Source organism: Pelmatolapia mariae, linkage group LG3_W (genome assembly GCF_036321145.2).
Source record: "Pelmatolapia mariae isolate MD_Pm_ZW linkage group LG3_W, Pm_UMD_F_2, whole genome shotgun sequence".
Classification (NCBI taxonomy): Eukaryota; Metazoa; Chordata; class Actinopteri; order Cichliformes; family Cichlidae; genus Pelmatolapia; species Pelmatolapia mariae.
In genome coordinates, this window is record NC_086229.1 from 26,231,731 (window position 1) to 26,339,235 (window position 107,505).

Sequence of the window (107,505 nt, forward strand, 5' to 3'; positions counted from 1 at the left end):
CTGCTTCAGACCTGGGGATTTGGGTTTTGTGTACAGGTCTCCATATCCTGGATATGTAAAATAAGATCATTTTTAAAGTAATAAGACCACTTCTGAGCTGTGTCTTTTTTGGCCGTAAAGAATGCAAAGAACTAGAATTTAATAAACTCCAGTGTTTGTAATAATGCTGGTTGAAGTTCTGTTGCCGATCCTGGCAGACTTGGGCCTGCCAGTCGAAAAGTCCTGTAGCCAGTCACAGGGGGTGGGATGCAGGCCGAGTGTTGCCAGCTTGTGAGTTTGTGAAGGATGACTGTATTAAAGGCGGAGCTGTAATCAACAAAAAGTAAAATGAAATGAAATGAATTTCATTTTTTGAGTTATTACAAGATATTAAAAAATCTGCCAAAGGAACAAATAAAAACCTCCAGTTTTTTTTCTAGTTTTAAGATTCACTCTCTTGAAACAAGTTCCTTTAGATTACTTAAATGTTGCCCTTTAGCTGATTGTGGCTTATTTTAAGTGTAATGAGATAATTTGACTAGAAATAAGACAAATATACTTGGTAAGATTTTGCAGTGTACCGCTGTGCCATTGAGAGCATCCTCACTGAATGCATCACCACCTGGTATGGCACAGCACCACTTACAACCGCAAAGCTCTCCATAGACAGTGTTGGGAAGGTTACTTTTAAAATGTATTCCACTATAGAGTACAGATTACATGCCATACTGTCATTGATTAACGTAACGGAATACTTTGGATTGTTGCCCGGCCCTGGATAAAGCGGAAGAAGATGGATGGATGGTTTGACAGAGGTGGGATATCCACATGGTTTTGGAGAATGCATGTTCGCTTACCAAGAAGCTGGAGAGCATTTGAAACACTTTTTGCCTTTCCTGGGTGTAATCACCAATTGCCTTGTTATAACACCTTGAAATGTTTCTACCTCTGAGGAAAACATTTATTATTTCATGATTTTATTGTGTCAAGAAAGGAGATTTCTCAGTGGCCACTATAATGCTGTGATTGTAGCTAATCAACAAGCTAAATGTAGGACATCCTAGTGTCGTGAAATCAATCAATCAATCAATCAATCAATGTAGAGCAGTGAAACAAACCACGGAAGCCCCAGAAGAGTGCAATCAAACAATGAGTTTATTAACACACAGGAGAAGAAATGTCAGCATATGTCTTCTGACAAAAATACATGTTGAGAAAACTTTTAAAGCATTGGGTATCCGCCCCCCATGGCGTCAGAACAGGTCAAAGACGTTGATTACAGTAAATGGTATATCTTGAATGGCTAAAAACAGACACAGAACTTTCTATTTCTATAACACCTTCCATACATGGCAATAACTTTAAGCCCTAAGGGTCTCTGAGGGCTGGTCGTTGACTCCGGTCATCTGTTACCAAGTAGACTAAACTGCAGTTAGAAGCTAAATGAGTTAAGTTAAGTTAGGTTACATTACTAGATGATTAAACATGAAACTATTTTGCTGATAATAATTGAAACGATTAAAAAAATCAATAAATTCATAAAGTCATGTAAGATAATTCATAATTTTATAAACAGGAATGATAAAATTATATTGGCTGGATCTGATTATTGGGGGGTCATGACCAATGTTCCCTCTAAGCTGCGCACGTGCGCAATTGAGCACTGCTGGCACGGTCTCTGCGCACAGAAAATCTGCGTTGCGCACAAAAACAAACAAACTCCAAAATACGTACAAAAGACAACAGAAGTGCTCCAGGATGCTCGGTGCAGTGTTGAGCTTTTGTTACCTAGTGGCTACACAAGCCAGCAAGTACCAATGACTGGATTTCGTGTGTGGTAGTAGCAAGTAAATTAACTTTTTATTTTTTAAATTATATGAATATATATGAGTGCTTGTGTATAAATACACAAACAATACACATATGCTTTCAATTGTGAAAAATCAACAATACCAATATCGCAATGCGGATATCACCACGGCGCCAGCTGCAGGCCCAAGGCTGGAGTCGAACAAAAACAACTCCCTGATAACGACTGTGATGACTATTCTTCCCATCCCTTGCAAGGCCACCTGAGTTGGCTGGTAGACTGTTTACTTAGCCTGGCAGGGCGAAGGACACTGTCTCAGCTGAACTATGGACACGCACACACATACGCTTACATTGATAAGCACTCACTGTCCCCCCTCCCCTTCCAACGCCTTCGATGCTTGACTCCTCTTGGGGAACACGAGGCGGGTCTGGGCCCGCGCTGGAGAGTCGGCACAGTGGCAGGATGGCTGCTGTGTTGCCCAGGATTACTCCTCACCCCCTACCCAACCCTGTTGCTGGTCACGTGCTCCATATTGTTGTACTGTGGACATTTATGTGCTTTTCTGTGCAGAGGAGTTTTTTTTGTTTCCTGTTCTCATGCTGTCCTCTTATAGCCCAGCATGAGTAGAGGTCTCTTTTTTTCCTCTTGTACTTTCCCATTGTAGTGTATGTTTCAGTGGTTTTCTGTAATGCAACCGTTCTCTGACTTGTATCCCCATGTGATGTCTGTCTTGTGTGTGTATGGTCGGGGGGCGGGTTCATTCCACTGCAGGGCCTGCCATTGCATGTGGCGAATAAAATTTGAACTTGAACTTGAACTTGAACTTGGATAACCACCGAGATAATCCATCCACAATATGAGGTTAGTCATTAATACACTGCTGCATGGGCTTGGCTGTAGTTACATCGTAAGGGTTTAAAAACTGAGCTTTAAAATGATCAGCGGTAATAAAAACCATGAGAAGCCGACAATGATCACTGACAATGTTCCCTCTAAGCTGCGCACATGCGCAATTGCGCACTGCTGGCACTGTCTCACAGAAAATCTGCGTTGTGCACAAAAAAAAAATCTAACCTGAATTGAAATTAAAATTAATACTTTAACAATTCTGTTTTGCAGTGTTAGTCAGTAAGTGACTGGCTGCTCCCGTATGGGATTAGAACGATGCCACCTTATCCCATAGTCCAGCCAATGATGCGATTCACATTCGTATATACGCAGCCAATCAACGTCGTTGACAGGCTATGACAGCGTCCTTATGTGCCGACACCGGTGTTTTAGCTAGCAAAGCGGTGTGGCTGATGTTGAGTGAAGCCACTTTAAAGACAACGTGTACAACCATTGGAGATGTGAGCAGGACAGACGGAACAACTGACGGAAAAAGTGTGGACTTTATACCAGTTTTTAAATTGTGTTGATAGGCCACGTAAAACCAGAGTTATGATAAAAATATATGCAATGTTTGGTTTTCTTACTCTATACTATCGTTGTTTATATTTACTGCGGGAAGAAACAGTAAAAACGGCATTTTATAAGGAAAACGCTCGAAAGCCTGTGAGCAAAAACAAACGCTACCCCCCTCTGCCTTTCCTATTCGTCCAAAAAAGTAGCATGTCGACCAATCAAAAAATGATATGGCAACCAGTGTTGCCAACTTAGCGACTTTGTCGCTATATTTAGCGAGTTTTCAGACCCCCTAGCGACTTTTTTTCTAAGAAAAGTGGCTAAAAAAAAGACGTGAAAGCGCGTATCGCTTTTACTCTCAACAAGCAGCTGGTGCTGTAACGCAGTCAGTTCTTCTTTTTCTCTTTTACTCTTATGCTGTTTTGTGGATCACAAGGTTTAAAACTACTTATAAACACACACACAAAGTAACTCCACCAGAGTGCCTATTTCGGGTCACTTTTGCCGGTCCAAGCCCGGATAAAGGAGCAGGGTTGGAATTGTGACATTAAAAAAAACAATAATTGCTAAAAGAAATTTAATTTGTAGTTCTAAATAAACTCTAAATGCATTTAGGATGTTTTTTACTCACTTTGTCTCTTCCACGATGTTATTTCTGTCTCCAACAACGTAGGTTACAATTATATTAGTATGACCAATTATGCAAATTAGGTGATGACGTCATTTAGCGACTTCTAGCGACTTTTAGGACAACCAATAGCGATTTTCCTTACTGAGGAGTTGGCAACACTGATGGCAACGTGGCATCTAGTTGTTAAGAAACGGGGGGAAGTTTTAGGAGTGACGGCGGTGCTTTGAGATGTGAGAAATTTGAGAAGTTTAGTGCAGATCTTGTGTAGTTAGTGTGTAGTTAGTGTGTAGTGTAGTCAATAGTTTTGTTGTGTGTGTCAGAACAATGAGGCGACTGCTGAATGTTACATGTGTTACAGGAGTGATACATCTCCTGTTGTCAGACCTGCAGGTATCAGGCTGTTGTTCTCCTTTATCTCATAGTGGACAGAAATTATTTTTGGAGTGGCACAAATAATTTGTGTGGCATCAAATTTGATGCAGAACAGCTGATTGTTCTGTAAATAGTTTGAAATGTTTATTTAAAAAAACGCCTTGGCTGCATTAAAAAAAAAAAACTTTGTTGTTTGCCAAACTGAGTTACTTTTTCAGACACGTGAAAAATTAGAGGGAACATTGGTCATGACCCCCGTAACCCCCCTGGAAATTACGTGCCTGGTCCTGAGGTCAAATCCACCATCTTTGTTTCAGTGCTGAGCTTCATGTTCTCCCTCCCGTGTTTGTGTGCGTCCTCTCCGTTACTCCGGCTTCCTCCCACAGTCCAAACACATGCAGTTAGTGGGGTCAGGTTAACTGTGAGTGGTTGTGTGTCTCTGGTCGTGTCCAAATTCATGGGCTGCATCCTCCTGAGGCCGCATTTGTAGACCGATTACGTCACAGCGAGGCACCGAAGGCTGTCCAAATTCGTAGACTGCTCCGAATGCAGCCAACAAATGCGTCCTCCTTTTCCCCGAATTTGAGGATGGGTCGGGTGTATCCTTCTTGGCCCACCATATCCTAGAGTTCATAGCGCGGCCCAGCCAAACTCTAGTTTCTGGCAATGGCGGCCGGTACTACGTTTTAAAATTACTCTTATTAATTTTTCTGGGTCACAAAATAAACTTTTAACATATTTTCAGGCGAGAAAGTAGCTGTGTAAACATCAAATATCTGCTCGGCTTATCAAGATATCGCATATTTGGAAAAGTGCTTCGACGTTTTCGGAGACGCCTGCTACCCACCAGCTCGATAGCGAGCCGGGAGCTCGAGGTTCACTGAAGCCGCTGAGAACGGCACAACTCCCGGCACATCATTTTCAGATCACCGCGGACTTTCGCTACTCGGGTTAAACGTAGTATATAAGTACCTGAGACAACCTAAAAATTTTATTTTTGGGCTTTTTCAGTGTTTTGTTTGTTCGTGAGTAAATCGGTTTGGCTGAGATTAAAGTTATTATATTAGATTAGATAAAATAAAACTTTATTAATCCCCCGAGTGGGTTCCTCCTTGGTTTTCACACAGCTGAATAAACGGCAAACAGAAAACTGATTAAACAGAAGTTTACGCCAGTGTCCTGTTATATTTTACATAGCAAGGAGCAGACGGCCGAGTTTATTAAACTCCACGGAGACAGCGGTGACGTTAATCAGAAGGCTAGACCGTCCAATTTCACTGCCGTTTACTTTCGGCCTACCCGACCGTCTGAGGACCCGGCCCACGTAGACCGCGAAGGCCGGGTCCTCAGGAGGATGCAGCCCATGAATTTGGACACAACCTCTGTGTTATTCCAGCCCCTGAGCTGTGTTACAGACAAACATGGAAAACTGACAGGTCTGTGTCATTCACAGTCTGTAACACTTCTAAACAACAGAGGCTGAAACCAAGTGCCTCAGAGCCAGGCATGCTCACATCACAGCTCTCTAAATAAGCCAGTTTCAAAATAAGAGCTGAAAGCTGTGTTTGGTTGTGTTACCTTGTTATTGTGGAGACTAACATTCAGTGATCATGTGTTCAGACTAGACAGATGATTACTCTCATAAATCCTGATCTTTGTATTTACTGTGTGTTGGATCAATAACTGAGATTCATCGTATCACACAGCTGTGCTGCTGCTGCTGCTGGGAAATGTGATGTCAGCACATCTGGAACAATACGAGGTATCTGCTACCAGACTGAGCAGGACGTGAGACCTGTGGACTGTTTAAAGCTGTCCCTCCACAGGTCACTCAGACCTGATCCACACCTCAGTGATATTCTCTGACTTCCTCAGTAGAGACAGAAACCAGTCAGATCTGGGACGATCAGCTGACTGATGATATCACACAGACTGTGTTTTTCAGGAACAGTGATTCTGATGTGAGCCTGCTAGCTGACAGCAGACCTGATGAAACCACATGTTCACATCTGTGAGGACAGACTGGACTCTTTGACTGCACCTTGGTTCTCCTCAGAGGTCTGTACAGGAGCATGTCCACCCCCACTGAAGATCTCAGTCACTGTGAAACATAGAAAGCTGCTTGTGTGGCCTCTGCCTCACATGTAGATGCAGCTACAGGTTTCTCTGTCAGTCAGACTGAAACAGTGTCCTGATGCTGCATCATTCAGCTCTGTGCCCCAGTCAGCATCACTGTGTCTACCAGTGTCAGTGTTTCTTTTCCTGTAACACTCAGCACAGGCTCAGCTGGTATCCAGTGTTGGACTTTCAGCTGCTGTGATAGATCCTCTAACATAGATCAGCTCTGCTACATGTTGTTAGATAAGTGCAGCTGCCTGTCATGTCCTGATGTTTCTCTGGGTCAGCAGCTTCTCCATCAGAGGTTCACATGGAGCTGATCCAGTATCTCCAGTAACTGTGTTCTGTGCCTCACTGGTTCATCCTTCTGTCTGTGTGACGTCAGTCAGATGTTGAAGTTAAACTCTGTAATCTTCACTGTGTCACAGAGTTCAGTGAGTCCCGTTATTCACAGTATCAATCAGATCATCAGAGAACAGCTGATCAGCAATCAGTGGTGCCAACAGCACCTCCTGTGGTGAGAGGATGCAATAATGCAATGTAGCATTTTTACACTGAACACTTCCAGTCATGGAAACTGTCTGTTGGATCTGTGTGACGTTGCTTTCTTGTGTTGCTTTCTTGGTTAGAGTTCCTCACAAATTTCCAGATTATTCTTCTAATGAGGCGTCAACCATGTTTTCAGTTCTTTGGAAGAAAACATCGCCCTTTGCTATCGTTACTTTTCTTTGACTTCTTCAAATGCAGCTGAACTCCAGCTGGTATTTTATTGGACTCTGCAGCTGTTTCTGGTCATCAGTTCATTCCTGCAAACCTCTGAACCTGAACAACAATGATGCTGCATTGCTGGCTGATCCCAAAAGGTTGATTCTGTTCATCTGGACGTTTTCAGAAACAATTGCTCACTGATCAGGTGACTTCTTCAGTCTCACCTGACTGCAGCTTTACAACCTTACAAACAGCACATTTGCACAATGACTGAAACCAGCAGCAGCAGCACCTGATATATATGATACTAATATAATACATATACATATATAATCCATACTAATGATGAAGGAACTGAGCTCACAGTCCATTGTTCATTCAGTGAACTACTCAGTTTATTTTGGGCTCAGAAATGCTCACTCTGTTTGTACATCATTGTCAGCAATAGACTCATTCTGCTGTGTGGACAGGAACACATGTGACATCACTTCCTGTTTGTTTGTGACTGAAGAGGAAGAAGTTTACAAGGAATCATTTAGAAGAGTTTCAAACATCAACTGATTGAATCCATGAATCTGAAAACGTGTTTGTGAGTGAAAGAGACAGACGTACAGACTGAACTATCTGTTCAACAGTCAGAGTGTTTCTCTAACAGGAGACACTCTTTACACTCCACTCAACACAGAGACACTGAGGAACCAGCAAACCTGAACCCAAATGATGAGAGTCTAAACCCAGGATAAAGAGTTTCAGTGAATGTGGTGTTGAAGGTGTGGAGGTGGATCAGAGTGTCAGAGGAGACTCTGTAGAAGGACAGAGTGCCAGCAGGGCAGTCCACATACACTGCTGCTCTGTTAGAGTCAGAGGAGGAGGAGGAGGAGATGGATGTTTTTATTTTATTGTGCCTGACATGATGAGGACCATAATCAGTGCAGTACAGACTCCAGGACTGATCATTGTCTCCAAACACACAGTCATTACTGTCTCCTTTCCTTCTGATGCTTCTGTAACTCACTGATATATAAACGTATCCTCTCCACTCAACCTCCCAGTAAAAGCGACCAGTCAGACCATTTCTACACAGCAGCTGATAAACATCAAATCTGTCTGGATGATCAGGATATGACTGAACCTCCCCCACATGTGTCACCTTCCTGTTGTTGTCAGACAGTTGGAGGTATTTGTTCACTGTGTTTGTGTCAATTGTGAGTTGACAGGAATCTGATGGAGAGAACAAACACAATCCAGCTGCAGTTATTGATCCATCATCTGTTCATTGATTGACACTTTGATGATGACTCCTGACTTGATGAAGATGGTTGAATGTGTGCTGCTTTGTTTTCATGAATCCCATTAAAAACACACTTACACTTCCTCAGACCTGGTCTCAACCATCGGACTCCAGCAGGCTCCAACCTGAAAGGAGGAGGGGGGTCAGACCAGCATTGCTCTCATACAAACACTGTTACACACTGAGGATGGCTCAAAGCTCGGCTCCACTGTTTTATTTATTTTCAAAATTCTGCCTAAATATGTATTTTACCTGGTTAATGTGTGTTGCGGGAATCACGCCTCGCCGCCTTTACGTCTGTGCTCTCTCTACTGTTGTGTTGTTGTTGGTGTGTGTCGGGTTTACAATGGGACTTCTGCTCCTGAAGCTCTGCGCACAGCGTCTGCAAATCGGCGCTGTACGAAGTCACTTTCATCTTTACGCAGGACTGTAAGCTGTCATCTGTGAGGCGTGAGCAAGGTTTGTTTTCACATAGTTCACAGTGGAGCTGCTGACATAATGTGGATCCGAAGATCCATAATTGGCCTACCTGGGGCTGAAAGTCTCGATAAATGGGCGTTTAGGCAGGTATATCAGCTTCCGCGAGTGTGACGCTTATTTTGAGCGATCAAAAACTAATAGAATATAATTTTATATTTATATTTCAATATCACAATAATCTTCCAATTTCAAAATACAAGTTAAAAAAGAACTAACATAAATAAAACACACTTCAGCTAATTACTTAAAAAACTAATTTATTTTCCCAAACCACGCGAAGCCGCAGGTTGCCGACCCCTGTCCTATACCATAAATGAGTAAGACAAGGTACGACCTCTCTCATTACCCCAAGTTGAAGAGTGAACTGCTAATGCTAACACTCTTTTCCCTAGCAAAACCTAATGCTCATATCGTTTTCCTTTGCTTTACAGAAATGTGAGCAGCTACAGCTAAATAGACTGCTGCCATTAGTGGGTAATTCTAATTAGGGGTGAATAATTATTACCTGCTACTGCTAATATCGTTTTCCCTTCCCTTTTAACAATGTGAGCAGCTAGTGCTAGGTAGGCTGATGCTAGCAGCTAATGCTAATTTGGTGTGAATTAGCATTATATTAGTTAGGATTTCATGCTAAGTAGACTGCCATTAGTGGCTAACCATATTTTCTTGCTTTATATCAATATCAATAGCTAATGCTAGGTACATAGCCACTAATTCTAATTTAGGTGAATTAGCATTATCCACTAATGCTAACAATGTTTTTGCCAACTCTTTTCCCTTGCATTATAACAATATGAGCAGTTAATGCTAAGAAGGCTCCCATTATTAGGTAATGCTAATTTGATGTGTGTTAGCATTATCCGCTACTGATAGCAATGTTTTACCTTACTTTTTTATTACTTTTTAATAATATAAGCAGCTAATGCCAACACCACTTTCATTTAAGTTAAGCCTATTTAGCATGAATTAATTTCATTTAGCATTAAGAAGTTTATGCTAAATTGGCTACCATTAGTGGCCTAATTTTAAGTAAATAAGCATTGGCAACTAATGCTAATGCCATATTCTCTTGATGTCTAACAATGGGAGCATCTAATGCTAAGTAGGGTGCCGTTATTAGCTCATGGCAATTTATCCGCTAATGCTAACAATGTTTTTTCTTAAATTTTAACAATATAAGTAGCTAATGTTTATACTATTTTTCCTTCCATTTTAACAATGTGATGTATGTTACTGTTAATAACTATTACGCCCTTAGTGGCTAATTCTAATTTTAGATAAAAAAGCATTAACAGCTAATGCTCATACTGTTTGCTTTGTAAGAATGACAGCAGCTAATGATAAGAAGCCTACCGTTATTAACTAATGCTAATTTTATTTGCATTAGCATTATCCGATAATGGTAACTCTTTTTCCCTGCATTATAACGATGTCAGGAGTTAATGCTAAGCAGGCTGCCATTAGGGGCTAACTCTATTTAAGGGTGAATAATTCTTAGCAGCTAATGCTAATACCGTTTTCTCTTTCCTTATAACAATATGAGCAGCTAATGCTAATTTGATGTAAATTAGCATTATATTAGTAAGGGGTTAATGCTAAGTAGGCTGCCATTAGCAGCTAAATGTAATTTGGGGTAAATAAGCACTAGTAGCTAATGCTAATACCCTTTTCTCTTGCGTAATAATGATTTGACGTTAATGCTAAACAGCATTAGTTTAGCAGCATTAGCTTATCAGAGTTTCCATCATGGTCACACAAATCCTTAGCAGAGCAAAGTGGCCTACTTAGCAATAGCTTCACAAGTTGTAGAAAGCAAGGGAAAACAGTATTAGCATTAGCTGCTAAATGTGCACTTGAGAACAAATTTATTGTGAATTCAGCTGTGAATGTAGAGTTTTCAGTATTTGTGCTCCTGTCTGTCTCTTTGTCACACACACAGACTGAAATGATTCACAGCCTTGTTCCATCCTTCTGTCAGTGTCACTGACTGCCACTGTGACTGTGGACATACAGCATGGGAAACATACACATGGCTGACACATTAATAGGTACACAGTGACCACTATCTCAGGTACACCTGTGACCTAATAAAGTGTATCTAAAGTTACAAAAGGTTGTCTCTTTCCAAATATTTATGGACCTAACTTTAGGTCCACTTTTAATGAAACTCTCAACATGACTTATAAGTTATCATTAATGCTCGTGCAAACAGACTCCTTGGAGACCCCGTACATAAATATCTATGTACTATCCAGTTAGGCTAGTGTGTCTATCCCTGAAAATATTCCTGCATGTAGTGCTGGGCAATATGGAAAAAAATATTTATCACGATATGAATTATTTTATATCACAATAACGATATATATCACGATATACCACCTGACCCGTGGTCATCTAGAAAGTACGCAGTCTGTAAACAGCGAGTGCCGAGGGTGCAGTCTTTGTTTTGAGTTACCATAAAGTATGTCGCAAATCCGGGTGCACGGACAGCAGCACCAGCTCGCAAACCACGAGACGGAATTTCTTCACGAAAAATATAATTTTTTTAATACTTTATTTTTCTTGCATAAAGTTAAGAGCATGTATAGTTAGAAGACAACACTAATATATTTGCCACAGGCTATTTAACCCTTTAAGACCTGCCATAGAACCAAGACCGCCAGAGCTTATCTTTATGTTTTTACATGCTGTAGTGCCATTTGTGGGAGTATTTCAAGTTTCCATATATATTTACAATCGTTATAGCCCAAATTTTAATAATATGTAGGCATTAAGTAAATAGTAACTACATAAATTACAAAAACTTGTTGTTTAGTTTTTTACATATATTTCTAGTTAAAGAAATTTAAGAGGTGTATCCCTCAAAACTGTAAATACAAAAGTTTCCAACCACGAGAAATTTATTTTGAGCGTCTTCATAGTTTTATTTTTGAGATACACTAATTTTTATATACTACAGGAAAAATGAAAATAAATGTTATAATGCATCAAAATGAACTATTTCCAACAGCGTAATTTGAGTTCTAAGCATCCTAGAAATGATACAAGAAAGCATAAAGTAAAACATGACTTTTAAAAACACCAACATAGGCTTTTCGTGAAAATGAAGTCACTTCTGGTTTTGGGTAGGTAATGGCGGACAGTTAGTTCGCGCTGACATATATGTCAACGTAGGAAGTCTTATGAACGTCGTCAAAGCGTGTTTCTGGAATATTATCTGGCATAAGATGTAAGTACAAGTCCTCCGGTTTCACATGCAAATAAAATTATTGCGCTACCTTACGTGGCTCCATTTCTAAAAGGATTTAAAAATAGTTAGGTAAAACGGAGCGTGCCTGCTCCGACCAGTTGTAAAGGGTTAATTATATATTTTATGTAATAATTTATCAAATTTGGGTTAGTACGATATAAACGACAGAAGACAAATGGCACGATAGACACTTTTCTATCGTCCACACGATATATATCGTCATATCGCCCAGCACTACCTGCATGTGTGATTGGTCATGTCTCATCTGCAGGAAACAAACAGGAGGTGAGTGAAGGACACAGGAATGGTAAATGGGCTGGTTCTTATATAACGCTTTTCTACTCATCTGAGCACTCAAAGCGCTTTACACAACTTGTGCATTCACCCATGTACACCTATTCACACTAGCTGTAAGTGCTTATAGCTAACATTCACACACATTCATACTCCAATGGATGCATCGGAGAGCAATTTGGTTAGTATCTTGCCCAAGGATATTTGGCATGTAGACTGGGGGAAGCCAGGAATCGAACCACCAACCTTCCGTTCAGTGGATGACCTGCTCTACCACCTGAGCTACAGCCACCCTCCATGTTTCCAGCTCTTCCTCCTCTATCAGACATTCTCTTCATACCCGAGAGTGTCCAGTCTCCAGCCTGGTTCCTTCAATCCAGCCGACAGCAGCTTCATTCCTGAGTCTCCTGGATGATTGTAGCTCAGGTCCAGCTCTCTCAGATGGGAGGGGTTGGAGCTCAGAGCTGAGGCCAGAGAAATACAGCCTTCCTCTGTGATCAGACAGCCTGACAGACTGTAGACACACAAAGCAACAATCCATCTGTCAACAATCATTTTCTCTTTGTCACAATAACATCTATCCATTTACATCCACTCAATGTAACTTTATTTATAAGTGACAATTCCCAACAGACACCAACAGTCATCTCAAGCTCAAACAGTGTAAGGTAACAGCTTCCAATATTAGAGAGAAAGCCCCAACCATCAGACAATCCACTGTGAGCAGCACTTGGTGATGGTGGGAAGGAAGAACTCCCTTTGACACAAAGATCCTCCCAGGGAAAACAGCCTCCAGGAGGAGCTACCATGACTGAGGGGGAAGAAAAGAGATGAGCTCAGAGAGACAAGAACAAAACACAAACTAATGTGAGAGAAGACAAAAGTTAAAAACATGCATATGTGACACACTGTAAGGTGTGGTCACATTATGTGATTTAATTTTTGTATATTGTATAAGCTTTTAGGTGTAGTTTTGTTAAGGAAGGGCCTTATTCTTTTGATTTTTGTTGGAGATCCAACATGTGGTGTGATCCCTAGTTACGCCACAAGGGGGCACTTCCGCCCTAGTGAGATGGTTTAGTGTGACGCTACTGCTCGTCTTCAGATCTGGCAGAAGCGAGAGAGGAAACACACTACCTGTCGTCCATCTCATGATTTATCTGTTTTTTTCAGGTTAGTAAGTAATAAGGCCACACATGTGGTCCACATTATTTACATGCCAAATAAGGGTAAAACCCGACCAGCAGTTTGTTATGCTGAGATCTGTATTTGTTTGTTTTGCTCACTGAAATGTGTTAAGATCGAGAGTAGGAGCTAGCTTAGCTCGCCGCAGGCTGGAGTATACGTCGGCTTTGTTGTTTTCTAAACTTAAGGCACCCTCTTGTAACAAAAGTAAACCACGGCTCCTGTATATTTGAGTTAATGTGTTCACAGAGACAGTTTGATGTGTTGTCACTGTTATTGTCTAAAGTTAGTGTAATAACCTGTAAAAATTCTGATCGCTCTGCAATGTTGATGTGGAGATTTCCACTATACGGATACACCATTAGTATATGGGACAGTACTGGAATGTTTGCTTTATCAAACTATGTGTGAAAAAAGTGTAATTTATAGCTCTTAGTAACAAACAACAGAGATGACTGTTTAGATTTTTGTTTATACTATTTTAGTTTATTCTGATTTTGGGCTTTGGGAATGTGAGACAGAGATGTTAAGAAGTTTTTGCAACCTGTTGTGAACACATGAATGTGTATAAATAAAGATCTGGCAGAAGCGAGAGAGGAAACACACTACCTGTCGTCCATCTCATGATTTATCTGTTTTTTTCAGAACCAGACATAATCTGTCAGCCGCCCTCTTGCTTGGGGTGTGTTACAGATTCTTGGGGGCTCGTACGGGATTGGCTCTCCACATCGCCATGAGCTAATCCCACAACCTACAACACCTCGTGCTGGTAAAGCTGACAGCGTTATGCCGGCTGCCCCGAAGTGAGCTGTCAGTGTGAGACAAGCTGAGACCAAGTGAGGAAGAGGGCTGGACCCAAAAGCAACCTACTACGAGAGACTGGGGAAGACGTCATCATGGCAGTCCAGGAAAAGCCTGGTATGGGACATCAGGAAAGGCCTACTGTCGCTGTCATCCAACGAACTTTTCCAGATTGCTTCTACAGTCGGCCCTGTTCCAGGCAAAGATGCTGCAGAGCTTTCCAGCGGAGACGCCGAGGGATGTTTCGAGTACATCCACGCCTTTATGTACAGTAAGAACTTGCTAGATGCTGAGGATAGGGGCATGGGAGAACTACTAGCCCTAAAAGATGTTGTCGATGAGGTTGTTCAGTCTCAAAGTAGTGTAATCCCACGTACTGCATCAGCCCAACCAGCTAACACTGATGTACTATTTTCTGATGTAACAAATGTAACCACTCCTGTAACAGCAAACGCCAAGCTAATCACTGAGACAACTAATGAACTCAGCTGTGACATATCACCAGAGAATGTCCAAAAGATGCTGTTAGACTATGAGGATTTGAGCCGAAAGCTTGGTAGGCTGATGCACATTCCCACACCGCAAGCCACAGCACAACCTACACTCTCAGTCCCACATCACTCTGAGCCACAGATGGACGTTTCCAGACACAGAGGACCCGAAAAAGTAGTGTCATTGAAGGATCTGTCCTACATTCATCGCCGTGAATTCAAAGTTCAAGGAGGCCAAATTGGAGATCACTCATCTGATATCAGCTTTAACAGTGTTTGCAGACAGATAGAGGAGGGGATAAAGGACAATTTCACTGAGTCTGAGATCGTGAGAGGTGTGCTAAGGATAATAAAGCCAGGGGATTTCAAGGACATGCTGGTCAATAAAGAAGACATGACTGTGGCTGAGCTCAAGGGATTCCTCCAGTCGCACTTAGGTGAGAGGAATAGCACAGAACTATTCCAAGAACTAATGTGTGCCAAACAAAATGAGCATGAAACCCCTCAGCAGTTCCTCTACCGTGTTATTGGACTGAAGCAAAGAATATTGTTTGGGTCAAAACAGCCAGGGACTGATATCAGGTATAGCCCAGACACAGTACAAGATGTCTTCCTACACACAGTGTATCAGGGAATAGGACACAAGTACAATGACATTCGCAGGGAGCTGAAACCTTTACTTTCAGACAACACAGTTACAGATGAGACAATCCTAAAGCATGTCATGAGGGTAACAAGTGATGAGAGTGAACGACAAAGGCGTTTGGGGTCAACACAACACTCAAGACAAGCTGCTGCACATAGTCTACAGGTTGAGGGAGAACAGGTTAAGCAGGCAAATACAAAGAAAGAGATGACAGAGCATAGAGCTAAATCAGATGAAGTACAGAAGCTCGCAGAGAAAATAGATGTGCTCACGAAATTAGTAGACACGCTAGCAGAGAAAGTAGAGAGGAGCCAGTCATACAGCTGTCTACCCCCCAAGCCTCAAGCAGCCAGAAGAGGAAGCCGTTATGGTTGTCCAAAGTGTGTGCAAGAGGGGTTACAAGATTGTAAACACTGCTTCTCTTGTGGCGAACAGGGACACAGAGCTGTGGGTTGCCTAAAAAACCCTAAGCAGCAGGGAAACGTGAACCGGTTGCTGTGGGGGGACAAACAGTAACCGAAGTTCTTCCCAAGTCCCAACTCACAGGCAGAGGAGCTGAAACAGACACCACCCACAATGTGACAGGGAACAGTAGGTTCAAAACAACTATTGAAACAGCTGCTGTCAACAAAAAGCATAGCCGTGAGAGAACTGCTGCTGACCCCCTAAAAGACACGATGCCTACTGTTGTCCTATCATGTATGTATGTGCTCTTAATCTGAAAGGTATAAATACGGAAGTGTGTGTTCAATAAATGAAGGCGCAAAGGAAGGCGTGTGCCTCTGATGTAAAACTCTAACAACGTGTATGTGGTTTATTCCTCCATGAGACGTACGAGTTACCACGGTATTTCTGCCCTACACAATGGAACATACAACAGGTTATGGGCCCAGAAGGGATGTGGGAAGCCGGTGGAACCGTCTGTGCTTCGACGGAGACGAGAGAAACTACGAATTGTGGGAAACAAAGTTCTTGGGATACCTGCGGCTACTTGGGCTAAGGGCCGCCATTTTGGACGAGCCCGGCGAGTCGGAGGAAGAAGACAAGGACTTGGATGAAAAAAATGAAGTAGCTTATGCAGAGCTAATCCAAGTATTGGATGATAGAAGTCTTTCACTCGTGATGAGAGATGCCAGGGATGACGGACGGAAAGCGTTGAAAATTCTGAGAGAGCACTACGCCGGTAAGGGGACACCACGTGTGATTAGCCTGTACACGGAGCTAACGTCGCTACAGAAAACGCCCAGTGAGAGCGTCACAGACTATATGATAAGGGCTGAGACTGCCATTACAGCTTTGAGGAATGCAGAAGAGACATTAAGTGATGGACTGCTTATTGCAATGGTGTTAAAAGGGTTGCCTGAATCTTTCAAGCCGTTTTCCATACACGTAACCCACAGTGACAGAGCAATGACATTTAGTGAATTTAAAGCTAAATTAAGAAGCTACGAGAGCACCGAAAAGGCCACATGTTCTGAAGACAATGTGATGAAGGCAAACAACTGGAAGAAAGAGGGAGACAATGGCGAACACTTTTTGAAATGGCACGGTGTATGTTGATTGAAAGTAACCTGCCAAAGAGATTATGGACTTATGCTGTTATGACTGCCGTAGTAATTCGTAATAGGTGTTACAACAGACGCACAAAGCAAACCCCTTATTACATGCTGACAGGAAAGAAGCCAGACATGTCGAGGATGGGGATTTTTGGATCAGTTTGCTACGGTTACGGACACAACAAAAAGAAGTTAGATGCGAGATGTGACGAAGGAGTTTTTGTGGGTTACGATAAAAACAGTCCGTCGTATCTAATCTACTACCCTAAAACAGGACGAGTACTTAGACATAGGTTGGTCAAGTTCCTCACTAAAAGTGTAGTTGAGCACCAAACCCAGACTATTCAGGATGATGACGATGGAGATAATGATTTGACTCCAGGGGACATCTTGCAGTACCCCGCTAGAATGGACAAAACAGGGAATGACCAGAGATCAAATGAAAGTATGATCCTTGAACCTGAAAGTGGTATTCAGGACAATGGTATAAATGACACACAAAACTCAGACAAACAGAGTGGCAGAACAGAGTCTGAACGATATCCTAAACGAAACAGGAGAAAGCCAGATTACCTGAAAGACTATGTCCAAACTGCAGAAGATGACCAAACATCGCTGACTGTAGATTATTGTTACAGGGTGATGTATAACATACCAAAGACATTTGAAGAAGCTATGCAGTCATCGAACTCTAAGTGTTGGTCAGATGCTATGGAAGATGAAATGAGATCTTTGAAAGACAATAATACGTTCACTCTAACCACGCTGCCAGAAGGTAAAAATGCAGTGGGAGGGAGATGGGTCTATGTGATAAAAGAGAACCCGAATCGGACTAAAGCGTTTAAAGCAAGATATGTTGCTAAAGGCTATAGCCAAGTTCAAGGCATCGATTACAAAGAAACCTTTTCGCCGACTGCAGATATGACATCGGTGCGTACTCTGATGCAATTAGCAGTACAGTACAACTTTAAACTCCATCAAATGGACGTGAAGACTGCTTATTTGCACGCCCCAATCGATTGTGAGGTGTATATGCAGCAACCAGAAGGTTTTGAAGTAAAATCAGACACAGGTGAAAAACTGGTCTGCAAACTAAACAAATCACTATATGGTTTGAAACAATCTGGCAGGAACTGGAATAAGATGTTACATGACCATTTATGTGAAAAAGGTTACAAACAAAATCCTGTAGACCATTGTGTATATTCCAGACAGACAGCGAGTGAGACAGTGATTCTTATCATCTGGGTTGATGATGTAATCATAGCTGCCAACAGTGAAGACGCTATTGAAAACGTGAAACAAATGTTGAATGAGAAATTTAAAATGAAGGATCTTGGTGAGCTCAAACACTTCTTGGGTATTGACTGTATACAAGAGAACCATGAGATAAGACTAAACCAGACACGGTATGTCACAAAAGTCCTGGAAAAGTTCAAAATGTCTGACTGTAAGCCACGTTCTACTCCTTGTGAACTCAAAAATGACTTTGATGCACATGGTGAATCAGTTGATTCAGGAAAATATAGAGAATTGGTGGGCAGTTTGATTTACTTAATGACATGTACAAGACCAGATTTGAGTTGGATAGTGAGTAAACTGTCACAATCTCTGTCTGAGCCAAAAGAGCATCATTGGACAGCAGCAAAACATGTGTTACGTTACCTTAAGGGGACACTAAACAAAGAGCTGTGCTATAAAAGGACAGAAGGAAACCTAAATCTTATAGCATACAGCGATGCAGATTGGGCCACAGATTTGAGTGACAGGAGAAGTACAACGGGTTATTGTTTTGTACTATCCAAAAATGGGCCAGTCATTTGCTGGAAAACCAGGAAGCAAGCTACAGTAGCTTTGTCAACGTGCGAGGCAGAGTACATGGCGATGGCCGCCACAGTACAAGAAAGCTTATACCTCTCACAGCTACTTAATGGCATGGACATGAAAAGGCACTATTCACCAGTTACCATTCTTGCAGACAATCAAGGTGCAATTGCATTGTCCAGAAATCCTATAAACCGTCAAAGATGTAAACACATTGATGTCAAGTATCATTTTATTAGGTCTGCTATAACTGAGAAGGAAGTACAAGTTAAATATTGTGCAACAGAAGACATGGTAGCAGACATCATGACTAAGTCTGTAAGTAAAGTGAAAATAGATAAGTTTACGCATATTTTGTTTGGAACATAAATGTTTATCTGTGAATGTTATGTAAATATGTATATCATGTAAATGTGTAATGTACAGTGTTAAGAGCAAGTGGGGGTGTTGTCCTATCATGTATGTATGTGCTCTTAATCTGAAAGGTATAAATACGGAAGTGTGTGTTCAATAAATGAAGGCGCAAAGGAAGGCGTGTGCCTCTGATGTAAAACTCTAACAACGTGTATGTGGTTTATTCCTCCATGAGACGTACGAGTTACCACGGTATTTCTGCCCTAGACAATGGAACATACAACACCTACCAATGAACCTGTTGCCAAATTAATAGGTAGGAAAGCTTTGACTAAGTGTATTCTCAATGGCCTCGCAGTCAATGCTCTCTTGGACACTGGGGCCCAAGTCAGCATAATAGACCGCCATTGGAAAGACAAGTACTTACCTGATCTTGACATTCGTCCTCTGACTGAGCTAATTGAGCTCATGGAGGATAAAAAGACACTGGAAGTGTATGCAGTCAATGGAGGGCTAATCCCCTTTGATGGCTGGGTGGTCATAACCCTGAACTTACCAGGAAATGAGGACCCAGATTTATCAGTCAGTGTACCCTTTCTGGTGAGCTCGTTGCCCCTAGAAATGCCACTTTTGGGATTCAATGTGGTTGAAGTAGTGATTCAGGGAAAATCAGATAGACTAGCTTCCACTTTAAGTCGCCTCCTAGGTGGGGCAATGTCCATCCCTGATGACAAAGCAAAAACCATTGTTCATTTTGTGCAGACAAAAAAACCTGTTTCTGCTCAAGGGCGCCTGAGAACAGGTCCAAAAGACAGAGTCATCCCAGCTGGTAGTGTAACCTGGGTAAAATGTAGAGTACCACCACAGTTTGACCCTGGTGACCCTCTTGTGCTGTTCGAACCTGAGGAAAATTGCCCACAGTTACAACAGCTAGATGTGGGTGAGGGCCTCTTAGAAGTTCAGATGGGCAGAACTCCACATGTGAATTTGCCTTTAGGGAACCAGACAAAACATGACATTATTCTACCTCGAAAAGCTTTGATTGGCAGTATCCAGCCTATCAAAAAAATTGTTGAGACTGACTCACTCCCAAACAGAGACCTAGAGATTCAGAGTCCTACCATTGCACCACCTACTCCAAGTTGTTCCACTCTATTGTGGCATCCACCGGTTGATGTCCATCACCTCACAGAGGAGCAGCAGAGAGTTGTAAGGAAAATGCTGTTTGAGGAGTCAGCTGCTTTTGCAAAGGATGCTAATGATATAGGCTGTATTACAAGTCTAGAGCTGTCACTAAATCTTAAAGATGACATCCCTGTGCAAAAAGCCTACAGCTCAGTTCCAAAGCCATTATTCAATGAAGTAAAGGAGTACATCCAGGACCTTTTAGCAAAGGGCTGGATAATCAAATCAAAATCTCCTTATGCTGCCCCTGTTGTGTGTGTCCGCAAAAAGTATGGCACATTACGCCTGTGCATCGACTACCGATTACTGAACCAGAAAACCATACCCGATAGGCACCCACTGCCCCGTATCCAAGACCTGATCGATACGCTGGGGGGCCATTGCTGGTTCAGTATTCTTGACCAAGGAAAGGCGTACCACCAGGGATTTATGGCAGAGGGCTCAAGGCATCTCACAGCCTTTGTAACTCCCTGGGGGTTGTATGAGTGGGTCAGAATACCCTTCGGCCTCTCCAATGTTCAATCAAGATGGCGCTGGAGTGACGGCAGCCTTTCCAAGTAGCTCTGTAACACCGCACTTTTTTCTTAACTTTAACTTTTTTTAGACTAGGCTTTCAACCTTTTTCCCTTTCCTCAAGTTACTCTACTTATACCTCTTAGATATAGCGATACAAGATGGATAATGCACTTTTTAAGACTTCTGGAACCAGCTCCTTCATCTATTCGAGAGCGGAGCTTCTGGCACTAAGAACAAAGGAACAGACCGGCATGCGACACAACATCCCGGCTGAGATAAAGAGGAGCTACAGAGGCTGCAAGGCTGGAGCGAGGAAAGAGGATCACCAGAGGCGATTCAAACCATCAATCCCGACAGTGATAATGGGCAACGTGAACTTGCTACAGAATAAAATGGACGAACTGTGTGCTCTGAACAACCACACACTATACCGTGAGTGCAGTCTGTTTATCTTCACGGAGACGTGGCTAACCGAGCTAACGCCACAGGCTAACGTAGACCTATGCGGTTTCACATCCGTGAGAGCCGATAGGGACATGCAGGCCAGCGGGAAAAGCAGAGGTGGGGGACTCATTGTCTACGTTAACAACAGATACTGCAACCCTGGACACGTCTCCGTTAAAGTTTCGGTATGCCGGCCGGACCTGGAGCTGCTAGCTGTTAGCTTGCGGCCATATTATCTACCTCGGGAGTTCAGTCATGTGATCTGTGTGTGTGTTTACATCCCTCCGAGGGCCGACGCAGCAGCTGCCTGTGAGAAAATACACACAGTCACAGCAAGACTTCAGACACAAAACCCAGAGGCTTTCATTATTATATCTGGAGACTTTAATCATACCACACTGGACTCTACTCTGGCTGCTTTTCACCAGTTTGTGAATTGTCCCACAAGGAGCAACAGGACAATTGACCTACTGTATGCTAATGTGAGAGATGCATACAGCGCCAACCCCCTCCCCCCACTAGGGAAGTCAGACCACAACCTGGTTTATCTACAGCCACAATACACACCCCTCGTCCGAAGGCAGCCTGTCACAACACGCTCCATCAGGAAATGGACCCCAGAAAAGGAGGATGCTCTGAGAGACTGCTATGACACCACAGACTGGGATGTGCTCCTGAGCCCACATGGTGAGGACATAGAGGGGGCGACACACTGTCTGACAGACTACCTCAACTTTTGTGTGGACACAGTCGCCCCTGCTAAGACGGTACGGTGTTACCCTAATAACAAACCGTGGGTAACACAGGAAGTCAAAGCTGTCCTCAACATGAAGAAGAAGGCTTTCAGGAGCAAAGTGAAGGAGGAGATGAAAGCAGCACAGCAGGAGGTGAAACGCTGCCTGAGGGAAGCAAAGGACACCTACAGGAGGAAGGTGGAGCTGAAGTTGGAGAGGAACAATATGAGGGAGGTCTGGCATGGTGTGAAAACCATCACAGGCCACAACACCAAGAACAGCACAGTGGGGGGGACTGTGGAGAAGGCAAACGAACTCAACAACTTCTTCAACAGGTTTGACCAGCCCACAACCCCCCCACCCTCGCCCTCACCTTTACTACAGAGCCCTCTCCCCACTCTCCTACCTCCCTTGCTTCCCCCCCTTCCCGACACTATGACACCCCCCTTTTCCAATTCCTCTCTTGGCAGCAAGACATCTTCTTCCCCCCCTCCTCCCAATCATCTCCCTGTGTAACAGTGGATCAGGTCAGGAGACAACTGAGGAAGCTTCACCCCAGGAAAGCAGCAGGCCCAGACAAGGTGTGTCCCAGGATGCTAAAGGTGTGTGCTGCTGAACTTGGGGAGCCGCTACAACGAGTCTTCAACCTCAGTCTGCGACTGGGGAGAGTGCCCGCCCTCTGGAAGACATCCTGCATCGTCCCGGTCCCCAAAAAGAATCGGCCCAATGAGCTGAATGACTTCCGACCGGTGGCACTGACGTCACATCTCATGAAGACTCTAGAGCGGCTCTTCCTCAACCTCCTCCGACCACAGGTACAACATGCCCAGGACCCACTACAGTTCGCATACAAGGCGGGTGTCGGAGTGGAGGATGCCATCCTGTATCTCCTACATAGAGCTCACTCACACCTGGATGGGGGAAAAGGCACGGTCAGGATCCTGTTTCTTGACTTTTCCAGTGCCTTTAATACCATCCGGCCCTGTCTGCTTCAGGAAAAACTGAACAGGATGGAGGTGGACCCCTGCCTGGTCGCTTGGATCTCCGACTACCTCACTGACAGACCACAGTACGTCAGGCTGAAGAACATCACGTCTGACACTGTGGTCAGCAGCACAGGAGCACCACAGGGAACTGTGCTGTCCCCTCTTCTCTTCACCCTGTACACCTCTGACTTCTGCTACAACTCTGAATTATGCCACATTCAGAAGTTTGCAGATGACACAGCCATCATGGGGTGTATCTTGGATGATCAGGAAGAGGAGTACAGAAGTCTGGTGAGGAACTTTGTCACTTGGAGTAACACAAACCACCTGCAACTCAACACCTCAAAGACTAAGGAACTGGTTGTGGACTTCGGGAGGTCCAGAGAAGGTCCAGTGCCGGTTCAGATAGAGGGGGAGGAGGTGGAGGTGGTCAACAAGTACAAGTACCTCGGGCTGTGGGTGGACAATAAACTGGACTGGTCATGCAACACAGAGCACCTGTATAAAAAAGCCCAAAGCCGACTGTACTTCCTCAGGAGGCTGAGGTCTTTTAACATCTGCAGGAAGCTCCTGAGGATGTTTTACCAGTCAGTGGTTGCTGGAGTACTGTTCTATGCTGTAGTGTGCTGGGGGAGCAGCACAGCAAAGAAGGACTCATCCAGGCTGGAGAAACTGATCAGGAAGGCTAGCTCTGTGGTCGGCATGAAACTGGACACTCTGGTGTCAGTGGCAGAGAAGAGGACACTAAAAAAGCTGCTGGACATTATGGACAATGCTGGGCATCCTCTGCACACGGCCATAAACAAACAGAAGAGTCTGTTCAGTGACAGGTTGCTTCTCCCCAAGATAAGAACAAACAGACTTAAAAACTCCTTTGTCCCACATGCCATCAGACTGTTTAACTCCTCTCTGGAGGGGAGAGGGAGGGGAAACAGGAGGACAAAGGAGGGGGGAACAACGAAGCTGTAGTGCCTCTTCACTTCACTGTGCAATAACTTCTGTGCAATACTTTTTGTGCAATACTTTGTTAAATAGTCAACAGTGCAATACACTCTAATACTTGAAATGTGCAATTCACTTGTATTTTAATTTTTTATTCTTATTTATTCTATTTATCCCCTTCGTATTCTTTATTCTTTATCTATATATGTCTCTGTATTTATATGTGTATATATATGTATATATAATATTCTCCTCACGCTCTGTAACTTCTGTCGGTGTTGTGCTTTTTTTGGAAACCGAATTTCCCAGAGGAACCCACCCGAGGGATTAATAAAGTTCTATCTTATCTTATCAATGCGCCTGCAGCCTTTCAGGGGAGTGTGGAGGAGATGCTGGATCCATTTAGGGATGAATGTTGCATTCCCTACCTAGATGACATCCACTGCTATGCCAAAACCTTTGAGGAGCATGTTGAGGGCGTCCGCAAAGTTTTGAAAGCACTTCAGCATCATGGTGTGAAGCTAAGGCCTGAAAAGTGCGAACTCTTTCGCAGACAAGTAAGATATTTGGGTCGCCTTGTATCAGCAGAGGGTGTGCAAATTGACCCAAAGGATCTAGAGGCTGTGCAGTCACTCAGGGCCAAAACACCGCAGACTGTTGGTGATGTGAGGCGGCTCCTGGGCTTCCTCAGCTATTACCGTAGCTATATTCAGGACTTGTCACGTATCGCAAAGCCTGTGTATGAGCTTCTCCAAGCCAAGTCTGACATGTCACGAGCACCATCTCACCAGAGGAAACCCAAAGGCAGTAAGCTGTCTTCCAATACTCCTGTGGTGTGGACAGGTGAACACCAGGGGACACTGGAGCGACTCATTGACATGCTCACCCACCCTCCAGTCCTGGCCTACCCAGACTTCCACTTACCTTTCTTGCTACACACAGATGCCTCAGAGCAAGGCCTTGGTGCTGTACTCTATCAGCAGCAAGATGGTAAGCTAAGGGTTATTGGGTATGGCTCCAGAACGCTGTCTCCAGCCGAGAAAAACTATTGCCTGCACAGTGGGAAATTAGAATTTCTGGTGCTTAAATGGGCGGTGTGTGAAAAGTTTAGAGACTACCTCTATTATGCCCCACACTTCACCATCTATACTGACAACAACCCTCTGACTTACATAATGAGCACGGCTAAACTTAATGCTGTTGGGCATCGCTGGGTTGGGGAGTTGTCAGATTTCCGGTTTGAGATAAAATACAGACCAGTAAAGGTAAATATCCATGCTGACACGTTGTCCCGCATGCCCCTTGACATTGAGAAGTACGTGACAGCATGTACTGAGGGGCTCTCTCATGAAGTTGTGCAATCCACATGGGGTGGGGCCAAAGCAGCCCAGGAACAAGATGTAGCTTGGGTCGCCATCCTGGCTCTTACTGCTAACATGAATCAAGACCCCCCAACTTCACTTCCAACAATAAGCAGTGAGGAGTGGGTGAAGGCTCAAAGGGAAGACCCAGCTGTGGGAGAAATCATTCGGCTAAAAGAGACAAATGCTGTAATGACAAACGAGATACGACAAACAGTAGGTAAAGCTGCAAGGAGATTGCTTCATGAATGGAGCAAACTGTGCCTTGACAATGGACTTTTGTATCGACGTACTACTGAAAGGCAGCAACTTGTCCTCCTAGCAGTTTACAAGGCCAAGGTACTAAAATACCTCCATGACGACATGGGACACATTGGTACTGACCGAGTACTGGCCCTAGCTAGAGAGAGGTTCTACTGGCCATTTATGAAACAGGAAGTTGAAAACTATGTCACAAAGAAATGTCCCCGCATAAAACAAAAAAAAAACGGTTGGACATGTCCGTGCCCCAATGGGTACAATCACTTCAAACTCACCTTTGGATCTTGTATGCATAGATTACCTGCACCTAGAGCCCAGCCAAGGTGGATATGAATATATCCTGGTCGTAGTAGATCATTTTACAAGGTTTGCTCAAGCATATCCAACCAAAAATAAGTCAGGCAAGGCAGCAGCTGAGCGCATCTTTGGTGATTTCATCCAGCGTTTTGGATATCCCGGCAGGTTGCATCACGATCAGGGTCGTGAGTTTGAAAACGAGCTCTTTAGGACTTTAAGAGAGAAAGCTGGAATTCGACACTCAAGGACCACACCGTATCACCCCCAGTGTAATCCTGCCGAGAGATTTAATCGGACTCTCTTGCAGATGCTTAGGACACTCGGTGACAAAGAAAAGCAATGCTGGAAAGATCACCTTCAGCAAACAGTACACGCTTACAATTGTACGCGGCATGAGTCAACAGGGTATTCCCCTTACTTTCTGTTGTATGGGCATCACCCCCGTCTCCCAATAGACTTGTTGTTTGGCCTGGTTGGGGAGAAAAAAACTGTGTCTCACAAACATTATGCTGAGAAGTGGGCAGAAAAGATGACTGAGGCATACAAGATAGCCAGCGACAATAGTAAACTGTCCAGCGCACGAGGCAAATCCTACTATGACAAAAAACTCAGGGGTGTCGTCTTGCATCCTGGGGACAGGGTCCTCGTTAGAAATCTTGGTGAAAGAGGTGGGCCTGGAAAACTCAAGTCATACTGGGAAAAGAGTATCTACGTAGTCAAAGCACAAGTAGCCGACAACCCCGTTTATGTCGTCTACCGAAAAGCAGGAGATAAGGATAAGACTAGAGTGCTTCACCGTAACTTGTTACTACTTGTGAATGACTTGCCAGTTGAGGCTCCACAGCACATTCCTGAACCTACACCAAAGAGACAAACAAAATCAAACAACCTGCCAGGGGACAGAGGCAGGAGAAGGCAACAGACTGAAACAAGTGACTCAGACTCTGAAGAGAGTAATGGAAAATTCTGGTTGAGGCTTCCTGTAAAAGAAAGAGAGCCCATCAAAGGAAAGACTTACCATAGGATATCTACTGCAGAACAGCCCGACCCAGCCGCTGCTGAAGAAAACAGTCATGCAAAGGTACCTGTCAGGGAAGAAAGCTGTATTGGCCGGCCAGTCAGCCAAGATCAAGTCAGTCTAGGAGACAACTTTCCAGAGGTGCTTTCACTACATGACCCAGTCCCATCAGAAAGTGCAGATGATGAACTGCCAATTCCAAATGAAGACGAACTGCCTGCACGCACCCCTCCACTATGTTCTACTAGCGACATGAGAAGGTCGACTAGGGAGAGGAAACCAAGGCAGATGTTTACATACCAAACACTGGGTGAACCATCATACCAGCCTCATCCTACAGTTGCAATGCTCTCCTCACCCTACATGCCACCATGGACAGGTCCTTATCATATTCCAACACCCACAGGCTTTACACCTCACCTTCCATATGCTTACACACCTTACATGTACACACCTTTGCTATATTGACTAAGTGTATGTGTCAATGTTTTTGAGAAAAATTGAGGTTTGAATGCCAGGAGCCATTCTTATTTTGTCAGGGAGCGTGTGACACACTGTAAGGTGTGGTCACGTTATGTGATTTAATTTTTGTATATTGTATAAGCTTTTAGGTGTAGTTTTGTTAAGGAAGGGCCTTATTCTTTTGATTTTTGTTGGAGATCCAACATGTGGTGTGATCCCTAGTTACGCCACAAGGGGGCACTTCCACCCTAGTGAGATGGTTTAGTGTGACGCTACTGCTCGTCTTCAGATCTGGCAGAAGCGAGAGAGGAAACACACTACCTGTCGTCCATCTCATGATTTATCTGTTTTTTTCAGGTTAGTAAGTAATAAGGCCACACATGTGGTCCACATTATTTACATGCCAAATAAGGGTAAAACCCGACCAGCAGTTTGTTATGCTGAGATCTGTATTTGTTTGTTTTGCTCACTGAAATGTGTTAAGATCGAGAGTAGGAGCTAGCTTAGCTCGCCGCAGGCTGAAGTATACGTCGGCTTTGTTGTTTTCTAAACTTAAGGCACCCTCTTGTAACAAAAGTAAACCACGGCTCCTGTATATTTGAGTTAATGTGTTCACAGAGACAGTTTGATGTGTTGTCACTGTTATTGTTTAAAGTTAGTGTAATAACCTGTAAAAATTCTGATAGCTCTGCAATGTTGATGTGGAGATTTCCACTATACGGATACACCATTAGTATATGGGACAGTACTGGAATGTTTGCTTTATCAAACTATGTGTGAAAAAAGTGTAATTTATAGCTCTTAGTAACAAACAACAGAGATGACTGTTTAGATTTTTGTTTATACTATTTTAGTTTATTAAGATTTTGGGCTTTGGGAATGTGAGACAGAGATGTTAAGAAGTTTTTGCAACCTGTTGTGAACACATGAATGTGTATAAATAAAGATCTGGCAGAAGCGAGAGAGGAAACACACTACCTGTCGTCCATCTCATGATTTATCTGTTTTTTTCAGAACCAGACATAATCTGTCAGCCGCTCTCTTGCTTGGGGTGTGTTACACATAGCATCATGGAAAGTCCACCACAGCCAGGCTTTCTTTGTGTTCGCTGCTTTGACAAAACCTCAAACCGAACCTTAAGCTCCTTATTCCACACGCTGGGATCATTTGGCCTTCATTGGTGTCCTGGCTGACACACTGGAGTGACCGGAGTGCTAAAGAGTGAATCTGACACATCAGTGTCGTCCCTGATATCTCTACTACACTTTCAGCTTCTCCACCTGAGCTGTGGCTAAGGTGCTACCAGCATGCAGGCTTGGTGTGTCTCACTCAACAATTACACTCGTCACCCAGACTAACACCACTCCACAAGTTCACCACTAAGAGGCGCTAAAAGACCACATATAGTGAGATCATCACTAAATGTCTGCTGCGTCTGAAGGTGATTTGGTTTTTTAATAACTGGCTACATGAGCATGATTAGCTGCAGTTCCATCTATGTTTATTTGAGACTCAGCATTAGAGCCAGAAACAGAAACAGAAAATTTCTCATATGCAATATTAGTTCTTGTCAATCCTTGCCACTACATTGCATGCCTGTCCATAAACATATATACAGAGAGTTGTATGTATATTTATATATTTATATAGCCACACCTTATATAATATGCATAAAGTCTAGTTATACACACAGACACATCTAAATCATATCATATATATACATATATGATATACACCAATAGTGTATATGACATACACCAATATTTTTGAATACACGTGTCCATATTTATGTTTCCAGATTGTTTGAATAGTGCACTTTCTGTACCGTGCTCTGTCCAATTTTTTGCAATGACAATGCAGATTTTCCACTTGTGGGACAAATAAATGCAGATTTGCTGTGTGTGTGTGTGTGTGTGTGTGTGTGTGTGTGTGTGTGTTTGTGCAACATTGGCATTTGTTTACTCAGATCCAAGGCAGGCCAAACCTCCGTGTTACAATAATGTCCTCCCTACTGTTACTCATTTTATATAAAGATTTTAAAAATCTAGTTGGAATTGGTATGGTGAGTAACCTTCATAATAGTAATAAATCACACAGCAATAGTACATTCATGTAGCTATAAGAGTAAATACCGGACAGAAGGTCCGAGGAATTGTGAAATACCGGACAGAAGGTCCGAGGAATTGTGACATGTGTAAGAGTAAATACCGGACAGAAGGTCCGAGGAATTGTGACACGTGTTAAAAGTAAATACCGGACAGAAGGTCCGAGGAGTTGTGACATGTTTTTAAGAGAATAAAAACTGGACCCAAAGGTCCAAGGTGTTGATACATGATTTAAGAGAAACTCAGGCCAGCCGTGAGCTTGAGGTTTTGTAGTAAGCAGCTGATCAGTAAAAGTGAAAGTCTGATAATAAATACTGTGAGCTATGAGAGACGATTAAGAAGTATTACCTGTGCATTTGTGGACCCGCCGTGGTCAGTGAAAATTTGTGGACCCGCCGTGGCCCATGAAAAACTGTGTTTTGTTGATATTCCTGTGGCCGTCTGAGAGACAAGCGGCACGGTGCATATCCGGGGTAAACTGAACTAAAGCTGTGACGTAGGAAACTGTCTAAAATGATTTAAAGTGCCAGCTGGTTGCAGGCTGGAGCCTGTGTTTGAGAGGCTTGGAGGTCTCTTTTTTCCTTTTTCTCCATTTTTTCCCCCTTCTCTTCTTTCTGGTTAAGAAGTGCGTAGTTAAAAATTTTTTGGGTGCGGTCGCTTCTCCTTTTAATGTTAACATAACAAGCACGCTGACCTGTAGTAATTACATTTCTTATTTAAATAAAGGGCATGTTGATTTTAGGGGCTTGCCAAATTTAAATTTCACCAAGAGAGGGTCGTTTTTACGTAAAGTGCACATGTCACGCTGAAACTGCTGATTCCCACCACGCCTTTACAGTTTCTGCAGAAATAGATCAATAAGATTTAGACAACCTGTTGTGCCATTGTTTCATTATATTTTGTGCCCTAATTTTATACTGCCCAGGCCCACCTCGGGGATCAGAAGAGGCAGGAAGGGCATTTTCTGCTTTTTGTGAGCGTGCATTTGTTGATTTTGAAAGACAGTATCACTGGACAGGGTGATTCTAATATAAGAGTTATTTTAATTCAACCAGAAACAGAGTAATAAATAAAGCTGTGAGCCTACTACTGAGTGCAGAGAATTTGCAGAATTTTTGAGTATCTCTTGTCAAAGAAAAAGGGAAAAAGAGATTGTGTGCATTGAATGGGCGAGGCAGACCTTGAAGCTTTTAGATTAGATCAGAGAGAACAAATGTGGCTGAAGGTTGGATCTGATATGAGGCGGACAGAGGACCGGTCTAAAAAGATTAAAAAGGTAAGCACAAACCTGTTCAATAAGCAAATTTGTGCAAATTGGCTGAATTCTAAATTATCTGTTCGCTGAGTAGATGATCTTAACTATTAAATTGGCTCAGTAGTGGTAAAACTGAATTCTTGAGAATAAAGAAGCTTTGAAGTAATGAGAAACTTTGAAGTAATGAGAAGTTTTGAAGTAAGGATAATGAAACTTTGAGAAGGACAGCACTGAAAATAATGAGTAACATGAGATGTTATGATAAAAGAAAAAAGAGACGCAATGTATGTTTAAGAATAAAGAAGAATATAAGAGTTATTGGTCAGCTTATGGTAAGTACAAGGCGTAAGTTTGGACGAGGGAGTCCGGCAGAAAATATCTGGTGCTGTCAGGATGTTTAAGTGACACAGAAGTTCAGAAAATCGTATCAGAAATGGTTTTGTGGCTCTTGGCAAACTGATTTTGAAGGAAAATTAGTGTTTATTGTGCTGAAGTAACAGATCCGGCGAGGTCTGAGGAAAAGAAATAAATCGGTGAATGGTTGATATATTTACATGAATTTTGGTGGATCCGCTGAGGTCCAGTAAATAATCAATGTGGACTGTGTTGGTTTGAAGGTTGATAAATGATCCAGGAGAATCGAGTCAGCTGTGATCTTGAGTTTTAATGGTAAGTTGATTTTAAAGGAAAATCAATGTTTACCAGGTTGAAGTAATTCTGATGATATTACTAGATGTGCTGTGATATAAGTTGTGTACAGGGGGATACACAATTGTGTTGACATGGATGGATCGGCTGCAGTCCATCTGATAAGTGAATGCTGGGTAAATTGAGACAAGAAACTGTTTTTAAATCCTCACTGGCTGCAGTGAGGTACATGTGCTGAAGATTACTGGATTTTCTCTGTGCTTGGTGCGCTGTGTCGACTTATATCTGAGATATAAGCCCAAAGGTTATGATCTGGAGGTCATTCATGGTGTTTAAAGAAGAACAGGAATTAGAAAAGGATATTTAATGTCATATTTTGTGTAAATTGAGGAAAAACTCACCATATGTGTTCACCTTTTTTTTTTTTTTTTTTTTTTTTTTTTTTCATTTAAAGGGACACAGACATTAACACACACACAAAATTCTTAGGCGTGAGTCACTTCCTCTTTTTATTTTTAAACTGCAACACATGGGTTCATTGAACTAGAATTTCAGCAGTGGATGAGACAGGGTTTAGATCAGGGCTAGTTAAAGATAAAGATGACTTTTATTAGTCCCACAGGTGGGAAATTTGTTTGTCACAGCAAAAGTGCAAAATTATGCAGCAGGAATTAGAAAACACTGGAATGCAATAAAGTAAAGTAGAATAGAATGATATATACAATAGAATAAAATAGAATACCAACACTACATACAACTGAGTAAGAAAATATAAAATACAACTTTGTCAAAGAAAGAATTGCACATATAGCAGTCTTATTGCACGTATGAGGGTTCTGGTAAAGTAAAAGATTATGTTGAAAGTTTTATGCCCTGGAGGCCAAGAGTCGTGTAAAGAAGGACACGACTTACACTGAAAATGGCCATGTTGGATTTACTTGGTTAAGTAGTGGACATTGGTTGCACACAAATGTTTTCCTTTGGCAGAAACTTAAACAACTGAGTTAAATGAACACAATTTTTTCATATCGAATAAACATGTGCATTTTGTGTTCATAAAACGCGATTGAAACATGTTCAGATGAAGTAAGTTGAGCTGTTGGAATATTTTAATACTTAACAATCTTGTCATTTTATTTGAACACTATTAAATAACTTTTACCCAAATACTATTTGGTCACTTGAATACTACACGTTGTCTTCATATTCCATAATGTTCAACAAAGGCTAAACTCTGGTTACTATAAAAATTGAATGGATCTACAACAACTACCATCTTTATCCTGATTGCAGGGGTCTGGGAAATAACCCCGGAGTGATAGGTTACGATGCAGGGTACACCCTGGACAGCTCACAAGTCTATCACAAACAACCGTTTGCATTTACATTGACAGGTAATTTAGAATTACCAATTAACCTAACCTAACTTTAACAACTGCATGACTTTTAGCTGTGGGAAGAAACCAGAATACTCAGAGTGAACCTAGTGCAAACTAGCCAGACTGTGGATTTGAACCCAGGACCTGGTTGCTGTTAAGCAACAGCACTAACCACCAGGCCAACAATCCAGACTTAATAAAATAAGAAAGCTATGATTTCAGGGCTTGATGCTGAATTTTGTGTACGTTTTTGTCCTTGACCGGTTAAACCACAAGAAATAATGATAGCATACACGTGGTGTGTGTGAAGGTGTCTGCCTGTTATAACTCCAGTGATTTTCCTGGAGTTTGACATCTTGTGCGATCATGTGAATTTCATGAGTTCAGGAACTAACCACTCTCACTAGATTGTATCATGTCATTCCGAGAAGAACAAATTAAGTTGTTGAATTTGGTACAGATCCTTAATGATTTAATTACGTTCATAGAAACATGAAATTATTGTGTTCAAATCACAAGTTAAACTTTTTAAAGGTAACAACCACCCAATTTACTTTTTTCGTTATTCCAAAAAGTAGAGGCGGCTGCTCGACTTGACTGAGATGGGTGCCTTCCTGAAAGCGCGTGAGACTGAAATCTCGTGCAGTGTTGCAGTAAGTTATTGACTTACTTCACTCGAACATGATATGAACAATTTAATCTGGCCTATCTGCATATCATGTAGTTTCTACACTTAACTTTAAAGCATGAGGCACTTGTGTTAAATACACGCAAGATGCTTACGTAAATCCAAGAGCTGGCCAATTTTTTCAGTGTAGAAAAGGACATTTAAGGTCACATTTTGTCTAAGATGGGGAGAATTGTTCCATGTGTGTTTATTTCTCTTCTCTTTTAAGAGGACAGACGCAGTTACTGAGTGTTGTTTACTTCCTTTTTCTGAGTCTCAAAAGTAGGTTTGACAAAATACTGTTAGGAAAGTGTATTTCGAGTGATTCTAAGTGTGCGAAGGTTGTGAGTACTGGATTTGAATGATTCTGTGTGATTCGTATAAAATAAGAAAAAGTAAAAATAATACATAGGAGAGTGAGTGGAAAAGTGGAAGTCTGAGAGGAAGTGTGTGCGTAGGCAAACTTCAGAGTGTGTGTGCGTCAAACAGGGAGTCTGATTCTAGCTGGTAAGCTGGTAAGCTGGTGAGAGACGTTGCAACATGAAAACAGAGGAATTAGAGACTGAATGTGTCAAGAAAAAGTAATAAAATATATTAATTACATATTTTAGGAAAGAGAAAGACCGAGAAAATAAATACATGAACTAACAATTACATTAATGAATAGAAAACACACATACACAAATTGCTACAGGAGAAATTATTGTTGGAAACAATCAGAAGTGGGATAGTTTAATATATCCATGCAATGAAGAAAGCAGCTTACACTCCTTTAATGTCTAGAGCCAGTGTGTCCCCTGCCCTCATACCACCCCTGCCCACGTGGCCCCGGTAACAGGCGAGCATGGAAGGCTGGATAAGCCCATGACGGGTAAGATCCCAAATGGAAAACCCTGGGACAACCTAAGGCAGGCACAGTCACGATTGCTCCACACCTAAGTCCCTGTGAGCTTGGACTCACTGGTGGAGACGGGACTTGAAGGGTAAAGCCGTTGGGCTGAGGCAGAGGGGGAAATGTCATTAACAATGACCAGTGATGAGTTAAAGAGGGGAGACACTCTCTGTCTTTCAGGGTGAATTGTTCCCTGAACCTGAAAAGTAAGCTATGACTTCTGGCTGAGGACAAGGAATGCTGTTATTTAAGGTGGGAAATCAAAATTGGAGTTAGGAAATTTGGGATAGAGAAAACTGATTGTTTAAGTGGAACCTTGTGAAGGAGTTTGAGGAAACCATAAAAAGAAACATATACACAATCACACACACAAATAGAAAATGCCTTAACCTTAGAATACAAAAGAGTTCATGAAGATCAGATGGCAGGTTTAGCATAGGAGTCTGTTTATCATGTTGTCCAACTCGCTTAGTGTGTAGTAGTGTTTAGAAGAGAAAATTCAGAATTTAGTGTTGATGGTGTGCAAGTTGTGTGGCGTTTAACGAGATTTTATGTGTTTTGAACAGGTGAAATTATGTTAAGTTGATCTGAGAGTGTCAGGACTCTGAAGGACTTGTGGCAAAATGTTCTGTGTTTAAGATTGTTGAGGTTGTTGTTGTAGTGATGGGTTACTTCTATCGGTTACGTTTGTGTTGTTTTCTTATTTTAATAGAGGGAGTTTGATTAAACATGGACATTTTTTATTTTTGTAACAGTGCACTTAGAAAAACCTGTCAGGGGATTTTGTTTTGTGTTTAATGAGCTAATAATCAGCTCTCTTTTTCTCATTTTGTTCTAAGCAGGCCTGCAATTGTGAATAAAAGCGCTTATCGGGAAGAACAAATATAAGATGGACTTTCCAGATTACAACTGGCTGAGGAGGTTACCTGTGGGGACCTGATCTGATTGAAGGTCTCTCTCTAAAAGGATTGCCGCGAGCCAATCCAGTCAGATGCATAAAGAACTATTTTCCAAAACTATATCAAATGAATGTTCCTAAGGGTGGAGAATCTAATTATTTGCGCGGGAGTCTCCACTATTTACAATACCTGATGTTAATGCGTGTGAGTGAAGGTGTGGAAATGGACGGTGACTGGACGGACGTGGACCAAAGGTTGGGCCGACTGGACACTGGGATACAGACTGGACTAAGGTTAAACATATGACTAATAACTGTTCGGTTTTGAGTTTCCTTTCTTATGACACAGATTGGATCATGAGTGAGGAAAAACTGAGTATGAAATGTGAAGTTCTGGTTAACATACAGGTTTTTGTTTCAAGGAAGTTCCAAGGATGCAGGCTGTGGATGGAGCCAGGGAAAGATTTGACATGATGATTAAGTTGATTTCATTCCTTGCTACAGGTTTGCAGGGCCGGAGGATTGCTGAGGTGTTTTGAGAAATGATATGACTAACTTTTTTCTTTTAATTTCCTAAGCTCGAGTGAATGATTTTGAGTTTGTAACACATAAGATGTGTCACAAAAGGGGGGAGTTACAGGGTTAAGGTTTAATTTGAAATGGGTTTTAGGATTACTTGATGACGTTTGGGGTTTTTGATAATTTAGGTATGGTATAACTGAGGCAGAAATTGTTATTTTCAGGTTCTTTTTAAGTTCTAGAGTAAGAGGTTATAATTTAGGCTTGCACATACAGATATGTCAAAGGAAATATGTGATCAGCTACATGAAATGTGCTTTTTTAGGATCACTAAGTAAATGTCTACGTGACTTTTCACTTAATAACTGTTGTGATGATAAACTTGTTTAACGACTAGCAGCTTGCTCTCTTCTAGAACATACAGACTTAGGAAGGGGGAACCTCAGCTCTGAGTTCTGAGAATAACTTTTAAATTGAAAAATTAAATTGGGTAAAAGGGGGGTGTAGCAAGTAGATTCAGGGCAGCTCACAGCCCGGCGTAAACGCAAGGTGCTGTCACACAACTTAAATTATTTGTTTGATTTATTTTTATGACAAAATAATAAGGAAACATTGAAAACATACAACCCATTGAGGAGACAGATAGGGTTGGGCAATTGAAAGGTTTTGTTTGTTTAGCATAATCTCTTTTGTTATATTTTAGCTTTTAACAGGAAACATGCCTCTCTGGAGCTTCTCTCCTGATGCTACCCCGCCACAGACCCTTATCCATAGAGACTATGTCAGCTCCCAAACAGACAATAACAAACCAAAACTAGCCATAAACAACTTAAATATAAAGAATAACAAAGCAAGAACAATACAGAATCCACATCTGAACCGAAGAATAGAACAGTGAAATGTGGATTATTAAATATTAGGTCTCTCTCTCTTCAAAGTCTCTGTTAGCTCACGCCAAGCGGTCGCAGCAGATGGCTGCCCGTACCTGAGCATGGTTCTGGCGGAGGTTTCTTCCTGTTAAAAGGGAGTTTTTCCTTGCCACTGTTGCCAAAGCGGCTATGCTATAGTTTGCAAACAGGGAACTGAATTGAGGTAAAAGAAGCAGGGAGAATTGAAGGACACTCTCAGGCAAATACCATGGTTACAGGAGGAAATCAGAGAGCGGATGAAGCCGCCAAGGGAGCAGCAGGCTATAAAGGACAACAGCAAAGGGTGCAGGTAACTACTGAAGAGGAGGCAGGTATCGATATGTGGGAGGAGGCCAGACGGGCCCAACAGGAGGCTTCTTCCGAGGAAAAGAGGGTGGTCTCTGGAGAGGAGCCGATGGACGACCAGTCCTAACTGACAAATTGCTTAATCAATCATTATATTCCCAGGCATGGGTTTCCAAGGCGTATTAGATCAGATAATGGAACTCACTTTAAAAATCAGGATTTGGCGGCCGTAGAGAGTATGATGGGAGTAAAACACAGGTTTGGGACAGTGTACCATCCTCAATCTCAAGGGAAGGTAGAGAGAATGAACTTAAATTTGAAAAACAAAATTTCTAAAATATGCGCAGCGACAGGGTTGAATTGGGTTTCAGCCCTACGAATTGCTTTAATGACTATAAGATGTTCTGTCAATAAGTCTACAGGTTTCACGCCTCATGAGCTGCAGACGGGAAGGCTGTTCCCCGCCCCATGGACAGAGGTTCCGGCGGAACACACCACCAGGAGTAACAGGTCTCATGCACAATACTGGAATGAATTGAAATCTCTTGTGTCCAGTTTTACCAAACAGGTTATCTCTGGGAGACCAACCGTAGAAGGAGAGGTCCCAGATGCAAAAGCAGTGTGGCTGAAGGTCATCAAACGAAAGTGGAAGGAGCCACGCTGGACTGGTTCTTACGAGGTGATTGCCAGGACGACTACAGCAGTTCAACTGAAGGGGAAAGGCGACACGTTTCACTGGTCGCAGTGAGAGCTTGGTTGAGGAAGACTCGTCTTCAGCCAACACAGGTGTCAACAAACAGAGGCAGAATAAATCCTCTCACCTGTGCAACGGGCCAAACAGTAGTCTACCTGGGAGGCCGAAGCAAGAAGAAGAGCATCGCAGAAGGTCGCCGCGGCACCAAAAAGGAGTGGTAACAAATTGAAAAGAACATTAGAAAGAGTGAAAGTCTAGGCTAAAGCTAAAATCCACATAACATCATGGAAATGCCTGAGCCCGAGGGGCGCAGAGATAGGAGGTGCATTCCAATGTTATATTTGAGTTTACGTATCTTTTGTGTATTGATAATGATTGCGGCCGCATGTTTTCTTGTGTATTTTTTGCAGGGCGCATTTTGTGAATTGGTCAAACGCGGATGCGAGTCCAGCACAGCACTTCCTGAGACAGTAGTTGCTAAAACGGTATCGGTGAAAGGACTAAAGCGCGAGGTGTCAGGTAAAGGTGATGAGTGCCTCAGCATATTTAATGGCATAGAACTGAATTATGTTAAAGGGTCCGCCAGCTCATTCACGTTTGATTTGTGTGACGTCATTAAGTGTGCAGGAGCTAGTAGCAGCTGGAGAGCATCAGGAACACAATACACGTACTTTAGCAGCCAGACGTAAGAGACACATTTTGGCAAAAAGAGGGACCCAGGGTACGCATGCATATGACCCTAGGTTAAACTCTCCGACCTGGATAGACTCCATAGGAGTGCCCAGAGGAGTTCCTAACGATTATAAGCTGGCAGACCAAGTAGCTTTAGAATTTGAAAGCATATTCATTTGGGTGACCCCTAATAAGAATGTGGATCGCATTGACTATGTCCATTACAACCTGCTGAGACTCTCTAACCTTACCAGGGATGCCATGGAAGGATTTGCGGAACAATTGGGTCCGAGTTCGCTGATTTGTCTTAAACTTTGTCTAAAACCATGCATGAGCACTCAGGCATTGAAAACCCGCTGGAAAGCTGGGCGGCATCCGTGTTTGGACGATGGAAAGGTTTGGCCATGTCAGTGATGTTTTCTCTGACCATACTTTTAGGGATATTGGTCACCTGTGGTTGTTGTGTCATTCCTTGTCTCAGAGGATTGTTGGTAAAGATGATGGCTAGGGCTCCGAATCCCAAAAGGGGGGATTCCATGTACCTGGTGAACTTAGCCGCCAGGCAGTGGGCTGAGGAGTGATACAACACAAGGTGTGGTGACATTCCTTTTCTGGAATGTCAAAAGAGGGAAATGTGGAGATACAGAATTTCTTTTATTGCTGCCATATAACCTGCATTATGATAATTGCATTAATAACATTCTTGTACAGCATCATCCCATTTAATAACATTTCTTTACAGGATTGATATTGCCTTAAAGTTGTTTATTGAATATGTTCATTTGAGGATCCTTTTATTATGTTGACTTTTATTACAGGTATAACTGGAAGTAGTTCATACACATTGCATAGTGCTGATTTAGAGTTGATGTTCTCTTCATTAAGGGTTTTAAGCCTCACTGGCGCGATGTCCATGTGATACATGCTGAGGAAGACGAGAGCATAGAAGGATAACTGCAATACATGCTTACAGTACACATAATCTAGGAATGTGCCAGGCCTCTGAGGCCTTAACTCATTTTTGTGTCTCACTGTACTTTTGTTCTCCTTGGTAACAGATGACTAGAGGTAATAATTAGACCTTAGAGACTTTGCAGACTTAAGGTTATTGCCTTATATGGTAGGTGTTAGTAAAATGAGAAGTTCTATGTCTGATTATAGCCATTAAAGATGTACAAGATGTACCATTGACTGTAAACAATGTATTTTTAATCTGTAATTGACGCCATGGGGGGGCGTGTACCCCACTGCTTTATAAGTGTTCTCAAAGTGTATTTTTGTCAGAACACATATGATGATGTTTTCTCCTGGCCAGTTAATAAACTCACGTTTGATTGCACGTTTCTGGGGCCTCCGTGGTTTGTTCGCACCGCTCTACACTGATTTGATTCCCAACAGTCGCCAATCACATTAAGAGACAGACTGGGATCATGCCACTATTTAAAGAAAGGGATGGGGGCAAACGTTCACAAGAAAGCAAGCATAGTGGTACAGGCCAGGTACACACAGACACAGGTTTAAATGCAAGCGTGTCAGGACAAAGTGAAAACACAAAATGAGCAGCATCTGGCTGAATTTCAGTGATATTGGAGATGGCAAAGCTGAGTGCAGAATTTATGAATTAGAAGCTGGGTAAAGTGATACCCATGTCCGTTCTCTTCTTAGTGGTAGTAGATGCATAAAATTAAGACTAATGAAAACACTGAATTAAAATTGCTTCCCTTAAAAACACCAAGCTTACAATTAAATTTCGAATCTGATCTTCAGCACCCAATACCATGACTATGTACATATTGTCGGGTGTGAGAATATTTGTGTTGTGTGCTGTGGATTCAACTCTGCAAACTCATCACTATTTTCATCATCAAATTTCTACTTAGACAGCAACAAAACAGAAAGTAGTTCCCAGGAACTACTTCTTGTTTTAGAATCTTTCAACATAAGAGTATGTTGCACATCAGAACACCTCCACATCTCCTCTTATTAAAGGATTATCTTATTATTAATTTGCTATTTCTGCCAATTGATTAAAAAATGTTTGATCTCACCTGAGAGTTTCCAGTTTACAGTGTGGATTCTTCAGTCCTTCAGACAGAAACTTCACGCCTGAATCCTGCAGGTCATTGTTACTCAGGTCTAGCTTTATCAGTTTAGAGGACTGAGAGCTGAGACCTGAGGACAGAGCTTCACAACTTCTCTCTGACAGGTTACAGAGACTCAGTCTGAAAAATAACAGCAAAACAATAAAATTACTTTTGATCAAGTGTAATGAGATTATATAACATTTAGGAATATTCCATTCTCTTTTTGTCTGGAAAGTAATGAGCAACATGTGGAGACAATCAGAGAGAGAAGTGAAGAGAGAATAGAGCAGTAAAAGAACACTGGATAGTTCAATGTGCTTTTGGTATCAACAAAATGTGTCAAATTTCTTTATTTTGTAATCGTTTCAGAAGAGTTCATGATTAAAACTCAGATAACAACTGAAGGCCAGATCTGGATGGAAATTTGATGACAGTTACACCGAGAAAAATTTCAGAAATGCCGACATGTATTCAGTGTTGAACAAAGTGAGTACTGATTATCACTTAATAGCTTTATAGACTTTTCAGACACCAGCACTCATGACTGTTTTTCAGGGGTTATTTTGTTAGTTTTTTTTAAGTTGATCGCACCTGCTTTTTATCAACAAGCATATAAGTTAAAATGTACTCACAGAGCTTTGTTGGAGGCTTTGACCACTGGCAGCATTCTCAGAAGAGCCTCCTCAGAAGCAGAGTATTTCTGGAAGTCAAACTCATCCAGATCTTCTTCTGATGACAGTAAGATGAAGGTCAGAGCTGAGCACTGAGCAGGAGACAGTTTACCTGTGGAGAGACTTCCTGAAGTCCTGTATTGTTGGATCTCCTCCACTAGAGAACGATCATTCAGTTCAATCAGACAGTGGAGCAGATTGATGCTTTTCTCTGCAGACAGATTCTCACTGAGCTTTTTCTTAATGTACTGAACTGTTTCCTGATTGATCTGTGAGCTACTTCCTGTCTCCGTCAGCAGACCTCGTAGGAGACTGTGATTGGTCTGCAGTGAAAGACCCAGGAGGAAGCGGAGGAACAAGTCCAGGTGTCCATTTGGACTCTGTAAGGCTTTGTCCACAGCACTCTGGTAGAAGTGTTTCTCTACAGATTTTACTTCTTTTTCTGGTTCTTGTTTTCGAAACAATATAGACCATATGGACGTTGTTTGTTTCTGTGTGAGCAGATTTTTTCCAGAGTTGATGAAGGTCAGATGGACATGAAGAGCAGCCAGAAACTCCTGAACACTCAGATGGATGAAGCAGAACACCTTGTCCTGGTACAGTCCTCTCTCCTCTTTAAAGATCTGTGTGAACACTCCTGAGTACACTGAGGCTGCTCTGATATCGATGCCACACTCTGTCAAGTCTGATTCATAGAAGATCAGGTTTCCTTTCTGCAGCTGATCAAAAGCCAGTTTTCCCAGAGACTCAATCATCTTCCTGCTCTCTGGACTCCAGTGTGGATCTGTCTCAGCTCCTCCATCATACTTGACCTTCTTCACTTTGGCCTGAACCACAATGAAGTGGATGTACATCTCAGTCAGGGTCTTGGGCAGCTGTCCTCCCTCTCTGGTTTCCAGCACATCCTCCAGAACTGTAGCAGCGATCCAGCAGAAGACTGGGATGTGACACATGATGTGGAGGCTTCGTGATGTCTTTATGTGGGAGATGATCCTGCTGGCCTGCTCCTCATCTCTGAATCTCTTCCTGAAGTACTCCTCCTTCTGTGGGTCAGTGAACCCTCTGACCTCCGTCACCATGCCAACACAGTCGGGAGGGACCTGATTGGCTGCTGCTGGTCGTGTGGTTATCCAGAGGTTAGCAGAGGGCAGCAGTTTCCCTCTGATGAGGTTTATCAGCAGCGCATCCACTGAGGTGGACTTTCTAGGGTCAGTTAGGATTGTAGTTTTGTGGAAGTTCAGAGGAAGTCGACACTCATCCAGACCATCAAAGATGAACACAACCTGGAAGTCTTCAAAGCTGCAGATTCCTGCTTCTTTGGTTTCAGTAAAGAAGTGATGAACAAGTTCCACCAAGCTGAACTTTTCCTCTTTCATCACATTCAGCTCTCTGAAAGTAATTGGAAATATGAACTGGATGTCCTGGTTAGTTTTGTCTTCAGCCCAGTCCAGGGTGTATTTCTGTGTAAAGACTGTTTTCCCAATGCCAGCCACTCCCTTTGTCAGCACTGTTCTGATTGGTTCATCTCTTCCAGGTGAGGCTTTAAAGATGTCTTCTTGTCTGATTGTTGTTTCTGGTCTGTTTGGTTTCCTGGATGCTGTTTCAATCTGTCTGACCTCATGTTCATCATTGACCTCTGCAGTCCCTCCCTCTATGATGTAGAGCTCTGTGTAGATCTGATTTAGAAGGGTTGGGTTTCCTGCTTTAGCGATCCCCTCAAACACACACTGGAACTTCTTCTTCAGAGCAGACTTTAGTTTACGATGACAAACTGCAGCTTCAAGTTCTGAATAATAAAAATAAAAATACAACTTCAACAATAATATTTTACAAAACGCTGATGACAATTTCTGACCCACTGAGGAATGACTGAACACAGTGGTGTCACAGGTGTCTCATTTATCTAACAGCTTAAATCTTTAGATAAATCCTCTTACGGCTCTGCAGACGGTCAGCCAGCTCCTCCTGCTTCATTCTCCTCAGGAAGTCCACTGTGATCTTCACAAATGCCTCTCTGCTGTGTTTCCTCTGCTCATCATCCTCCCTCTGAAACTCCAAGCACTGGGGCTTATTTGGATTCAGAGCCTTCTGGATCTTCTTCAGCTCGTTCTTCACAAAAGTAATGATGTTGTCCTCCAGCAGCTGGAACAGAATATTTTATGAATATTCATCATGGCCTTGCCATATTGGTCCATTTGATTGACCTTTATTATAATTATGTATTTATTTTATTTTCAGTTGTTACAGTCGGGACAGACATGACTGGGGGATAGGACAGGGAGAAAGAATGAAAGAAAAAGAGGGAGAGAAAGAAAAATAGAAGGGAGAAGAGATGGTGAGAAAGGGGAGAAGAAAGAAAGAAAACAAACAAAACACCTGGATCACCTGTATGAAGAAAAAAAACAGAAGAGAAAACAAACAAACAAAAAAAAAACAGCAACATAATAAATACAGCACCATCACAATAAACTAGCTAGCAGTAGATAACAGTAGATACTAAATATTAAATGTTATTGTGCAGCACGCAAGATAGATAGCGCACAATGTGCTTTGAGGTAGAAGCCAAGAAAGGTGTAGTTTGTGTCCGTGAACACCATTGTGTACACCTGTGTGGATAAGCATGCTTGTATTCCAAAGGTTTCTCCATGTAACGATCTGCTAGGGAATGTGAGGAGCCATAGCCCCGTCCCCCAGGGCATGAAGCAGCTATGGAGGAGATCCAGGCCCCAGACATACAGAGGCCCCAGAGTATGAGGACCCAATGAGGACCACCAAAGGGGGGGAACCGTGCCACCCTCCTGGGAAGAGCTGAGTAGACCCCCAAACGAGATGTCACCCAGCAGCCACAGAGCAGAGGCTGGAGGGGTTGCAGTGGCGTGCCCGCGGGCTCTGCCGGCAGCCAGCTGCGCCAGAGAGGACCGAGCTTCAGGCCCAGAAGCCTGAGGGCACCCCACCCCCCGGAAGGGGCCCAGCCGGGCCACAGGTGCCAGGCCCCGCTAATCGGCCACCAGGAGTAAGCCGGTACATACATGAGTGCCCAGCCTCAGTTGACAAGAACCACCAGCACACCAACGTCTGAGGGCATCAGCCACCGGCAGGGAGTGTGGTGAGGGGAGATAGGCCTCCGTACTTTGGAGGGCCTGAGATGTTCCCAGAGAGGTAGAGTCTAAGGCCCAACCTGACATATAGACACAAACGAACAGGCGCACACAGACTCAAACGTGCATTCCCACCCCCATATACACGACCAAATACTCGGCACTTACCCAACATGTACACAGACACAAATAGACACTGCACAGACAATCACACTCCCCAAACATACTCTGTATCCCAGGTCCAGGTACCCCCGCCCCCAGAGGGGCAAGCCGCACCTAGACCCAGGAGGTGTAACCCTTCTCTCTGGGGTGGAGGCAAGCGGACCGCCCCCCTATCTGCAGTAGCAGGGAGGCCCCGCATCCCAGACCCCAATCCGACGGCCAGCAGCTCCTCCCAGCCCCCCAGCCCTGATGGCCAACAGAATCGGGGGGGGGGGGGGGGGTGAAGACCCCAAACCTCCCTCCGCCCGCTCATATGTAGTGTTGCTGTGTGCTGTTCTAAAGTGCATTTAAAACACAGGAGGGCATGGTGCTTCCTGCCAGAGAGCAGCACGGCTCCTCCCGAAAACCCTCAGTGTCTATATGCATTAAAATTGAGGGTAGGGCACCAGCGCCAGAGGTGGGTTGGAATACACCGACCATCCTCTGGATGCTGTAAAACGTGCCCACCCCCAAGGCCCTATATGTATGTGTTGTGTGAGAGTGTGATTAATGTGGATGTCTAGGTTGCAGGATAAAATTGAGGCACAGGTGGCCAGAAGGGGACAGAGGGGGGGGAGTGCCTCCCCTGCACCCTGGTGACATATCTGCACCCCAAGCCCTGTGTGTGTGGGTGGGTGTGGTAGAGCGGGAAGAGGGAGGTAGCTGAGGATGGGGAGGGAAGAAAGGGAGGGGCAAGTGGCCCCTCCCTGGGGCCAGCTCCCCCGCTGACCCCAGTAAGCACCCCCAACTCTGGAACCCACCAGGGCAAGGGGGCCCAGGTTGAGTTCATTCTCTACCTCTCCTATATCTCTCCCCCCACCTGCAAAGTGAGCTCCATTAGAGAGGAGACCACCTGCAAAGATGTAACAGCCTCCCCACCAGTTAGAGAGCCCCTTAGTTGGGCTGATGCACCAGAGGTCCCCTGCACTGGGGCTGAGCAAACCAAAGAACCAAAGAGCGTGGGTGTAATTGTCCGGTGTATTTGCGAGGCAGTGTGAGCAGTTGTTAGAAGACGTATAGCCCATCTTGAACATCCTATGACCGGTATAGTGCACTCTATGTAATATTTTGTATTGTATTAATTGCAAACTGGGATTTCTGATCCATTGAAAGGTTTTTAAGCATATCTGAGACCAAAGGTTTTGGTCTAAGCTGATTGATAAATCTGCTTCCCATTTTGCAATTGGAAGGGATATTGATTTATCTATTTTAGAAAGCATTCTGTATATTTTAGACAATAATTTGGGGGGTTTTAGATTAAAAAAAATGTAACACACTTGGTGGTGTTTGTAATTCAGCTTCACTGGGATTAAATTTCTTTTTTTACTATAGATTTAATTTGTTGATATTCCAAAAATCGTTTCTTGTTGATCCCATATTGTGTAACTAGTCTGTCAAACGAAATAAAGTCTGTTCCTTCCAATATATGTTCCAAGTATTTAATTCCTTTGCAACTCCAATCTGGAAAATTAATCATATTATTGTTTTGTAATATGTCCGGATTGTTCCAGATAGGTGTACGTTTGCATGGGATTAATGAGGACTCTGTCATTTTTAGATACTCCCACCATGCTGTCAGAGAAGAGCTGATGTTGATGCTTTTAAAGCATTCATGTCGTTTGATGTTTGAACTGATAAATGGTAGGTCTGAAATTTCTAGATTATTACATAGTGCCTGTTCTACATCTAGCCAGGGCTCATCTAAGAAGCTGTGTTTAAACCATCTAAAGATGAACTGAAGCCTGTTGGCTAAAAAATAGTGATTAGGCAGTAAGTTAGGCAGATCTAATCCTCCTTTATCCTTGGTCCTTTGTAATGTTTTTAAGCTGATACATGGGGGTTTGTCTTTCCAAAGGAATTTAGAAATACATGAGTCTAGAGATCTGAACCAATCTTGTGATGGCTTATTTGGGATCATTGAAAACAAATTGTTTATTTTTGGCAAGAGTGATATGGGTAAAGATTTCCATCTAGCCAGATTGCTTTCTACTGTCTTTAAAAGCGGGATGTGGTTTAATTTAGTTAATTCTGAAAGCTTAGGAGAGACATTAATACCTAAATATTTTATATTTCCAGATTGCAGTGGTGTAGTATGGAACGCCAGGACTGCCATAATGAATTAATTAAATACACCATTAAATAATTAATTAAATGTGGCAATAATTAATTAAAATCGGAAATAATTAATTACATAAATATTTACGACACATGTAATTAATTAATTATTGACACATTTAATTAATTATTGACACATTTAATTAATTATTTATTTATTTCACATTTTAATTAATTATTGACACATTTAATTAATTAACTATTGACACATTTAATTAATTATTTATTTATTTCACATTTTAATTAATTATTGACATATTTAATTAATGGATCCACTGGTTTCCGTTATAGTTGAGGACCACCTAATCTGGTTGTCTCAATACAGCCGAGTCTCAACTCACATCATTAGTAAGTGCTAATGCTGCTAATTTCCATCATATTTCTCATTTATTTCTGAAAGTTATTGTAGAAACAGTTATTCAGCTTCATTCCCACTGATCTCAACTACAAACTGTTTCACTTTGGTTTTTGTTTAAAGCCTCGAGTTTAAAACATTTCCCTGTGATCACATTTGCACTGTATGATTTCAAAGTTTGTTTGCTTTTGCTCATTTAGTCCACAGAGTCCTTGGTGTTCTGAAAGGGACCTATAAATAAATGTATTATTATTAATATTAATAATAAAGTAGTTGTTGTACATGTACAGACCATAAATATGGAGTCCAGCTGTGTTTGATGCTGCTGGGCAGACTGACCACTGGGAACCTCCACTCTGTGGAGGAAACATGGACACACACACACATACACATGAAGCCACTTTCATTATTAAAATGTGAATTCACCTTTGAGAATCTACAGGGACAATTTGGACTGGATAAATCAGATTTATTTAGGTACTTTCAATTAAGACACTTATACAATACAGAAATTTGGAAGAAGCCCTTGAAAGAAGGAAGCCATATAATAGAAATAATAACTGGTGCATATAAAAAACCTCCATCAAGAATTTTATCGAAATTATATAATGGTCTGCAAAATTTGAATAGGAATGAAACATTACATATCAAACAAAAGTGGGAAACTGAATTACATTTTGAGTTGTCAGAGGATGACTGGCGATCCGTATGTCTCACACAGCATAATTCCACCAGCTCATGACAGACAATGGAGAGAATATGGCTGGAAAAATGTGATTAGGTTCTTTATTACTTCTTATATTAAAAGTAAGCAGCTGAAAACACCCCAACGGTGCTGGAGATTATGTGGAGACTGGGACGCAAATTATTCTTATGTGTTTTGGAAGTGTAAACATGTCAAACCTTACTGGGAAAGCATTGCAGTAACAATGAAGAGAGTGCTGGGGTACGTAGTGCCGTGTGAGGCACGAGTAATGTATTTTGGAATATGGGAAAATGTAAGAAAGGAGGACCATTACTTGTTTAAAATTATGTTGTTGTCAAGCAAAAAGGTAATAACAAAAAACTGGTTGAAAAGTGACCCTTTAAAACTGGAAGAATGGACTGATGTAATCGAGGAAATATATATAATGGAGAAAATGACACTCTGAGACTGAAATCTGACAAACACCGAAAACAGTGGATAAAATGGATAGCCTACAAGACTCATTCAGCCCCATAAGGCAGGGACCATTCCTCGTTTTCTTTTTCTTTTTTTCCCCCCTCTCTTTTGTCTAATTCAAATTAACTTTAGTCTTTGGTTCTTGGAGGCATAGGCGGATGGCCGGGCCCTGAGAGAATGGGGTCCTTCTATTTCCCGCTTTGGGTTCAAATATGTTATGATTGTGGATGGAGCCGGACCTGCCGGTGAGAGGACCGGAATTCGGGCTTTGTTTGGCAGTCCTCATATGGGTGTAAGGGGCTGGGTGGATGGTGTTTTTGGGACGGGATCGATAAGACAGTACTTTGGGTATTCCCTGGCTCCATCTATATATATATATATGTGTGTATAATTATTCTTTGTTTTCTTTTCCCCACAGATTAGGTGTGCTTTATAACTTTTAGTTTGTTTCTATTGTACTTCATATTTTTGTTTGCATGTACTATAAATTTGGAAAAGTACAAAAATGTGAATTCAGCCTCTAAAAGCTCCCTGTGTCTGACCTCACTTATGTGTTTCTGAAAGAACCGTTAAAAATTCCCATAAACACTTTAAAACTTGTGAAAAAACCTTTTTAGAACAGTTAGGGCTGTTATTTGTTGAACTCTTGGCTGACATCATATTAAATGCTTTGGATTCAGAATATGATGTCACTCAAGTTTTCATGTGTGTGAAGGCAGACGAGTCAGTACTTTTGGTAATACAGTGTAAAGTTGAATTTATTGATTGATTTCCATGAACACCACTGTGGTTCAGTGTTGTCCTGATGGAGTCTCATTAACAGCAGCCTGTATGATCCAGGCTTTAGCTGCTGGGTCTCTGTGTGACCTCTCAGACTGTTTAACAGATCAGACACAAAGAGAATCAGAGCAGCTCTTTAAAGACAAACATGAACCCACTCAGGTCACACTTTCCCCACAGATATGAGCATCACTGTCCTCAAACAGCAAATGACCAAGTCGAACATTTTTCTCTTTCATTGTTTTCTTTTTAATGAATCTTTGTAACAATCTGAGGATGTTTCAGGTCAGATTTATCCAGGAAACACAAACATGTAAAGGAGTCATCACATCTCTCTGACCTCGTTGGTCCAGGTTCAGCACTGAAGAATGGAGGGTGATCATTGGACCGGTCACTCCTCACAGACGAACAGCTGGACCCTGCAGACTGTGACCTCTGACCTCTGCAGACACAAATATGATTGAAGCAGCTGTGATCACACAGACTGCAGATAATGCAGCTGTTTCCTGTCAGTAACAGTCCTCTTAGATTAGAGTTCAGCTTTTTACAGGAAAACTGGACAAAACTGATTTTTTTTACAAATTCATTTTCATTTCCTCTCAGCTCAAAAAAACAGTCAGAAAATCAACAAAAATTCACATGTACAGACCCGATATCTGACTTAAAACATATGTGAGATTTATATTGTCAGTTTATCCAACACTACTAAGCGGTCTTTACCTTTAAGCTCTCTTATTCCTGTCCTTTCTTAACTTTCTCCGTCTCTGAAGGAGGTCAGATCTTTCTTTTTGTCTGTTAGTTTCTCAGCTGATGTTTTTTGAGCTAACAGAGCTAACAGAAACGCTGCATTTGAAATGACCTGGCACTTTAAAAATGTTTTTCCCTTTATTCTCCTCTTCAGTATGCTAACTAGATGCTGAAGTACCACAACTGCAACTTATGGACACCTGCAGTCATTCACTGTCCCACTTTTAACCTGCGACTTTAGCATACGTCATCTCTTTTTATTCGACATCTTAATAAATATAAATAAAGGAACAGAAGCCTTTCATGTGTTTCTATTTAGGCTTAGATGTTTGAAGGCTTGTAGTGATGTGAAATAAGAATGTCCAAAATGTGTTATACCGTGCAGCAGCCCATGTCGCCCGTATCAAAAACCGCCACTGTACACAGGACAGGAAACTGAACCATGATTAAGAAAGAATATTAATGAACCAAGAAAAGACATAAACACTGGGTCACAGGACCGTAGTAGAAAAGAAAAGTTGCTGGTACTCATGGTGCCCCGACGTCCTGCCAGCGCCGTATAAAAGAGGAGCTGAGACGTCCTGAGGGTAGAGCGCTCATAACTTAAACCTGTGATGTTATGATGTGTGTGTTGGCTCTCATGTATGCATGCAGTAATACATAGCTTGACCACAGCTCTTTCTCAGTTGCAGACGTTATTTTATCAGAAAACTCCACGACAACATCATGATATAGACTTGTAGTTTGCACCGATGTGTTTTCTAAATTCGATCACACACATATATGTGAAAAGTGAGTGTGAGACACTGAATGAGCTCATAGAATCTGTTGCACTTCTGCAAAGTGTTCAGCATAATATTAATTAGCCATTAATTAGAAGAGCTGTATTGTTGATTTGTCTGCTATTCTACTTAAAAGATCAAACTAATATATGATATGGACTCATTACATGTAAAGTATTGCAAGCCTTTAATTTTTATAAGTTTGATGATGGTGCCCAAAGCCACCAAACAGCCTAGGACCGCCCCTGCCTGTGTACCTTCCATGTCTTGTGTCTCTACAGGATTTTGTTAAGTTGTGCGTTCTCCCTGTCTTGTTGTGTCTGATTAGTTCCAGCAGTTGTTTAACTGAATTTCTCTGAGCAACCAACTCGAGGGATCAATAAAATTCTCTCTCTTTTTCTCCTCTTTAACCTTGTTACAAACACTACAGCTAACTGTGGATTTTCCTGTTTTAGCTCAACCAGCAAACAAAGCAGAACCACTTCATGCTGATGAGACAAAGAGTGAAAGTTTTTAAATAAACTTATTGCTTCAGCAAAGAGCAGCACAACAGTGAGACAAATTTTTAGCTTCAGTGCTCTTATTCTCCACAAAGTCATTGCTTCTGTCTCTAATTAGCTAACATGAACTAATCTATGTCGATTAGCTACCAACCAACTCAAAGAGTTCATGTTACTAACAGCTCACCTCTCTGCAGCAGACACAGGCTGGACTTTAAAATCAATGATGGCATCTTTAGATGTGTCACTCTGTAAGGACACAGAGCTGGGTGGAGGTCCAGGCTGGTTCCTGTGAATAATGATGGAGCAGTGATGTGAGTGCTGAGCTGTGACATGGAGAAGAGTCATGAACAGTTAGAGATGGTCATCTCACCTCTGAGCTTTGATCTGGCTCTCATGTTCTCCACACAGAGTGCTTTTAGAGGGAGGGACTCCCTCCTCTCTGTCCTCACACTGATCCATGCTGCTCAATTCACATCAGCTCACACACACTTTCTACCTTCACCTGCAGAGGAAACACAAATCATTCATGTGCACATCAACTGAGAGCTGCAGAGGTCGTGTCTGATGTGTTGGACTAACATCCATCTGAGACACAGCTTTCATCAGTTCACTACAAAAAGTGTCACAGAGCCCAGTTCAGCCTCCAAATCCTCCATTACTGTAGTCCTACAAAGGTCAAACATGGCTGCAGCTTTATGTCAGTAACAATGTCCAGGACCGAGCTGACTGCTTACAGAGTTCATGCTCTAACTGCTAGCTGCTCTGCTAGCTAACTCATGTTAATGCTGCTCAGAAAATGTTTATAAAACATTAAAGAGTGAAAAGTAAAGCTTGGAGTCACAGGATGATGCTGATGTAAGCAATGAGAGCACTGAGTTCTTCATTGATGTTCCTTTGTTGTTAAGCCACAGAAAAAGAAATCTTAAGGAAAAAATTACAATGTTGATAAATCTATTTATTTGTAAGACAAAACTTGGCTTAGTTTGTGGAAAGCTGCATGAAGCTGGCAGTGTGACATTTGTCTCAAAACTGCACGTGTGATGGAGAGAAATGTTTTAGATATTTGTGCATACAGGAAGGTTTTTGATTGGTGAAGCTGAACTTCATAAACTGAGTGTAAATGATGAGGATCTTTTCAGGTTGGGATGTGTGGATTGAAGCACACACTTGTGAGTACTCATATGAAACACACAAATCACTGCAGACGTGTGTAAATCTTATGGATCATATCGCACCCAGTCGAACAACTCTAGAGACACGTTTGTCTGTTAATGAGCTGAGATCTTTTATTGGGACTCGTCATCCAAGAGAAACCCTCCCTGTCACCATGGTTACTGATTGTCACCTGTGTGCACAGAGAGCAGAGAGAGGCTCTGCAGCTGTGCACCGCTGATGTCAGTGTGCGCAGCTGCATGTGGGAGTTTCTAGTGAACCATCACGTTACACATGTTTCTGATGTGACTTCATCCCAGATACACGATGACAAACAGCTTTACTTTAACTTTACATTTATAATTTGGTCTCTTTCAGGAGAGTCCAGACTCCTACACAAACATTCAGAGCCTGAAACACAGAGACTAACTGAAAAACGTGTTTAGTCTTAAAATCAAATCACAGCAGAGCGAGTAGAGAAAGAAACGACAGACCAAATCTTCACAGCATATTTCCTTTTTTCTTCAGAAACATGTTTCCACGTCACGTACAGCGGCCTCACTCAGAGCTCAGGGCGCGGTCAGCCTCTTCGTCCAGCTGTGAGTCCGTTACCGTGAACTGTGGAGCGGCAGATTTGTGCTGAACTAAGCTGCACACAGCTGATGTTAGCCAGGAAACATTACACACTGTTAACGTTACCTTAACACAGAGCTTCACACGGAGACGATCAGCGTCAGACACAAAGTTCAGGAGAGAAAAACTTCGGGAAGGAAAAACCAGGGAGGGGCTTGTGGGACAGAGGGTCCACAGCCACAAACAATCACAGCACTCCATTTCACTCCGCTTTTGTTACGCCCCCCGCTTTTCCACAGCAGTAAACTGTGGCAGTAACAGAGAGGATGGAGTCAGTGAACTCAGCACATAAGATTTTCTATTGAACGTAGAAAAACACAGAATAGATTAGTTTGAGTGAATGGACAGCCCATGTTGCACAGACCATAATAATACTGACAGGCCACTGTTTGTTCAGAGCTGATTTATTTCTGCTCATTTTCCTGTTTGAAACACAAACATCTGTCAACACTTTGTTTCAGCTCCACATTCATCCAAACATCCTCAGAGTCCTGACAGTCAAACATTCATGCTGAGAGTGATCATGGACGAGTGTGAGGTACTAAACTACTGTAACACTTTACCTTCATCTGATGTCAGAATGACCATCAGCAGGATTCTAATGCAGGACTTTCACTGCAGTAAATACTCTGAATACTACAGACAGGCTGATCCCAACAGCAGCAATAACACCTGAAAATACATGAAAGTAACATTAAAGCAGCGTTTCATCCTCACTGTGTGTTTAAACACACTGATCCAGGATCAGATTCATGTTTCTGACCTGAGAGTTTACCTGTACACTAATGATGCATTCAGGGTCCTGCAGCAGACTGTTGGCTCTACAACGGGGGTTTATCCTTCAGTGACTGCAAAAATAAAATCTGCTAGAAGATAGAAGCTCTGAGGTCACACTGTCAACATGTCAGCACACGAGCTCACACATGACTGCTTCATCAACATGGAGGTCTGAGTGTTTATTAAAGGATCATTGTGTGAAAGACGCTCTAACACAGCTGACTGCAGCCTTTAGCTGTGAGCACACAGTGTCTCACGCTTACATTCACTTTACTGCCAAATATACTCAATAACTTTAAACAGCTACTGTGGTTCCAGGGCTGAACCCCCAGTGTTTCCCCTGATCAGGTCTAAGATATCTGCCTGCACTGCAAGGCCCAGCTCCAGGATCATGTTCAGCTATAAATAGACTGCATGTTTTACAGGGACTGACAGCACTAAAGGAGAAGAGGACAAACTAAACAGGACACACACAGTTTGTTTATGAAGAAAAAATCAGTCAGTGAGTTTGATTCAAGCTGATCAATAATGTATAATCATGTGGATTTGTCTTCAAACACATGCGTGATTTGTCTTGAAATAAGAGCTGAACATGCTTTAGTGTGTAGAAGCTGTTGTTATTGCAGCACTCCCTGATGTTTGAAAGTGTCCATTTTAAAGTGGTCGTGTGTAGGATTGTGTTTCCTTCCTTTGTGCAGTTCTTACAGTAAACATGTTTGAATGTTTCCTGTTCCCCTGATGCTGCTTCCTGTTGGATAAAGTTGGTTTGAATAACATGTTCTTATAGGTTTCAATGAACTTCAAACTGTGATCCACTTACAAAACTGTCTCATTTTATTGGAACGATCCACATTTGCATCCATTCACGGTACATTTGACATCTGAACACGTTTGTACACATGATGAAAGGACAGATGGTGTTTGTGTGTCCTTCTTAAACTTAGTGTGAATGTTTCATCATGTAGAACTACTTAGAACAAAGTCTTTGGGAACATTTGGAGAACACGTTTAGGAAAGCAACATCCTGGTAGAACATTTTCTTAAAGCAAAGCAGAGCTGCAACATGACTGTGAGGATTCACAATAATAAAGTCAGAATACTTTATTATTATGAAGACTAAAGTGCACCTTAATGCTGCCAATGAATACACATGTTCTTTGTGAAAGCATGAGCACAGCTGACATGCACCACACTGACCCCACTCGCCCCATTTCTTCATCCACTTCTTGCTCTTGTGCTTGAAATGAGACGCAGACGCAGTAAAAGTAAGAGGCTCTAAAATCCACAAAAAGGGGGCTTGTTAGATCAGGATATTGATGTGATCCATAGAAACATGGATAATACACCACTTTATTTGAAGACATCTGTAGCACTGCCTCAGTTCTGGATGTTTCCACAGACTCCTCTGTGCACCTAAAGAAAAGGTCAAAGGTCAGCAGCACATGTAGTTGGGACAATTCTTCATTTACAAACAACAGTCGCACAAACTACACAATTATTTTCCTCCAATTAGGACTTTTCACTTGCAGAAATGGTCCTGTGTCATTTCTAGGTTGTGATATGAAAAACTAGTTCCTAATGGCAGCGATTCACTCAGTAAACATTTCATTTCAACATGTTTCCTTCACCACCCTAACACACAGATCCAATAAGATCAGGAAGTGGGCAGTATAGTACAGTATGTGTTATTTTGTACTGTACTGCCCAAACTAAAGATCTGCTGACGTGTTGGAAATGATTCAGATGTTTATTTTGGACGATACAGCAGAAGATCAGACATGAAAGTGGAGATAACACAGAAGACCTGCAGCAAAGGGTCAGAGGTCAGACTGGGCCACGTGATTCAACAATGAGCCAATGATCATCAAGTAGTGACTAAAGCAGAGCCCTGACGTTCTGACATTTATCACACAGTTAGAACAAATGTCTGCTGATGACTTCATCTCATGAAATGACTGATAGATGTCAATTCATTGATCAGCTGAGCTGCTGATCTTCATCGTGCATAGAAACATTGAGCTTGTTTCAATCAGTAAATAACTCCCACTACTCTCAGTTTGAACTGTTCCCACTCAAAATGCTGTCAGAACAATGATCATTGTAGAACTTCACAAACATCACGTGTTGTTTTCCACATGTAAGATCAGCAAACATACAGAAACTTCCTGTTGCCACACACGGCCTCTAAAATCTCTTCCACGCTTTCTGTCTGAAGTCCACTCTCTGTGTCGGATCCACAGGAAACAACAAGATCTTATTAACATGGTTTTCAATGTGTCGCCTTCCAAAAAGTCCAACCAATGAACAAATGTGTATATTTGTGGAGGCCGAACAAAAGCATGACACATTTGTCTGTTTCTATAAACTGGTGTCAAACACAAATATGAAGAGTTTCATTGACAGACTCCAAAATGCCCCCGCAGTGAATCAAAGGGAAATCCTACAGTGTGGCCAGAGAATCTTAATGGCTCCAACATCAACACATCCACAATGTTGGATCCAGTTCTACCTCACAGAGTTACTAAGACACACCCTCTGCCAGCATTACAACAGCTCCACCTGCTTCACCTGCCTCCTCAGCCTCTGTACACCTGAAGAGAAAAGAAAGGCTCCAAAAGCTCAAATCTACAAAGGATTCATGAAGTTTCATCCAACAAGAACATGTTTGCCTTCCACAGTGTGCTGTTAGACACCACTGTACCTCTGCCATTTCAAAAAGAGCAGCTTGGGAACATTTTGGCTCCAAACACTTTGTGTTTAAGTTCCTAATCTTTGTTTTCTTTGTGAACAACATCTGGAGCTTTTTGACTCATAGAAACATCATTTTGTTCTTTAGATGACAGCAGATTGGGACTGAATAATCAATCACTATCAAACCAATAAAGATGCTGATTTTACAGGAACTTTGTTGGAGAAGCTGGAAAGACATGAAACTGATCCCAAACCAGTTGATAGTGCTGATTATTCCAAATAAAGCTGTTTTCCATTTGAGATGACTTTCTGTCCTGATATATAATAAAGATGTTAGTTGTTTTTGAGCCCCTGTATTAAAAGTAGATCCAGTTTAAAGTCAGCTTGAGTTTGATGTCTTTATGTCAAAGCTGCTCATGATGTTGAGCTGCTGATGGAATAAAAACAGGTAAAAATCTGCCTCAATATAAAAGCATGTAGTCCAGACTTAAATGTAGCCTATTGTTAGCTGAGGTCCACACACAGTGTTTGACAGTGTAAACTGTGTGAAAGGGCTGCTGGTGGAGCTCACTAGGATGAGCAGGTGACCATGTGCCACGAGGTGGAGAGCAGCTGGCCTGGCTTTGATTCTGACCACGTCCCCTTTCTCTCTCCCTCTGCTTTGCTGTCACTTATCTTCACTGCTCTGTCCAATAAAGCTGAAAAAGGCCCCAAATCAAAGAAATCTGCTGCAGCCTCTGAAATGTCTTCTGTTTCCTTCCCGACGGCTTTTTCACCGTCAGCCCATCAGACAGTCCAGCAGCATTTATGATGATGTCATGATGTTGAAGAGACTGCTATGGTGGCCTCCCATGACCCCCAGCCTCATCTACACTGAGATGCAGACATTTGAAAAGCAGACAACTGAATAATAGTCCAACACAACAGTCTGTGTACAGACACACACTGAGCTTTCATAGAGTCAAAGGAGTCAATCAAACACAGCTAGTTGAGTCATTTCTTGTGTGAGTCTAAAGTGAATCTAGTGTTTGAAAGTCCACTTCCTGTATTTGTTGTTGAAGACTTCTTCAGCTTCTTCTCAAGGACATCAGCTGCTTGTTTGGCAGCAGAGGCAGTTAAGAAGCTTCCTGAAAAACACTGAACAGTGAGTTCACTGTGGCATATGACAAATTCAGCTTTCTATGTGCAAATGTGTCTGTGTCAACCTTTCAAATGCTGTTGAATCCAAAACATCAGCGGCTCCTTGGCTGCTCACTTCATGCACTTCTGTCTTTGTGACAGTCCAATGACATCACAGCTGTTTCCACCCCCAGTGTCTCAGGACTGGACACCTTTAAACATGTGGAGGATCAAACAGCCGTCCAGCTAAACATACATGAAACTATCAAAGCTGACAATCATTCCAATAACATCTAATCAGTGGCGGTCCTAGCCCGTTTGGCGCCCTGGGCGAACACTCCCTCTGGCGCCCCCCTGGGCGAACACTCCCTCTGCCCCAACCACACACACACACACACACACACACATGAAGAGAGAGAGAGTGTATGCATAGTATGCAAACGGCTACTAAACAGACATCATAATTCGTCATACAATGACACATTATTGTACATATTGTTTGGAGTTTAGTCTGTTACTGTTGCTATTTTTGCCATTTCTTCTTGGAGGAACTGTAACCCACATATTTTCCTTAGGGATTAATAAAGTATTCTGATTCTTAATATTTTAGGATACATGACCTGCCATTATCCACTGACACATCTGCTTACCTGTATCTTTTGCTCGTTTCTCCTTGTAGGAGCCATAATTAAATGTATTCAATTTTAATGATCACTGGGTTTTCATTTGTTTGGTTGCTATGGTGATGTGTAACGGGAGTCACGTGCATGTTAGCGGCGACATTAAGAGGGCGTTGTCAGTCTGTCTTTCACTGGTTTGATTTTGACAGAGAGGAGGGCTGGGTAGCCGTAGTTTTTGTTGGTCGCAGCACAGCGAGTTTCCCCTTGTTGCATTAGAGCCTGTGATGTTTTAAGAGTTTGAATCGCGAGCTGATAACATTGCTCTGTAAACTTTTCAAGCACTTTAATAAACAAGCAAGCAATTCCACCTCTCGCATTATTGCGTAAAGTTGACAGCGCGTCAGGCAAATAGGCTCAATCCCCGGCCTCTAGCGACTGTGGAAGTCGCTACACTCCTCCTCTTCTTTTCTCTTTTTTTAAACTTTAAAAACGGGTTGTGTGTGAGACTTTAAACCAACAAAATATAAAATATAGGGGAGAGTGAGGTAAGATGAGCCAGTGGGTAAGTTGAACCACCCCTTGTATCTAGGTAACTGTATTCATGTTTTGTCATGTGACCATAAATCCAGGAAGCACTCATCATTTCCATCCTGCTATATTAAAGAGGAGCACATTGGAGAAGGGGTAAGTCTGTATTACACAAAAAAATGTTTTCTGCTTGTCAAAGTAAAATTTCTGCATATCAGGTAAATTGACTGTAATATTAAAACAAATGTATCTGTGTCTAAAATGATATATTATACATGTTGGTGGGTTTCTAAAATATAATATCATCTGAAGAAGTTTTCTAAAGATTAGCCTAAATTGCTAAACAAGCCCGTTTTTTTCAAAATGGTGGCTATGGGGCAAAGTGAGCCAAAGGCTATGGGGTAAATTGATCCAATGGTTCAACCTACCCCACTATAAGGCACTGAAATTTATTTAAGGCTCTGACTTATTAAATAGTATTTTAGTTCAGTATACTGAACCCTTTTGTTGTATTTGTCATATGTTAACTATTATAGAAAAGATATCATGCCAAGGACCTACAGACGGAAGACCAGCTGGGGCTCAACACCCCTGGAGGAGATTGAAAGGGCAGCGAGTGAAGTCAAGGGAGGAAAGTCCATAAGATCAGTGGCTAAAGAAAGACAAATTGACAGGTCAACACTCAGGAGATATATTAAAAAGAGGGACACACAGGAGGTCAAATCGGTTGGCTATAGTGGAACAGCTTCAGCAAAGAGAGTCTTCTCTGAGGAGGTGGAGAAGGAGCTAGCAGAGCATATCAAGAAGCTTGCAGAGCAGTTCCATGGTATTTCCCCAAAGAAATGCCGTGAACTGGCATTAGAATTGGCAGGCAGAAACAACATTGTGCTCCCCTGACCTGCCACTGCTGCTAATCATGGATAACCATGAAGCCCACATTTCACTGAAGGCTTTGGACATAGCAAAAACAAGTGGTATTGTAATGCTCACAATTCCACCCCACACTTCCCATCGCCTTCAGCCTCTGGATAAGTGTGTGTATGGTCCATTTAAAACCTATTACAACAGAGCTCTTGATGGCTGGATGAGGTCCAACCCAGGCAAAACTGCCAGCATATACCAAATTGCTGGTTGTGTGAATGATGCTTTCATGTCAGCAATGACACCACGAAATATCTCCTCGGGATTTAGAGCCACTGGGATTTTCCCTTACAACAGAGATATCTTCTCTGATGCAGAGTTTGAGCCATCCATGGTGTCAGACAGGCCCAACCTGGAGCAGCAGCCTGCCGCTGAAGGTGTTGCACCTGTGGTTTCAGCCTCTCTTTCTGCTGAGCTACCTTCACCAGACCCTGTACATGCATGTGGTTCACGAAGTGACCCCAACCATGCTCGATATGTGTCTCCCACTGATATTCTACCCTTACCCAAAAGTCAGCAGCCCAGGAAACAAACAAATCGAAAGCGTGTGAAGACACGAATCCTGACTGATACACCTGAAAAGCAGGCAATTGAGAGAGCCCATGAAGAAAGGACAAATAAACTGAAAGGCAAAAAAGAAATAATCCACAAAAAGCAAGGAATGTGGAAGAGGAAACAAACCCAGACAAAAATTGCAGTGGAAAGCAGCTCTGAGGAGAGTGATGTTCCCATCCCATTTGAAGACACTTCTGAGTATGAGAGTTCCAGCGATGAAAGAAGTGAACCAGATGTCTCAGACCTGGTAGTTGGTGACTTTGTCATCGTAAGATTTGCATCCAAATCCAGGAGCCACCATTACATTGGCCTGGTTGACAGCTTTGCAGACAACGAAGTGAGTGCCAGATTTCTCAGAAGAATCCGAGGGATCACTAGCAGTAAGAAACCCACGTTTGTGTTCAAGGAAAATGATGAGGCATCTTTCCCACGCAAGGATGTGCTGAAGAAGCTACCTCAACCTCAACAGGCTGGGGGAACTGCAAGGAGGGAGCAACAGTTCATATTCCCCTGCAACCTTGATCATTGGAATATTGAATAGTTCTTTTGAATAAATGGTTTTGAACTGGTGGTTTGTTTAGAAACCACCAGTTTCCAGGTTTGTTCTCACGGGTTTACAACTGTTAAAATGGTTTGTTTTCACAATATGATCAGTTTTACATTTTAAAAACTACATGGTCAGTTTGCCCCAAGATGGCTCAGTTTACCCACTGACTAGGTTCAATTTACCCCTAATCTGGGGCAAGTTGAGCCAAAGGAGCATTTTTTTTTAATAGGTCATTATTTTGGGCAGCGTCATCAGACATAGATTCTGATCATTACATTTGAAAGGAGACATCCTGAAATAAAGGAATATGTTATCATTCTCTTTCTGTGTCATTTTTTCTCACATCCAGGGCAACATGAGTAAAAAGTGGCTCATCTTACCTCACTCTCCCCTACATTTTAAATTGTTATTGATCCCTTTACCCCTGGTCCTAAAGTGTATATTTATTTTTTTACTCTTAAATATTTATTGTTCGTTTACTTTCACTGCTGTAACTGGAGTCTCGTCGTCTCGTCTCTCTATATACTGGACTGGATGTAGCAGAGATGACAATAAAGTTTACTTTGACTTCAGCAGCGAGCAGGCGCACCGAGGGCTCTCGCGCTCACTTTTCGCGTGTAGAATTTTGAAAAAACATCGGTGCAAATTATAAGTCTGTATCATAATGTCTGGTATTTTCGTGTTGTTGGTTTGTTTTTATTTTGTTTTATTTTGCGAGTTGGTTATTAGATGCTGCTCCAGCCAGCCAGAGAATCCCCCGCCGCCCCGCCCTCTCCTCTCTGTGCCGCAAGCAGCAGGCGCACCTCGCAAACGGAGGGCGCCCTTACTCCCAGCAAATGGGCGATAGAAAACCGATCGGTGCCTATACCATTTCCAATATGCGCTGGCTGATGTCGGGGCAGCATGAGTACGAGCAATTTTTTTTTTTGCCGATGCCCGTGATGCCGCCCTCCACCACGATACCGCCCCGGGCAACCGCCCGTGTCGCCCGTATCTAAAACCGCTACTGCATCTAATGGTACATATATATAGACACAGGACTACAAGGAAATGGCTCTCAGCATCTGGCTGTGGGAACAAATGATCCCTGTTTGTGTTCAAATTGTGTGCATGTTTTAGACGTGTGTCACATGTAGAAACACAAAAATCCCACAATGACACAAAGATGTGTTTGACACAACTGTGCAGCTGTAAGTTGTTTCTAATGATTCATTGAAGCTCTTCTAACATTCTGGAGACAATCAGTCCATGAATCTGTTCAACACCACAACAATTTGACTTCAATGTGAACGTTTGCCATTAAATAACCTTCTTCATCCAGCTGACAAGCATCCTTCATTCTATGATATGAACAGTTCCTCCTGTTGATGACAAACCTCTGACATGATCTGCTTGAGGAGCTTTTTCATGTGAATCTCTCTGAGCTCAGGGCTAAGTTGCTGTGTTTCATCTTTAAGAGCTGCTGCCTCCTCGCCGTTCTTCTTCTCCTAATGACACCATTTCTGCTTCAGATCTTTCACTGGGCCTAAAACAGATGAAGAGTAGATCTACTGCTGTTCACTGTTTGTGTCAATATGGAGAATAATGAAAGACAAACACAGCACATACAGAGAAATGTAGACAGAATGAGCAGCCAGTGCAGTAAATGGTCTAAATATCAGCTCTTTAGAAAATGATCCTGATGAACATGAAACTAACATCCAATGAGAAACACAGCTTCCTTGTTTCATGTACAATAACAATAAATGAAGAGCTAATAAAGAGCTATTCTATTGTAAAATGCTGAGATGATTATTAGACACAACCCAGCGGCTCACCAAAAGCCTGCATTGCAAATCTATATGAAAGTAATCTATGCTCATATATGGCAAAATCCTTTAACTGTCACTGTGTTTTTCATCTGTGCTCTTGTTGGTTGGACAGGTTTGTAAATGACAAAGAGCTCAGTGGACTTTGCATCCATCAAATCCTGTTAGATGTTTGTTTTTCCTTCACAGCTTTGTGATGAAGGCTAAAGAACAGAGATATGAACTATTGCCAATATGAATCCTGATGCATGACGTGGGCACAGACCCACCAAAGCAACACTCAGCTCACCTCATTCCAGGCGCTTGTCTGCTGGAGACCATGAGCCTTGTTAGTCACACATTAGCACCGTGGTAGGAAACAGCCTCCATCATTTCATTAGATCTGAATTTGGACTGTTTCCCTCTGGATGAGAACCAAGTCTGTCAAATCTATTGATCCAACACAAACTATCAAACACATTGGCTCACAGTCAGATTGGCTTTGTATGGATGGTGTAACAGGGGCTGGGAAAGGATGCTGAAAGCTGAATATAATACAGAACAATAACAGGACATATAATCATGTAGAAACATGATCTTCAACAGGCTCACTTCTATTATTCATGATCACAAAGAACTTGTGCAGCCCTGATATCAGCCCTAATATATGAGTGTGTTTGCCCAAAGATTGAAACAGCATCAACATGACAGCTGTAAGAAATCTTCTCTCAGCCTTGTTTGGCAGAAGATCCCTGCAACAAAGATTGTAGCTGAAAGATGACGTGTGTAAAGTTTGCTCTTTGTTGAGGCTGTTTTTAGACCTTTGATAGTTCCAATCCAGTTCTGAAAGACAGAAATAAAAACAACATCATTAGGATCAGATCATGGAGCTGTTTCCTGCCTTGTTTCTAGCTTCAGATTACAAGACTTTACTACAATAAAGATGCTAACATGTATCTGTAGGAACAACATCATTGAATCTCTAACAACTGGAGCCAAACCAGTGGCTCTGCTGGGATCACTGGTGAGCCAACACTTCCTTGTTGATGCAGATTTCAGGGCTTCCTGTTGCTCCTCCGTTATAACTGTTCTCTCTTCTCAACACATGATGACACAAAGGAATCAGCAGTGACGAAGATGATGCTGAAGAGAAGCACACATTTCACACATATAACAGAGCAGTGCAGTTACACACACCTCTGCTTGACATTAGGCCTCAAACAAAGACACAAAACACTAACTTGACTCTAAATAGAAGAAACTGGCAGCTTTTTCTGTTCTGTGCTTATTTATATTTGACACACATGCTTCTCTTTGTGCAAACACACATCGCACTATAAGGGTAACCTAGCACACAATGATTGGACAGCACAGTGATGATGCTGGGAGATCCTATACGAAGCAACACAGAAACACTGAGAACTTTAAACATTGATTATATTGAGATAAGCAGCCGAGCCAGTCTAGATAAAGGCGAGCAGCTGGGACCGCTGCTGCACCAAAAACAGGTTTCAGTGTTTCCATGTGTGTGTGTGTGATGTCTTTACTTATACTGGTCAATAGACTTTAGTCAACACATGATTGAAAGGTGTTACACATGAAATAAAAACAGTGTTTCATCTTTATTCCTCTGAAGCAGCTGCATTATAACCAATCTGCTCCTTTGTGGCCTTTAAAACAGCTTAAATAACTGTTGTTATATTTGTTTCTGCTCCTCTTGGACAGACGACTCTTGAAAAGACATTTTTGAATTTCAATGTGACTTTAACTGGATAAATATGGGATATATAAACGTCTGCAACAGATTCCAGCTTCTACCTCATGATAGGAATGTTTTTGTGGCTCAAGATGACCTGATATCTTTCATGATGGATACATTTGACACATGTTTCACATATTATAGACCAACAAGTTATTCATAGCAGTTTAAATACGGGGAGTCACTTTTGGGCCTAGCAGATAAAACAGAGCCAATATTTGCTTCTTTATTTAAGTGACGTGTGTCACAGATGTGACCTAGTAAAGTGTAGCTGAACATTAGTAACGTTATTAACACTCTCAGCTCGTCCTTGTTCCAGACCTGAAGATCCTCTTCTTTCATTCAGCAGCAGCTTCAGGTCTCTGATGGTCCAGGCTTGTTGTTGGGAAACAGCCCTGCTGGGATGATGGTGTCCTCACAGAAACAGTCAGTGATGCTGTTGATCTCCATCACAGAGCACGTCCCAGTCTGCAGTCTCAGTCCTGCAGGGCCTCGCTGGCTTCCTGACTCCACCCAGTCAACAACAGGAAGTGTTTGCAGGAACAAACTGAGGCTGTGGTCAAACAGGAGTTTTTATCTCCTGGCTCTGACTCTCACTGCGGCCCCGCTGCTGTGTCAACATGTGTTTGTGCTAAACAATGATGGAAAGTGTTATAAATGACTTGTTGGCCTCTGATCTGTCACAAACAGCTGAAACGTGTCTCTCATGAGTCACATGAAGGTTTCTGACAGAAAGGACAAAAAGTAGCTGCAGTCAGTTTGTGTCATTTTTATATTTATTCATCTGGGAGAAAAATCTGAGGGACATTAAAATGTGTTTTTCAACAGAGACAAGAACATAAATATAACGTCACAGGTAAATGAACATATTTCAAGTAAACAGCTGGACTGATCAGGTCCAAACACAGAGTGATCAACAAACAGCTGTCATATCTTTATATATAAGCTCTTTATAAATCCTGTTCACTGCAGTCTGTTTACTAATAATGTCAAACTGTTAGAAACACAGAAACATGGTCTTTGTTCACATAAACCTGTCTGGGATCCTTTGTTGTTCTTTTGATGCAGAGTTACATTATAAATATAAAGAGTTATTTCAGAGTCTCATCAGTTTTCCTGCATGTCTTTATTGAACACATCAGCAGGGCTGAAGCTCTCATGTTAAACACACACTGATCTATGGACACGTTCATGTGTTTCTAACAGAACCAGGCTGTTATCAGCTGCACTAACATGATGTCACACACACTGAATGTAACAGTGACAGTTTACATCATCACACAATCAGCTGTGATTGTTTCACTGTCATCAAACTAGTCAACAGGAAGTAGAATCAATAGAAACCAATCATTTACTGACAGCATGTCTGATTGAAATAAGTGCAGATTATGTATGAAGTATAACTGCACACAGTAACTGTGTTACAATAAGGACTTAACAGCGCCCTCTGCTGGAGTGTTTCAGTACTGCGTTAACTAGAATACACCACCTCCTCCTCCTCCTCGCACCACCTGCTACAGCTCTACTCTTCTATGACTACAGTCATCCACAGCACTGATGTGAGGTCACATGGTTCATGTGTAAGGAGCACAGAGACGTCCTAGCAGCTGACCTCAGGTCAGTTTAATGACTGTGAGCAGCAGCTGTGTTCTTGTCACTGTGACAGGGAGACACTCTCAGACACAGCGCTCATGTCAGCTTGTTCTCATGCAGGAGGATCAGGAGCTCCATGTTTGTCTTTCTGTTTGAATCATGATGTGTTTGTGCCATCAGAGTCTGTCATGAGTACTCAGGGTTTCACAGCAGCTCTTCTGAATGCTGACGAGAACTCCAACCTCATGTTTCACCTCTCTGAGCTTCTGATGTCTGTGGACACTCGTGTTTCTTCTCTGGGCTCATCTGGACAAAAACACCTTTCTGTGTTTGGCTCCAGCCTCATTCTGACTGACAGGAAGTGTGTTATCCATGAGCTTCTTTGTTTCCTGCTGTGTTTCCTGTCTGTGGACAAACACGAGTGTTTCAGCTGAGGACTTGGTTCCTTCCACCTGTCCATACAGGACATCACGCTGTCTTTTCTCTTTAAATGCAGCTCCAGGTCCTTCCACGTGCTGTATTTGTGCAGTTTGTAGTGTGTCCTGGGAAACGTAGCACACATGGTGTTCTTCTGGTGTTTCCTCCTTTCACTGAGTGTGAAACACTGACACTGTGCTGTTGTTCACAGAGCTGATTCTAGCTGCAGCTGGACTCTGTCATCTAACTGAATGTGTTGGTGCTGATCACGGGGCTCTGAGGGGGGAGCAGCAGGAGGACTCTGGATGCTGACGTCAGTGTATCTGTGGAAGCTCACACAGCGTGTCTCTGTCACTCAATATTGTGCTATATATTGTATCTATGCAAAGATGAACAGACTGTGTGTTCACTGGTCTCTGTGCTGCTGACTGCTTTGCTCTGATGTCATCATCACTCCCTCCTCCACCCTCAGCAGTCCCAGCATGCTGCTGTGGTGCACCCCACCCTCACTCTACACCTGAGCCATAGACCACACCCTCCACCTCAATATACACCACAGTTTTCTCTGCTATGGAAATGAGATCAGGAGGAAATCATTATTATTATTATTATTTAATAAATGCTCACATTAATGTGGGCTTATTTGTTTCATATTAGAAACATTAGTTGAGTGTTTTTAGTATAAAATGGTGAAAGTCCCTCTTTTTGCTCCTCCCCTCACCTGTGGATGGACGGTGCTGTTACCGTGGTGACAGCTTGGATGTGTTTCAGTCCTGCCTGGTTATCACTGCAGGAATCTTTACTTTCACATTTATTACAGGTAATAACTCTGATTTTTCTGTGTATTATGAACTAAATGTATCCTGATACACACAGAGATGGATGAGCAGAGGTCACATGATGAAAGAAAAAACATGGAGTCTTTGATTTATTTAGATATTTATTGATGAATGCAAACAAACCCTGACACCATAGCTGGACTGGCCATCGGTCATACCGGGCATTTGCCCGGTGGGCCGTTGGCGATTTTTTGTTTTTATGGGCCGATGGATTTTTTTTTTTTTTTTTAGGAAGGGTATATAGAATGAAAGGTGTTGGATTGGCCAATTGGTCATGATCGACTCTGGGCTGGACCAATTACAGCCGAGGAGGCCGGATGCACCCGCCCCCTTGTTTAGCAATCTTATAGACGAACTATAGAAAATGGAGAACAAAAAACGGAAAGGAGGTGTTTATGAAAATATCACTAAATCTGTCATTTATTAATTTTAATATTAATTAATGATCATGTCTCACCTCTAGTGTTCTTGGTCTTAATTTAAGGTTATTCCTATAGCGATTGACAGATCACGTGACTTTCGCGCATTGCATGCCGGGAACTCGAGGCAAAACAATCCAAGTACCGCATCAAATGCAAGCATTTGCAGCACCGCAAAACGTTCATTCTCCGGTTCCAATACCTTCTTGGTTTTTCTTTGCCACACAAAAAAGGAATGTACAAAACTAAGGAGAACAATGCCGGTCCGTACAAAGACAGACTCGACGAAAAGGCAAAGAAAAGATACGAGGAAAAAATCAAAGGAGTGAAAGGGAGTGGACGTCAGCGTGCTGCCCAACTTTCACCACGCTCAGATTTATAATTATACGTTCTTGGAGTGAGTGCATACACTCATGAAGTTTTTAGTAACTTCAGGTCACTGCAACAAGCCCAGGTACAGTTTACCGACGGAAAGACCATCGTACAAACAAAGGTAAGTTTACCAGTCTCACAAATCGTCGTCATAAATACACATTCGTTAACCGTTTATTAATATAACCTTTGAGCTCAACGGTAATTAATTAGTAGTTGAAAAATAATTTCTGGTACGCATTACAGAAATGTAGCAGTGACAATAATATTGTATGTTGTAATCGCACTGGACAATTAGTGATACAAAACAACTGTTTTATCGTGTGAATAAAAGTATATGTTTTTGTCAATGTACCGTGGTAATAACAGAAGCGAAACGCAGTATTCTGTCAGGACAATTCACTATTTATGCACAATAAATAAAGGAGCATAGCGCGACAATTTCTGTTCAGTGCCAGACTTGCTTGTAACCTATATCACCAATTATGTTAAGAAAAATGACGTATTAACTACTACAAAACACTGACCTTTGTGGGAATGCTTGGAGCAGACTAACATGTGAGCTGGAGTGTTCTGAGACGTTATATTTGGTATATCCAGACTATCCGTCAGCTCTTACTTCGGAAACATGGCTTAAAAAATTTCTCTTCAACGACGTAATCCAATAAAAAAAAAAACGATCTCTTTACCCGTCGGCTTCCCGTGGCTGTCATGCGACCGGCTATTGCAGTTAATAATACAACAGCTTCTTGCCATTTTTTGTGTTTCTTTTTTATCCCTGTGTAACTGAGTTCAATTGAAAGCCTGCGTGCGCTAGTACCTCTTGCCTCAAGTTCCTAGAATCCTTTGCGGTTTTTACCCCTGAATGACGTCACATTTTCAATCTCTATCCTGGTGGGCCGGTCTCCAGTCAAAATGCCCGGGCCGATTTTTTGTCCCAGTCCAGCCCTGCCTGACACTGAACCATCGTCGAGCAGAACAAACCTGATCACATGACCTGCTGACCCAAACAGTCAAAAGCTCCATGGCAACAACAACAAACAGCCTCACATATGTTAACAGAGGCTGTTAGAAGCACAGAGTCTTTACAGTCTTTCTCCTGTTTGTACACAGATCTCTGCACATCTTCATCACAGTTACTCACAGACGTGCAGAGTGTGTGGATATCAAAGCTAAGTTTCCACCATGTTTGTAGTCTGTACTGGGACTCATGGAGCATCTCTCTATGAGCACTCAGTGCTTTAAACAGTGAGTCCCAGTTTAACCAGCAGCCTTCACACCACACAGACATGGAAAGTTCTTTTTTTTTTTTTTTTTTTGGCCATCAGAATTATTGTCTAAAGGCGAAGAAAGATGCCCAACGGATTTACTTTACCAAATGGACCATCCCAGCCTTGCCGTATTGGTCTATTTGATTCACCTTTTATTGTTTATTTTACTTATTTTTTATTTTCACTTGCTAGATATGGGACAGACTTGAATGAGGAAAAGAAAAGGGAGAAAGGAAGAAGGGGAAAAACAGACAAGAAGAGGGACGGGGATAAAGGGCAAAAAAACAAAAACTAACTAAATAAGCAGAAAAAAAATACATATATCGATCACCTGGATCACCTGTTGAGAGAGAAAAAAGAAAACAAGCAGAAGAAAACAAGAGCAATACAATAAACAACATCACGATGATCTATGTGAATATAACAGTAAATACTAAATATTAAACATTATTGTGCAGCACGTAATATCGACAGCGCACAGCGTGCTTTGAGGTAGGAGCCAAAAAGGGTGTAGTTAGTGTGTGAGCACCCGTGTGTATACCTGTGAGCATGAGCGCGCTTGTTTTTAAAAGGTTCCTTCATTTAATGATCTGTTAGAGGGTGTGGGGGGCCATAGCCCCGTCATCCAGGGCATGAAGCAGGTATGGAGGAGATCAAGACTCCAGACATCCAGAGGCCCTCAGAACACAAGAGACCAAGGAAGACCAACAGAGGGGCAGCCGCGTCACTATCCCAGAAAGAGCTGAGGAGAGCCCCAGATGAGGGGACATGGAAACTTCAAACCCTCAGACTGAAGACACCATAATAAATAAATAGATTGTTGAAGATGAATAACTGGAACAGTTTGCTGTGGTTTCCTCTGTTTCTGTCAGAAATAAGAGTCTGGCAGCGCTTTGCTCTCCTTCCACATTGTCAAAAGATTTCAGGATTTTGGGATTTTTATTATGTTATGCTTAAAAGTACGTTTCTTTATCTAAATGTGTTTGCTCTTTCAGTATTAAGCTTAAATAGGGAAGTCACATTTTGTGCAGACTCCTAAATGGGGAAGTTACAGACCGAGAAGAGGTAATTTTCCCACACCACCTCATCCTTTTCATACAATCCACATGGATTTTATTGAGCTAAATGAATGCCAAGGCTCAAAATACGCTCTAGTGATCATAGACGTATTCTCAAAATGGCCAGAAATCTATCCAGTAAAAAAAGCAGACGCCATCTCAGTAGCAAAATGTTTGTGCAATCACTTCATTCCAACATATGGCATCCCCACTCTGATAAGATCAGATAATGGGACACATTTTGTTAATGAAGTAATCAGTAAGGTCTCTGAATCACTAGGATTCAGCATCAAACATCACTGTGCTTACCACCCTCAAAGTGCCGGACTCGTGGAAAGAACTAACGGCACAATAAAACAGAGACTGAGAAAATGCATGGAAGAAACAGGGGGACCATGGCCTGAGTGTATAGGCCTGGTAAAATTGTGGATGAGACTGACACAAAGTTCTCAGAAACTCACACCTTTTGAAATCATTCACGGTAGACCATTTCCACTCCCAATTACAAGTGAGCCTATAGATAAGTCAATAAGAGAAACTACACTAGCCGAATGGATGACTAAATTACTTGAAAATAAAGAGATTGTTCTAAACAACCAACTGCCAAGTGATATCTCTCCAGTGTCTTGGAGGTTGAAACCAGGTGATTGGATCCTGATCAAAGTACTCCAAAGGAAAAATTGGAGTTCACCAAGGTGGGAAGGTCCTTATCAAGTGCTACTCACCACACCTACTGCCTGCAAAATAGCAGAAAGACCGTCCTGGATTCATAAAAGCCACTGCAAAAAAGTGAGTGACAACCTAAACGTTTAGACGCCGACACCCCTAACTCCTGGTGATCTACTGGTGGAGGGAGGGCTGATCGGGTACACCCCGCCTTCTTCTTCTTGCCAGTAGTCTACTCATCAGAGGTCACAGGTGTGTCTGGTCATCATGAAGACACTCGTCCTCCTAGTGGCTAATGTTGCACTCCTGGTGAGTTTATTAACACTCACCCGAAAGAAAAAAGATGAACAACACCACCTGCAGACAAGATGGACACATGACAACTCACATCTTCGTGACATGACACAAGACCACATTCATCCATGGATGAACAACACATGGTATCGATATATACATGACAGCACACCCAGAAAAGACTGCTATGTTTGCTCCTATATACCCCCAACGACACAATACGCCACCTTGTATGCGAAGGCAATGGACATAATTCAAGCAAAGTGTGCCGCAAGCTACGCCAGCTGTGGGTATTAATTCCAGGGAATCGTGGTCAACCATGACGAACCTCTCCAGATAGGACTGCGAAATGGCACATGTGATGAATGGTTCTGGGTTGACCTGAAAGTGAAGCACAGAAGTAAGGCTAAATCATTCCCAGTATTTCTTGAAAACAATGGGAATTTGAGCCACAGCCTATGCTACCGCCAAGAGAACGGATCCACGCCAATGGGAAACACCACCAACTGCAAAGCAGTACAAACACACGCTCCTGGAGGGCCCGTGAAGAGCAACAACATCTCAAATGGCACCCAGTGGATGGCCTGGATCTGTGGCCAACAGGCCTATTTTATCCTTCCTGGGGATTGGACAGGTCAGTGCGCTCCCATTTTCATATCTGACCACACTTTCAGGATAACCATGGATGCCACGTCAACTTCAACGTCAACAACAAGGAAAAGACGAAGCACCCCGGACCTCAAGCAACATGATCCTGTGTGGGGTTCCGATGTCCCAGAGGAATTCAAACTTTGGACTGACAGACAGAAAGTTACTCACGCACTCTTCCCATGGGTGGGGGTAGGAAAACACGCTTTAAGGATAGAGACTCTGAACTACCGCTTTGGACTTTTTCTGAATGCTTCATGTAAAATCGACGACGAACGGGATCAGAAAATTGACGCCCTGCGCATTGCAGTAATGCAACACAGGGTAGCATTGGACATGATTCTCGCCGAGAAAGGAGGACTATGTGTCCTCTTTAACAACACATGTTGCACATACATTCCAGATAATGTGCACTCACCGAACATGACTGATGCTCTGAAAACACTCAGACAACTTCGGGATGCACAACAACGAGACTATGCCACAAACACAGAAGACTGGCTTACGTGGCTTTTAAGCGGCTCTTGGAAGTCCCTGCTGATTAAAGGACTTGTTTTTGCTGGTGTTCTTCTACTGTTATTGTGTCTTTTCACTTCATGTGTCATACCTTGTTTGAAGAACATGGTATCAAGAATGGTAACTGCTTCAATTCATGCTTACATCACCCTATCACAGAATGATGAAGATGATGAGATAGACACTTGGATATAACACAAAACCCACTATTTTATGATGTCTTGGCTAAAAATGTCTACAAGTGGCCATAGACTGATACAATGTTAGTGGTTGCTATGTACATATATAGAAGGAAAGATCAAACAACAGGTGGGAATGTCAAAAGATTTCAGGATTTTGGGATTTTTATTATGTTATGCTTAAAAGTACATTTCTTTATCTAAATGTGTTTGCTCTTTCAGTATTAAGCTTAAATAGGGAAGTCACATTTTGTGCAAACTCCTAAATGGGGAAGTTACATACACTCTGTACTCCACAGGAAGCCTGCACGCAGCACGGGTCTATTTTATCTCTTCCTGTATCTCTTCCTGTATGTGCTCTGTAAATAAAGACTGTTTTTTTTTTTACTGCAGGGTGCGAGTCTCTCCGTGAGTCTCACCCGTGTACACGTTAAACCTGTCTGAGCGTTTTTATTCTGACCTGAGTTGCAATACAGGAAAACTCCTGACACACATGTATAAGGAGGAAGTGAAGAAGAGTGAGTGAGTCGTCTTCCTCTCTGGGCCCAACATCAGGCAGCAGCCACGTATTTTTAAAAACCCAGCACACTGGTTAGAACTGCATTCAAAACTATCGAGCCAATATTTTCAGCTTCTATGGCTGAAACACTTTTACATGATGAGCTTCCAACAATAAGTGAAACAGTAAGAGCATGTGGAAAGTTTGGAAACATCACATTAAGAAAGAGAAATCAAACATTTGGATTCATTTTAATGAGCTTGGACTTGTTGAAAATGCAGAGGAGCTGGTTGTGAACTGAGCTTCAGAGAAACACAACATACTGAGATTCACTGTGACGCTTTGAGTGGAAAAAGACATAAAACAACATGTGGATCCTGGAATAATGGGAGCTTCCATCTTTAAAGGACTGAAGAGGAAGAAGTTTACAAGGAATCATTTAGAAGAGTTTCAAACATCAACTGATCGAATCCATGAATCTGAAAACGTGTTTGTGAGTGAAAGAGACAGACATGTACAGACTGAACCATCTGTTCAACAGTCAGAGTGTTTCTCTAACAGGAGACACTCTTTACACTCAGCACAGGGACACTGAGGAACCACGAGACCGGAACCTAAATCCAGGATAAAGAGTTTGAGTGAATGTGGTGTTGAAGGTGTGGAGGTGGATCAGAGTGTCAGAGGAGACTCTGTAGAAGGACAGAGTGCCAGCAGGACAGTCCACATACACTGCTACTCTGCTAGAGACAGAGGAGGAAGAGGAGGAGGAGGAGGAGATGGATGCTGATCTCTTATTGTTCCAGACACGAACAGGACCATCCTCAGCGCAGTCCAGACTCCAGGACTGATTGTTCTCTCCAAACTCACACTCATCACTGCGTCCTTTCCTTCTGATGCTTCTGTAACTCACTGATATATAAACGCTTCCTCTCCACTCGACCTCACAGTAACAGCGACCAGTCAGACCATTTCTACACAGCAGCTGAGAATAGATATTAAATCTGTCTGGATGATCAGGATATGACTGATATCCTTCACGTGTCACATTCCTGTTGTTGTCGGACATTTTGAGTTTTCTGCCTATGGTGTTTGTGTCAATTGTGAGTTGACAGGAATCTGATGGAGAGAACAAACACAATCCAGCTGCAGTTATTGATCCATCATCTGTTCATTGATTGACACTTTGATGATGACTCCTGACATCAGAATGATGAAGATGGTTGAATGTGTGCTGCTTTGTTTTCATGAATCCCATTAAAAACACACTTACACTTCCTCAGACCAGGTCTCAACCATCGGACTCCAGCAGGCTCCACCCTGAAAGGAGGAGGGGGGTCAGAGCAGCACAGTCAGCATGCACACATGGACATTACATGGCTCTCGTACACACACTGTTACACACTGATAAAGGAACAGTCCAACATTTTCACAAATACACTTCAATCCATACGTAACTGATGATGATTTGGACTGATCCTGGATCTGTCAGTACACGACTATATTGAATGAAATATGACCGATTCAAACTGTGACCTTCACTATCTTTATATTCCTCTTCTGTTAAGCTGAAATGGACACCTCCCTGCCTTTGCTGCCAGCTATTCTTCTCCTCTTGGTGTCAGTGTGGTTACTGTACATGACCTCTGACCTCTGAGTGAGTGCAGCATCCCCATGCAGTACAGCACACAACGATAACAGCAGAATGGAAACACAAACTGCGTGACATGCTCTTTATTTTTCATAGTTTATTAGAGATTTACATAATGAATTCATTGCCAAAACTAAATGAAAGGTAAAAGAGAAAAAACATGTGTTCTCCTCCCTGAATTTCTACCCTATCACGGTGGAGGGTTTTGTGTGTCCCAGGTATCCTAGGCGCTATGTTATACCAGGGAGCAAGGGTCTCCCATGGCAAATTGGTCCTGGTTGAGGGACCAGACAAATAACGAGACAAAAGACCCCATATGAGTATGAAATCAAAGGAACAGTTCACTCCACATGGGATAAGGATACCCGATTACTATAAATGGGACATGGAATGTCACCTCTCTGGTGGGGTAAGAGCCTGAGTTAGTGCGTGAGGTTGAGTGGTACCAGCTAGATATATTTGGGCTCACCTTAATGCACAGCTTGGGTTCTAGAACCAGACTGCTAGAGAGGGGCTGGACTTTGTCCCAGTCTGGAGTTGCCCTAAGGGAGAGGTGGCAGGCTGGAGTGGGTATCTTGGTATCACCTCATGTTTCTGTCTGTACATTTTTTCCTGGTAGAGAAGAAGGAAGAAGTTCCTTGTGCTTTCAGGTTGGGGAACAGGTCCTGATTGTCATCTGCACTTATGTGCCCATTGATAATTCAGAGTACCCAACCTTCTTGGAGTCCCTGGGTGAGGTGTTTGTGGATTATTCACCTGGGGACTCAGGTGTCCTACTGGGAGACGTCATATTTGCAACAGTGGCAAGATCCTGGAGGGAAGTGATTGGAATGAACAGCCTGCCTGATTTGAGGCAGAGTGGTGTTCTGTTACTAGACAGATTTTTCAATAACAAACACAGTTTTCAAACATAAGTGTGTCCATAAGTGCATGTAAATGGTAAGTGGCCTGTATTTGTATAGCGCTTTATGTCTGTGAAGGTGGCTTCTTTCACTCCTCTTTCAAACCATCTGTCCTCGAGGATGCCAATGTTCACATTTTGGACAAAGAGGACATATGGTTTGAAAAAGGAGTGAAAGAAGCCATTTATGTCCACTGTGACCATCTTTGAACAGAGGGTTTACGACACCAACTGTCTGCCATCTATAATCCAGTTTTGAGATCCCTTCCCATTTGCCTTAACGCCCACTCACATCCTGGGCCATCTGACCTCAGGAAATCACATGATAGGGTGGGGCCAGGTTTCACAATGAGCTCACCCAAAACTGATTGTGACCCACACTCGTTTTCACACCTAGGCTGTGATTAGGTAGAGGATCATCAGGGGGTCCTTTGTCTCTATTTGGAGCGAAACTTCTACTCGGTTTAAATCTGGGAGTCTCCACCATTTGACCCTTAGAACTGAGGAAGCTTCTCGGTTGAGAGGTGAAACATCTTCAAGCAACTTAGAGAAGTCCCGATGTTTTTCTTTCCAAGCTCCTTAGAGTATAGCACTTTACTTAGTCCCTATGGACCCCAAGCGCTTTAGTCATCCACCCATTCACACACTGGGGATGGCAAGCTACATTGTAGCCAAAGCTGCCCTGGGGCGCACTGACAGAGGTGAAGCTGCAGGACACTGGCACCACCGGGCCCTCTCACCACCACCAGTAGGCAACGGGTGAAGTGTCTTGCCCAAGGACACAACGACCGAGACTGTCAGAGCCGGGGCTCGAACCAGCAACCTTCTGATTACAAGACAAACTTCCAACTCTTTGAGCCACGATCACTAGGTTGATGATCGATTTTGTAATCGTATCATCAGATCTATGGCCATATGTTCTGGATACGTGGGAGAAGACAAGGGCTGAGTGCTCAACTGATTACCACCTGGTGGTGAGTTAAATCAGGTGGTGGGGGAGGATGCTGTAAAGACACCTAAATGTATAGTAAGGGTGCACTGGGAACGCCTGGCAGAGGCCCTGGTCCATCAGATCTTCATTTCCCACCTCTGGCAGAGCTTTGGCAGCATTCCAAGGCAGAGTGAGGACACTGAGTCTGAATGGACCATGTTGAGCCCCTCCATTGCTGAACCTGCTGCACTGATGGTTTGTGTCTGTCGTGATGGTAACCCCTAAACCAGATGGTGGAAACTGGGCGTAAAGGGTGACATCAGGCTGAAGAAGGAGTCCCATTGGGCTTGGCTAGCCTGTGGGAGGCTATGATAGTAATGAGCTGCCCAAGCGGAATGCAGAACGGATAATTGCTGAAGCCAAAATTTTATGCAAAGAGTTTCCTAAAAATATTTCTGAATGTGAGATTGTTCATGTCACATCTGCCTGAAACAAAGAGGAAGTGAATAAATGATACAGGAAATGTTTACAACTCTTTCTCCTCTATCAAACATTCTCTCCATACCTGAGAGTGTCCAGTCTCCAGCCTGGATCCTTCAGTCCAGCCGACAGCAGCTTCATTCCTGAGTCTCCTGGATGATTGTAGCTCAGGTCCAGCTCTCTCAGATGGGAGGGGTTGGAGCTCAGAGCTGAGGCCAGAGAAGTACAGCCTTCCTCTGTGATCAGACAGCCTGACAGACTGCAGACACACAAAACAACAGTTCATCCGTGAACAGTGATTTTTGTTTGCACATACCATAACATCTATCCATTTATATCCATTTAACTTAACTTTATGTATAAGTGACAATTAACAGACAACAACAGTCATCTCAAGCTGTTTAACAGAGTAAGGTAACAGCCTACAATATTAGAGAGAAAGCCCCAACCATCAGACAATCCACTGTGAGCAGCACTTGGTGATGGTGGAAAGGAAGAACTCCCTTTGACACAAAGATCCTCCCAGTGAAAACAGGCTCAAGGAGGAGCATCTACCATGACTGGTTGCAGGGTGAGGGGAAAGAGAAGAGATGAGCTCAGAGAGACAAGAACAAAACACAAACTAAGGAAGGAGAAGACAAAAGTTAAGGACATGCAGTAGTGACATATAAAAGCATCAGGAGTGAAAAGAGGGGAGTGGAGAAGAAAGCAGAGCATCATGGGAAGCACACCAACAGCCTGAGCCTATAGCAGCATAACTCAGGGATAGTTCAGGGTCAACTGATCCAGCTTTAACTTTAAGCTTTATCAAAAAGGAAAGTTTGAAGCTGATCTTCAAAGTAGAGAGGGTGTCTGTCTCCTGAACTCAAACTGAGAGGTCTTCAGCTGGAGGAACAGAAAGTTGAACACATGAATGGGCGGGCCCCACACTTTGGGAACCTCTGGTCTAGGGAAACCGTCTGAAGGAACTGCAGCATCTAATATTGACAAATTCTGTAATTGAGGGCTGGCAGCAGACTTTGAAGCAGAATGACGAATAACTTGTAATGGACAAGAGGGTGACAAGATAAGATGTGGAGGGTGAAAGCAACAGTGGTCCCAGTGATGATTGATACATAATAATTTAATTAATGCCCATTAGACACCAAAACATGTAATTTTGACATTTTATTCCCACAGAAATAAAATTTATATTTTATGAGCACAAAGTAGCCCCAAATCTCCAAATTGGCCAGTACATGAAGTATTTTTGTTAAACAAACAAACACATGACTATAAAAATGTTTACATATTAATTCCAATTACTGAATTAATTCTTAATTAATAAACATTTACTTGATAGATCTATAAAGGTTACTTGTTTATGCAATAATATAATTCACAATTTAAATGATCATCTGTGTAAAAGTTTGAATCCTGACCTGAGAGTTTCCACTGTACACTGTGAACTCTTTAGTCCAGCAGACAGAAGCTTCACACCTGAATCCTGCAGGTCAGAGTTACTCAGGTCCAGCTCTCTCAGACTAGATGACTGGGAGCTGAGAACTGAGGACAGAACTTCACAGCTTCTCCCTGAAAGATTACAGCCCATCAGTCTGAAAAATAAAGACAACCTATAATACAAATACTCGTGTAAAGTTCCATCCATCCATTTCCGTTTATCCTTTTCAGGATCGCGGGGGGGCACTGAAGCCTATCCCTGCTGTCTTAGTCCAAGAGGCAGGGTACACCTTGGACAGGTCGCCAATCTGTCATAGACATACACAATAAGACAGACACAACTATTTGCACTCACATTCACACCTATAGACAACTTAGTGTCCTAACCCCACTAACTGCATGGCTTTGGACTATGGGAGGAAGCCGGAATACCCAGAGAGAACCCACGCAAACACAGGGAGAACATGCAAACTCCAAGAAAGAAAGAAAGACCCTGGCCTGATGGTGGAATTGAACTCAGGACCTCCTTGCTGTGAGTCAACAGTGTTAACTATCGTGCCAATGTGCTGCAGTCACGTGAAATTTGTAAGTATATTTTTAAATTCATATACATATATTTTAAATTATATTTCCCAATATTAAATCCTGTTTTTTTTTTTTTTTTTAAAGGAAACCTGAACATGCTAAGAAAAATCATCATATGGATTTGAATATGGTTTGGCTTAAAATATTTAATTGGTTAATTTTAGTGGTGTCAGCATTAATCGCATTAAAATGACATTAACGCCATTACCGCATTAGCACAGCAAATCTTCGTTAGCAAGTTAATGCAGATCGCCCCGTACATGGGGCTGCACCGCATCAAAGAGTTAGCGTGGTTAGCTCGTTAACGCAGTAGCGCCTTGCAACCCCATGCACGGGACGATCTGCATTAACTTGCTAATGGAGATTTGCCGCATTAATGCGGTTATTACGTTAATGTCATTTTAACAAGATTAACGCTGACAGCACTAGTTAATTTGAAAAATACAAAATGTAATTTGACCTGACCTCAGAGGATTCAGTTTACAGTTTAAACTTTGTAGTCCAACAGCCAGAAGCTTCACTCCTGAGTCCTGCAGGTTTTTGATACTCAGGTCCAGCTCTCTCAGACTAGAGTCCTGGGAGCTGAGAACTGAGGAGAGAGCTTCACAGTTTTCCTCTGAGAGTTCACAGATGTTGAGTCTGAAAATAAAAACATGAACAAGGTGTTAAAGTATAACCAGGGTGTAATAAGTAATGATGTATTTTAACGTATGCTTAATATCTTGTGCTCAACAGGTTAGTAAAATTTTACTTTAACTTAGAAATGATTAAAAATGTTAAGAAACAACAATACATGGATAAAGTTTGCCTTTACTGGTTAATTTGTTTCATTGGTTTATTTTTTGATTTGATAAAAAGAAGAAACAAACATATAAACAAACAAAACAAAATAGAATACATATTGATTTGACCTCAGAATATTCAGTTTGGCGTGTGGACTCTCCAATGCAGCAGACAAAAGCTTTACTGCTGAATCATTCAGCCTGTTGGTACTCAGGTCCAGCTCTCTCAGACTACAGGACTGGCAGCTGACGACTGACAACAAACCTTCACAGCCTTCCTCTGAGAGGCTACAGCTTCTCAGTCTAAAAAACCCCAAAAGGAATATTTGAGATCAAATCTCTTTATATGTTGAACCTAGATAATAAATCAAATATGCCTGTGTACACTACAACTCAAAATTAACTTCAAAAATGATAAAACATAAGTGTGGAAGAAAAAAAGTAAATTAAATTTATAGAAACACAATTGTACCAACATATCTAAATTGCAACCAGTGATCTAGTGACACTAGATCAGTGTCTGCAGACATGCCTGTGGGTACTAGAGTACTACAGTTACTACAGTACTGTTGGTCACTTTCTTAATTCTAATATCTGCAATTACTGTAAATGTAGCTATAAATAATGTATCACATGCTGGACGTGCAGACTCTTGTTTGATTTCTGTCTACAACACGCTGCTTTGGCTCATTCCCCTTTAAAGTCCCGGCCTCCCTAAAGGGCAACTTTTTTTTGCTTTGATTATTTCATAAAGCACACTGAAGATCAGTCATTACAAGCTCCATCTACTCAACCTTCTAGTTTACAAATTCTAAAAAACTGTAACCCACATCAAAACCTGATTGGAAATAAAATCTTCTCAAATGCATTTTTACATTTTAGATCCACAGTAACAAAGTTTACACGTCTCTGTTCAGTAATTATTATGTTCATTACCTGCATACTGTGAGTAACACTGAATTTTAAACAGTACCTGTATAAAACTCTTCCTGTTAAAGGTGTTTATAAAGGGTATGAGCTGAAATGCTGACTTCATGGAGAATGTTTGGTGTCAGGAAATATCAAAGGTAAAGCAGAGATCCATCCAGTCTCTTCCATTTGGCCCACAGAGAGACAGACAAGCATTCTTACTCACACTTGCATGAAGTTTAGATCACCACTTAACCTAACTGCATGTTTTTGGACAGTGGAAGGAAACTGTAGAGTACCATGAGACAACCCACTGTAATTCTATAGGAACACTGGTTGTAGTGACATAACAGTTAGATATGGTTGCTGATGAGAAACAGAACCTTAGTAGGAATTTCAAATATAAAGCACAAGTATTTCCCTCCATACTGGATATAGTCAGGACAGCCACAGCTGATTTATATATATTAAAAAAAGAGAGATTGAACATTGAACATTGCACTAAAGCTGAGACAAAAACCAAAACTTGGATTACGAACACCAGAAAAAGATGAAGGTGTAGTCTGGTAGCTGAAGTATATGCTTTAGAAAAAAAGTTACAAAACTCCTGGAGTTGGGGACAAGTGAAAAGCCTGAGGATAATAAACTTGATAAAAGGGGCTGAAGGATCAGAACTCATGTTTTTATAGACTGGGTCTAGATTGTTATTTGATTTGAGTTAAAAAGAAAAATGTTTCAGAAATGCTGAAATGTCCTGCTGGAGGTAAACATTAAACGTATCAAATATTTGACTGAGTGACTAATGATCATTTAATTCAGTATGTTCATATTTTCCTAAAATGCTAAGTTCTTTGAACTGAGCATGCCTGATTTTGTTAAGTAGAATCACGATTTTAAGAAAGAAGCGATGATCACATATTTACTTACAGAGCTTTGTTGGAGGCTTTGACCACTGGCAGCAGCCTCAGAAGAGCCTCCTCTGAAGCAGAGTATTTCTTCAGGTCAAACACATCCAGATCTTCTTCTGATGACAGTAAGATGAAGACCAGAGCTGACCACTGAGCAGGAGACAGTTTATTTGTGGAGAGACTTCCTGATCTCAGGGACTGTTGGATCTCCTCCACTAGAGAACGATCATTCAGTTCATTCAGACAGTGGAACAGATTGATGCTTTTCTCTGCAGACAGAGTCTCGCTGAGCTTCTTCTTGATGTACTGGACTGTTTCCTGACTGGTCTGTGAGCTACTTCGTGGCTCTGTCAGCAGACCTCGTAGGAGAATGAGATTGGTCTGCAGTGAAAGACCCAGGAGGAAGCGGAGGAACAAGTCCAGGTGTCCATTTGGACTCTGTAAGGCCTTGTTCACAGCACTCTGGTGAAGCAAATTTAGTTTTCTTTTGTTAAATATTATAGAAAATATGGTGGTTGTTGTTTGTTCATCTTCCAGCAGATTGCGTCCAAGGTTGATGAAGGTCAGATGGACATGAAGAGCAGCCAGAAGCTCCTGAACACTCAGATGGATGAAGCAGAACACCTTGTCCTGGTACAGTCCTCTCTCCTCTTTAAAGATCTGTGTGAACACTCCTGAGTACATTGAGGCTGCTCTGATATCGATGCCACACTCTGTCAGGTCTGATTCATAGAAGATCAGGTTACCTTTCTGCAGCTGATCAAAAGCCAGTTTTCCCAGAGACTCAATCATCTTCTTGCTCTCTGGACTCCAGTGTGGATCTGTCTCAGCTCCTCCATCGTACTTGACCTTCTTCACTTTGACCTGAACCACCAGGAAGTGGATGTACATCTCAGTCAGGGTCTTGGGCAGCTGTCCTCCCTCTCTGGTTTCCAGCACATCCTCTAGAACTGTAGCAGTGATCCAGCAGAAGACTGGGATGTGGCACATGATGTGGAGGCTTCGTGATGTCTTGATGTGGGAGATGATCCTGCTGGCCTGCTCCTCATCTCTGAATCTCTTCCTGAAGTACTCCTCCTTGTGTGGGTCAGTGAACCCTCTGACCTCTGTCACCATGCCAACACAGTCAGGAGGGATCTGATTGGCTGCTGCAGGTCGTGTGGTTATCCAGAGGCGAGCAGAGGGAAGCAGTTTCCCCCTGATGAGGTTTATCAGCAGCACATCCACTGAGGTGGACTTTCTAGGGTCAGTTAGGATTGTAGTTTTGTGGAAGTCCAGAGGAAGTCGACACTCATCCAGACCATCAAAGATGAACACAACCTGGAAGTCTTCAAAGCTGCAGATTCCTGCTTCTTTGGTTTCAGTAAAGAAGTGATGAACAAGTTCCACCAAGCTGAACTTTTCCTCTTTCAGCACATTCAGCTCTCTGAAAGTGAATGGAAATATGAACTGGATGTCCTGGTTGGCTTTGTCTTCAGCCCAGTCCAGGGTGTATTTCTGTGTTAAGACTGTTTTCCCAATGCCAGCCACTCCCTTTGTCAGCAATGTTCTGATTGGTTCATCTCTTCCAGGTGTGTCTTTAAAGATGTCTTCTTCTCTGATGGTTGTTTCTGGTCTGTCTGGTTTCCTGGATGCTGTTTCAATCTGTCTGACCTCATGTTCATCATTGACCTCTGCAGTCCCTCCCTCTGTGATGTAGAGCTCTGTGTAGATCTGATTCAGAAGGGTCGGGTTTCCTGCTTTAGCGATCCCCTCAAACACACACTGGAACTTCTTCTTCAGAGCAGATTTAAGTTTAGGCTGACACCTCTGAAGAACCTCTGAATTTCAAAAAGCAGATAAGTTGATCTGTCTGTTGTGGTTAATATAATGTCATGATATTATTTTTAATTTGTATCCCAATACAATAAGTCCCAATTGATTTCGGAGTAATTTCGTCTCAAATCAAGTTTCTTCTGCTTGACCATCTCTTATTTGTATAAGAAGTTTATGCTCCTAAGTTTGTTTAGTTTTGAATTTTCAGATATATTAAATTACCTTCAAAAAAATTGAAAAAAAGTTTAATTGATATCCTGCAGATCTTTTCCATCAAGTGGAGGATCTACCAAGGAGATGCTCTGTCCCCACTACTGTTTTACGCCTGAACCCCCTCAGTGAGATCATCAATAAGACTGGCTACGGATACTGACTACACAATGGAGAAGCTGTCAGACACCTCCTGTACATGGATGACATCAAGCTGTATGCCAAGAGTGAATGAGACATCGATTCACTGATCCACATCACCAGGATATACAGCAATGACATCGAATGTCATTCGGACTGGAGAAATGTAGTTGGATGATAACAAAGAGAGGGAAGGTAGTCAGAACGGAGGAGATCAAACTATCAGAAGGCAACATTGCAGAGACTGAGGACAGCTACAAGTACCTGGGGATCCCACGGGCAAATAGGAACAAATTAAGATGCCACCGAGAAAGCTGCAGATGAGTCAGCTGGACGGTAAGAACAAGATCCAGGCTATAGACACCTATGCCCTGCACGTGATCAGGTACCTTGCTGGGATAATAAGCCGGCCAAAGGAGGAGTTAGAAGCCAATGACATCAAGTCAAGAACTCTCCTGACCATGCATGGAGGGTTTCACCCCAAATCCAGCACCCTGAGGCTGTATGCTGAGCGGAAGGAAGGGGGCCGGGGACTGGTGAGTGTCAGTGCCACAATCCAGGATGAGACAACAAACATCCATGAATACATCAGGAAGATGACCTCAAACATTGGTGCGCTCAATGAATACCTCAGGCAGCAGAAACCCAAGAAAGAGAAGGAAGAAGAGAAACCATCATGGAAGGACAGGACCCTGCACAGTATGAACAAATCTCAGATAGAGGAGGTGGCTGACATCCAGAAGTCCTACCAGAGGCACTAATCATGGCAGCACAGGAACAAGCTCTGAGCACAAGATCCATAGAGGCTGGGGTCTGTCACACCAGGCAAGACCCCAGGTGGAGGCTGTGTAAAGATGCCCCAGAGACAATCCAGCACATAACAGCAGGGTGCAAGATGCTAGCAGGCAAGGCATACATGGAACACCATAACCAAGTGGCCGTCATAGTGTACAGAAACATCTGTGCCGAGTATGGCCTGGAAGTCCTGAGGTCAACAGAGATGGGCAGTAACGCGTTACTGTAATCCGTTTAATAAATAAATATTAATAAATAATAAAAAATACATCCCAATGTCAAAATAGGAGATGCCCCCAAGGGTGGTGGAGAATGACCGAGCTAAGATCCTGTGGGACTTCCAGATACAGACGGACAAAATGGTGATGGCTAACCTACCAGATATAATGGTGGTAGATAAGTGGAAGAAGTGGAAGAACATGAGAAGCTGGAGAAGTACCAAGAGCTTGAAGAAGAGCTCAAGAAGATGGGTGAAAGTAACAGGTGTCCCAGTGGTAATCAGAGTACTAGGTGCAGTGACTCCCAAACTAAGTGAGTGGCTCCTGGAGATCCCATAAACACCATTCAAGATCTCTGTCCAGAAGACCGCAATCCAAAGAACAGGATGTATGTATGTATGTGTGGCAGGATGAATATTAAATGTTCTGGTTGATCCCACTCTTAGTCAGGCGCATTAGGGGGCGCTAGTATAAATAGTGGTCATCTTAGCATGATGCAATTTCTCCTTTCGGTCACCTAAGTTCCCTCGGTGTTGCAGAGATCACCCGTGGATTACCTTCCTGAAGCCTTCACCGTGGCTTGTCATAGCTGCAGAAGCCTCCTATGAGCCACTCTGTTCATAAATTGAGTGACGCCGTTTAGTTGGAAGTGTGGGCCTTAATGGGCAGCCAGTAGCTATACAGCAGGGTCACTATGGCTTTTCTAAGCTACGCTAAAAGAAGTGCTGCTGCTTTGCCTGTCCCCATCTGTTTCCGTTTGCGAGGGTCCTTTTTCCCTGCTGCTGCCAGTCTCTTAGGAGTGGATGTCAGTGTGGACAGCAGCTATATACATGCCGCTACGGGAGTCAGCTGGCATGCATGTTGATCGACTTAATTGTTAAATTAAAGTAGTCAGGCAGAGGGCAATTTGGAGTAATACGGTGACTCCGCCTGCTCCAGATTTAAGGTTTGTTGTATGTCTGGCAGCTCTCTGTTGTTTTCATTTGTAATTTGATTTTTTGTTACTCCACTGGTAGGAGGCCCTTTTTCTAGCTGCGGATCACCGGTGTGTTCCTGCAGTTGGGCTGACTCCAGCATGTGCATATTAGTTTTTTTGGAATATATAAAAATTTTCTTTTATTCAGATGCGGAGGGCCTGACGTGGAGGAGACTGGGGTGCCTTGGTGGTGGGATCCTTTGAGCATTACACACCTGCATTTTAATTCATTAGTGTGAGCGTGTGACAGTGTGCTGCACTTTTTGTGTATTGGTGAGTTTTCTTTTCTTTTTGAATTGGTTTTGTGTGTGGCATCCCTGTCCCCCCACTGGTAAGCCTCGGCTCTGAATACTTACAATATTTGTATATTGACATTTATGCTTGTGCTTATATGCTGTTTTAAATAATTATTAATGAAACATCAACCTGTTTTATCATTGAACTACGTCTCTGTACTGAGTAATACGAACCTGCCTTCTTGGTGATTAGTGTTTCTAGTGTCTGTTAAATTGTGAAGAGTATTTATTCCATCCCCACCTCCTGCTGCCACATATGGATGGATAGATCAGACTTCATGTGTGTTTGCTTTATCAACATCTTCTCAGACAAGCCTATGAATTCTTACCTTCTGGTGAAAGCGATGAAGCTGCCTGGGCTGAGGAACTTCCTGTTGGAGGGAAGTGCACCTTGAATCATAAAACTGTTTCAAAAAATTGAAACTATAAAATTTGTACGCAGACATAATTTGAGGAGAAAAGACACAAAATTAAAAAGTCTGATTAAAACATCCTCGATTTTATATATATTATATAAAAAAAAAGCTGTGGCGTACCATACTGAGTGTTTCATACCTTTTTTCCTCTTACTGACCTTCATTCATTTTATTTAATATCGACCTCGCCACCTCCATCACACAGTCTGAATATGCCTGCACCATCACATCTACTGTTTTCAGTCTGTCTGCGTTCTCCAGCTGGCACTTGTAGATAGTTTGGAAATCACCTCCAGGTTCATATTTCAGGTAAAAGTGGAAAAGCTTCAGCTCCTCCTCTCCCAAATCCTTCAACATTTCCAGCAGCTGCACTGGTAAGGCCTTCTCCATTTTTAAACTGTAGAAAATTAGAGGGTGTGAATCACAGTCACTGAGTTTCATGACATCTCCTTTTTACTTATTTAGGACATTTAAAGTGGATATGAAATGCTACACATATAAAGGCTAATAATGTATACTTTATTGAGCCCCGTGGGGAAATTACTTGTTTTTCTCTGCATTTGAGCAGCCACCCAGGATGCAGTGTGTAGGGACGGTACCTTGCTCAGCGGTACCTCAGGGTAGCCGTTGCAGGAAAGCCCTGCTTTCAAAAACTGACATAGATGTAACTCTGTCTGTGAAGCTGGATATAAGAAATATGTTAAAGTTTTTAAAATGTGTTTATTGTTACCTTCTGTCAGTATGGAACATGACGTCATGTGGTTGGTTGGTTGTAGCAAGTAGATTAGATAGTTTATGTTAGCTAACTAGTGATAGAACAAGTAACGTAAAAAAAAAGAAGTTCCAGCAGAGACACTAAAACACAGCAGTGATTGTGTCTAAACAGACAAACATAAACTAAAATGCAGTGAAGCTGTTGTTTTTCTGATTGTAATCAACAGCTGAGGGTGGTCACTGCACAGGAACATTTACATCTTTCCTCTTTTATTTCACCGTTAAGGCTGACCCCTCTCTGAAATCAGCAGCATCGTTTCAGCCAGTGTTTTACAGTTTCTACATTTCTAACAAGAAGTGATGAGAAGTCTCCAAAAGTCTCTGAATCCGGAAAAGCTAAGAGGGAATGTGCTGTTCAGTTTAGCTGCTAATCATGTTTTCAACATTTCAGATGTTTCCAGCTGTGCATTCATCACATGAAGAAAATTCTGGCAGTATAAGGAATAAAATGATGAAATGAAGCTATGGCGTTATTTTTGTGCCACTATTCTGAGCACACATAGAAGAAAATTGCAGGTGCAAGTAGGGCAGTTCGATATAACGATATATATCGGATGACGATACTGTTGTACCAAGTGTGAAATAAATAAATAAATGAAATGAAATGAAATGAACGATATAAAAACGTCTATCGTTTCATTTTATGCTATCGTTTGTTTCGTGGTGTCGCAAAATAAACCGTTTACGGCAATATTTTTTCATTATTTTGATGGTCACTGTAGCGGCTATATTAATTACTTAAAGTTCTCTCTTTCTCTTATATTTAATATAACCACACTACGGACGGACAAGCGACTGTTTTTATGCGTTGTCGTTAGCAACAACGACGGTAAAACCACGGCGTGTCCGCTTGTTTATTTTCCACATAAACCTTTCACAATAAAGCTCAAGATCCTGTTGAGACTTTTCAAAATAAACTGAATCACGTGAAAGAGCAGATTATTTACGGATGAGAAGCAAAAAAGAGTGTCCGCTTGTTTATTTTCCACATAAACCTTTCACAATAAAGCTCAAGATCCTGTTGAGACTTTTCAAAATAAACTGAATCACGTGAAAGAGCAGATTATTTACGGATGAGAAGCAAAAAAGAGTGTCCGCTTGTTTATTTTCCACATAAACCTTTCACAATAAAGCTCAAGATCCTGTTGAGACTTTTCAAAATAAACTGAATCACGTGAAAGAGCAGATTATTTACGGATGAGAAGCAAAAAAGAGCCGTCAGGTGCTAAAAAATAAACCTTAGACTCAAACGTTAGAACAGGCTTTTCTCCGCAGCACGCGGTGCAATAAATACTCACAAAGAAAACGGCGGCCGTTACAACTTATGTCTAAAAATGTATCGTTTCATGCATCAGTTAAAACACGCGACGCCCAGCTGGAAACACTTCACGCAAGTCGAGATGCCCGAGATTCACAGAATTTACAGAAAATGTTACATTTTTGTAATTGATATCGTTATCGGACGATAGATGTCTTAATATTGGGATATGAGATTTTGTTCATATCGCACAGCCCTAGGTGCAAGTGTTGCATTTTGAGGAGAAAATTATTTTGAGTGAAGAAAAGCTAAATTTGAGTGAACAAAATGCATTGCTGCGTGCAAAAATGTATTTCAGTGTTTGCTATTATCCATACACATACACAATAGCAGCCCGTCGCGCTCAGTTTTTGCATTTGCACTCGCTCGCAATGTGTCGCTAGCGCTCTCAACATTTCTGCCCGTGCGCGCTCAACTCTTTCTGTACAGCGTTATATTTGGGCCACCAAACCAGCCAATCACAGACTTGGATGCAAAAAAATCTGATTGGCTGTTTTGGTCTCCAATCAGCTCGAAATGACGAAATGCAATATCCCAGAATCCATTTCGTCCAAAAATCAAACGAGGCAGTGGCGGAGGAACGCAGAGTGGCGGAGTTCGAAATATTACTCTTTCTGGGTCACAAAATAAACTGTTAAGATATTTTTGTTAAGATATTCATTGTGTATACTCATGTTGTACAGTGTGTTTAGCTGCATTATGGTTACTGTTGTTTACCAGAGAGAGAGTATTTTAGTTGTCACCACAAGGAGGCACTGTTTCATTGTAAGGGCACGTATGCTGCGTCATCACACCCCTAAGAAGAAAAACTATATCGCAACAAAAATGGCACCCATGAGGAAAGTTTTGCCGCGTGTTGATGTGGAATACAGTTCCCAAAATATTAAGGTCATTTTTGCCTCCGTCGTCATTTTCCTTCGAGTTGATCGCTGTCGATGCTGCAATACTCAACAATTTTCATGCGAGAATGATGCTGTGTGAACTTCGAATATCTGCTCGATTTATCAAGACATCACATATTTCCATAAGTGCTCTAATGTTTTCAGAAGAGAATGTACCAAACTTAGATAATAAGTAGAATCAGTAGGCTTAGAATTGCTAGATAAAAATAATAACCAAGGCTAAGCAGGGAGGTGTCTTTTTTTATTCCAGGAAAGGAACAGATACGAAGCGAGGAAAGATGTCAATGGAGAGAGGAGAAGATTTACAGGGAGGCGACAGGACTGCCATGTTACTTCCATGAAGAAGATACATGTGTTTTTGTTGTACTATAAAAGTGTATGACCTGCTCTGAGGGTCGTGCTTTGTGTGAACGCAGACGGCTGACTTCACACTGAGATCCGGCACTGTAAACTTGTCATTTCAGCTTCTGAATCAAATTAAATCTTTTAAACCGTTCGTTCTCCTGTACTTCCTTAAGGAAAAAATTAACATGTCAGCAGCTAAAACTGACTAATGGCTGGAAACAGTCACAGTTATCTGTGAGCAGCATCAACTTTTAGACAACAGGAAACATCTGCAAGAAATTTTTACTGCAGTCCAAAAAATAAAACTGTCCACCTACAGAGCTGCTACCTCCATCTTTCCCAACTGCTCTACATGCTGAACTACAAACTCCACCCGGTCCTGAGAAGTGAAAAAGTCTTCACTTTTATTTTTCAACAGATCATCACTGAAAACTGAGTCTTTTTTCCTTCAAATTATAAACCTCCAGGAGGATAAACGTGTCTGTAAACAAGAGCGGAAACTTCTAGAAACTGAAGACAAAACATTCAACTCCAAGATTCAACACTGAACTAATCTATGAACCTGGTGTCTGCTGCCATCTTTGATATACAGATAATATACAGTGGAAATAATTATTTACACGTGATTAGAAACATTTAATGTCAACCATACTCACAATTAATGAAAGGAGGAAGTGTGTTTAACACTCGGCCTCGTTGGTCCAGCTGTGAGTCCGTTACAGTGAACTATGGAGCAGCAGATTTGTGCTGTTTGTGCTGGAACTAAGCTGCACACAGCTCATGTTAGCCAGGAAAACATTACAGACTCTTATCTTACCTGCTCATGGAGCTTTGCATGGAAGGAAACATTGAATATTGAAGTCTGTAGGTGAGCCTTGTGTGTGCGCTGAGCAGAGGGGGGAGGGGCGGTAGTTACACCCACAGTAGCACGAACAGAGCAGATGGGAGAGAGAGAAAGAGAGCAGGGGCAACAACAAGAGAGAACATTGTCAAATTAGAATGGTATAGTAAAGAAAATGAGTGACAAGAAAAAGAAGCAAAATCTGGAGCCATTTCAATTTTATTGACAATACAAAGGCAGATTGTAGGGTCTGCAAAAAAACAGACTATCATATAGTCTCCACAAACAACCTGTACAGGCACCTGTCCACCCATCAGTGAAATGGGAAGATAAAACACAGTCAGTTATGTGTGATATTAATGAAGGTGCCAGTCAATGTTCCCTCTAATTTTTCATGTGTCTGAGCGAACACACAAACTCCCTGAGCGATCCCTTGGACCACTGTGAGCGACATCAGATGTGTGCACTGTGGTCACGCCGGCATCTAATCCATCCAAGTTACATGGTTTATTAAAATAATCAAATTACAGCATTTACATTTGTGTTAGACTACTTTTAATTAACTGCTTTAGCCCACTTACAATGAAAATTGAAAAAAATCTTGTTCATGACCTGTGTAGTAGGTTAACACTATTGGAAGTAAAAATAACTTGAACACCAATTTTGAAAACACAACTTACTTAAAAAAAAAACAACAAAAAAAAAAAACTCTGACTTGAGTCTGTGGTCTGGGAGAGAGTCTGTAACTCTCTCTCTGCAAAGTACAGTATATGATGACCAATGTCGGGCAATTATATAGTTACTTCTTCAAAAAGTAACTGAGATTTGCAAACAACAAAGTTTTTTGCAGCTGTTTACCTAAAAATGCAGCCAAGGCGTTTTTAAATAAACATTTCAAACTATTTACAGAACAATCAGCTGTTCTGCATCAAATCTGATGCCACACAAATTATTTGTGCCACTCCAAAAAATAATTTCTGTCCACTATGAGCTAAAGGAGAACAACAGCCTGATATCTGCAGGCCTGACAACAGGAGATGTATCACTGCTGTAACACCTGTAACATTCAGCAGTCGCCTCATTGTTCTGACACACACAACAAAACTATTGACTACACTACACACTAACTACACAAGATTTGTGCTAAACGTCTCAAATCTCTCACATCTCAATCTTGATTGGTCGACATGGTACATTTTTTGACCAATGGGAAAGGGTGGGGTGTTTTGGTTTCGTCTTTGCTCACAGGCTTTTGAGCTTTCTTCTTATAAAACGCCGTTTTTACCGTTTCTTCCCGCAGTAAATATAAACAACGACAGTATTCAGGAAGAAAACCAAATATTGCAGATATTTTTTATCATAACTCTGGTTTTACGTGGCCTATCAACACAATTTAAAAACTGGTATAAAGTCCACACTTTTCCCGTCAATTGTTCCATCTGTCCTGCTCACATCTCCAATGGTTGTACACGTTGTTATTAACGTGGCTTCACTCCACATCAGCCAAACACCGGTGTCGGCACATATTTACTTTAATTTCAATTCAGGCTAGAATTGTTGTCTGTGTCTACTGCAACTGTTGCTGCTGCTGCTGCGTCTACAGCATCTTGCAGTATACCACCACAACCACCTAAACCAACCCAGAGCTATATGAGACAGTTTTTGCAAAAGTCTTTGACCCCAGCAAGACGGAACTCAAGTGATAAAGAGCTGACAAAAATGATTGTGCTTTTTTTTCCAACTATTTTCAGTTGTTGATGATATAGGATTCAGAAAGTTTATTCATCCACTGAGTTTTATATTGATGTTGGTAATAAATTAATTAAAGCAACAAAGCAACCTGAAAAGCAACTTGGGGGGCCAAAGGTGCTGTTTTTAGTGAGCCAAGCCAAAAGAGCTGGTTCTCTAAAAAGCCAGAATTCCCATGGAAGATGATGCATTCAGGTGCACCTGGGAAACTCCCAAATCTCTCCTCAAACAGCTGGAAGGTTGTCCAAAGGTGATTTACTTCTCCTGGATTCCCTGTTAGTTTGAAACATAAATATCTACCATTACTTTGTTTGACTATTTCATCACTGTTTATTTAATCAGATTTCAACATGTTGGACTTAGGGGCATCACTAGGATCTTGAAACATTTGGGGCTATATATTAGTATGTGTATATATATATATATATATATATATATATATATATATATATACATATATATAGATGGATAGATATTAATGGTGGCAGACAAACAGAAGATGAGGGCCGGAATGATAGACGTAGCGGTTCTGAACGACAGCAACATCAGGAAGAAGGAACACGAGAAGCTGGAGAAATACCAAGGGCTCAGAGAAGAGCTCGAGAAGATGTGGAGGGTGAAGGTGACGGTGGTCCCCGTGGTAATCGGAGCACTAGGTGCGGTGACTCCCAAGCTAGGCGAGTGGCTCCAGCAGATCCTGGGAAAAAACATCAGAGATCTCTGTCCAGAAGAGCGCAGTCCTGGGAACAGCAAAGATACTGCTCAGGACCCTCAAGCTCCCAGGCCTCTGGTAGAGGACCCGAGCTTGAAGGATAGACCGCCCACAGGGGCGAGAGGGGAATATATTTTATCAGACACTATGTGCTGCCATAAGGCTATAATCACAACTGTAAAATTGATTATTTCTCTTTTATTATTTTTTTTTCCTATGTGTTTTGGAAGGAGTAGCTGAACTGCTTTTATTTTGGGTCTAAACATGTTGAACAGGAAGTCAGAATCAGACTAACGAGAACTAAACCTGCAGACCAGAAGAGGAAGTAGTTTCCAGTTTGTGAACTTCCTGTGGTCACAGTCATGTGTCTGTTAGTGGTTCAATGTTCATGCTCAAGGAGGTGTTAAAAGCAGAAAGCGTGACTGTTCAGCTGTTGCTACGTGCGCTAATATCACACAGACTAGATTAAAACAGAAACCTCAGGTTGTTTCCTTTTTGCTGCTCAACTCAAAGGTCATTTTTCTGTCCATTTGACACCTGATACAATTTGATATTTTCATTTCTTTCGTTTTCTGGTACTTTCTCAGCTCCTAGGGGAAGAGGTGAAATCAGAGGTGGCAAATGTACAGACATCCTTTACTTAACTAGAAGTACAGATAATTCTGTTAAAAATTACCTTGGTAAAAGGTTGAAGTACTGATTTGACTTCTGCACTCATGTAAAAGTGAAAAGTACTGGCCCTGAAATGCAGTCATAGAAAATAAAAACTATGTATTTGTAAGAAAATTCTATCATCCATTTTTGAGCAAAGGAAACTCATGCTACATCAATATAATGATAACATAATATTAATAAATGTATTTAGAATTTTTTTTAAATTCTTTTTTTAACTTTGCTAAAAAAAAGAAACTAAAAAAAAAAAAAAAAAAAAAAATAGTACAGTCATGGCAAAAAATGGGATTCAGCAGGTGGGGAAACCATAAAGTTGCAATGACTCATTGTGGAAAAAAGAATCAGTGGATTCAATGGGAGTAGTCAGCTCAGGCAATCTCTCCAAGCATTCCAGGAATGAAAATCCAGGGGAGGTCTGTACATGAGAGGAAGAACAATGAGATTAGTTGTGAGGGAAAAAGTCAAGAAAAAACACACCAGATAAAAGAGCTGGGGCTTAATAATAATAATAATGTGTATGTGTTTGTCCCCGTAGGGAAATTACTCCTCTGCATTTAACCCATTCACCCAGTGAAGCAGTGGGCAGCCACCAATGCAGCGCCCGGGGAGCAATGAGGCTTTACTGACAGCTTCATTTATCAATCAAAGAATGCTTAATGCTTAGCAAAGAAAGAACCTTAGCTGCCATTTTTATATAAAAATGCTGATGCACCCCCAAAAATGGGCTCAAATCGCCCCTGAGCTCATCCTCAGGGTGCCGGAGAATGCAAAACATCCTCTGCTTTTAGGAAGGATGTTCTGAAACAGAAAGGGCAGAGGCTTTGAAAATAAATAAATAAAATGTATGGCATAAGGGGGAGCTGTACCTCTTTGGTCATGCCCCCTTATTATATATGACAAGCCCTGCTGCACTTTCGATGCAAACTCCTCAAACAATGTTACTTTGACCACCATCCCCCAGCAGATATGGCTGCCACCGTATTATATTTTGTAATGACAGCTTTAGCCACTCCCTCTTTCATATCCCAACTTATCACCTTTAGCTCGTCACACAGTTTTAAGACGCAGACATGCAAGGGCAGTGGCCGGAAATAAGGCATCTCGGGTCAGTGTTAATGAGTCGCGTCAATGCCTTATTGGGAGGAGGGAAAAAAAACCAAAACAACAACACAAACATATTAACAGATTTATACATTTCTGCTAGATATACTTCTGTCACACATCACAGCTGTTACTTTCATGTAGTCTTCTTGCATTTTGATATAAACAAACAAATTATTTACCTCTTAAAACCAAAGTGTGTTTCTGAACTTCCTGCTCAGAAACTACAGCCCGGAATTTATTACAGTATTTCTTTAAAAATACCAACTATCTCTACAAAATCTGGATCTTAAAATAAACTTCACACTTATGAGCCTTCATCAAATACAAAAATTACAACACATGTACTTCTGCCCAACTCCCTCATCATAGAACATACAAACATCACAATTTTATTTTCCAAACTTCAATTTTATGGATGGCAGATAGTGCCTTTCATATGTTACGATACACAATACACTTTAAAAAACATATATACAGATAGCAGGGCTGCACAAGTTCTTTGTGTTTGTAATCATGAATAATATAATATATATAATATAATATATATGTTAAGGAATGTCATCATGTTTGGTACATGATTATATGTCCTGTTATTGTTCTGTATTATATTCAGCTTTCAGCATCCTTTCCCAGCCCCTGTTACACCATCCATACAAAGCCAATCTGACTGTGAGCCAATGTGTTTGATAGTTTGTGTTGGATCAATAGATTTGACAGACTTGGTTCTCATCCAGAGGGAAACAGTCCAAATTCAGATCTAATGAAATGATGGAGGCTGTTTCCTACCACGGTGCTAATGTGTGACTAACAAGGCTCATGGTCTCCAGCAGACAAGCGCCTGGAATGAGGTGAGCTGAGTGTTGCTTTGGTGGGTCTGTGCCCACGTCATGCATCAGGATTCATATTGGCAATAGTTCATATCTCTGTTCTTTAGCCTTCATCACAAAGCTGTGAAGGAAAAACAAACATCTAACAGGATTTGATGGATGCAAAGTCCACTGAGCTCTTTGTCATTTACAAACTTGTCCAACCAACAAGAGCACAGATGAAAAACACAGTGACACTTAAAGGATTTTGCCATATATGAGCATAGATTACTTTCATATAGATTTGCAATGCAGGCTTTTGGTGAGCCGCTGGGTTGTGTCTAATAATCATCTCAGCATTTTACAATAGAATAGCTCTTTATTAGCTCTTCATTTATTGTTATTGGACATGAAACAAGGAAGCTGTGTTTCTCATTGGATGTTAGTTTCATGTTCATCAGGATCATTTTCTAAAGAGCTGATATTTAGACCATTTACTGCACTGGCTGCACATTCTGTCTACATTTCTCTGTATGTGCTGTGTTTGTCTTTCATTATTCTCCATATTGACACAAACAGTGAACAGCAGTAGATCTACTCTTCATCTGTTTTAGGCCCAGTGAAAGATCTGAAGCAGAAATGGTGTCATTAGGAGAAGAAGAATGGCGAGGAGGCAGCAGCTCTTAAAGATGAAACACAGCAACTTAGCCCTGAGCTCAGAGAGCTTCACATGAAAAAGCTCCTCAAGCAGATCATGTCAGAGGTTTGTCATCAACAGGAGGAACTGTTCATATCATAGGATGAAGGATGCTTGTCAGCTGGATGAAGAAGGTTATTTAATGGCAAACGTTCACATTGAAGTCAAATTGTTGTGGTGTTGAACAGATTCATGGACTGATTGTCTCCAGAATGTTAGAAGAGCTTCAATGAATCATTAGAAACAACTTACAGCTGCACAGTTGTGTCAAACACATCTTTGTGTCATTGTGGGATTTTTGTGTTTCTACATGTGACACACGTCTAAAACATGCACACAATTTGAACACAAACAGGGACTCATTTGTTCCCACAGCCAGATGCTGAGAGCCATTTCCTTGTAGTCCTGTGTCTACATATATGTACCATTAGATGTTATTGGAATGATTGTCAGCTTTGATAGTTTCATGTATGTTTAGCTGGACGGCTGTTTGATCCTCCACATGTTTAAAGGTGTCCAGTCCTGAGACACTGGGGGTGGAAACAGCTGTGATGTCATTGGACTGTCACAAAGACTGAAGTGCATGAAGTGAGCAGCCAAGGAGCCGCTGATGTTTTGGATTCAACAGCATTTGAAAGGTTGACACAGACACATTTGCACATAGAAAGCTGAATTTGTCATATGCCACAGTGAACTCACTGTTCAGTGTTTTTCAGGAAGCTTCTTAACTGCCTCTGCTGCCAAACAAGCAGCTGATGTCCTTGAGAAGAAGCTGAAGAAGTCTTCAACAACAAATACAGGAAGTGGACTTTCAAATACTAGATTCACTTTAGACTCACACAAGAAATGACTCAACTAGCTGTGTTTGATTGACTCCTTTGACTCTATGAAAGGTCAGTGTGTCTGTACACAGACTGTTGTGTTGGACTATTATTCAGTTGTCTGCTGAATGTTTTCAAATGTCTGCATCTCAGTGTAGATGAGGCTGGGGGTCATGGGAGGCCACCACAGCAGTCTCTTCAACATCATGACATCATCATAAATGCTACTGGACTGTCTGATGGGCTGACGGTGAAAAAGCCGTCGGCCTCTGGAAGGAAACAGAAGACATTTCAGAGGCTGCAGCAGATTTCTTTGATTTGGGGCCTTTTTCAGCTTTATTGGACAGAGCAGTGAAGATAAGTGACAGCAAAGCAGAGGGAGAGAGAAAGGGGGCGTGGTCAGAATCAAAGCCAGGCCAGCTGCTCTCCACCTCGTGGCACATGGTCACCTGCTCATCCTAGTGAGCTCCACCAGCAGCCCTTTCACACAGTTTACACTGTCAAACACTGTGTGTGGACCTCAGCTAACAACAGGCTACATTTAAGTCTGGACTACATGCTTTTATATTGAGGCAGATTTTTCACTGTTTTTATTCCATCAGCAGCTCAACATCATGAGCAGCTTTGACATAAAGACATCAAACTCAAGCTGACTTTAAACTGGATCTACTTTTAATACAGGGGCTCAAAAACAACTAACATCTTTATTATATATCAGGACAGAAAGTCATCTCAAATGGAAAACAGCTTTATTTGGAATAATCAGCACTATCAACTGGTTTGGGATCTGCACCAGTTTCATGTCTTTACAGCTTCTCCAACAAAGTTCCTGTAAAATCAGCATCTTTATTGGTTTGATAGTGATTGATTATTCAGTCCCAATCTGCTGTCATCTAAAGAACAAAATGATGTTTCTATGAGTCAAAAAGCTCCAGATGTTGTTCACAAAGAAAACAAAGATTAGGAACTTAAACACAAAGTGTTTGGAGCCAAAATGTTCCCAAGCTGCTCTTTCTGAAATGGCAGAGGTACAGTGGTGTCTAACAGCACACTGTGGAAGGCAAACATGTTATTGTTGGATGAAACTTCATGAATCCTTTGTAGATTTGAGCTTTTGGAGCCTTTCTTTTCTCTTCAGGTGTACAGAGGCTGAGGAGGCAGGTGAAGCAGGTGGAGCTGTTGTAATGCTGGCAGAGGGTGTGTCTTAGTAACTCTGTGAGGTAGAACTGGATCCAACATTGTGGATGTGTTGATGTTGGAGCCATTAAGATTCTCTGCACACTGTAGGATTTCCCTTTGATTCACTGCGGGGGCATTTTGGAGTCTGTCAATGAAACTCTTCATATTTGTGTTTGACACCAGTTTATAGAAACAGACAAATGTGTCATGCTTTTGTTCGGCCTCCACAAATATACACATTTGTTCATTGGTTGGACTTTTTGTAAGGAGACACATTGAAAACCATGTTAATAAGATCTTGTTGCTTCCTGTGGATCCGACACAGAGAGTGGACTTCAGACAGAAAGCGTGGAAGAGATTTTAGAGGCCGTGTGTGGCAACAGGAAGTTTCTGTATGTTTGCCGATCTTACATGTGGAAAACAACACGTGATGTTTGTGAAGTTCTACAATGATCATTGTTCTGACAGCATTTTGAGTGGGAACAGTTCAAACTGAGAGTAGTGGGAGTTATTTACTGATTGAAACAAGCTGAATGTTTCTGTGCACGATGAAGATCAGCAGCAGCAGCTCAGCTGATCAATGAATTGACATCTATCAGTCATTTCATGAGATGAAGTCATCAGCAGACATTTGTTCTAACTGTGTGATAAATGTCAGAACGTCAGGGCTCTGCTTTAGTCACTACTTGATGATCATTGGCTCATTGTTGAATCCAGTGGCCCAGTCTGACCTCTGACCCTTTGCTGCAGGTCTTCTGTGTTATCTCCACTTTCATGTCTGATCTTCTGCTGTATCGTCCAAAATAAACATCTGAATCATTTCCAACACTTCAGCAGATCTTTAGTTTGGGCAGCACAGTACAAAATAACACATATTGTACTATACTGCCCACTTCCTGATCTTATTGGATCTGTGTGTGAGGTTGGTGAAGGAAACACATGTTTACTGAGTGAATCGCTGCCATTAGGAACTAGTTTTCATATCACAGCCTAGAAATCACACAGGACCATTTCTGCAAGTGAAAAGTCGTCATTGGAGGAAAATAATTGTGTAGTTTGTGCGACTGAAGAATTGTCCCAACTACATGTGCTGCTGACCTTTGACCTTTTCTTTAGAGTCTGTGGAAACATCCAGAACTGAGGCAGTGCTACAGATGTCTTCAAATAAAGTGGTGTATTATCCATGTTTTCTATGGATCACATCAATATCCTGATCTAACAAGCCTCCTTTTTGTGGATTTTAGAGCCTCTGACTTTCGCTGCGTCTGCGTCTCATTTCAAGCACAAGAGCAAGAAGTGGATGAAGAAATGGGGCGAGTGGGGTCAGTGTGGTGCATGTCAGCTGTGCTCATGCTTTCACAAAGAACATGTGTATTCATTGGCAGCATTAAGGTGCACTTTAGTCTTCATAATAATAAAGTATTCTGACTTTATTATTGTGAATCCTCACAGTCATGTTGCAGCTCTGCTTTGCTTTAAGAAAATGTTCTACCAGGATGTTACTTTCCTAAACGTGTTCTCCAAATGTTCCCAAAGACTTTGTTCTAAGTAGTTCTACATGATGGAACATTCACACTAAGTTTAAGAAGGACACACAAACACCATCTGTGCTTTCATCATGTGTACAAACGTGTTCAGACCTGATGTCAAATGTACCGTGAATGGATGCAAATGTGGATCGTTCCAATAAAATGAGACAGTTTTGTAAGTGGATCCCAGTTTGAACTTCATTGAAACCTATAAGAACATGTTATTCAAACCAACTTTATCCAACAGGAAGAAGCATCAGGGGAACAGGAAACATTCAAACATCTTTACTGTAAGAACTGCACAAAGGAAGGAAAACACAATCCTACACACGACCACTTTAAAATGGACATTTAGCTTTTCAAACATCAGGGAGTGCTGCAATAACAACACTGTGCCCATTCTGATCAGATTGAAAGATTTATAGAGATTTATCCATGTGCTGGAAAAGGATTTGATATCAACATATATGCAGATTAGTAGGAGCATTTTCTTCATATTGATTTAGAGTTCAGTACTATGAATATGTAGAATTAACATCTGTGTACATGACGAGTGATGAAAATTCAAACTTTCAAAGGACGTCAGAATTGGTGTCTCTATCTGTGACTGTCCCAGAGGAACCTACCTGAGGGATTATTAAAGATCTGTCTATCTAGAAAGACTTGCATTGATTCACAGTGTACAATTCTTTCTAATCTATTAACATCTTCCTCCAAATCCTGTTTCTGCTGCATCACGTTTTCAGGGTTCATTCAGTGTTGGAAATGTAGGACAAACAGCAGCACATGTTCTCTAAATGTTTGCAGTCATTTTAAATGAAGCTGATACTACATGAGACATTTTCCACATTTATTGTCTTTGAACAGAGAATAATAAAGCCATCAAACATATACAGGCTGTGCAAATACAAACTTCTGTAGTGCATTTGATGACCTGCAGAGGAGAACAAGTCGGGGTTTTCAGCCCTAACACAACCTCTTTGTTCTCAATACTACAAAACCTTCAAAGGCTGATATGCAAGTTTGCATGAATCACCAACACAGTTGTGTTTGTTTCTAGTATAGTTATAAATAAGCTGATCAAATATCTGCTCACTGATTAGATCCAGTACCTATTACAGATGAACTGGATATCACAGCATGTTGTTAATCCGTCATATCAAACTAAACAGTGTTGCTGGTGTAAATATCCTCCAATAAAGTCAGATGGGCTGAGGGCTGCTGTTGCCAGGTAACGATGATGTCACACTGGATCTTCTGATCTTTAGCATCGTAGCGCTCGGAGTCTGATGTTGGCTCATGTGTTGTCATACACCAACATGACATTCGACTAGTCAAGGCCTCACCTTAACCCACTGATGCTGATCACACAGACCCACTAATAGAACTGTTTTATCAGGTTTATGCAGCGTCACCATTAATGTCACATTTAATCAGACCACATTTACATTACAAGCCCACTACAACCATTATCAGCATGCTAAATTACATTATACATCTGCACTGATTTAAAGTATTTTAACCTGATTCATTTTTCCACCTTAACAGTTCATTCCTCAAATCAATTTAATAACTGTACAGTACTCTGTTTATAGTAACCATTGTCCTTAATGTAAATATGTAAGAAAAATTGTGTATGTTTCTGTTCTGTGTCCTGTGTACTGTTTGTTTGTTTAAGTGTCTTTCTGGCTGCTGTTACAACCAAATTTCCCCTTGTGGATTATTAAAGGATTATTCTATTCTATTCTATTCTATTCTAAACAAGATATTTGACCCTTAAAAAATGTACCAACAAATAATTTTGCAATAAAATATTTATTTTTCAACTTTTACAAGTGAAATCAAACAAGTGTGTTTAACAGTGTAAACCAGAGTGGAAGCTGCTCATATAGAGTCCAACCCAGGCTAAAAGTAAGTTGAGTAGAGCAGCATCATCAAAGTGTCGGCTCTCTGAACACGGTGCAAGATCGCCATCTGCAGGACAAAACTAGTTTTTCTCGCCCTCCTCGTCAACGTCAAGATGACGTCATCGTACAGCAAAACATGCAGATCAGGTGACATGACTGTCTGAGAGGCGGAGTTAAACTGTGGTAGGTAAGCATGTGGAGGAGGAGCAACAACATGACGCTGGAACATCATCATTGCATTATACAGTTTCCTCTCTAACTGGATGCAGCTGTGAACAAGAACAGCTGTGGAACCACAGTCCTGCGTATCATCTATGGATGAATGCAGGTCAGTGTGTTGCTGGTGGAGGTGATGAATCACAGCGTCCATCTCACGTTGGAGTCAGAGCTTTTCTTCAGCTGCTCTGGTCTTCAAATGTAAGGCATCGACGGCTCTCCTTTTCAGCTCCGTTGGAATATCACCTTCTTCTGTCTGAAACATATTCATGAAACAAACCTGACAAAACACAAACAGCAGCAGTAACAGTAAATTGTACTTATAAACTCACTGAAAACCCACATTTGATCTCTACCTACTTTTTCATCAAGACATGAGTACAAGTACAAGGAGACGTCACAGACATGTTGAAATTGTCCTTGTGATGTGAAGACCATGGACTGTGGTGGCCTCTGCAGACTGTTGGACTCTGTTACAATCTTCTTCAGTCTCCTGTTATAGCCGTGAATTTGCTTGGACAGCCTTATACCGACTCGCTGTCTGTCTGGAACAAAGCATTTACATTAAAGACATTTACACAAAACACCAACAACACATCATATTTTATTATTTATTATATTCTATATTATTATATTATTTATTCATATTTACATTTCAATGACGATGACGACCAACTGCAGCTTGAATCATTGAATTTACACCAAGCACTGTAGATACATTTGAAGACTTCTACGTTTATAAATGAAAAAAATGCTTTGTGTTGTCAATAGAGACACATTAAACAAACTTTGCTCGATGACAATAAGCACAGTTAAATCAGTTAAATCAGTCCAATAAGTTTGGAGCCCTTCCTTCAGAACCTGTCTGCGTAGGTTCTCAGTCATCCAGGTCATGATAGTCTAAGAAGCAACCACACCTTCACTGCACAACATTTTACAAAGTGAAATTTGTTTATTGTCCCATCAACAGTTTACCTACAGAATTGGTACAAATATCTTTACTGTGAGGAAGTGACGCAGAAAACATAACGTTTCCCTCTCTGTGACAGTGCTTGTTAATATCAAAGGCTCATCATTATAATGGACAAAATGAATATAAATAACAGCAAACAAAACAAGTACCAGGAGATTTTCTTTTAGATTGAGTAGAGCGATCCTTCTTCCATGCTTCATTTCCTGCTCGCAGCATCAGCTGACCTCTGACTACCTGGTTAAGGTCTCTCGGCGTAGACTGGTAAATAAAATCGGATTCACACCATCTTCTTGTAATGTTATCGTTTCTGTCAGCTGTTTGAAGAGCATCTCTGGCCTAAACACAAAAGGAAAAAAAACAGATTAGATGAAGGGCACCGTAATTGGAAATGGTAACATTAACACATTAACTTCCTGTGTTTGGTCTGCAGTGGGTGACTTGTGATTCAGGGATCTACATTTAAAAACACACATGTAAAACTGACAGCAAGGTTTTACCATCATATAGTTGACATAACTAAGCACAACTGTTAACCTGTATGTTTGCTAACATTTGAACTCTTACTGTTGGAAATTCTGTCAACAAAACACTAAATATAGTTTAATGCATGAGGCTGTTGTAGGACCATAAATAGAAATGTGTCCTACCTGAGCTGGTTGAACTGAACCAGTTTCATGACATACTTCCTCTTCCATCTGGGAACTGAATCTAAAGACAGGAAGTAGCTACTGTCAGCTTCCTGAATACCCAATAAGAAACAGATCAGGACAAATCAACAAACCTTTGGGTCTCGTTTTCAAAATTGCATGTTTGTCAGCTTTCTCTCAGCTGACAAACTCAGATGGTTCCACAGCTTGACAGCTGTCTCTCTTTCCATCCACTGCTGTATGTCTTGTTCTGAAATAGTCACTTGGACAAACATGGAAGAGAAAAGATTCACTTGCGACTACAAACATACGTTTCCGTTAAAGTCGGGTTGCTTGGGGACTCTTTCAGGATGGCAGAAATCTCCTCCTCAGCAGACTGGTGACCTTCTCCTCTTTGTCCCATCTCTGAAGGAGCTGCACTTCTATCAGTAGGAACTGTTAGCTACGACTCATCCCAACATCCTGCTGCTAACAGGTATGGAGAGAAAAGACGGGTCCCTACAAACAGTCAGCCATCCTTTTCCTTTATTACGGAAATCCATATGTCACCATAAAATAACGTTTGCTTTACTTAGAAAAAGATGGTAGGATGACTCCGTTAAAAGTCACGTCTGGGTTTGAAAAAAGAAAACAGAGACAGGTGGAAATGAAACTCAGACGATGTCCACATGAAAGAACCGGCCTCACGTTCCTGCTGTTAGTTCGTTTATTCATTTCTAACAGAAAATAATGTCTTTGTATTATTTTAGCCAACGTGTAATCGCTGCAGGCAGACCCGTTGTACACGTGTGTACTAAATCTCTCACCTGCTGCCAGGCCACACAGAAAAGTCATTTGTTTTTTCCACTGGACCCAAATCCTTGGCAGCACCGCTGTGTGCTAATTAGTTTGTACATGATGGAGGAAACTGAGACTTGTAGCTTTTAACACTGATGCAGTCATCCTGTTTGTAAAAACTTTAATCCATCCAGTAACTGAAGGCATTATAACCATCTCTAATATTCATGTAACACTAAATCAGAACATGGAGACTTCTTGTTGTTATTGTGGTCACACAGATTCTCTTCCATATTCATACTGCCCTGAATTTAATATTGTTTGGATAGTGTGTTGAATGAAATCCCACTTTTGTAATTGTGTAATATTAAGAAATAGATATGATTGGTTCATGAAGTGTGGTATTGTTAATAGAATGTTAAATATAATGTCAGTATTACCTTTTAATTATATAGGTTTACTTATGGTAGAATGCTGCATGTAATCATTTGTGTTTAGAAGTATGTAGTTGATAGCATCCTGAAAGGATGTCTCATCCTAGGAAGCTTGTGTGCATTTCAGAGCACTCTGGCTTTCACACCCACATCCTGGGAGCATGGGAGAGGTCGTACCTTGTCTTATTGTTTTATGGTAGGATAAACGTATCTATGTCTGTCTTACTCTAAGTGCATTTTGTTTAGATGAACTGCTGGACTTCCAGGCCAGCAGAGTTAGGAAGTCATTTTATGGCCACACACACACACACACACACACACAAGGTATTCTTTGTTCACATGTATACCTATAAGATGTCATATGTTAATGAACCTATGCATATTCATGTAACCACAATAAAAGAGCAGTGTTACGGGAGAGCGGACGAGAGCAACTGAGGTCAAGCGAAGGAACAGCGCCTGTCCAGTTCTCTCCCGTGCACGTTAATTTGTAAAACCTGTCTGAGTGTCATTTATTCCAATCTGAGTTGAATTTACAGGAAAACTCCTAACATTTATGTTTAATGCTTTTAAAAATGTTGAGAATTAATATTGTGTCATAAAGTTGAGCAGCGTGTGAAATATATTTATCATTGCCTAAAGTCCTGAAGTGGACACAAGCAGTAGCATGAAATATACTTAGTGTTCCTAAAGTACTTATATGTACACGGTGTACTTTACCTTTGAATAATTCTGACATGAACAAAAAAACCTGTGTTACAGTAGACAACAAAAATCCCTTTTAAATCAACATAAATTCAATCTTATGTAAATGAAATACTTTGAATTTATTAGTAAAAGTTAGTTGAGGAGGAAAAAGATAAATTACACTAGTTCACTGCATCCCAGTCGCATGGGACCGACTACACATTAAAATTAGTTCAAAGAACTTTTTTAGTTTATAAAGCTCCATCTAAAAATATCCATGCTGCTAAATGAGAAATTAAGTGTGAAACAGGAAAGAACCTCAAATCTAGATGTGATCAGCCAAAATAGGAGGGCAGATGAGGAGCTGGAACATCTGTCACATCTCAGCTTCTGAGAGTTTGTCAGTAATTAAAAAGAAAATGACTATCAGAATCAAGTTGATAGTGTGAAAGCAAAGGATCCCTTCATCAGGTCCAAGCAGAGAAGAACTGCAGTGTGAGAACAAAACTGCATATTTTTTAGGTTTGAAACTTCAAATCTAGGATTAACTCAATCCTTCATCTTCAAACTGGCAAGAATGTGATTATCAGAAACAAATCTGTGCTTCCTGTTCCAGTTTTTACAACAAAATATGTTCATTCAGAATGAATGTAAGAGAATATAAGAAAGAACTTCTTTCTTAGGGTAAGGGGAGGTTCATCTGATTAATCCTACAGACCAGGGATGCCCAGAGGGTGGCCCACAGTAGTGTTGTGGGTGGGCTGAAAGATCTGGATTCTTAAATGGCATGTTAGTCTTCATTTTCTGAACCACTTTTGGACCTGAAAACATCTCATCAGTAAAAACCAAAAGAAGAGGAAAAAGTGCACAGAGGTATTTTTGATCTTGTGCAGAACGTTCAATCTGAAAGCAACAGGAGACTGTTAGGTGGTGTCAGGGGTGGCACTGTAGTCTGTAGGATCACTTTAGAAACCAAGAAGAGGAACAATGAATGTTACAACTCAGTGAGCTGTAGGTGAGGATGGACCCAGGAGAAGGAGAAAAGGATGGATGGAGCTGGAAAGGTTGTGCAGGGGGTTAGGGTGATTAAAGACAGAGATGGAAATGTACTGAGTGAATAGAGTGTGTTGAGAAGCAGGAACGATGACTTTAAAGGACAGATGGAGGAAAACTGGTGGATTGGGATGTCCAGAGGATTAGTAAGAAAGATAACATACCTGCTAAAGTATGGAGATGCCTTAGAGAGAGGGCAGTGGACTTCTTAACCAGACTGTTTAATGTCACACAGTGGAAAATTGTGGTTTTATATTTTGTTTCGAATCAGACTGTGTATTGCTACATAGTGATTTTATTTGCATGTTTTATTGTTATAGTGCTATTGCATGATTGTTTATTGATGTTCTTATTGCATGATTTTATCCCCATATTTATACTGTGTTTTGTGTCGCTGTATAGTATTCTTTTTTTATTCCACTGTGGATTGGACAGATAATTGCGTGCACCTGTGAGGTGGGGGCGTGCCCCCCGAGGTGGCCTATTGGCCGCCAAACGGACTTAAGGGAGATGGTGAGCGCAAAGACGGGAGAGAGACACACGAACAGCGAAGAACAGGAAACCGAACGTGTGGTGCAGACGAGCACATGTATAGAAGGACTGGCCTGCTTGTGAGGCGTCGCGAGACTTCCGGCGATCCAGTTCCGACGGACAGAATAGTAACAGCGGGAGGCGATGTGTGAAATCCACAAAAGGCAGAGGGGACGCCTCTGCCTGTATCAGGGCCGGGCTATGGGGGAAGCCGTGTGCGGATGCGGAGAGCGGCTGGACTGCACGGCCATGCGCTGCCAGGTGGGGGTAGGAGCCTCCGCCCTGGCCTTCTGTGGCGAGATTTCCCCATCCCGGAAGAGGAGCTCCCCTTCGGTCACTTTCAGTTAAGGAACATTTGCCCGAGTGCTTGTGGTTGGACACTGAGAATAGAGGACTCTGGGGGGGAAGTTCTTATCCTATAAAAAGGACATTCATTTAGCTTTGATTTTTTTTTTTTTTTTATTGTATTTTAATCTCTGCCGGCAGGGCTTTTTAGCGGGTTGGGAACATATACTTTTTTATTGTATAGTGGGGATTTTAACTCTACTTGTGATTCTGGCTGTTCTTCTAAAAAAATAAATGGTGTGCTTAAAGCCGGCCCAGTGTCCGTACTCCGAGCGCTGATTCACTCTCTCCCCTTATGCTTGTATGTATGTATATAGACGTGGTGGCGAAG

The 107,505-nt window shown here is 41.9% G+C and overlaps 3 protein-coding genes and 1 pseudogene across 3 annotated transcripts; 1 reads left to right on the forward strand and 3 right to left on the reverse strand.

The window, feature by feature from the left end:
* Window positions 1–7,424: 7,424 nt before the first annotated feature.
* Window positions 7,425–40,897, reverse strand: LOC134621424 (neoverrucotoxin subunit alpha-like). Its single transcript, XM_065470140.1, has 5 exons — window positions 40,869–40,897; window positions 40,395–40,568; window positions 12,681–12,854; window positions 8,395–8,441; window positions 7,425–8,246 (listed from the first exon to the last, which is right to left on the reverse strand). The coding sequence occupies exons 1-5, from the start codon at window positions 40,895–40,897 to the stop codon at window positions 7,702–7,704; spliced, it is 969 nt and encodes a 322-aa protein (XP_065326212.1). The 3' UTR covers window positions 7,425–7,701.
* A 161-nt stretch (window positions 40,898–41,058) lies between these two features.
* LOC134624321 (protein NLRC3-like) lies at window positions 41,059–52,772 on the reverse strand. Its single transcript, XM_065470273.1, has 7 exons — window positions 52,696–52,772; window positions 51,215–51,346; window positions 51,029–51,130; window positions 49,153–49,254; window positions 47,163–47,226; window positions 43,039–43,243; window positions 41,059–42,887 (listed from the first exon to the last, which is right to left on the reverse strand). Exons 2-7 carry the CDS (start codon window positions 51,301–51,303, stop codon window positions 41,059–41,061), a joined length of 2,391 nt encoding a protein of 796 aa, XP_065326345.1. The 5' UTR covers window positions 51,304–51,346; window positions 52,696–52,772.
* A 6,138-nt stretch (window positions 52,773–58,910) lies between these two features.
* Window positions 58,911–59,261, forward strand: zgc:113274 (uncharacterized protein LOC552925 homolog). The gene has a single exon (XM_063469335.1). It carries the CDS (start codon window positions 58,911–58,913, stop codon window positions 59,259–59,261), a length of 351 nt encoding a protein of 116 aa, XP_063325405.1.
* A 13,818-nt stretch (window positions 59,262–73,079) lies between these two features.
* LOC134621430 (NACHT, LRR and PYD domains-containing protein 12-like) lies at window positions 73,080–82,363 on the reverse strand (annotated as a pseudogene).
* Between the last annotated feature and the right edge of the window lie 25,142 nt (window positions 82,364–107,505).

Bases quoted from the DNA above. Each gene is read 5' to 3' on its own strand.
- LOC134621424 (XM_065470140.1), bottom strand. From the start codon at position 40,897: ATGTCGGCATTTCTGAAATTTTTCTCGGT. The intron at 40,569-40,868 runs GTAACTGTCATC...GTTATTTTTCAG, and splicing joins TTTCTGAAATTTTTCTCGGT to ACTGAGTCTCTGTAACCTGT. The intron at 8,442-12,680 runs GTATGAAGAGAA...TCCTCCTTTCAG, and splicing joins TGGAGACTGGACACTCTCGG to GTTGGAGCCTGCTGGAGTCC.
- LOC134624321 (XM_065470273.1), bottom strand. From the start codon at position 51,303: ATGGATCAGTGTGAGGACAGAGAGGAGGGAGTCCCTCCCTCTAAAAGC. The intron at 47,227-49,152 runs GTCAGAGAGATG...TTTCCTCCACAG, and splicing joins GCTGAACCTGGACCAACGAG to AGTGGAGGTTCCCAGTGGTC. The intron at 43,244-47,162 runs GTCTGTACATGT...ATTCTGTTCCAG, and splicing joins AGCTGGACTCCATATTTATG to CTGCTGGAGGACAACATCAT.
- zgc:113274 (XM_063469335.1), top strand. From the start codon at position 58,911: ATGCCAAGGACCTACAGACGGAAGACCAGCTGGGGCTCAACACCCCTG.